Source organism: Columba livia, chromosome 9 (genome assembly GCF_036013475.1).
Source record: "Columba livia isolate bColLiv1 breed racing homer chromosome 9, bColLiv1.pat.W.v2, whole genome shotgun sequence".
NCBI classification, from domain to species: Eukaryota; Metazoa; Chordata; class Aves; order Columbiformes; family Columbidae; genus Columba; species Columba livia.
This window is the reverse complement of record NC_088610.1, coordinates 757,020-878,915: the sequence shown is the minus strand read 5'-3', so window position 1 is coordinate 878,915 and position 121,896 is coordinate 757,020. Positions and strand designations below refer to the sequence as shown.

The 121,896-nt window shown below is 48.4% G+C and overlaps 1 protein-coding gene and 2 long non-coding RNA genes across 3 annotated transcripts; 1 reads left to right on the top strand and 2 right to left on the bottom strand.

Moving 5' to 3' along the window:
* Positions 1–252: 252 nt before the first annotated feature.
* LOC110362372 (uncharacterized) lies at positions 253–63,792 on the bottom strand. Its single transcript, XR_002419699.2, has 4 exons — positions 63,479–63,792; positions 33,599–33,696; positions 5,121–5,275; positions 253–1,621 (listed from the first exon to the last, which is right to left on the bottom strand). It is a non-coding gene; the product is annotated as an uncharacterized LOC110362372 (long non-coding RNA).
* Positions 63,793–93,741: 29,949 nt separating this feature from the next.
* On the bottom strand, positions 93,742–98,324 carry RAP2B (RAP2B, member of RAS oncogene family). The gene has a single exon (XM_065073380.1). It carries the CDS (start codon positions 97,910–97,912, stop codon positions 97,361–97,363), a length of 552 nt encoding a protein of 183 aa, XP_064929452.1. The 5' UTR covers positions 97,913–98,324; the 3' UTR covers positions 93,742–97,360.
* A 20,094-nt stretch (positions 98,325–118,418) lies between these two features.
* LOC135580193 (uncharacterized) lies at positions 118,419–119,514 on the top strand. Its single transcript, XR_010474504.1, has 2 exons — positions 118,419–118,619; positions 118,851–119,514. It is a non-coding gene; the product is annotated as an uncharacterized LOC135580193 (long non-coding RNA).
* Positions 119,515–121,896: the final 2,382 nt, after the last annotated feature.

Sequence of the window (121,896 nt, the reverse complement as noted above, 5' to 3'; positions counted from 1 at the left end):
ATGACAGGTTAAAAAAACGCCCGTTTTTCCGTGGTTAAACTACAGTGTGTGTGTGTGTGACCTGAAAATAAGCAAAACATCTGGAACTCCAAAAGAGCCATGACAAGTCCGTGACCATTTACTGCCAAGTACATTTTGCCAGAGTTCTGGAAAGGCGCAAACAACGGTACCTTTGAAAAACAGGGAAGTTGTAATTGCAGGCAGGGAACACACATTCAGAAAGTCATTAAGCATGAGAGCCAGCAGACTGGATTCAATGACTAATACTGCATTTTAATCACTAGGTAATGATGTATCTTACTGCTTACTCTTGACTATCCACCCACCCCACTGCCCATCACCAAGCAGCAGTTCTTCGCACTGAAATTACCCTAGAAATCAATGTTTGTTGGCGACCATGGAGCTACAACTGTTTGTATCACCCAATTATCTGCTCTTTTCTGATGAATTTAGGGTAAACCAGATTTTCTTTAAGGAAAAGCAAGCACTGGTTTTGGGAGGAAGCAGAGAGATGAGCATTCAGCTGGTTCTCCTGTGCTCACACCCTGCTTTGCATTGCAGGCAAGCCGAGCAGGAATTTCTGGAATTTCTGCAGCTGTAGCTCCGGATTGATTTCATCTTGTGATTGCAGCAGCTGTGGAGCCGCCAGCGCTCCCGTACAGCCCATGTGTGGACTGGGCTGCGTGTGAGCACCTCCAGAAGGTTTCATTCATTTCCCTGCTGGTTTCGGGCGTGGGATTTTAGGTTCTATTTCAGCGTTGGGCACAGTGAGTGCTGAGGCAGGTGAGGGCTGAGGCAGGTGAGGGCTGAGGCAGGTGAGGGCTGAGGCAGGTGAGGGCTGAGGCAGGTGAGTGCTGAGGCAGGTGAGGGCTGAGGCAGGTGAGGGCTGAGGCAGGCGAGGGCTGAGGCAGGTGAGGGCTGAGGCAGGCGAGTGCTGAGGCAGGTGAGGGCTGAGGCAGGTGAGGGCTGAGGCAGGCGAGGGCTGAGGCAGGCGAGTGCCTCTGCTAGCCCGGCACAACATTTTCTATGAAGCTTTAGTGTGTAGTTGTGCCTGCAGGTGCACCTGTGTTTCAGACGCCAGTCAAACCCAGGCCTCCTCCCTGTCCATCCTCCTGCCGTACCACAGTCATGCTCCACAACAACTAGAGGTGAGACAGAATACCCAGTGTGACGTGGGCTTCCTCACTCACCTTGAACAATAACCGGGCGCTGAATCCAGTTGGTTTTGCTCTGTCACCCCCATTTCTCCCCCGGGCACGGCGGGGTCAGTGCTGCCAAGGGAGCGGGTTCGGGGCACAGGTTCCTGCCCTCTGCCCACTCAGGACAGAAACGCTGAACTCCACCTGCTGCCCCGGGCACAGTACAGGGCACGGCCCAGCTATTAGCACATTCAGCGATGCTAATATACTATTTGCAATTTCCAGCACTAACTATTTCTCTAAAGCTTCTGAACTCTGTGGCATTTCTTGCATCTGTCACCTTCTCAACTCTTGCAGAATTTTAGCTGAAGGCAGTCAGGTCATATCCAGGCGGAGATTACAGCAAAGGAAGTGATGATGCCTTTGTCAGCTCCTCTGATGATCTTTGGATGCTGGCAAAGGGTTAGTCAGGTTTTGAAGAGCTGTAAGGCAGAAGAAGCATCAGCAGGTAAGAGAAACCCTGCAAGAAAGAGACATGAGGAGAGGGCGATGCACTGAACTTCTCTCACTAATGCCATGAATCTACCCAAAACAGCATGCGAATGCTTTGGAAGAAGAGAATGTAATAAAACAAAGAACAACACATGTGGTATCTATTCTGAAAGACAGACTTGACTTGAGTGGCAATCAAACCACTGAAGGCAGAGGAATGCCGTGAGAACAGGGAATTCCTCCTTCACTGTTTTAGAAGCCGCCTGCAATGTCTCGGTGGCCCCGCAAGGCCCGCTCTGCTGCAGCACCTGAACGCGTGGGCTCAGCAGCAGGCGGCATCGACACCCACAGGGGATGGGGGAGTTCATCCTCTTGGGAGATGCAGAAGACATACTTTCTGGTGTAAAAGCTGGAAAGGAGAAGGTGGTACAACGGGCATGGAGAACAAAGCCTGGCCCATCTTTTCCGTTTCAAACGAATATAATAACCTGAAAAGCTTTTGCTTCTTAGTTTGGGACCCAGAGCAAATGCCGTGCTTTCCCTGTGTGCCGTAACTGCTCCTGCCAGCGGTGCCACCAAGAAGAGCCGCAGCCGAGCGCTGTCACATCTTCCACAGCGCGTCCCCAGAGCGCGGGTCTGGAGCAGGACCTGCTGCACGGGGCCAGCTCGGCTCCCAGAGCCCTGCTCGAGATGCAAGGGCCTGCTTGGAGATTTTAACAGCTTCAGCCAATTACAACTGAGAACATGGTACAGCCTAAAAAATATCTGGAACCGTGTAAAAGATCTTTGGATCAAAGTCAGGTTTAGATTAGGATGAAGCCAAGGAAGTGCTCAGGCTCAGAAGGCCGGAAAGTTCACCAGAGCAGAGAACGTCCCCTCCTTGGCCAAGGTGCCTGCGCCTGTTCTGCCCCGGCTCGCACACGGGGCCCCGCTCGCCGCAGAGGGCGACGGGTTGTGAAACACGGCTCACAACCTCAGCTCCTCTGTTCAGTGACTGTGTCTGCGTAAAGAGAATTTTTCTTGTATCTGTTTCTCGTTTTCACCACAAAGCGGCACTACAGCAATTGCCATTTGTTCTGGCTGGAGGATGATGAAGAACTTGTGGCAAACAGCTACTTTTTATTTCCCCTACACTGAGTCACCACTAATCACCCTCTGCTCACACCATAATAACCCCTACAGAGGGTTCACTTTGTTAAACATGCAAGAACCATTAAATGGGAGTTTCCTGCCTCGTCTTTCTTGCAGTACTTTCTGCTCAGTCCATCTTCCAGCACTAAACTAATGAGAAGTCAAAGGAGACACTTTCTTTAGCAGAAATATAAAGTATCGAAGTCACCAGTCACTGAGCGGTGGAAACACAACACTGGAGAACAGCAAGAGTCCCTGAAAATCCCCTGCATGTTCCTCCTCTGAAGACTTAATGGTTCAGGCCCACTGAAACTCTTGCAAAGATCCCATTGATGTCAGCATCAGATAAAGCTTTATATAATTAGGCTTGCTGTTTTCTAACGGGGAGTACTTTGAATCTGTACTGTAGACTAAGGGCAACACACACTTTTTCCTTCAGTCCAACCATCAGAAGTTTTACCCACTTATAAACCCACCATACCCTTGTCCTTATTCAGCCCCAGTTTAAGGCGCTGCTCCAGCACTCTCCCTGCAAGAGTTTGCCAGCAATCCCAGATTTACTGGCAGTTTTGAGCTCTCTGGCACACCCGTTGGGAGTTTACCCTCTTCCAGCTCCCCTGCCATGCATCCAGACACGCTTTATCACCAGAGCAAGGACTACCCTTTAGGCTTGGCCCACCCCTCCTGTCTCCTCCCTCACCACCCACAGCTGCAGGCACAGCTGGCTGGGCAGCCCTGCTCCCTCAGCCCAGCTGGCAGCCACCCCCCACCAGCCTGCAGCTGTCTTCTCCCTCCCACCCAAGGGCTGGTTCTGGCTGCCCTGCTGCCCCAAAACAGCTGCTGCTCTCAGCACCTGCGGAGGGTCCCGGCTGGGGACCCCGGCAGCGCAGCGTCCTGCTCCTGTCCCAGCTGGTGAGAGATAAAGGACCAAAAAGGGAACGGAGAAAAGGAGCAGAGAGGAGACACCAGACGCTCTCAGGAGAAGTTCCCAATAAAAGGAAGAGTCTATATAAAGATGAACACAGAAACATATGTCGGGTTTTAGAATTGCACGACACGGCCCATGGGAGAGCTGAGGGGCTTGAAATGCTTCCCAAGCAGCACTGTGTTTCGTTCACATGGCACTATTGTCTGAAAGCCACTGTAGGTACCCAGCAGCCCCGCGGAGGCTGCCCAGGGGAGCTTGCACAGGGACCCCACAGCCACGCTCAGCGCAGCGTGTCCTGTGGGCACAAAGCCCGCACGGTGCCGCCGCAGCTCGGCCCCGGTCACCCGCACCTCCGCTGCAGAGCTCAGCGGGGAAACCAACCCAAACCAACACAAACCACCACAAACGCTGCCCAGGACTTCTCCGATAGCCTCCTTTCTGCAGACCTCCACTGGGGAAAGCTTTCCTTTAACGACTCTTGGAACAATCAGCAGAGTTCAGAGACTCGCAGCGTGCTGGGGGAGCGAAAGCCCCAGCTGCCCGGCGGGTACTGCTGCTCCTGTCCCCGGCAGAGAGGGGCTGTTCTGCAGCCAGCACACGGCAGCGTGCGGATGCTCTGCGCTGGAGGTACCCGAGTGCTGTACAGAGCCGGGCCACGGAAATGGTTCAGAGCCGGTTCACTATTGACTGGTGAACAAGTTTTTAGGGTATTCATCATCTTATTGTAGTAAAGATTCACATGTGAGTAAATGGAGGGCAAACTGGCCCTTGCTACTCAGGACAACACCAAATCAAATTGCTTTTGATGCTCAGGCAACTAGTGACTGGCCCATGGTCCCTCTTTCTAGAACTCACTGCTTTCATAGTCCCTGTTACATCATAGCTTGCCATTTATCCTCAACCAGTTGTTTTCTAATTGCATTTGATTAAAATCCACAGTTAGAGATATGTTATGATGACAGTGTTATGACAAACTGGTATGATTCTGTGAAAATTAAAGCTTACCCCCAAAGAGGAAATAAACCCAGTATTAAAATAAATGCAGTAAGCATATGTATTTAAATAGAAACCATTTTCAAATAAATCAGGAAATTCAAAAATTTCAGAAATAAGGCTAGTATGAGAAAACATGAATATAAGGGTTATAGACACTATGAGTATCATCTAAAACTCTGTTGTTCATATAGAATTAAGGTGAAAACAGTCACTAATGGCCAGTGAAATCTGAGGGGGTGGGTTTTTATACAAAATCTCTGCCAGAAATATATGCCAGTGCAATTTCTACCGCTGTCAGTAAGAAGCACCACAGTGTCTTTCCAAAGAGAAACAGGAGCCAAGAGATCTTGTTTAGGTGACAGGTCTTTTGACCAGTCTATTCTGGTTTGTCAACCACGTTACCAATTAATCAGAAGACTGTATCTGGTACTTACAGGAGAAGCAGGATAGATGTCTGACGGGGGACAAACGTCCTTGGTTGAGTTCCCAGCGGGCACAGGGCAGGACACGTCTGGGCCGGGAGGATTCCTCCGCACAGCACGTCCCCAGCTCGTCACCTTCTCCATGACGGAGCCTTCCTGCAGCCAGCCTGATAGAAATCATGAGAGTAATAAACATGGCACAATAAAATACAGGTATTATAACAGCTAAGGAAGAGTGCTGCATCTAACCAATACACCTGTTTACTGTCCTCTGAGCTAAAGCAACTGCTCTGCAGATAGGTCAGAAACATTACAAACATTTCTGATAGAGCCGTATATAAGAACATGTCTGGACACACTCCAGACTCTTATTACTGAAAACACTCTAAAATTAGTCTGAGAGAGAATGAAGGACCCAAGAGTTCATTAACAAAAACCAGTATCACATCACATTCTTCTAATGCTTTAGCTTGCTCTGAAAAATATGAGCTCACCTTTTAATCAATGTGGGGTGCAGCTCTTGCAATGACCCGAGTGTTAAGGCAGAAGACGCATTGTGTGGGCTCATCCCCGTGCTGCGGCCAGGACGTGGAAACACAAATGGTTATGAGCGAAGCCTGAGGCTGAAGCCAAAAGGCCAAATACCAGTAAAACAAGAGCGGGAAGCAAACCCTTATTTCTGAGGTGTATCAAGCAAGAACCAAGTACAGCTGCTTATTCAACCTCACTACTGATTTATTTCGTACGCATCTGTGACAAACATGCGACTTCAAAATAAAAATCTTGGGGTTTTGGGGTTTCAGATGCCACATGTTACTTTTAGACTTCTGTAAATTTGGATATGATATGGACATCTGTGTCATGTAATTGTGGTCTTGCCTGGATTCAAACTGAATAGTAATTACCACAGGAACCCCGAGCAGCGGATGTGCCCGTCAGACCTTCCCGCCAACGCTGCTTTTCCTGTGAAACCTGCGGGCTGTGGAGCCCAGCAAACCCTATGGAGCCCAGCAATCCTGCTGTGGAGCCCAGCAAACCCTATGGAGCCCAGCAATCCTGCTGTGGAGCCCAGCAAATCCTATGGAGCCCAGCAAACCCTATGGAGCCCAGCAATCCTGCTGTGGAGCCCAGCAAAGCCCTGTGGAGCCCAGCAAACCCTATGGAGCCCAGCAATCCTGCTGTGGAGCCCAGCACAGCTGCTGCTCCTCACCATGTCCCTCTCCAGGCGAGTTCTTGCTGTCAGCACGGGGGGAGCTGGTGACCCTGAGTGCTCTCCCTGCTCGGAAAGCACACGCCCGCTTTCGAACTACGCGATCAGTAAAACCTGCACGGCATCACGCTAACTGCTCTTTGTAGGGTGAGTAGCTGGCTTCCCACCGCAGATCTTGTACTGCAGTTACACGACTATCAACAGCTAAAACGCTAAATGCATTTTAATACACATAAGACTTGATGTTTCCCACTTTTTGGCAACAAGCCGCAGTTTCCACAGAGCGTAAAGCTGTAGCAGTACAACACAGTGGATTCCTGACAAGCCACAAGCTATACTAAATTGTCTCTATTTACTAACTTTTTAATGAAAGTGACATCTTCATAATGACATTATACTAAGCTAAATGTATAATCACATTATACTAGACTAAATGTTGTTCTGCTGGAAAATATACTTCAATTTTTCTTTAATTTGTACATGTACAATGAAAATAGTGGAAAATCCGACTGAAAGTAAGTAATTTTTGTTACCCCTAACAAACAAGCTCTTTTGAAACAAATCCCAAATTTACTTTCCAGTTTTTTCCCGAGTCAGAACACACCTCACGCTGCCCCAAGGAATTCCTAGCATGAGATGAATACAATGGTAAAACGAGGCAGCGCAGCTAACGTGGCACACGATTCCTATTGGGGCTCTGACCGCTCCACCTGTCGAGCTCAGGAGGAGACAGAGCCGCGGCACCGCGGTCCCCGGGCCGCGCTGCCCGCACGCCGTGCGCCGGGGCCGGCTCAGGGGTGTTTCTGTACCGACCCCGGGCTGGCCGCGCTGCACGGCTGGTGCTGGTGGCTCCGGCGGGACACACAGAATCAATCATTCAGAATCAGCAGCCCAAGGAAAGCAGTCACTGACATCCATGCGCATTTCATCTGTAACTACTAACCTTGTCCCCCTAAATGAAGACGATGTGACCTCTGCAATTCTTGCAGTTGGAAGTGGGATGAAAAGCCAAGAGCTTCAGGACCTGATGGCAATCACCCTGGTGCTGGGGGAGCTGGAACCAGCACTTGTGCAGCTGCTCGTCCTTGGCCGGACCTGCTGCAGGGAAAGCGGGACTTCTGCTCCACCTTCTCTTGAACCCAGGGGATCACCTCATTAAAAGATACCGCAGACTGTCCTAGACCCATCTGGAGTGGGCTCTTCCAAGAGAAACGGGACCAGCCATGGGAAGGACGAAGAAGAGGTGCCAGAGCAAACATGTACATTAAAGACCAGTCCTGAGCCCAAGTACAACGTGCTCAGAGGTTTGGACACTGAATGGCTTGAAGTTTGACATATTCCATTTACGGAGGCTGCTCGGTGCTGATGTGAAGACCAAAGGATGCAGGGGTGATCATCCTGGGCCCCACGATGCTGGGGTGACCATCCTGGGCCCCATGATGCTGAGGTGACCGTCCTGGGCCCCACGATGCTGCCAGCCCAGCCTGGCAGGAAGGAACACCCCAGCAAGCCCAGGCAGCGGGGACAGCAGGACAGGTATGGACAGCAGGACAGGTATGGACAGCAGGACAGGTATGGACAGCAGGACAGGTACGGACACTGAGGAGGGGCTCTGGTGAGCAACTACCTGCTTCGAGAGCTCCTGGCATTCCATGAGCTTTGAAGCTACGGGTGTTCACTTAGTTTTTAATAGGAATGAGAAAAGCCATACTAGTTTTCCTTGCTGTTGCTTTGCTACCCTTGGTTCACGGTAATCCTTTTACTACAGCCAGCTGCCAATTTGCAGTAAATTATTCAGACATGCTGAGTTTCTTCAGTCGCACTAGAACGTTAATCTGAGCCGCCTCGGCTGCTTTTCACCAGTCGGAGCAGCGTGTTCCCTTTTGTTGTCACTGCCGAACACATTTCCCGAAATGGACCAAAGTGAAGGACCTACAGTACAAGACTTTCCTTTTGATGCATCAAGAAACTTCATCCTTCCATTCTCAATGATTAAGCAGAACCTGGGATATGTTATTCCAATATTTTAGTTGAGGTTAAATGTATACTTAGCTACAACTTACTGTACATGTCTGTAAATAAGCATCCTTCTGCTTTCATTATTTTCCCCATACATTACAAGACAAGATGAATTTCCAAAGCTTTGAAGACAAAAATGAATAATACTCTGGACATTTAAACTCGCTTATTGTTCGGGCAGTTAATGAAAGTGCAGATCCACTCCATGAAGGTGCAGCTGCTCAGGGCCTGCTGTGTCTTTGCATTTGGAGAGACAGGTTATCACTTACAGCCCCGGAGAAGTGGGAAAGCTCTTTTTGTCATAATTTTGCCATCAGCAGCTGAAGACAGCCGGGAATTGCACGAACCTTCTAAAGAAAACCAAGAGTTTTCTCATGTCAAAACATGGCCAGAACTTCGCTGCTGATTAAACAGATGTGTTGCACATGAAGAGGCTCCTCGGAGATGAAGCGGTAAGTGAGGATTCCTGGTGCGGCAGGCGTGCCAAGAACAGGGCTGACATCTGGAGCGGGGCTGGGCGGCCAGCTTTGTTCTGTCAGCAAGACTGCTGAAATAAACGGCTGCATTCCTGCAGAATCAGAAAGCAAGGGCAGCTCTTACACAATGATCCGGACCTACAGAGTGCACACCCACCTCTCTTCCATTAGCTCTGATTTAATCTGGTTTGGCACAGGCTGGTGCAAACCAGACTGGCTCCATCTGCCCTTCAGGCAGCACCGAACCTCCAGTGATACCTGCAAAGCCATCTCCAGCGCCGTGCCGCCCTGCACACAGCGCGGCTTTGGGCATTCAGGGGAGGAGAGCAGCTCTGGCCCAACACGTACGACAAACGGGATTCATCAGTCAGGTCTTTGTGCGGGCTCCTCCCAGCGAGCGCCCTCTGTTCCCAGCAGTATCCCGAGACGCTGCCCGAGACCAGGGGGTGGGATTAATCCCGAGCAGCTTCCACCAGCCTGGTCAGGAGGTTCCATTCACAGCAGCGTAATAACGCCACCGCTGAGCCCCGCAAAGCAAACGGAGCAGGAGTGCCCAGCTCAGCCTTAACTCAGGGCGGGATTACTGACACATCAGGGCTGTCTAAATGGCTTAGTACGGCCTAATGCCACACAAACCTCCTGCAACTTGGAGCACTATGAGACCTACACAGATGCACACTATGGGATTTTCAGTGTTAGACGGGGGATAAAAGGAAACAGCAAATGCTTTCCAGCTGGCATATGTAAATGCTTTTCATCTTCCTCTGAGACATGTGCAGGTTTATTTCAGCTGATGACAGATCTCTCATCCAAATGTTGCTCCAGATAACGTGAAGTCATTGTACCTACCCTGCAATGAGCCTAAACGGGAACATTCTTAAAATCATATGTCTGTATCACTGCAATCATAACTTACTTACACATATTAACTTTAAGTACAGAAATAAGGCACAACATTTGAACCCACTGCCTTAAACTAATTACAGACTTTCATAACGAAAGTCTCACAAGTTAAGTGCCGAGGGAGTTAACACCTTTGAGACCGCTGCTTTTGGCCGTGCTCTCCACGTCCTGCTGTTTGCAGTAAGAATAAGAAATAGCCTGGCTGCTAAAGCCACGTGCCAGAGACAGACCATATGGCAACGATGCCACGTACAATTAAGAACAATACAGACCCAGAAAATTAATGTCCTATGGTTGCCAGATGCTCTTCACGCACTGGAGAGGAAACAGAACGGACCCCACAGCCATTCGGTCCCCGACATTTGTTTTCCCAGCCTCGGGAGCTGACAAGCTCCATGTCCAGCTGTGGTGGGGACACGCTTGTCACCCCATGCACACAGACCAGGCGGCACTGCCCGAGCCGGCTCTGTGCTCCTCAGGCACACAGAACTCTTACAGAGCCAGCGGTCAGGACCAGGCAGCTGGGGTGCCCTGGGGACCCTGGAACGCCCTGTGTCGGGACAAGGGTCCCACAGGGCACCCCGGCCGCCCGACTCGCGCGGCCCCGCAGCCGCGACGGGGCTCAGCACGCAGAGACACGGCGCTGGGGTCCTTAGGGACCAAGCACGGGGAAGCCAAGTTCATAAATACCAACCTGAGAAAGGAAAGGAAATAAAACCAACTTGTTCTGGTATTCTAAAAAGCTGTAAACTGTTCATAAGCATTTAAGATGAAACTTTCATTAACCACAGAGGCTCCTGAGACAATGCTTCTGGGATAAAAAATACCAGTAGAAACAAAGTGGGTTTAATAACATTTTTTTTCTAGTCTACAAAAAAGAGGCATTTCATTCATTTTTCGTTTTGTTCAGAAGTTTTTCCTTTACACTGCTGTAGAATACTGAAGATGTAAATTTTTTCAGCTGACAAGGGGAAAGTTACAGTTATTAAATCTGGGGTTAGATAAGTATGTTCCTATAAGGGAACAGAAAGTGCCTTAAAAACGAATGCTACATGACCAAGTGTAGCCAGGTGTTATTTTCCATGCGGTGTGTGCTGGGACACATCTGTCCCCCCCCCCAGCGACCAGACAGCTGTTGACCGACCATACAGCTGTTTGCCACTGCAACACACGCCAGCTGTGCGCCCGGTGTGGTGGGGGCAGCACAGCTGGCCAGGACCAGCCCGCGCCCATCGGCTGTGACGGCACCGCAGCCCCCGGGCCAGGCTGCCGAGAGCCGGGCCAGCTGCCTTCCCTTTCCCTTTGGCTTTCCCTTTCCCTTCCTTCCCTTCCCTTCCCTTTCTTCTGCGCTCGTCTGACCTGCAGTTCTCCAGGTTTGAAATGGATGCAAGAAGGGAATGAGCCGTGTCAGCCAGGAGGGAGCGCGAGCGCAGGCAGCACGGCAAAATCAAGAAGGGATGTCGCAGATACAAACCCAGGCTGCTGGGAGACTACACTTCATCAGGACAAAACAGAATCCAGTGGTGAATGACAGTCCCAGCAAACGCAAGAACAGCCCATGATCTGTCAGCCAAAGGTCATCAACTAAATGGTCTGGCTTAAATTCACAGCCTAATCCTCAGGCAGAGGTCAGAAACTACAAACTGTGTCACAAACGAGCAGTAGATTTTTGTCATAAATGCATCACACCATGAGAGGCAGGTAATACAGGTGTGCGCAACACAGAGCAGCAGAACAGCCAGTTCCTCCTGGACGAACGAATACTGTTGCTTCCATCTACAAAACCCTGCTGCCCCACGTTACGTGCACGGGCTGCACGTGCCCCCGCGGGCACACGGCTCCTCTTCCAGAGTTTTCCTATGGGAAGTTTGTAAGTTATTCTACATATAATATTAACATTTCCAGCTACCAACAGGCAGAATCAAGATTTATTCCTTACATTAAAGTGAAACATCAGTGCTCTTCTGAATCATTTGTCTAAATAATAAATATTAATAAAGCGATTTTGGCCTACAAAGATAAAGCCTCTAGGATGCAATTAGCCAAAATGATTATGAGAACTATAACTAACAGAACAAAATGTAAAGTCCTTTTCCTCAATCAGTGCTGGACTTTCCAGCAATGCAGTTAACAGGGATCCATAATGTGCCAAACCAAAGAGCTACTACTAATGGAGGTGAGGCATCCCACAGAAAACCATGAAAAAGGACTAAAAATAGGAAACTTGCAAAATGTTATTACTTCCAAATGGAACGTGCGCACATATAATTCAAAAACCAAAGTCCAAGTGGACTGTAAAGCAAGTCCCCAGGCAGACAGGAACAGAGGAGCAGAGGAGTTTCCCATCTCGCAGGACGGCGGGATCAGCTCGCTGAACAGGAATGTACTCCTGGGGGAGGAGCAGCTCGTACCATTGTCACCAGCTTGTCACACTCTTCATTAAACAATCTGGGAAGGTATAACGCCATTTGCTTACTTTTACAAAATCAGTCCCCTGAGGCCAAAGCAATATGGCAGTTTCACCCATTACCCCGACAGTTCCTTCTATAACTCCAGGGCATCAGATCTCGTTCTCAACAGCCATGTACGTATAAATGCCCTATCAAAGCCACTGGTTGATAAAGCCTGACTGATTACTCCATGGCAATAAGTAGGTGCTCCCAAGAACCTGGTGTCTGCCCCGGGGAAGCAGATGACACATCTTCCTGGCGGTGGGGGTGAAGAGGGTACCCGGCATCCCGAGCAGCGCGGGGAATTCCCCTGCACAGCACAACAAACGACCTCATTAATGGAAATGCAGATCTATCCTGGATGGCTCGGGGGCTTGGGACCGGACGGGTGAGGTTCCCGGAGCTGCACCCACCAACAAGCCCTAACGACAAGGAGAAAGCGTTGGGGCTGCATTCAAGCCAGAGAGAGGGGTAAACCAAGCTCCTGAGAGATTGCAGGACAAGCAGCCAAGGCCGGTATCGCTGGCATGACGGCAAGAGCAAGGAGGCCTTGCTGCCACGTCCCCTCGACGGCTCCTCGTTCCCCACGGCCTCATGCTCCTCCAAGCACACAGCTCAGCCCCCCTGCTCCCTGCAGGGTCCCCAGGCAGGAGCCACCGCCAGGGAACGGTGCTGGCGGGACTCTGTGGTGTCCACATTTTGCTCTCGTGGAGGACACACTGGACACCGCCACCATGATTCGGCCCATCAGCTTTCACAGCATCACTCTGAGAGGGATGAACATTGGCAGAGACTGGGACTTCATTCTACACTACACAGACCAAAACTTTGCTTTGTGAGTTTAAGTAGATCTTAGTTTCCAGGCGCATCGTGGAATTATTATCCTAACTGAGCAAGAATTAACGCTGACGGAGGAGCCGCGCGATGTGCAGAGGTTCCGTGGTGAGCGGGGCTGTGCGGACCCAGCCGCGCTCTCAGCGCTCCCTGCCCGCCCACCGGCGGGGCCCCAGAGCTGCCGGATCCTCAGCGCGACGCTGCGCCACTGTGAAAAGGGTCAGCCGTCCTTACGGAAAAGGGTCCAACAGCACTATGTACCCTGAAGGCATTTGCCGTAAAATACTGTTAACAACAGAACGGCCCGTGACATCAATCGGCGCAGTGTCTAGTGCTATTTCTTTGACAACCCAAAATTAAACAGGAACAGTAAAAGATGATGTAAAAAAATAGCTTTACAACATGTGACTAACTACAGTAAAGCATATGTGCTCAGTATGAAAACATATAGTCTGTCTTCCTCACACTGAACGCGGGCCAAGCAACAGACAATTGGGATTGTGTGGCTCTGTTTTTCTGAGCGAAACCCAGAACACATGAGAATGCAGAAGCATTTGTCATGTCCAGTCTGTGCGAGTAAAGAGCACGTGCGCTCTTGGGCTGTGCTCTCTCCCGGGGACTGATGATCATGAGATCACGCAAACGAAGCTGCAAAGCAGATGTAGCACCTCATTTCTTGTGGAAACGCAGAGCGATGGGCAAGTGGAGCAGAGAGACACAGACCGCACTTCGGCCTTTGTAACCTCTTGGGCATTGCTCTCCGGCTCACAGAGGGACAATAAATCCAGCACCGGGATCTCTCAGTTACACTGCCCGTGGAGATTTGACGAGAGCGAGAGGAGTGATAACAGGGACGTATAATGTGACCCTGTGGCAGGAAAGTTGCCAGAGCTGTAGGGCTGTAAACACATCCAAGAAGTCAAGGAGATGGTTCTTTCAGAACAGGGACGAGAACGGAAAAAATGGTATTTGTCACCAAACTTACATTAATCGCTAGACCTAAACTGCCAACAAAATATTTGGAAATGACTCTTCATTTCTCCACCTATAACATTCGGTACCCAGGGAATGAAGATTCTTCACGTAGATCATGTGAAAAGAGAAACACCCAAATGCTGCTTCAATGCACTGTTCATGAAATGTCTCCATCAGCGTTCAGCGAAATCAAAGGCGATGCGCACTGAGCTCCGCGGACAGGATCACGGTCCCAGGGCCCCATCCAAAGACACCACAGCCAAGAGAAGATGCTCAGTGATTTCAGCAGACGGGATCAGCTCAGGATCTCAACCAGTCGCCACCGCACATAGGGGAATTTTGCCTTCAAAATGGAAATGAAATAGCTTTTCCCCCATATCATCAGGAGAAATTCACAGCATAATGGGCCCAGAACCAGCTCCGGCTCGAGCCTCCTTCTAAACTCTGAAAATGCAGATGATGCAGGTTCCCCCCGTGGTTCCCGGCCTCCGAACAGACACCGCTCTCCCTAATCACAGATTCTCTCCCACCAAAGTCTTTTTTCTTCTGGCAGATGTTGAACAGATGCTTTTTATTATAAACAGATGGAAAAGATTTTTCAATAACCAATTATTCAAAGTGACAAAACGGCCTGTTGCATAACTTAGAGACGATATTGAAATAATATTTATTCACATTCAAAAAAGAACATTAAAATAACATCATTAATCTGTATTGCATTAAAATTATTGCTCTCTTGCTCATGTTTGCGATCCTAGCCCGCTCCAGCGTAACCCAGCGCGGTCCCGTGGGGCACGCTGCTGCTCCCCACGCGGGGCCTGGGGCTGCTCCCTCCCCACCAAAACTGCGCCTGGCTCCTTCACCAGTCCCGGCAGCGCCAGCGCGCTCAGCTCCAGCAGCGCTGCTGAGCGCCAGCACAGCACCTACTGACTCCAACTGCAGCTCCCAAGTGCAAGCTCAATTTCCAACATCCCAACGTCCAGCAGTTCTGAGAAGAACAAAACCCTGGCTAATGTGAAGACAATCCGTGGCGCTGTTCCCTTCCCGACAAACAGGCAGGCAGCAAGCCGTGCCCGCCGCCTGAACGCGCCTGCAGGGAGCAGCCACCGCTCCGCTCCACAGGGCCAGGCGCTGGCGGGGAGGGCTGGGAACCAGCGATGCACTCATTCCCAGCGCCGCTGCCTACAGTAGTCAGTACGAATTACATCCAGTAAGTTGGAATTTATTTTATAAAGCACTAGCTTGAGTCTCAAGAAGAGAGAAATAGGAGAAAAGATCACAAAACAAGTAGAAAATGTCACACCATGTTGGTGTAACGTTAAACCAAGCCTTCGCTTGCTCATTAACCTTGGTGATGGAGTGGAGAAAGAAAATGCAAAGTAACAAAAACACAGGGGCCGCACGTCACTGTGCCGGCCGCTACCACGATCCTGCGGCAGCACCAGATGGGCTGGGATGGGACAGAGGAGCCAGGAGAGCCCAGCAGGGAACCCAGCGCTGGCTTTGTGCGAGCAGAGCGGAGCTGCCGGGCAGCAGCACCCGCGGGACACAGCGGCAGCGCAGCCCCCGCGCCCAAACCACCCGCTCAGCACGCAGCACCCGCAGAGCGATGGAGAACTAATGCTTGTTCGCAAGCTAAACCTGTAACAGGGAGTTCATTTTACTTTCAGGATCACCAGCATTGTCTCTGCTACTGTTTGGAGTATTTTGAAGAAAAAAAAAAGAGGCGATACACTTCCTTGTAACCTCTTCACCACCCTGCGAACTCAAACAGCCTGGTACTGCCAAGCCCTACAAGATCCCCCCAGGCACCGCAGGCCCGTGCTGTGCCCTGCCCTCAATCGCTGGCGGGAGCAAAGGTGGAAAAGCTTCATGGAACAGCAAAGGAATATCACAGAAAGGGACCAATCGTTTGGTTCCCAACCACCTTCATCAATGCCTCCAGCAACCGTAATTGCTTGATTTTCAGCAGATTGCTTTTTCAAATATTAAAACAAGAACAGATTTTCCTCTCAATTCTTGTTTGATTGCAGAGGGGATTAATGTGAAAGAATATTCCTGGATATTCAAACGAGCCGCTAGAAATGGTGTCTCATGCAATGTTTAGAAAACATACAAACAATGTGCATTCTTCAGGATCCTTTGTCAGGGCAGATGCAACAACAGACCTCAGGAAACACAAGCAGATGTTATTCTGCACACTCTTCATTTTGGAGTCTTTAGAAATTCATGAGGTCTTTTGTAGGTTTTATGAATCTTCTAACAGGAGCACAGCTGCTCCCTCAGACCTGCCGGGACATCCTCAGCCGTTCACTTGAGTCCAGCTTTCCAAGGCCTGGTCTAGAAAGGCTGAGCAGGAGGGTCTGGGGGCTCCTCCTTCCCCCGACCGGGCAACTCCGCGGCCAGCAATGCCAGCAATGCCGGGTGTCCCATCGCCTCCCGCCCTTCTGCTCAGACATCAGGCCACCTGCTGCATGTTCCCACTTTAGACATGGGCAGCACTACCATTATTTTCTGATTTTACAAAAAGAATCGCCTAATTTGTTAACAATAGCATAGAAACTCATGTACTGCAACATGCTACTGCACGCTCATTATATTCTGGTCAGGCAAGACGCAAATCACATTGCAGATGGTTTCACTGCAAAATGCGTATTTGATCAACAACAATCGCACTGCGCTGAACCCGATGTGATTTCTCGGAGCCGAGCTGTTTGACAGCGGCCCTCTCCTGACAGAGCTGCAGTCCCTCTGGATCGTCACTGGCCAGATGGAATGTTTAGATCTTTGCTCATTCTCCGTTCTTGTTGGCTCACCTTGCATATACTTTCAATTCACTGACGGTTTTATTTAGCTCTTTATATATTCTCCCAATCTTGAAAAGTGCTGCTTACTCTTACTCATGTGGTAGCTGATGTAGTAATTGAATGGTCCCCAGAAGAAAAACATGTTTTAAATCTTCTGCTTGGCCACTCTCCAAAAGGTACAACAGTGCATCACAAGCTCCTGTCCTTGGTCTACTCTTTGAAAAACACCCCTCGATTGGCTGCAGTGTTCATTTCGTTTGCCACGAAAGCCAAAATGACGGTGTTGCAGTTTAAACGGGAGCAGAATGAGCGCTGTAACGAGCGGTCAGCGGCAGCACTGAAGTGTGCGCCAAGCACCAGACTGGGATTGTGCTAACTCCTCCCAGGTGATCTCAGTTCAACACTGAGACGGACTGAGCTCAAGCATTAAAGTGTCACAGAACAATTAAAATAGTGGTTGGGCAGGTCTTGACGGAATTGTGATGTGGAGACAAACACACCAAGCAGCAGTAAATGAGAACTCTCATTATGTCCTCCCCCAGTAACCTTACTTCTTCTCGTTTTAAAAAGCCAGGAGAGCCGACGGCAGCAAAGGAAGCGATGGCTCCTGTGGTTCCCGGAGAAGGGTGCTCAGAGAGCCTGCTGATTGCAAAGAGAAGAGAGAAGCAGAACAAGAGGAAGAGAGGAGCAGAACAGGAGGAAGAGAGGAGCAGAACAGGAGGAAGAGAGGAGCAGAACAGGAGGAAGAGAGGAGCAGAACAGGAGGAAGAGAGGAGCAGAACAGGAGGAAGAGAGGAGCAGAACAAGAGGAAGAGAGGAGCAGAACAGGAGGAAGAGAGGAGCCGGCCCCCAGTGGCTGCTGCTGGAGCCAGGGGCTCTGGGGACAGACCCCCCGTCCCTCCTGCCCCGTGCACAGAGCGTTTCCAGCTGCCCTGCCCCCCCTGAAGCAGCACTCTCCCGCCCTGCTGTCCCGTGGGTAGGTAGCTCCTGGTGTAGTGATCTAGCAATTAAAAGTAAAAACAAAAGCAGAGGGCCTGCAGGCAGGTGAGTTCTCCAGGCCCAGCCGGCTGAGGGCACACCGCCCGCTGCACGCTGCCCCTGCTCTTTGGCTTTGGCCAGACAAGATCACTGGGAAGGGCTTGTTAGAGCAACGTCCCAACAAGCACAGCAGCTGCACTGATCTGCGGGGAATGCACTTGAAGGAACGAAAGGAAATCTGACAAGTAATAATTCCTATGTCCCACAGAGGTCCTGCCCAGCAGAGCGAGCTCCCGGGGGCATGTTGGCCAGTACTCGTGGTGCTGCTGTGGTACTACTTCTTCTTTCTCTGAATCTTGATGGAGACTAGCTGAAATGGTAACTATTCTGATTAACATTCCCTTCATGATTTCAGAATCAAAGAAACCATATTTTCCTTCTCCTCTAAAGACAATGCCTGCTCATTAGAGTTGGTGATGTCCATCTGTTTTCCCAGCTCAGCCTGCATCGCTGCATATGGAATCGCTGGGAACAGCATCTAATCATGTGAAGGTGCTTAGGCTAATAAAGAAATGAGTTTGAAGAGACTGCCAGAGGTACCAGAGCGTGTCAGTGGAGCTGCCTGGCGGCAGGTCCTGCGTGGGGACACGGAATCCCAGGAATGACGCCTGGGAGCTGCTTCTGGGGCCGTGCAGCACCCCCGACCCCGCGGACCACACTGCCGCAGGGGCCGGCCAGCACCCACCGCTCTTCAAATGGTGTTCACGAGCCCACTGTGCAAAATCATTTTAGTGAGAGTGAAAGAAGTGAGAGGAAGGCATGTTAAAAGATACATTAAAATACCGTCTTGTCCAATAGTGTTTGCAACAGCCTAGGTCAACACCCAAAAAAATCCCCAGAAATGCCAACTTAATTGATAATCAAGTGCAATTGTTTGATACTGTTCTAATGGAAATAATATTGCCCTTGAGAATGAAGAACTAATTCACTAACAGTTATCCTGGCACAGCTGCTATTGGAGCATTTGTTGGACGGTGATAATCCTTTTCAGTGAGAGAAAGAGATAGCCTTTTATTGCTCATTTTCATGGTTACTACTGGTCTCACACATACTGTGATTAATTTCTACAGCTCTACACAGGGCTTGATGTGAACACGACTCTAAACGTGTCTGTTTCTTTCCACTTCTTCCATTTGTTTTACTTACATCCTAAATAAACAACTGTAAAAAATACTCGTATACATGGGGATTTTTACATTTTTTTAAACGTTTTCCAAGCTGCTTTCCAGGGACACTGCTAACAATCTGTACTCAACAAAAAGAAGACGAAAATAAATTCTGCGAGGCACAGAAACTGAGGAGGAGGGAGATAGTGTGAAGAGAGAAGTGAAGGGTTCAGTGCCCAGAAATCTGCTAACGCTTAGTGCGCTTGTGTGCCCCTCGCCGTCAGCACCGCCACAGAACGCTCGGCAGCGCTTGGAGGGGACAAAGGCAACGTGGGCGTTTTCTTGTCAATGCTGGATGTGAGGGAACGCTCCCAGAGCTCAATACAGACAGGGCGGCAATTGTGGGGATGTTCTCTGAGATTCCTCGCAGTGACAAACAGCCCCAATGGCCACAGCTCAGGCCTGAGGCCCCAGCTCCGACAGCGGCTCTGACACCAACTCCAGCACCAACTCTGACACTGGCTCCAGCACCAACTCCGGCACAGGCTCCGACACCAACTCCAGCTACAACTCCGACACCAACTCCAGCACCAACTCCGACACCAACTCCGACGGTGGCTCGCGGACAAGCTCTGGGGACACGGGGCAGGGCAGGCAGGCTGGGGAGGGGACAGCAAACGTGCTGCTCTCTGTTGGGAAACCCAGCAACAAGCACCGTGTTCCAGGTTTGCTGAATCGCTGGTGGAACAAATAAGTCAGACAATTCAGATCAGAACACCCATTTCCAGTCTGGGTATAACCTATGAGGTGACTTGTCTTCATTCAGTTCAGAGAAGATGACGTCTACATGGAGAGGTGTTCACCAGGGGGACAAGATTTTAAAAAACTATTTTAGAAGTCCCTGTGAATTGTAGGATTCTGACTTAGAGTCACTGCATATCAGATATTTTTCAGTTTTACAGGCTTTGAAGTTTAAGCAAACATTTGTCAGGCACTTTTACAGACATGATATGAAGAGCACAACCTGACGCATGAACAGAAAACACGAGAAGAGCACGGAGCTCTGGAGCTGGCACAGTGTCGTACATACGCACGCAGCTCCTTTCCACAGCGCCGTTCGGCCAGCGAGATGTGCAAAGCACGAGGTCAGGATCCGAAGCTGAGCCGGGCAGACACAGACTGCGTGGGAACCGTCACCCAGGGCAGGTGGGGACACCCGCACACAGCTCCGGCTCCCTGCTGATCCCTGCTGCTTCCCCGCCACGCAAACCAGGGACGACAGAATGTACCTCCAGGTAACGAGACGAGACTATTCAGTAAAAATTGGTTGGCAGTGTTCCAGCTATAATACAACCAAGACGTTACATGTTAAGCCTCTGAACAAATTAAAACCACTAGTAATCAATGAGAGCACAACAAGCAGTGAGCCATTCAGGCAATCTGTGTTTGAAACAAGCACTAACCACATTAGGCTACTTTTAAAATTATCAGGGCCTAATAAAAACAATCCACCCATTCTCAAGCCAATGAAAACGACCCAGGCAGCTGGAGTGGTTTAATCTCCTTTGGCCAGGAAGGAGAGCACGAGCTAAAGCCCCGTCCTGCTGACTGACCGTAATCCGTCCGCACCACAGACAGCCGCTGCCGCTGCCGCTGCCCGCCCCGGGGACAGGCAAGAAAAGGGAAACTTGGAATGCTCAAAAATGCCTTTACTTACATTTGAAAAACCAGGAAACGTTACATTTATGCTTCTAATGTTATTTTTTCTTCCTAAGAATTGAACCCTCAGTATACTAATGAAAGGCCTGAAAATGTCTGCAGTTTTAAAGGGCTTTGTCCTGACTTTATTTCTGTGTAGTAAGTACTGGCAAAGCTACTCTATAATTTCAATTTAAAAAAACCAAACCTATAAATAGTTAAGTGTGGTTGATGAAGCAAAAGTGCATTTCCAGCACAGGCACCCTCACAAGCACAGCACAATCCAGACACAAAAGGCGCCACCCAGAACTCTGCAAAGCACGTTGTCACTGTGCCCGGGGCTCTGAGCCGCTGGCTCGCGGCCCTTCCCGCGGGTTCGGCTCCGGAGAGCTCCCCAGCAGGGCAGGAGCCCGGCGACAGACCCGCACTGACTGGCGCTGGAATCCACTTATTTGTATCGTTCCCTTTCATCCCAGGCACTTCCCCCAGTCACAGAGCCTCCGTCTGTGCCAGACAGGCCCAGAGGAAAGGCCCGTCCTTGCCATGGTGGCACCGAGTCTGTGCCTTGGACACCGACACACATCTGCTCTTCCACAGCCTATTTTTAGATTCAGCAGATCTTGAGAAAACGCCTGAAGGGTTCACCAGGGCGGGTTTCCGTCTCTCCGTGCCATGGGTGTCCTCGGAGAGGAGGGCTCCATCCAGCGTCTGCTGCCTGAGTTACTCGCACCGCCGCTTCAGTTTAGGAATCAAACCTCAGAGCCCGGACACCCACTCCAGAGGAAAGTCATACTCCTCGGTAATAAAACCGGGAGTAACTACTAATAACTGGAACAGAAAACCGATCAATTCTCAGCTGTTTTGGCCGGACGCACAAACATTCCGGACGACTGCAGCCCGTCAGGGCCCCTTCTGCTCAGCCCCGGCTGGCACCGACGTTACAGCGCGACGGCTGCTCCGAGCAGCAGCTCATCAGACGTTTCAGGGGAAGCCTTTGCAGAACAGACCACGGCGAAATTCTTGGGTTTGCATTGTTGGATTTTTTTTGCAAGATCTTCTCAGAACCAGGACTTTACCCTGCTGCTTCAAACGGCTGAGTTTAACAGTAAAGATATCTATGGTATTCTAAAGCACAGGCTCCAGATTCTCCCCTTCCTATGAGAAAGATTCTTTGTCATTTTGGTATCTAAAAGCTCGTTCCCAGACTGGATATTGGAATGTTCTAAACTGCATTCACATATAAAAAAACATGTCCCAATCTGCGATAACTCTGCTGTCAACAGAATAAAAATGGATAAGTGTGTTTATCTACATGAAGAAAGCGCCCTTTAATCTTATTTGAAACCCATGAAATGTAGGTTGCACCTTAAACTGTAGTGTGCAGCTGAAACAGGTGAACTCCTTTGCCCTCTCCATTTCTCATGCACACAGCATTATCACTTACAATTAGGCACGACATTCCAGCAAACACTGTGTGAGTTCACAGCCAAAGCACAGTGGCCTCTTTAATCTAAATTTGTCAGGCATTTCATAAAAAACCCAACTACTTACTGATTTTACTTCCCTAGTTTCTTTGTATGTATAAATCATAAATAACTTTAATACTCACATTCACCAACATAACACTGAACAATTCAATAAAATCTTACTAAACACGGGCTAATTGAGAATGGTGATGTTTCTATTAAAAATATGCACACTGACAAAACGGAAATGCAAAAAGGTTCCCTGGATCAAACAGATTTGCTGCGGGGGACCGTATTGTTTGAAAGGCTGTGAACTCTGCCAAGATCGTTTCATCAGCAGGGGTTTCATCAGCACTCTAATCCCTTCCCCTGGCTGGGAATTCACACCCGGGGATTTGCTGCCATCAGCTCCAGCACAACCCTGCCCCGGGCACGGCCACGGGCGGCACTGCTGCTCCCATCTGGCTTAGCAGGTCTCAGGTTTAAGGTCTTTGTAAGCAACAAACGATACAGGTTGTGCTCAATTCAGAAAACTGCTCTCGTTTATCTTTAAAAGCGACAGAAAGAATACTTCATGTGCACATTAACAAAATGTCAAAATGTTCCCCCAAGGTATCCCAGTTAGCACGTATGTAAGTTATGTGTCATTGTGCTTGCTCAGAACAGTTGGTGTGCGCACAGCGCTGCGAGCAGGCCTGTGACTTGCCCTGGCCAGGCGGGGAGCAAGGGAACCATTGGAAATAAACCTGGTTTCTGGAGCAGGAGCAGCGTGTCCTGCGTGGGAATCTCTGCCTCCCGCCCCCAGGCCCTGCGGACACCCAGCTCAGGGCCCTGCGCTCACCCCAGCTCGGGGCTCTGCGGACACCCGGCTCAGGGCCCTGCGGACACCCCAGCTCGGGGCTCTGCGGACACCCCAGCTCGGGGCCCTGCGCTCACCCAGCCGCCTTGCAGCAAACGGATCCTACGACTTCATTTCAGAACAGCATCTCCTTTAGTGACTACTCCCCATGTTCTCAAGAAAAACACTTTCAAAGGATCATTTAAGCACCATCTGGCAAACCCGTTTATTCACAGAATATGCAAACGGATATTAAAAAGTAATGCAGCCAAGACAGTAGATTAATTAATTAAAGACATTATTTCCTTTGTAGCATACACCAAATCCTGCATTTTTTCAAAGCTCCTCGCTGTGGAAATTCTGCACCATTGCCATGCAAGAGTTTATTGCTATGAACTCTTTCACAAGACTCTGTTTTCATTAAAATTCAGCCCTGGATATAATGGTCTTTCTAGGCCGAGCGTAAAGCTCAGCAGGAGACGGGCCCTGCAGCTCTGGATAAACACCTTGGTGCGTGTCCTCGCCATGCGCCCAGCACGAGACACACGCTGCTGCCTCCTAATGCCAATACGCCTGCAAGTTATTGCTTAAACAAAACAGCTGTAGTAAGAACATGCAGTTCCCAAGGGGGATATTCTGAGATCCACAGTGCTGCTCATAAACGGCGCTATTGCCACGGGAAACAAGCATCAGCTTTTAAAATGGGATACTAATTTATAGTTTAGACTGTTGTTATTGTATCCAGCAAACCAGAAAAAGACCCTGAGATTTCTAACATTTAAGCTCCTTGAAGGAGCATTTTTATCTGCCCCTAATCAGAACTTCAGCGAGCATCCTCTCTGAGAATGCAGTTGCTCGTGTTTTGTTTAATTCGGGTCCTGCCACGGTCCCTTCCAGATGCACAACCGCGTGCAGCTTTTCCAGCCCAGGCTCGCCTCTGTTCACCTGGGAGAATGGGACAGATGACAACCACACACCCAGGAGTAAAAGGGGTAACATCTGGGTAAGAAGCAGTTCTGACACCTACAGTTTTGCATCCCGGCGCTGCCCAGCGTCCCGGCCGGCCCACCGCTCATTTACAGTGTCCGATTTTAAAAGCTGGGCTCATCTGGACAAGGAACCAAGCTATTTTTTCCTTTTGCTGCCTCCGGATGTTTTTAGGTAAGTTTGGAACGTTCCTGTTTACTGTCTTTTAAACAAAACCACAAAAACCATTTTAAAGTAGAGCTTCCTGCTGGGTGCCAGCGATGATTAACACGTACTTTGTAAACACCACGCACATGCAAAACAACAAACACTGGGCTATCATTTCTCATTCCAGCCAGTCAGCTTTGCTTAACACCAATGCTGTAATTTGGTTATTTGCTTTTAGCTTTGTTTTAATCAGTTATGAATTTGATCCTTGTTGTATTCATTGCAACAATGAATGAGTTTAGGACCAAGCTGTAATACCCCCTAGTACTGAAATCCTGATTATTGTGGTTTGGTTTGGTTTCCTGGAATCACAGGCGTCCTGAAATGTTTGTGAACTCTCAGACTAAGTGGAAAAGCAGTGTTTTCTGCAAACGCCCAGCAGAAGTTATTATTCAGTCCGGTGAAGCAAAGTTAACACATACTCCCGTTTCCAGCCATTTGTGTGTGTTTAGAAACTCGACACGCCAACCGAGCTCACGGCAGCAGGGTCGCTGCAGGAAGCACACCTTGGACGGGGGTGACGTGGTTTGGACTGTCCTTTCACATGCATCTTGCTATCTGCTGCTGCTTCTGTTGAGTAAATTGATGGTTGAGTTTAAAATTCAGCAAAAAAGAAAATAAATCCTTGAAGTTTCTCTAAAGAAACTAAACACATTTTCAAGTTTCCACTTTGTAAGGAAAAAGATGAACAGGGTAACAGAACTACTATTTTTGATGCTTGAATACGTACTTTGAAGTTATTCTGGCACAGTAATTTTCTAAACGACTACAGAGCATTTGGGCTGTGCAGCGTGAGCGCCCCTGCCCGTGCCGTGCATCCGCACTGAGCAGAGGAACGGCTGGGCCGCGTCTCTGCACCGCCACGAACCCGCTCAGGGTCAGCGCTGCACACGGCGGCACACGATGCAGGTCAGAAGGGATCTCTGGAGGTCACCTAACGCAACCCCTTGGCCACAGCAAGGCCGTCTGAACCAGCTGTTCTCCTTTGGTACTTATCAGTGGTATAAACAACAAATAAAGCCCTCGCTGTCCGTTCTCATGTGCCCAACTTGTGAGCTCAGCCCCGCTCTGGCAGCAGAGAGCTGCGGGTTGGAAGGTACAGACGGTGTGTGACGGATCACATTGCTTCCTTGCAGAGCGTCCCGCGGAGGCTGCTGGGCGTCCTGCTGAAGGCCACGGTTGTTCTGCAACAGCCACTCTGGAATGTCCCTTCAAATGTCAAGTTGAAGAGCATCAGAGTGGGGAGGATACACTTCATGTGAAAGGGATCCATTCTAGCAGCTTTTCCAGAGTTTCTGCCACAGCTTTTATCAACACGGACAAAAACATCACACGGATTCTCCTGGAAAGCACATGGCTTCTAATAGTAAGAGGACTGTTCAAAGAAAGTTGGACTTTTTTTCTTCTACAGTGCCCACTGCTATGTTGACAGTTACCTCGGAGCCTCCTAAAGAACACTATCCCTTTGTAGTTCAATTGTTCTAGATGTTGCTTTCACAGCAGATAACATTATTGCGTATCTTACTAAGGGTGTTATCCTGCATGATTATTTTCTGCCCATTTCATAGTTTCCATCCTTGTTCTCTTCACTGTTTTAGAAAGGCAAGCAAGTCTTGTCCATCCTCCCCACAGAGAAGAAAGGAAGCCATCTCCAATCCCTACAGTGGGTCCCGTGCTTCAGCCCTGAAAACGCATTCCTGTTTGTGTGGGAGCAGACGAGATGCCAGGGTGTCCCGCGGGACACGGGGGTTCCGCTGCCCCGGCGCCCATAGGGAAGAACAGCAGCAGCTCCGCGGCCGCGCCGAGGTTTGGCACCCGTCAGCAGCCCAGCGCTCGCAGAAACATTCGTTTTCTGCACAAAAATACCGCAGCAGCATGTGGGACGGCACTCCAAAGTGTGCAGGGTCTGTTCCAGCACGGAACGGAGATGCAAACAGGCAGAAAGGTCTGTTCTGCACATCAGCTACCTGGGTATCTAACTGCTGCTCTTAAGCTGGGCCAAACCTACTGGGAACAGGCAGCAGTGAGAAACCTGTCAGTATTTACAAGCTTCTGGAACAGCTCCATTTTTTAATCAATTCTAAGCTTCAAGTAAGCAAGAAAGGACAAATGAACAGTTCTGACAACATCCTGACTGACAACGTGTGAACATTTTTAAAGCACTCCTAGGGTGCTTTCCAAATAGCTTTTGGAAGGTGAAAGAAATGAACAGAATGTGGCGCGTGCGGCCAGAATTACCGTGTGACGGCCGCTGCAGTGATTCTTCTGCAGGACCCAACATTCTTTGATTTGCAGAAACTCAAACAATCTGTCTCTGAAGAAACAGCTCCAGGATGTGCGACAGGAAGGAAACGCACTCTGTAAATGCTGAAGCGTCCTGTGGAACCGAGAGATGCTGTGTCTAAGGAAAACTGCTTAGGAAATGCTTAAGTAATACACGTGTCTGAAGAACAGGATTGATATGCCCTGAAACACAGAAAGCTGATAAATTTGAATTGCAACAAGACACATCTATTATCCCATGTCCTTTACAAAAGACATCTGACTTGTCACGCGGCTTTTTTGATTGCTTTACATCACCTACATGTCAACGATGGAACGGCACAGAATGCCAGAAATTTGATTCCAGAATGAGGAATGTGCTGTTTGCAGGAGCGTTCGGGCCCAGGCGGTTCAGCCCTGCACAACACCAGCAGCCCCGGAACCAGAGGCCTCGCAGCTTCCAGGCGCTTCACCAGGCAGCACGGCGGCCCCGTGGGTCAGGAAGCTTCCCCGTGTCCCGCACTGCACGATGACCGCAGCGGCGGGCGGCCGGTCCCCGTGTCACCGCAGGGGCCGTGTCAGCCAGAGGCTCAGCACAGGAAAAAACAGCCAGCTTCAGAGAAAACTTCCCACGAGACCCACATGCTGGTGTGTGCCATCCTGACCCCCTGCTTCCTGCCAGCCCTCACCCAGAGGAAAGGCTGCCCTGGGGACTAGCGCACCCCCGTGTGCACGCTGCCGAACCACTGGATGCCAGCGCATTCCAACGCGTCACGGAAACTTGTCACCAACAACCAGACCACCTTTGGGCAGCTCGACGTTCATTCAAAACGCAGAACCAAAAGGTGACGTGTTCTGCCGCACAGCTACATTACTGTAGAAACATTGTTTTTACCAAGAGCTTTCTGCTGTGACATACTTGGATTTCAAATCCAGACAAAAAGAAGCACCGTGCTTAAAATAGTTTATACGAGTATTTAACGCACTTCAGTTTCTGTACCACTGAAGACACCCAGCTCGAACATGGAAAAACACGTGAATGCTTTTCACAGCGTTCTCATCTACCTTGTGTACAAAAGTGACACCAATTTGTTCACTATCCAAAAGCCCATGATGGACGTATTTCTACTTTATGAATCCTGGTGAACTGTACTGCTGGGGTTTGTGTGCGTTTTAGTTATTTTACAAGCACTCATATGCTGATGAGCATTTTTGACAAACAAAGTAATACTGGTATGCCAATTCACTGTGGATTTCCTTCAAGCACGGGGAATGGACCCTGCTCACTGAAGAAATAAGCACTGCATACATGTGATGAATTATTTAAAGCTTTTCTTTCTGACATTATTCTCATCTATCAGCCCTCCAATGTACATGAAGTATAGAATGAACATTTTCCTGCAGGATGGTTTTTCTAGGCAGTAAGAGCGGGAAGTTTTGATATTCCACTCCACTCCATTCTACTCCAGCTGCTGCAGCCCCCCCGCAGGACCAGTGCTCCCACCCCGCTCCACGTCCTCCTGTCCCACCGCTGCACTGGGCAACTTCAGTCACACATGTTCCCCATGCCAGGACAAGGGCCAGCTGTGTGTCTCACGCAAACCTTGGAAGGTGAAGGAAAAGCAGCAACCTGAATCCAGAGCAGCGCCTGGGAACGCGGCTGGACGGCTGTGAGCGCTGTTTGCCAGCGGCGGAATCGCCCATTCGCACTGTCCCAATGAACACTGGGGTTTAAGTGTTAAACTATAAATGCTGAAAGCTGTCTTGAACAACGGCATCCAATGAAAACAAAACCATTCCACTCCAGGAACCAGCCAAAGGCTGTAATCTTTCCTCAGAAAATTTCCCATTGATAGCACTCACAAGAGCTTTCCCACCACTGGTATTTTTGACAATACTGCTCCTATTATCAGAATAACAAATGCAACCATTTGTGCTCTTCTGAGTGTTGCAACCACAGATTTATTCTCTCTATTAAACTGTCAGTAACTTTTCACTGGAAGTGCTCTCATCTTCTGAAATCTGTTTGCCTCCGGGTTGAGAAATGAGGGGAAACCACCCATTCAAACTTGATGAAATCGCTGCTTTACAAGTTTTCATACAGTATAACCATTGGGATGTCTTCACAATTGCTTAGCTTACTTTCCTCCCCCAAGAACATTAAAATGAATACGTGCACAGGACCAACCTTGCTTGGCTTCTGCAACCTTAGCGGCTCTGGATGTTGCCAGTGTTTTCTTACTCACTGTGTCCACAATTCAGACAGCTTGCGGAAGCAGAAAAGCTCTGCGATCGCTTGGGAACCAGACTGGTAGGGTAAGCAGGAATTTTAAGAGCCAAGTAAGGTAAATCTGAAAAGCCACGTAATAGGCAAGGGTGACACCTCATGTTAATGAGAAGGGATTCTGGTGCGCTAGGCTGAGCACTAGAGAGCGTGACACTTCAGGATGGCTGTGCAGAGCCAGGCGTGCTGCACGGGAATTCAGGTTACGTTTTATTCATCACAATTCACATATTGTCTGAATGAACAGTCAGTCACATCTACAATAGCTAACAGACTACAAACAGCAACCGAATACACTGGTGGAAAACAGTGTCAAAATAATAAAGAGGCTATTAGAAAACAAGCAAAGTCAGACCCTGACCCCTATTTAGGAGTTAAGTTACAGACCAGCAGGAAAAAATGCCAGGTTGTTAACTTTCTAGGCTTTCCCCAGGGGACACTGACAAGAAGAGAGGCTGCAGGGCTGGGGACCAGAGGCGGGTGGAGGGCGCGGCAGAGGTGGAAACAGTGACACAACCGGAACTTTGAACTCGGTACCGCGTGGAAGTTTGTGAAGTGCCAGAGCCCCCCGGGAGGCCACGTGCGGGACAGCGGGTGTCCCCGAGGCACCGGAGCACGTCTGTGATCACCTGCACCCACAAAAGGGGTACAAAATGAGCCATCGCAATGCAATACTTGTCAAGAATCTTCTCCAAGGTCCGGAGGGGCAGCAGATGCGCAGGAGGAGGGCGCTGAGCAGCAGGTGGCACCTCCGGATAGTGCACCCACCTGGGGGGGGATGGGACTGAGCACGGGGGCTCCAGGACAGCAGTGTCACCGCAGGGGACAGTGCCCGTCCCGCTCTGCTCCACCCGACCCGCTGACCCCTCTGCTCCATTCTGCTGGAACTGGGTGACAATGACCAAACGGTCCATGTGCATTGATCAGAATGGCCACAAGGGGTGAACGCCGAGCAGCACTGACTTTGTTGCTCACCTGAACCCCACTGCAATGGCAGGTTTTCAGTGACAGCGCGGCCAGCCTGCCAGCGGGGGTGTCTGAGCGGGGCAGGGCCCAGCCTTTTAAAAAATCAGTCCCTAGCATACCATCAATCGAGTGGAAGTAGGGGAACACTGCTTCTCCGCCCATTTTCCACATTTCATTTATCTTCTAAACTAAAGGTCATAAGCTGTAGCGAATGCAGAGTTTAAAATCCAATTCATTAGCTCTGTGAACTAGCAGCAACCCTTACTGTCATTTTAGGTACTGTATTAAGAATATAAGTTGACTTAGGGAGGAAAATGTCTCAGATTGTAAAGTCTATTTGTTATTTCTACATGAAGCAACAGCTGTTGTCGACAGGTTTTTATGCTAACTTGATTCACAGAGGAGAATGTTAAACTAGTGTTTTTTAAAATCCAGTAAAATCGGAGCACAGCTACGATCTGCAATACAACTTGTTTTCTTGTTCTTGCCCGAATCAGCTGCCGAGGATTTTGGAATAACAGCCCTTTGGAAGCCGCCGAGGCAATGGAAACCTCGCCCCACCAGCCCACACAACATGTGGAAGCTCCAAGCCAGCACAAAATCCAAACCGCCAACTGGCATTTAAAACAGTTCAGATAAAATTGCCCCAACAGGAGTGTGTAATAAATCCTTATCTGAAGCCATCCCAAACGTTTTGCAGCTCAGGATCTTGCTCCCTTCTTCCCATTGCCTGGACCCACACAGGATGGGTCCACACGACTTGAGACATGAGCCATGATTTCATTACTATTTTCCCACCGAGCGAATACAGAAGGAATACTGCTTGCTTTTTTGGAAACTCCTCCTTTAGCTATTTTTGACCCATTATAAACAAGCGCACTCGTACCAGAGAACCAGCGCGTGTCAGGATGTCCTATCCGCGGTACCAACGGGGGAAGCCTCGGCCTCGGCTCCGCGGGGATCCATGTAACGGCTGGTTTATCCAGAGGCCGCCGGGCAGGCGATGGTGCGTGCTCAGCGAGGGCGTGCACAGCGCTCGGCAGCACCAGCAGCTACACAACCATCTGCATGTCAATTCACTAATGAAAAATGTGAGCAGATGACAAGGGAACATCTTGATTCACACTGTGTTTCTCCTGCTTGTCAGTTGCCGGCAGTTAGGAATAGTAACTTGAAAAAGTGCTAAAAATAGCACAGATTCAGGCCCTGGCTCAAAATTCTTCTTTTTCTCCCATTTTCCCTTGGTATTCTGCTTGGTACTGCTAATAATAATTAGTGTGAGTCATACAACCACTCCTATAATTTTAAAATAACAAAAGAAATACATATTACCTATGAAAAAGAAGGTAACGGTTACATCTGGAATTCATTCTTATATATCATTGGTAAGCCTGATTGATCTATAGCTACAGATCCCACACGTATGTAATTGCACACGTAATCACGGCATGGCAGGTACTTTTTCCAAATATAGAAGAGCTGGGAGCAGGGCTGGATCGCGGGCACCCGACCTCGGCGTGAGCGACCGCGCAGCCCAGCGCCCCAGCCCGGCCGCGCCGGTGAGCCCCGGACAGACAGTCACACCGGGACCCGAGAGGCTGCTTCGCTCCGACACAGCTGGAACTGCTCTCCGGGTGACGCGCAGGCAGGCCCGGGGCTGCGTGCTCGGCGTGCACCTCAGCCTGTCACTCCACACAGAAAACGTTCTGTCCTGTTTGCAGCTAAGAGGTTTTTAAAAAACCCCAAACCAAGCAACAAAACTAAGACCTCCGGTATGGCCAGGAGCACGTCACTCGAAGAGTGAGCTTGCTCAGTTCTAGCACTGTGTTAAGACTTAATTAGGACAAAAAAAAATATCAATAAAAACTTAAATCTCAACTGTGTCTACCACAGGAGCACCTTAATCTAAAGCAAGAGTATCTTAGAATCTTAGAAGCTAATTGCTATGGGAGGAAAACCTGCAGTGTACCCGGACCACAGCAGTTTCTCAGGGAAGCAAGGAGAGTAACATCCCCCCAAAAGGAGCTGGGCAAACAGGAGCAGATGTGAACGGCAGGGTGAGCCGGGGTGAGCGCGGACTGCTCGAGCGTCGCCACGCCAGCCGAAAGCAGCTCTGACATTACGAAGGCTCAGGGGTTTACCGGAGTGCGACCCTTGCCAGTAAGAAGCAAAGACCCACTTGCTCATTCACAGGATTAAGAGTCGGTCGAAAGTTTCCTGAAACTTTGTCACCAGTTTTCTCTGGCAGCACAGGGCAGGCTGCAAAGGGGATACATTCCGTAACCTCTCCCACCTTCTCGACATCCTTTGAAAATTTCTCCCTCATTTCCCCTGGAAATCCCTGTGTAAGTACTTAGGGGTGATAACCCTTAAAATCTAACGTCTAGTCACTTGATTCTTCACCACAAAACCAGGGCTTTCCAACCCAGTAATTTAAATAACACAGCCTAGCAAACAGTGCCATACTGTAAAGCCCGTCCCCGTTCCAACCACTACATACTATCAGTATCTGCCAGTTCTGTCCCTCTCTGCACTGGTGTCACTGGTCACCTCTCCGTGTCTGCCAACAGAAAGCACGGAAGAGCAATGAGAGACGCTGGAGAACAGAAACAGGGCTTGAGAACTGCACATACTACTGTGGTTATTTCACACATCAGTTTCAGTTCATCACTGAAGTGCACTTCAAAGGGCATACATTTATCACCTCTAATATGGGAAGATATTAATGTAAAAACTAATTAAACATCTTGTTCTGATCTTAGGACAACCTTTGCTCTATCTAACAATTACCATTAACTATGAAAACTAAAGCACCTCTAGAAAAAGTGTAATGAGAATTTATGCCTGTTTAGCTGAGTATTTCTCGCCATTCTGCGGGTGGAGGCAGAGAGGAGGCAGATCCACCACGGGCTGGGCAGGAACGCGTTTGTGCCCCCGGAGCAGCGGGGCTGGAACGGGCGACGCAGTCCCTCCGCAGGCACAGCCCCTTGGAAAGGACAGAACAGCGTCTGTCCAGAGCCAGAAAACACACAAATGTCTGGTACAGAAAACAGCATGTTTATGTTGGACACTTAGAGGTCTTCAGGAGAGAGAGATTATTTTGTTTAGAAGCAAACAATAAGAAGAAATGCTAACAAACCCCAGAACACTGCCGAGCTCACTCATGTCACACGTGGTACTCCTGGCCCACCAGCCGCGCTCTCCCTCTTGTGTGACACAGCTCCTTTCCAGACGCCCCGAGGACGCCCCAGCTCCACCAGCTGACCACAGGAGCACGCTGTGCCTGTGTGACTCACGCACGCAGGGTTCTCTCAAACAGGTCACATACACACTTCATGAGGCGACGCGGCGGAGCCGGCAGCTCCTGCAGCCCCTCGGCCCCTGTGCCCCGTGCCGCTACTGGAGCTTCAGCATTTCGAGGGCTTTTCCAAACAACTCCATGCGATGGGCTGCTTTCTTCACAACCTACACACCTACCACCCTTTGCGATGATTTCCTATGTGTTTTTTCTCAGCTGTTTGCTCACAGGAAAAGCTCACTTCCACCCAAAATGCAAACAGGTCAGTTACTGCTCTTAACGCCTCCAAGCCCGACAGTCATGGCAGAAACGTCTCTGCATTTCCCACTTTCCAAAGAAAAAACCATCCAAAATAGGAGCCTAAAACACGCCATCGACTGTCTATCTCAAATACATGACGTCATTCCTCGCTCTCCCAGAGGAAGGCACGTTTCATTACATGAATATGCCAGCAGCAATTATTTTGCACAAAGGCTTCACAAGATCCTTGTCAGCATTTACAGACTGATTTAAGCTATATACACAGGATTTTTTTACAAAACAAGGCCTATACTAATCATGGCCTTGTATGATGACATTATATTGTCTAAAGATGGTTTCAAAACTCAGACATAAGGCTTTGAAACCCCACAAAATACATTTACCTCTTTTACATCTTAAAATTACCTTGAGCATGTGATAAGGTAGAGCAAGAGGTCCAATAAACTCGTGGATTATTCGGGAAGCATGTCAATTGTTGCCATCTCAGCAGCAGAACTACAGATCTGTAATTAAAAGAACATAAATAAATGTTTAAGATCTGTCCCTTCCAGTAAATTCAGCGGGAACTTTACACAGCACCTGAAACACGCAAGATGAACCTCACGACTCAAGGACAAGCAAAATTCAGATGTGGCAATGACCTCAATCTCGGCACAACAATGGCTGCAGGAATTAGAAACGCATCGCTGTAAATACGCATTTTATAGCCTCTAAATAGACCATGAACTAAAAAGCAAGAGATCAACTCAGTATGAACGCACAACCCCCACCGATTGCCACAAGCTGCAAAAGTGCTATGAAAGCAGCAATGACTTTACAGCTATTATAAAAGTTGATTTCATGCATATTGTTTCTCCAGCGTCATTGAGAGAATATAGTGTAAAATTCACACAGTGCCTTTTTTGTTTAATTATGATAATGATAATTTATAGTACTGGCATACAGACAAAAGAGAAAGGTATCATGAGACCTTAATCTGAATGTCTTTCTTTACTTACCCTGTTATTCCTGCTACTTCAAGCTACAGGTTGCTGACGGTATTTGCTACCAAAGCACACAAGAAACCAGAGATTTAGGACGAGAACGGGTGGAACTCGACGGGCTGCTTTAACCCAGATATCCCAAAGAAGGGAAGCCAAGATACATCCTGACGAGAAGAATGAGGATCTTAGATTTGCTGAACGGATTAGAGACGCATCGGGTTCAGGCCAGCAAGTAATGAGCAAGAGGAACGGAACCAGCTTGCAGAGGTGTAAACGCACATCTGTGACTTCCAGCAATCGAAATAAACACATCTCATCATACAAAATCACTATGATGAAACACAGGATGATTAATCTTTCTAATACTGTCTTTGTACATTTTGATTTTTAGATCATTATTTTTTTGTGCTTCAAGAAGTGTCTGCTGAATGAGGAGAATAAACCAAAACAATGTGGTTTGCTATCTAGAGAACGTGGGTACCCCAGGAGCTTGGAGCTGGTGCCTCCTGTCACACTCTGCGTATCCCTCCACACCAAACGAGCCCAACGCCACCGTGGTCCAAAAGGTGAACAGGGATGGCGACCTCTGCCAGACTCACACTGTAAAAAGATCCATGTATCTTTGTGTAATCTACACTGAATTCAAAACTGCAGAATGAAGCATTTACACTGATCTTTGCTAAATGACAACAAAATAAAATAAGCTCAACTGATTTACTCATCTTTGATGCTTTTAAAATAATAGCTTAGAAACATCTAGAAAAAGAGATTACATCAAATATTTTTGGCACTTTGGACAAGGCAACCAACAAAAAAGGGATGAAAGTCACCAGCCAACAAACAAATTAAACCCCATCTCTATTGCTGCAATTCACCATATATTTCTAAAAAAAGTATCACGATAAATGGCACTATAATGTAACAGAGTGGCAGAAAAATCACTCTAACTCTTTCCTGCTTTATTTCTCCCTCCGCACTCTGGGAATGGTGTCACTAACCCTTTTTCTTTTGTTAAACGCTCTGACACCTGCCGAGGAAAGACTCGCACAGGGATCTGGGACCACCCTGCGCGCACGGGGACACGCCGGGACCGCAGCACGCACCCGGGGACACGCCGGGGCCCGCGGCACGCACCCGGGGAGACGCCGGGGCCCGCGGCACGCACCCGGTGCCCGGGCTGCACAGAGACGCAGCGCGGGGCACCAGCCCTGGCACATGGCCACATCTCCAGCCCCACCGCCCCATCTCTCTGGTGCTTTTCTTTGAGACACGCTTTTGTAAAAGAAAAACATATTTTTTCAACAGGCACACTTTTCTTACGAAGGAAAGCACAATGTCAAACTCTTCCTGAAAGGACAGGAACACGGCAACACACATTCAAGCACAACTTGGTAAAGATGTGTCCGACAGCAGTTGCGGCTCTGCCCACAGAGGGTTTGTGTCACCGCGGGGGAAGCGGAAAGGGGCACCGCGTCTTGAACGGAAACAGACTGGCTTCAGAAAGGGCGAGCTGGAGAAACAGCTGTCAAGACTGATAATAGATTCACTTCCTGAAATTCTTGTAGAACCAGGGCTGTGAAAAGCAGGAAGTGCAGGCGATGGAGAGGAAGAAAGGCACAGATGAGGAAGGAAAGCTCTCTCCCCCAGAAATGGGCTGCGATCATGCATGTGGCTATAGGTGAGACTGAAGGTGTCACTGATGGCATCTCTATACCACACGAACACAGAGAGCCAGCAGTATTGCTTGGGTCATCTGTCAGTTTTTCACTTGACTTAAGGAACCCCAGAGCAAAGAGGCGGTGATGGGATCCTCTCTGCCTGCCCCACGGCACCCCCTTCCCTTCCCTTCCCTTCCCAAGAGGACGGCTGATGGGGCCAGGGATGCTGCAAACCCCAACCAGGGTCCACTGAGCTCCAGGCTGAGTAACCAAACCCAGCACTCTTTGTAAAGAACAGCAGCTTCCCGAGCAATGCTGCATCTGAGGGGATGCACATCCATTGAATGGGATAGTACATCCCCAAATACAATATTGTCAGAATACTAGATGAAAAGAGCATACAACGAGGCAGATACACTGTTTTCTTCTCTCTTTATACGCACTTATATAAATCTTATGCAAACACGGCACGTCCGCTCTAGAGACTGGTCTTTAAAACAAAAATCCAACGCATTCCTCTGAGGAATAACTGTGAATCTTTGCAATTTGCTTTGGAAATCAAACTTGGCAAAAACTACCCTCTTCCTTTGTTGGTGCTGTCGTTTGGTCGGTTGGGTGGTTTGGTTTGTGTGTGTGATGGGCTTTTTTTGGTTGGGTTGGTTTCCCCACACCCTCCCCTAAGGAAGTAAAGTTCTGTCAGTAACTGTTCTATCACAAACTAGACTTCACACTCACAGACAAGCGGAGCTTAAAGGTGATCCCAGCCAGATTTCCTGATAAGCACCTCCAAACGGGTGGTTTGACTTTTCCTCCCTACTGTGTTTTACAGCACTTTTCCAACTCGCAGATCTGAACAGCTGCTCAATCATTTCCCGGTGTGAATTAACGCCGAGTGTTCCGCCGGCGGTCCCGTCCCTTTGCCACGGTGTGAGGGCGCAGCACGGCCGGTCCCGTCCTCGCCGCTCCCTCTGCTTCTCCGCACGGGGCACGTTGACATCTGACTCCACCACGATGCAGCAATCACTTGCTAACGGCGCAGTTATGAGCGCACCACAACCTTGAAATAAAACCATCATCCTTTTTCTTCCAGACTAAAACATATTTGGCTTATTTGGCTTAGTCTCATTCCTTTTCTTTACATGGAGAATCAATAGAGTTCTCTATCGACTAAACCTCTGTCCAGAAAACCCAACACTGCTGTTTCCTGAAGATGGTTGACAGCTTCATCTTACTTTGTGGTCTTGAGCCACATTGACTACTACATTTTAAAAGAAAAAACAATGCAATAATACCAAGAAAACCAGTAAAAGCATGTTAGATCTTTCCCTGCATCTCTAAATGAAGGAAACTGATTAAACATACTTGAGCCAGGTAGAGGGAGGTTTATTGATCTATTCCTAATTTCAACAGTGTTCCAGAATCCCTCCGGAGGTTTTAGCGATAATACTTTGGAAGAACGGCACATTAAACCAAAGCTGGCCAAGTCGACCGCAACCAAGAGGCGTCTTTGTGCAGCGGTGCCAGGGCGGCACGGCCACGTCCCCAGCCAGCGGCGGCCCCTGAGCTCCAGAACACACCAAACCGCAGCCACAAACTACACGGCAACCAGCACCGCCTATGTAGCAGAGACAGGCCAACAGCAAGGAAAACAATTAGTAACTATTATGCAAATTCTGCATTGGCTTTTCTATTCAGCCACTTTTTTTTTCTGGCATCCATGAAAACTGCCTTTGTTCACACTAATATTTGGGAAAGAGGTTTTATTTATGCAAATAGATGCACTTCTGAAAAACCAAAATTGCATGTAAATGAGTGTATTTGTGCATCAATTAGAGAATTTGAGTTGTTCTTTGCTGCAAACACACATCCATTTCAGATGGTTGTAAATGACTAGTGAGAGGGAAAGAAAACAGAAATGAGTCCATTTTCCTGAGCACTCCATACACAAAATGCCTGTTGTAGGAGAGGCGGGGAAGCTGCACAAATGTGTGAAGACAGCAGCACAAAGCAGAGCAGGCAACAGACCTGGAATTCCTGGTCAAGCTTTCCCGCCTTCTGAGACACAGAAGAACAAATGGTATCCTAAAACATCAAAGTTTATTCTGTCAGCATTTTGCAGGCACGCAAAAATATTTCATTGGAAAGGGCAAAGATGTAACTAGGGAGATCTTTAAAAAGTGAGCCCGCAAGCCACGCAAAGCCAGCTGAACCGTGTTGGGCACCTGCACCCAGCGGCTGAGGCAAAGCTGATGCATCAATACAAGGCGTCGTTCCCTGCCTGGGTGCCACCACTCGAAACAGCTCCCAAGAGAAGCAGGAGAAAAAAGGTACTAAAAAATGGAAATGCGGCTTTTCCAAATCGTCGGCAATGAGCATCCCTGTGGTCACCGGGCGGCTGTGGTGACGTGAATGGGCACGGTGTGACCGCAGACCCTGCCCGGCGGCTCAGGGAACTCCACGGCTGCGGGGGGACCGTCCCACACCACCCGCTCCCGGCCCCTCCACCCAGATGCACCGATTTCTCACCAAATTTCCCCACTTCTCATGTTAGGATGAAGTGGTCCGTTGTATTTCGTAATTCACTGAAAGCACGGCCCACGGTGCCATGCGTAGGTTCCAGTGCTAAGGAGGAGTGACCCAGGAAACTGGAGAAAATGTGTATTACTGACTGCTGGGAAATCAGACTGGTTCCTGTTCCTCCACCCAGGAGTCACGTTTGCACAGGCTGACTCTACTTCTTCAAGCTTGTAGGAATAATACAAGGCACATTTCTTCAGAACTGCACAGGCAATTTCTCGCTCTGGTTAGAACTCACAGGCACAGCCGCCTTCGCTATGTCCTTTTTCTGCCCATTATCTACTATTTTGAAGCGCAAGATCACATGGGAACTGAAACATGTAGAAAACTGTACCAGACTGAATTCTGCTGTTTTCTTCAACTATTGCACGAAGATGACTAAGAACAACAGGAAAAATAGACCTGACCTATAAACACCACCAAATTAACATGTGCAGAGGTGAAGATTAAACGTACTTATTACACAGATCTTGAAGATTTTAAACTTTTGCGCATGCTCTTTTAAACTTCAGTTCCGGAGATTACTTTGTTACCTAATTACACTTTCAAAGCGTTGCTTCGTGTCTTGTTTATGAACAAAGAAAAGGAAATGCCATGAGGAGTCCATGCTGCTGACACCGCTCAGCCACGGACCGCAGCCCACGGCTCTGGCAGCAGAACCCTGTGCCAAACAGCACCGCGAGCATCTGGGACGGTAAACACCCAGTGCAGAGGCAACTCCTCAGGAGAGCCGCACAATGAGCTGCCAGGCTGCCACGAGGATCACCGCGTTACTGCTACCAAAGCACATCAAACCAGAGCCGTTCGCTTCATCCCCTCCCCTGCACGGGCTGACTGCCTCAGAAAACACTCTGCCCATTGACACTGTACGTGTAGAGGTGCTGGTGCAAGCCCTGGTTCACCTGCAGGGCTTCAACCAGGTAGAAGCTGCAGCTGGGGGTGTGCAACAGCTACTCCGCAAACACTGAATAACGTATTGAATCCACAAATCCAACCATTCTTCCCCTCATTTACATTACTCTGGCACATTGACAAGTCTCAAAAAAACTAATACCGTACCTTTTAAAAGTCATCCATGGCAAGATCTCTATTCCCTTAAGCACATCACCTAATTCAGTGTTAATAAAACGCAGATTCCTCTTTCATCTGCAGGATTCCAGCAGAGATGTTTGTGTCCATGGCTGAGCTGAAATTCAACACAAGCCCCGTCACAAGACCAGGTATCGGTCTCTTCACAAGGGGCCTCCACCAGCTTAGGGAGCGTATGAAATACCTCTGATGGTCATTAAAGCACAGAAATGAGGGTACCCACGCTGAAATAAAACGTTCTGAACTGGACAGTAGCTTGCTCTCCTACACTGCAGCTAGAGCCAGGCAGCTGGTGTACGTTCCAGCCAATGCTCGGGTTCTCCCTTGTTTCACCCGCTGTCTGGGGGGGTTTTTCCCAGATAAACCCAGCATGTTCTTTAGGCAGTAATACAAAACACATACACAGTGGGTACCTCAAAACATTCTGAAACTGCTCAGGCAATAATATTCTCATCTGATCTTAATAGTGATGTTTATGCAGCATATATAATTAAAAGCATTTTCAGTATCAGCTTAATTAATCTCAGAAGTTTAGTATTCAAAGAGCAGGGGAAATAAGCTTGTGCTACTCATTATATATCATGCAATCATATAATGAAGACATCCAATCATAATTACGTGCCATAATAGTCATTCCATGTCAGAGAAGTTCCATATATCGAGAAGAAATAAAAGCCCATGCCTTCAAGAGTTTGCCTCTAGGGCCTGAAGAATGGTTTTAGAGACTTGCAATGCTACCAAAAGCCACGGAGAAAGAAGCGGGGAGGATCCTGCCTCAGGAAGAAAAGGTTTTAAAAAGCAAGACTGGCAGTGACCCAAATCCCAGGTGGCCCTTTCACTCTTCCTCCTTATTCTCTAAGAGATAAACATGCCAGCAATTTCAACAGAAATAGTATCTGAATGTCTAAATGCATATCTGCATTCCAACTCACCAACCCGGTCTGTACACGGGAATGGGAAACGAGCCAAAGCAAACGTCCCCATGTCCCCTCGCGTGGGCTCCAGGACCTGTCCTCACCAGGTGGGATGCGGGGGCAAATCCCACCCTGGGGGTGCAGCTCACAAACCACACTGCCTTGCTTCGCAATCTTCAAACCTTCCCTCGGGGTCCTGGAGCCCAGAGCTCCCTGGGACAGCCGCCCAAGCTGGTTCTGTTCCAGAGGACTGCCGTGGCTGATGGAAAAGCCCCTCTCCTGCCCAAAGATCCTGTAGGGATTCCAATTTTATGAATGATTATTTTTCTCAGTTTGACAGCTGACAGGGGAGGAGGAGGAGTCCTTTAAGGGCTACCCGAAAAAGGTTCCACTTCCCTTTACTTGGCCTTCTTCCCTGTAAAAATACAGATCACATTCTGAATATTCCGTTTCGATGTACCTATGGGTTGCAGAAAGCACCAACACAGCCTAATCCTTGAATTCAGTACAACATAATAAAGAATACTTTTTAAAAGGGCAGTTTACATCTGCCAACATATGCCTAGTTAAATTGTGATGATTGATAAACTTTATAATCAATGATTTTGTCAACATTAGATGCATTTTCAGTAGCCAAGTCTGTATGTCAGCAGAGCTGTGATCTTTCCCCAAGGGTTGTGTCTCCACGTTCAACCCAAACGGCCCCAACCGGGGCAGCAAAGGGCTGCGCACACACCGGCCGGACCCACCGCCACGGCTGGAACCGCACTGACGGAACACGCATCCCCCCTCTCCTGCACACACGGATTTCCTCCACAGCTCTGGCTCTGCTGCAGTGCCATCCCAGTCCCCAGGAGCCGGTCCCAGGCGCGGGAAAAGCAAAGCTGACAGTCAAGTTCAGTGTATCAGATACAAAATCATCATGTCCATACACTTCCTATAGATAAGTCACAATGAATAAAACTGAAATCTCATATTTTCTGTTAGAAACTCTTATTTCTCTTATTCTAATAAAGGCAAGCGTTGATGTATTTAATACGGAAAGGTAGGCAGATTTTTACTTTAAAAAAATACCATCGTTCTAAATTACTTATGTAAATAGATTCAGTTGTGCTCGATGAACACAGCCAAATGTGATTCATTCCAAACAATACATTTGTCAACTCCAGTAATGCTAAAATTCATCTGCTCTAACTCAAGGGAATTCCATTTTGACTTGGAGATATTTCCATGTGTAACTCTCAGAAAGGCCCATCATTTGCATAAACTAATAATAAAACCACAAAGCTCCATCCTAAGTGTCATTGTTAGGAATGATAAAAGCTCCTCCTAACTGTAATTTAGTACTTCTTTAGAGAAATAATATTAAGACACCTAATAGCTCATCTTCAATGTCAATATTGATTCATCTGACACTAACAATACAAAATAGTTCCAATCCACACATGACACAATTAGGAATGGTTGAAATTTGTGAATTAATCATAAAAAGGAATAAGCATAATTTAAAGCAGAAAGAATAACACATACAAAATTAATGTATTAATTTTGACAAGCACACCTTAATTATTTATTCCAGTAGCTGCGGTGCACTCATGTACTGCGGCAGATTTGGAATATCATAGGACTTAAGACACTAAAACATGCTACAGCTTTTTAGATATTTATATATATTTCTATATTGATATATTAAAGGGCCGCTAACCAGCTTATTAGGCCAGTGCAGTAAACAGAGAATGAAGATACTGTGTTTTGCTGTAATTATGCACATAAGAAAATCCTGAAAGGAAGTTACTACTAAAGCATGAACTCGTGTAATTAGCCACACACAACTGCATAACGATCCCTCTGTTTCTCTTCTGCTAACCAGCATGTGCCATCTAGTAGCATCCGTCTGCAGAGAAGCCAATAATCAACCTTGCCCACTGTGCTGATCTGGTTGATCCCCAAATTGGAGCTGAACAGAAGCCACATACCCGGCTAGAAAACTAAAACTGGCTCATGTCAAGCTTACAGATTTGGCCAAATGCTCTCCCAGGCCCCTCTGAAATTCTGAGGCAAAATCGTGATGTTAAATTGAAACTTTCAAGTGCACCAGTGGCCTTCGACAGCGCGGAACCCACGCAGGGCTCCGGGTGAGCTCGGTCCTCCTCTGCTGGAGCCCGGTGCCGCCGGGGGGGAAAACTGACTGCAAAACCACGAGAAACCCAAGAGTGGTGGGATGGAAAATAAGACAAAAAATACTACAATTGCCACAGACCAACTACTCCCCATCTGCAATACTAGGTGAAAGAAGTGTTCAGCTTAAATCACAGTTCTGAACACAGAGTACAGACAAGGCCACAGGAAAAAAGAAATCACACTAAAAAAACCCCCAGAAAGCTCCGGGCAAAGGGAAGTGAGCGGGTCCGAGGCAATATCAAAAGGTCACCCGTTGAAAGATGATGAATGGGAAGGTTCCCCACAGCCTGTGCTATTTCCACTATATGACACCACTGAGCTGAACAACTGTCCAAATGTAAAAAACAAGACTGGCTATGTAGTTAAATAACGAACTAACCAAAATTACAACGGCTTACGCCAGCACAGAGTTTGGAACAGTGGGTAACCACACACTTCAGAGCAAGCCAGGCTCTCACTTGCAGGTATACTGCTCTGATCAGCCAGGCGGGTTTTGCTGCAGAAGCACTTGTCCCTGCTCCAAGGCACCATGTTCAAACCAGGCCAAACACCCACCCAAACGGGCCACAGACACACCGAGCAGCTCAGCCCAAATGCCCCGTCTCTCTCCTTGTTCCACAGTTGCAGCCCACCCTTACAATCGAAGTCTTATTCACTCTGAAAAGGAGCAGAACATGCCACTTCATGAGGAGCTGGCAGTAAAACAAGCAGAATTAATCCTTTCTTGAAAAGCCACAGTGTGATAGTGACTTTTGCTGAAAAGAAGCCATTAAGAGAGTAATATTCATCAGATTTTATGAATTCATGCAGAGATAAAATCTCTTCAGCTTGTACCCATTCGAACGCGCTTTGTGTTCGTCACCCGGCGCCATTCAGACCCGCGGGAAGGGCTGGAGCGGGTGGGGACGGGTCATTACCGCTGAACAGCCCGGTAAAGTACCCCGACACTTCACCCCGTACCAACTGCTGCCATGAGCACAGCATGCACAAGGTACAGTACATAAATAAAACTAATTAACCTTGGCCTTGGGATTCTTAGCTCCCTATGCACAGCATTTGGAAAAACAGTTTGCCTTGAGCTCTCTATACCATTTTTATACCCTTCCAGAGCCTGCGGCTATGCCAACCTAAAGTTTCCTTTAGCCCAAGATAGTTATACCACCTCAATACAAAAATAGACTTCTGCTGAAAAAAATAAATCCTATTTTTTTAGTGCAAAGAAAGGCCAGAAACTCCCGGTGTCCGCAGGCAGTCTCCAGGGTGACAAACGTGCTATTTCAGTATTGTACTGCATGTTCTGTGCGACAAGCTCAGCACTCCCACACACATTTCTGTCTCATACATTCACGTCTAAAAGACTTCTCTAGTCCCTGGGAACCATTTCCTTTCTTACTATGAAATTTCAGGAGTCGTCTAACCATTACTGGTTAAATATAGATTTTGCACTTGCTGTACATATAGATGAACATTCCCATACTTATCCACAAAAATACATGCATATCTACATAGATTATCTGGAAACTGTAAAATCCCACCTCTTTTGCAAGAATTTCCACTCGTGCTGTGCAAATGACCCCAAGTGCCTACAAGGGGCATCCAGCATCTTTCCTTCTGCAGAAGAGATTGACCTCCCGGGGAACCCCTGCACCTCCTGAGCTGTTCTGTCTGTCGGGGCACTGGGGGTGACGGAGGACAAGGAGGACAGCAGAACGCGGAGGGGCTGTGGAGCCAGCGCGTCCCGCAGCGCAGGCAGCACAGCGATCCTAACTGCACCCGTTCCACGCTAACGCAGCCACTGCTGCTGACCCCGCTCCCTCTGCGCACTCGGCTTCGCCGTCCCCGCATCGCAGGGTCAGTGCAGGGCTGGCTGTGGACACCACACCGGTGGTCTTTGTTCCCATACCCAGTCACGGTGACAGTTTCATTTTGGAGCAGTCCACATGGAACTTCCCAAGTACCGCGTGCTCCTCGGGGAGGAAAGGCTGGTGCCGCTGCAGGTGGGGCTGGGGGCTCTGGCTCTTCTGCAATCGCCCTTTTCCTCTCCTGCAAAATCTGCCGAGTGTGCAGAGAGCTTACGATGACCCAGAGACGGGAAAGGGCCCATCTTCAACATCGCACTTCTCACGTCTATGGCTTTGTTTGGCAGTGCATGAAGGCACAATCGTATTCCTGAGACCCGCAATGTCTTTGGTGGGACACTCTCTTCCTCTTGGGTGAGATACTTGCATTAGCAGCGCTGCCCTGTCCTGAACTGCTCTTCACCTTCAGTGTGGAAGGAGATACAAGCATTCAAAGGCTCTCAACAGCTCCCCGTCCTTCTTGACAGCACGACTGCTGCCAAAGCAAAACCCTGAGTTCCCAAATAATCTTCCCGGAACAGCAGTGGCAACTCTTACCACGTATACACTTGTATAAACTCTGATGATCTTCAAATGGAAGTATATGACAAATTAAAATTATTCCTTTGCCTTTCCACTTACAGCCTTTAGGAAGAATTGTCTGGGATGTCAGAAAGGTCAGCCAGTTATTCATCTTTAGATTATTCACTTTCTAGGCCTTATTCATCAGGATTGCAATTTCTGTCTTACTAAACCAAACCATCTGAAGTCAGATGCTTGTACAGAAAACACAGCTAAGCCTGGAACGGCAGATGGTGACAGAGTGTGTCTGTTGAGGAGGGCAATACAGGAACACAGGCCAGCGCAGCTCGAGCGTGACAGCACGGTCATTACTGACGTTCTTACCAAAAGATCCTGGATCAGGATGCGCAGACACAGAAGGTTACAAACCTCTAGCAGGAAGGCCTGAGGGAGGTCGCAGCCCCCTGGCTTTTGTGTTAACATCCACCACCAACACTTACCTACCACTGTTTTCTGGAAAACTGTTCAGGGCCACGCAGATTTTAAGATGTTTTAATTGTATCAATTAGTATGACTGAAATGCCTATTACATGAAATCAAACATGTGGAGCTTATTTTTGGCTCTGCCTTTAATGCAGCAACTGCATTACCTTCATTTTGGCTTCCCAAAAGGTCATTGCAGTCTTTGTGACTTTATTTGTTCATAGTGCAGCCAAGCAAGCTGTGAGCTTCACAGGTAACATTTCATACAATCAGCCACAAGCATATTAAAGAAGTTAGTCATAAAATGCATACAGAAATTCATTGCAGAACCGAGGAATCTCAGCCTCTTGATTGACATATATAGGTGGCACAGGGCAAGAAACACAATTCTACGTCAGCAGGTACAGTGGTTGTACGTGCAATGCCACGGCCACTAGAAAAAAGATTTCCCATCTATGAACAGATTGCACTTTAAAAAAAAATCTTTGGGAAAAGGCAGAGGAAACTTTACTTGTTTCTGGAACAGTGGAATACTGGTAACAGTGAAATCAGTGACATGGAAAACACTTTCCTGTTAGAGCCGTCACGTCCTTGCTCCGAAGCTGGCAGAGGGGCATTGCTATCCTGCCATTGACAAGATACATCTCGGGCTGCTTAAGGCAAACACTCCTCTCTCTTAATTACAGCCTTTTGAAATCATTTTACCTGTATGAGGGCAAGCAAAATCAGAATTACAGCAGAGGGGTTGCCTTCCCATCCACACTGCTCAGTCTTCCCTCCGAAGTCAGACACCAGCCTTCACACAACCCCGTCCATCGGAACTACAGCCATTTCCATACTCAACACAGACCTTCCGCTCGGGATTTGTTTTGTGGCACAGCTATTCAGACATAATCGAAGACAAATATTCTCTACAGATATTGCAGGCATTTGCAGCCAAATGCTCACGTTAGATTAATCACAGTAGCTCCAGCGGAATGAGAAGGGGAATGGGCAGCTGCTCCCTCCTCCTCAGGCCAGCCCGCCCTGCCGGTCTGAGCTCAGCACTCAGGCTGTGCCTCCCTGCCGGCCTCCGCCACCCGCTGCTGCACCTCCGCGCTCCCACCAGCCACAGCTACGGCCTCTAGAACACACTGCTATTTTCTGACAATGCAGAGCCTTGTGTTGAAGACGAGCTGAAAGATTAACCCTTGTGATATCAAGGTATCACATGAGAAAGCCACATCTGCCTCGTGTTTATCCTCTGGTGTCATATTTTGAATTAAGTTTTGAATGTGAATGTTCTGTCCTTTGAAACAGAAAACGGGTGTAATTAAATGTAATACCCAGTGTGAAACCCAGAAATCTCTCAAACCCTTTCACTGACCTGCACAGAGCACCAGTTTCACCCTTAGGCCAAGGCACCATTTGGATTCTAGCAGTGCTTTTCCGTTTAGAGCCCGATACCCTGCAGAGCTGTGGATCGCTCCTACAAAGCTTTGACCACTGGTCAGTAAAAAGCAAACCTGTTTTCTGTAGCTCTAAATTCACTGTGGACCACAGAAATAGCAAAGCCTAGGACACGTTCTATCCCTAGAGCACGCCTGCCGTTCCAAGCCCAGCCCATGCCCCCAGAGCTGCGGGGCGGAGGGCAGACAGCACCAGAACAGGGGCCCTTTCCTCAGGCCCCGCGGTTCAGCTCCAGGAGCCACAAACCGCAACTCAGACACCTTGTCAATCTGCACCCGTTCACGCACAAATGGACGTGGCATGTCTGCAGGGCTCCTGCAAGGGACCTGGCTCCAAGGACCAAGGCTCTTTCAATGAGATGGCCAGTACGTATGTTGATTTATACTACAGATAGGGTGCATAAGGTATGTACTAGCACAGAAATTTCTGCACATTTTCCTGTGATCTGAAGAGTCAAGGAGAGGCAGGACTGCTCCAAACTCCCAACGTCTCTTGGAAGACGACAGGTCCAGGGAAACTGCAATGTTCACATCTTCCCTCCTTGGCTACCAACCTCCAACTGAATCTGTCCTAGAAATACAGCACAGGAAACCTCTGGGGAATAAAGAACAGTACTGAGAAGAGATTCAATATTCAGCCTAATAATCAGTTGCTGATTTTTCAATGTAAGAGTTACAAGCGCTGCTAGCATAAGTACAGAGATATTCAGGATCTGAGAAATAAAAATAGCAATAGAAAAAGTAAATGCTTTTTCTCCCCTTCTCTTTATGCTTAATTTCTCTTTTCTAAACGTACTTTGCACACTGTTAGGTAGATGTGATATGTGTGGGATGTATTGTTGAGGTTGCCATGGTTTCCCATTTTTAATGAGCTTTGAGACTTCATAATCTAACCAAATACATTCATAATTACTACATCCCTTTTTTTCTCCCTTCCCCCTCCCTCCAAAAATTACTGGTGGTAAAAGTAAAACTAGTGATTTGAAAGACAATAAAACATGGAAGTAAAAGCCCACCCTCAAAGAGTTGGCAAACAAAAGCTTGGGAAAGTAACGGGAGAAAATTAGCAGCATCAGACCTGGGGATCAGTTCCACGGCCTTGTGACTGTTCTTAACATCTAAAGTCACTCAGAAAACCAAGTCCCGTTTGTCCTCGGAAGCGATGGCGAACCAGTGAACGCCGCCTGCACCGACTGCTGCGCCCTGCTGAGCGTTTGCTTGTGCCCTTAACAAACCTCCAGCACCCTCTGGTAATGTGGCTTTCTAGCCATAATTCTATACAAGACAACAAAATGCCGCTATGTGTCTGCTTCTTGCAAAGTAGGATATCAACATGCTGAGTGCTGTAAAAACAATGGGTATTCCAGGCTTTAAGGGTATGCAAGCACAGACATGTGCTCCCAATTCTCAGTGGAATATTCAATAAATTTCTAAGCAGCTTTATTACCACTCATTGCTTCAGTCTGCAATTACAAGAGAGCAGTTTTAATGTATTGCCAGTTTCAGTCAGAATAACCCGTTCCTTATCCAGTATCTAAAGCAGGGGATTATCATCATTGGTTAGTACGACGGTACCAGCCACACTAGTCCCGATGCCGCCAAGCTGACTGCCAAGCGCTCGGTTTCCATGGCAAAAATCACGCAGGACACACTGAATTCTGCCCACCTAAAATGAACCGATCTGTTATTCTTTTGGCAGAGTGATTTGAAATTCGACGCAGGCCGGTGCTCCCGCGGCTCAGACAGACCCGTCCAGCGCTGCTGCCTCAGCTGCCGCGAGACTGAGGGCCTGCTGATGCACGAGGGGCTTAGGCAACAAGAATAAATGTCTGTGGTATTAACACGGTACTGAGGCTGCAACCTGACACATTCCCAGCAAGGAAAAAGAAATTCTAAGCTTGCAATCAGTTGTGTCAGGTTTGGTACCCAGCTGCACGAGACAACAGTGATGGCATCAACTGAAAAGGTAACAAAAGCAGCAACAACAATATCCTGGCATCAGCAGAATGAGAAGAGATCTATGTTAAAAATAGTCCAAAATTAATTATGAAAAATAGAGACACTGAGGAAAATTGACTGTCACAGGCCCAGGGCAATATTGACTGTATTGATCTTTTCTAACAGCTATCTGTTTCACCTGTTCTGAGAGACCAATCCTAACAGATGCTCTACACACTTACACAGCAATCAGCCCTTTTCCTACCAGTCAAAGTCTAGAAAGAAATACTAAAAAGAGACCACAGAGGACACTTTTTTCGTTAATATATCTGCATTCATAGACCCAAACTTCAAGGTAAAATCAACCTGGTCCAAGGTGATTATTTACACACATGCTAAATGGGAAAAAGGAAAAGCTGAGATGTGCCTCAAACAAGTGAGAGTCATTTTATTGCATATCTTTCCCAACGAGATTTTTATGCCATCTGTGAACAGTACTATTTTTAAAAGTAAATCTTGTGCTTTGATTTACAACAAGTACTTTCAAGGCCACGAGATTAAACCTGAACAGAATTCATTCCGACTGGTGCTGTCCCACTGCTTTGACTAATGCACAGCCACCCCAAAGCACAGAAGGTCCATTAGCAGCCACACAGGGTGTCCCCAGGCCTGCGAGCTGCGGGGGCCAGGAGACGCTCTCTCGCTGCTCCAACCCAGCGCCCCTCCCGAGCTCTCCCGCGACCGCACACACTCATTCATCCTTTCTTGGCTACACATGAGCCGGAGCCCCTCACAGGGGCAGCTGAACAGTCACAAGCCCAGGGTCCACTTCAGTAATTCCAATTCCAGCTATTCTTCATGCTGCATAACCGTAACAGCTTTTGCATTTGATACTGCTTCATTAAAGGTCATTTTTGTGTGACATTTGCATAACCAGTTCTCTAATTACATTGCTAACCACATGAGAAGCTTTTTCAGGAACAGTTCATTCTCCCTTGTCAAGGAGACAGAATGTAATGACAGAGTGGAAGCATTAAATAATGGTTATATAAAAAAATACTTCTGTAAATTCCTTTTAGTTTAGGTTTTGAATTATTAAAGGCCACGCTCTTATAAAGTCTGTAGCTTAAAGAGATCATGACTTAATTATATGTCATCATTACATACTTCAAATTTGTATTAGTGGACATTGTTCGTTCTGTCACAAATTTTGACAACAACGAGGGATTCCCAGCTGACTCTTTTGTGATTCAGCAGACGAAGGTTTCCTGCGCCAAGGCCAGCGCACACAACCACGGCTCTTGCACGCTGCAGCACAGCACTGCACCTCCCGTAGCCACTTTTATTCTAGACATTTACACTCCATTCATCTGTTCTGCTCATCAGAAGCATAATCGTGAAAAAACAGCCGCAACTCTCTATAAAACAACTTATTTACAGCAGTGAGGTTGCAAAACAAAGCCCTCAAAACGTGTAGTCAGTCAACGCGTAGAAAGATGAAGTATACATGTTCTAGTTCTGTGGTACTCACCTTCTGCTGACACCTCCAACCACCCAGTTCCCACGTACGCAGCGCAGAGCGAGCTGCAGTGACCTGCAGGCACGTAAGAAGCGCAGAGCTCTAAGATGGTGCCCCTGGGACTTCTCGTCCCCGCTGCTGTCACGCGGGTCACCCAGCCAGCCAGACACACAAAGCAGCACAAAGGGCGCGAGCTCCCCGCGTAACTGCTGCCTTCTTCTCTTAGAAAATCAGTATCTCAACATCATGCATGATGATGTTAAGTTGATTTTATTTTACAACAAGTACAGCAGTTCACAAACAGTTCATTCCAAATCCAAGCATCACTTTCAAATGCAAGTTTCCCTTTTTTTTGTTTTGAGATATCAGAAACAGCACATCTGCAACCAACTCTGTATTACATCCATATTTCTGCCTTGGACAGCGCCATTTTTTCATGCTGTTTTATATCAAATTCAATTTTGGATTCAATGTTTGATTGCAAGGCACAAGCCTACACAACGTACCCATGTCTACTGCAGCACCTGCTGCTCTTTCAGCCCTTCGCTCACTTTGGAGCAGCGGTTTCACACACAGCCTCTGCCGTGGCTCAGAGCAGAATGCACAGAGCCTGCAGGCCCCCCGCAGACACCCCTGCACAGCGCCAAACCAGCACCAGCCTCCCCAACAAACGCTCTGACTCCCACCGGAAGGGCTGAGAGCAGAATGGGAGGGTTTACTCCTGCTACTAACATACAACCAGTTCAGTCTTCATTATTTTATTACCTAATTTGAGAAATCTATGTGATTAATTTTCTTGCTTATTATTAGTCTTTGAACGGATCAATGAAGAGCAATGAAATCAATCTCTACCACATAAACCAGTCATACATGAAAAGCTTCAACATGTGAGTTGAGAATCATAATCCCAGTACTAAGCCAAGATCATCTCGCCTCCACTTCGGCACACAAGAGATCTGTCACTTTTGTATTTAAATATACTCTACTATGAAAAAATAAAGGAAAAGAAAAAATAATAAGAAAGTTATCATGCAAAAAATTGACTTAATATATTAAAGTATCTTCAGAGAAGAGGACCAAAGAGACTACAACTTAGTTAAATGGAAAAGTAATGCAAGGGCTGTATTTGAATATAAATTATTGAATTAGGTAAATGGGAGATGCAGGCTGCAATAATTACTGGACCTAAGTATTTTTATACATAACTACGAAAGTAACATTTTCATATGTATTAGAAACAGTAGGCATTCTCAAAATACTATTTATATATATATAATTCAAATCCCTTTTACATGATAGAATGTTTTGGTTTAGACGTAGAGAAAATTAAGTATGAGCTGCACTCTGCAAAGCACATTCAAGGTCAGTTCCCTGCTATGGGTGCTCCTGGGTAGATTAGACAACAATAACTAACTTCTGTGAAAGCCTTTTATAGACAGATGTTCCAGAGAAAGTTTCTCTCTGCAGATTAATCCAGCAGAGAACTACAAACCCTTGGCAAACTCTGTCTGAAGTGCACTTGTGAATGAGAGAGCTCAGCAGAGGAGCCGGCGGGACCCCGGCGCACGGACACCGCGCCAGGGACAACGCGGGAGCTGCCGGAACACAGGCACTGCTGAGCAAACCCCACGGAAACCAGCTCCGCGCTCCAGTGACAGGAGACGCGCGGGATACCTGACCTGTGCCAGAAAGGAGACCAAAATTAGTGTTAAATCATTCACAGATCCAGAGATGAGGACATGTCTTTTTTATTAGCCTCCAAACAAGCAGTAACAAACCTCAGGACCATACACACAGTTAGCTGAAAGGATGAAGGTAGTTTTAGGATGTATCTTCACATTGTTTCCTTCAAAAATTCTCCCCAGTTTGATGTGTAAGATGAAAGAGCTTGTCTACAGAAACGCAAGTCAAATTATCAATTTGCTGTAGGCTTTTAAGCACATTTATGAACTGAAATGTCACCGTTTGACTCCTCTGTGGCGGAAGGGGAGCCAGGGGGGTTTGTTCTTTGCCAAAGAGGAAAAAAAAAAAGGACTTCAATAAAAATAAAATCTGTTGACTTTCATAAAAGACAAAAGAAAGGTCAAGGAAAAGGTTTAAAGTCTTCTGGGAAATAAGAAGCGAGTCCTGTTCTCAGAAAGACAAGCAGTGGCAGTGGCAGGCCCAGTCTGCTCTTCACCATCTTTCTCACTCAAGAAGCTTCATTCTCCTTTTTTTCTGCTTACAATAGAGGTCACTGGAAGTGCTAAAAGTACTTGAAATATTTTCCATTTTATTGCAATTCAAAATAGTGGAGTGGAAAATGCCCCCACAAACAGTTTACAACAGCTGAGAAGTGACAAAGGAGCAATGTGTACCGACAGAAACACAAATTAGTTTAATCTCCTGTTAAATTTTAAGTCATCTCCACAGTAGTTATCAGCAGCGTGCTTTATGATAAAACAAACCAAAGACACATAAAACCAAAGGTGGAATAACTGGGAACCAAAAAGATTTTTAAAACCAATTAATTTATTTTTTATTGCTTCAGAATCTGTAATAATTTGCATTCAAGCAAACAGTAATATCTTTCATCTGGAAGATATTCCAGGCTAACATATCTGGGGTTTATTCTTCCGTTTGCAGAGATTCACTGTTTTGTTAGGATCGTGATTAGATCATGATAGTTCCTAATTCTTTGGATGGTGACTCATCACATCTCAGAACTGCTACCACCTCCTCCCCAAGACACCTGGGCTGGCCCGCACAGCAAGGGACACAGAAAGCAAGAGCTATTTTGGAACTGAGTAGCACTAGGTTTGCACCTAACGCAAATATTTCACAACCTATTTCCTCTTTGCTCTGCTAAACAACAACAATTGTTCTTTTTGCTTCTTTTTTAGAAAGATATTCAGATCTCAAAAACACGTTTAGTATCTTTTAAAACCAAACTTCTCCGCGACTTGGCCGAGAGGCTCAGGACGATGCCGTGTACCAGTTCTGCCCAGCTCTTCACTGTAAAAGCACTCGGCCATGAGAGTATTTATTACATTTATTGACTTGTGCTATGACTCTGAAAACTTCGGATGGATTACACAGTGATGTCTCAGCCACTCACAGAATGTGACACCCGTTATCTTTTAATGAATCTTGAGATCTAATGAAAATCCCCTCCTAGAAAAACACTGTCACTGACTGTGGAGGCTGCCGGTCTGCGCAGCTCAGCCCAGCTGTTCCCGCCCTGCTGTCTGCACGGCACAGGAAAGCAAGGAAAGCTGCGCACCGGAGGAGCTGGACACAGGGCAGAGGGAAAGCAGCTCAGCACTGCAGCCAACCTGACAACACACATAAACGAGTCTTGAAGGTGGCACCAGAGCCTTTCTGAGCACAAGTCAAAACATTTTTATCAGGTCTGATGGCTTGGGAAGTCTAATTTCACTAGGCTAGATGGCCCAGCTTTCAGTCCTTCGCTGTTTTTCCCCCCTTATGTTCTCCAAGCCCAAAGTGCAGAAGGAGCACAACGCAGAACCACACTTGGCCCACGCTCTGTTCCCCTCCCAGCAGGCCTGAAAGCACCACAACATTGTGACACTCAGTATGAGCAGTGGATCCTAGGAAACGGTGGAGGACAAATGCACACAAATGTGGAGCTGCTCCCCAGCTTTCTGCAACCGACTGAGACATCACAGTGGTTCATGTTTCGGCAGCCTCACGGCCACCAAAACTGCCAGTCCTGCCGCTTCCCTCCCAGCGGAGGCTCGTCCACACAGTGACACCACTGCACAACACGCCAGGGCGCGGATCTGAACACTAGTGTCTATTCTGCTCTCACGCCTAGCTCATAACAGCACACAGAAAGCCCTAGTTGCTACTACAGGCACTGAATACAAGCTTTTAATTTTTTTTTTTTTTAATTACTTAATTTACTATTCAGACATACACACTGCAGGTTAAAAGGACTTCTTTAAACCATAAAGTTGGAAAAAGTGTGTCCATGTGAGGGCTGGCAGAGTTTGGTAAGTTCAGAAATAAAGAATGCCATCTTTTTTCAAGGCACTGCAGATCTGAACACACGAGGAATAAAGCAGTGCAAGCAACAAACTCGTTGTTGTCATAACAACCATGACACAGCCAGACACCAAGAGCTGAAGGAGCTGTCAGGATTCTGAACCAAGAAAGAAACCCATTGAATCAAGCGACACAGGACAAGCGAGTGCCGTACCAGACACGCCTGCTCGGCCACGGCGCCTCGGAACACACACTCTGGTTCTGAGGCTCCACCTGGCTGCGTGAGTTCAAACGCCACGTGCAAACATGGCAAAAACTACACACACTGACAAAATCACAAAGACCTTTCTCCACTGGCCTGGACACCAAAGAGTATTAATGCACATAAGGCAGATTTATGAAAATGGTAGGGGGTATGACCTTTACCATGTCTTCCTCTGCAACGCAAACCTTTTCTGCACACCTAGCAACGTCCCAAAATCAGAAATCACTGTGCAAAAACAGGGAAAAGAATCTGAGTGTTTAACACTGGACATGTGAATGTGCTGCCACACTACAGCTGCACCGCCGCCAGAGCCCTCGTCCATGTGACGATTCCACCTTTCCGAGACCAACAGACGTGCTGAGAGCATCGCGTGCTCTCGGACTGACTGCAACAACCACAGGAGCTTGTGAGTGGGAATAATCAGTGAAAAGGCCACCTCATTTTGCTTCACATAACACCAAAGGACTCGCATCGCTTACAGAAGTGCTCTTTTCAAAGACACCTATGTTTATTCCATGTATGTTTAGGTGTCTGAGAACAGAGATAACAAGTTTTATAGAAATCAATGCAAAGTTATTAACGGGATATTTGATGCCTACAAGATTCAGAATCATCACAAAGTATCTTAGAGGTTCACTAAAAAAATCTTGTCTTTTGACTCTAATTTTTCAAGCCAGCATCTCTCCAGCACCCACTGCATCTGGATGTACAAACACACCTCACGTGCTTGTGCATTCACAGTTTATATACTCACAGCTGAGGTTTCTTCAATTGCAAAACATTCTACTCAAGCAGTAGAACACACGCAAAGAGCAAAATGCTATCCGTTCTTATTAGAGATTCAGTAAGATGTTGGTCTTGAACATCTAATTTTCCTTTTCTCCTCTGAACACTGGATCTAGAGAGTTACCGACACTTAAGGAGAGAACGGAAAGATTAATTCACTTTTCCCCCCCCTGGTGATTAGAACTTTGCAATCAATTTGAAGCCATTCAAAACCTTGCCCTTGGTCTCACTGCAAACACGTTTTGGTTTTTTTTGCAAAGCCAGCAAAAATGTAACTAATGCAGGTTGCACATTTATAATAAAATTTGCTTATTTTCAAGAGGAACTGATAACAGGAAATACTCTGAAGCAGCACATGAGTTATCTGTGAAAGAAGTTGCTGTTAATTAATATTGAGGTTATAAATTCAGTGGAATTCCAAGGAGGAAATCTCGTGGGACTAACTGAATCAATCCACAACATCGCACAATGGATAAAATCTTTGAGCTTCAAGGCCGTAGCAAACCCGTAACCAAGGGAGAATACTCACACTCACTCATGGCAAATAGAAGGCTCCTAGGGAATCACGGATTCAGCTCTCTAAAACCTCTAAATCCTGTGAGCAGTTTTACACACGTGGACTTCCCCACGCCCATTTAGGTAAGCTCACATCATTCCCTCTTGCCAATGTGGCCTGACCTTAGTCATGCATTTTCAAATAAATAACAAGTTATATATCATATTTTAAGTCAGCAGATGGAAATGGACAATGAGCTACACCTGAGTAATACAGCACGTAGATAAAAACCTTTCATTAATGAGAAACCAGTAACAGTAATCTCCCTTCACTCACAGCTTATAAAAGCAGCATTTGTTGTTATCAGTGTATGAACAGGGCTATCAATTCAGATCTCATTAGTGTTTCAAAACGAAGAGACTGAAAGTTTTTGTAATTTCACAAAACACGAACCGAATAGCGAGGGTTAATAGGAAATCATTTACCAACTACAGCGCACTATTATTCCCAGTGATAATGCTTTTTAAAATTACGGGTCCTTATGGAAAAGTATTTTCCATAATAACCAATCAGCTGTTCTAGAACATATTTCAGAGCAGCATCATTTACCCAGGGACACATTAGAATTCTGTCTGGTTTACATTTGAAGTAATATTAATACTGTCTCCTTGAGAGGCATAAAACCAGACTTGGGTTTTTGGCTGTGTTCCCCCCGCCGCCCCATGAGGGCTGACACATATACAGGTCTTCCACCAACCAAACTCCTTCTGCTCTATTACTTACGTTATAATGAATACAGTCTCATGGTCAACAGGAGGGATATGAAGCACGATGATCTGCCTGTTCAGTGGACACCAGCTAAGGGAGCTCAGATGAATCCACGGTCAGACGAATCAGGGACGAACAGCAGGATTTCAGCAACTTTTTACTGGGGTGAGAATAAATATTTCCATAAATAGTAACAATACCAACCTCAGTCACTGTATTTAGTAATATTCTATCATGTGCTCTACAGTTTGCATTCAATCACTCAATTCAGATGTCAGTACTTTTGCTAGTGAAATACCATTTAAATGAACAAACACCCCACTGAAATGAAAACCAACAGGTCTGACAAAGCTACTCCTTGCACCAACAGCCACAAGGCCGATCCCAAGGCCTGTGGTTCGGCTGCCAGCAGCTGTGGCCGTCACAGCTGGGGATGCCCTGGTGCATGAGGCGCTCCCGAGCCGCTGGGGCCAGCCTGTGCAGCAGCTGTGCCTGCTGCTGGACACCTTCCGATCCAGCCTCACCCGGCTGCAGCTACAGGGGATGCTGCTCAGGAAACCGGCAGTCCAACCGACAAAAGACTGAAGAAATGACAGCCCTGCTCAGCAACCTCCTGAGCGCTGCAGGCGGCAGAGGAGCCGGGCGAGCAGCGTTCACAATTCCAGCACGCGTCCCGACACTGCTTCACATCTTCCTACACACCTTCGGCAGCTCTTCTGCTCACTATACTAATTCTCTGCACATTCCAAATAAGTATTTCCTCCTGTTGAATCTCTTGGGGACTCTGACATGAAAAGCACACTAGCCATGAACTCTACAAGGTTCCTGGCATCCTCCCCTTCTAACTTCTTTCTATCCCCATTACCTGCTCTACAGAGATTTTTTTTTTTCCACCATCAAGAGCCAACTCCCTACAGTGGAAAGACAGGCACATTCATATATACCAGCAGTCTAAAAAGAGGGTGTTTTGTCACAACGTAAGAACTTGCAGCACCCCAAATTATTTAAAATGAATGATACAACTGATTAATGTTTAGGCCAACCGTCACCGTTGTGTGAAAATACCAACCCAGGACAGCAGATGTAGAGAAACCTGACTATAATTGCCCGCAGCAGAGTACCCGCGCCCAGGAGCTGTACTGCTTCAGTGACGAGCCGGGGGAGCAGCAACAGCGGCAGCACAAGTTCCTTACCAGAGCAAACCCTCCCGCAAGGAGCGGAAAAAGGAGTGCTCGGAATTCGCACAGCTCTGGGGCTGCTCCAGTGTCTCCATGGTAACGGCCAGCTCTATGAAATTCCAGCAGGCATCTACGCACTTATTTGACATTCTAACTAAAACATGAACAGACTTGAGAGTATCTGCTCCATTAATCTGGTGCTACTTCAGCTATGACAGCGCGTTAGGAGAACGAAAAGCTTCCTCCGTATCTACCCTATAGACCAAATCCCTCAAAACAGGCAGTTGTACTGTCCAGGTTACGCTGTTTTTGACACCAGTACTTATTGTCCTGCAACACGAAGATGAGCCCTGCAGGATGCTGAATACTTCGAATGCATTGTTGAGCACCATTTAATAACAGCTGACTGGTAAATAAACATTTGATTATCTAAAAAATGACAAAAAATATTTTATTATATCAATAGCATGGGGTTTTATTCTTAGCAAGAATGTGGTGCATAGTATTTTCTCATTAAATTTCCCAGAATTAATAACCCTTCTAATCCAAATTTAATAAAAGGCTTCTTAAAAGTAAGTTTTTTAATATTTGCCTTCATTTGTGGATCTGGAAAATAAAATTACATTGGTATTTCAGATTTCTCTGTAATAAATATAAGCCCCCTGGTAACTTAATTTGCTATTCTGAGCTAATTTGCAGGACTTTTTTTAATAGCATGTCAGCCCACAAATATCTGCACATCTCAGAACAAAAACCAATATCCTAAACAATAGCCTGTGATAATTATGATCAAGATACTCAATCTAATGAATGAACATAATTAGGGCGGTGTTGCACTGCAAGAGAACAGTGCGACTTCATTATCATGCCATTACCACTCTCAGTAATTGCCAAAGGAGAAAATGAAACTATTTCCGCCTCTGAAGCACTGACCTCTCTGCTGCCTTTTGTTCCCCCAGAACAGCGAGACCATTGTCCCACAGCCGGCGTTTTAAGCCCAGCTCTTCCCAACAACTCTTAGGCCTCACCGCCATTCTCTGGCAAAAGCCTTCGCACACAAGCCCCCACTTCTGTTCTTCGCTTCACCATATCCAAATTCTTTAAAACAAAGAGGAAAGTAGATCAATTCAGGTCTAAAGCCAGCAAATAAAAAAACCAACCCCAAAAGTGGATAAGGACCTATTGTTCTTTAAGGAATTTATTTTCCATAGCTTCACTTTTGTGCTGCTTTTTACAATTCAAATTAAGCTACAGTGCCAGAAAATGGCACACATGTCCTTGGAAAAAATACCTGTAACATGGAACTATTTTTATCAGCAATCACTTCTCACAGTATCTGTGAAAGGACTGGGGCAGCAGTGTACTGGAAGCACATAACACCACTGGGAATCTCTTCTCAATCCAATTTTGGCACTTTGGAAATCTTATTTATGTTGCCTCATGGAGAAAATTGAGAGTTAGTTGCTGGTTTTTTAGTAACAATGTGAACAAAAAAGCTAATTCATTTTCAGAGTGACTCTTGCATGGATGCAGAGAGCTAGTACAAGCCCTGCAGAATATAAATTGACCTTTGCAAGTAACATTTGAATTAAATAAAATACAAAAATTCAAACGCCTAAACTTCTCTTGGGAGGACTTTTGTTCCAGTGAGGAAGGCAGCGTTCACCGCACAGCGCCGGTCCTTCCAGCTCCACAGCCCCGCTGCCGCTGCCCTGCCCTGCTGGCGCCCACCGGGTACAGCACACCACACAACGCAGTCCGCGCTGCTGTAGTCACACTGGCCAGGGACAGAACAGACAACAGCTGCTTCCGCTTGGAAAACCAAGAATGAAATCTTAGTCATCACAAAGAAACTGAAGCAGCTGTAAAATTCTACCTTGCCCTCTTTGCATGTGCTCTTGGTAAGGACTTGCACAACATGATATTTACAGATTAATATTATCATTTCACGCCAGGCAAGTGGAGAAAATGGTTTATTAATATCTTACCTACAAAGTCACAGAATCTGCATTTCTTATCAGAAAATTACTAAGTTATTATTTCCCTTTCTCCACCCTTTTATTAAAACTCTATATATCGCCATTGTGCCCAGAACATCAGTGGGAAATCCATCTGATGTCTGAGAAGTTCGGAACTCGAGAATGCTTCGTCTTTCAAAGCTGCACAAAAAGAGTAATATCGAGAGACAAACTAAGAGAGTATGAAAGGAAATGGACAAGGAGAATTCCGAAAACTTGGAAATGCACTTTAATTACAGAGGCTGTGGATAAGGGTAAGTTTGACAGTAAATCCACAGCAGACTCAAAAGACTCAGGCAGCCTATGAATTCTGACAGGTTCTCGGGCAGCTCAGCCCCACCGTGCAGAGACCGTGAATATTTCATGTTGTTTATTTCAAATATTTTCACTTGGAGTCAGGTATTTTTGGTTAATAAAAATCCACACCAAGTTACCAAAAAAGCATGTGTGTTCATAAATATTGATGAGGAGCCAGACTGAAAGTCCTATTAATTGCCCAGTTCCGCTACCGCTAATGAGCCGTCAGTCAGGCTGCAGAGCCAGAGAGCTCCGCTCACCCCTGGGCACCCGCCGGTTCCAGCCGAGCGCAGCCCCCGGGGCTCTGCTCAGCACCACCTGCACGGCCAAACCACCGCACCACGCCTGAGCATCACCAACGGTCACTGTGGGATACACCGACGTCATCCACAAAAAGCCTTTTTTCCCCTAAATTCCAGAATGCAGAAACACGTCCCTGCTACCCCAGAGCAGCAGAGAGAGCACAACGAGGAGGGAGCTGGTCTCTCTTCTTCACCACGACCCAACGAGTGACTGCTGCCACAAAAGCCTCACTGTTACCGCTCGCAATGAGAGCCCTCCCAGAAAAATAGTCAGATTGTATTCGGGCGTTAATACTTAAGGAATTAAATCTTTACTATGTACTTTAGAACCCATGTTTAAACGTTCTATAATTGTATTCCTTTCAAGTAGATAAGACTTTGGGAGGGGGATCATTTTATTCTAGTAAGTAAATTATATTAAATAGGATAATAGTATAACAGATTACTATTCGGCACAGCTTTTACATTTTGCTGTGTAAGATCTACCACAAACATGAAAAATTAAGCCCTTAAGACGGCTGACAGAAAGCACAGGTGTTACATTCATTCATATTAGTTGTGTTCTCCATGTGTCCAAGCCAACATTAAGAAGTTTCTCTTTGGATAGTTTCCTGCAGCATTGACAGCACAAGCACCGCAGCACTGTGCCAGTGCACAACAGATCGAAAAACCAAACAAAACACACGAAACCAACCAAACCCCACAAACAAAACACAAAGCGAACTCTCCAGAACAGCAATTTATCTTCCTTCCCCTTCCAGGTCCCATCTCGGTTGTTCCTGCTCTCAGTCTCCCTCCGGTTTGTCCCCACACCACCACCGTGACAAGAGCTCGTTGGCACACCTCCTCAGCAGAACGTGCAGCAGTTACAGCCTCACCGAGCCCTTCGTATGTCTCCGCAACTTCATTTTCCGTATTTGGAGCTTGGTTTTTTCATATATACTCCTTAGTTATTTCATTATGGCGGAAAGCCATGAATTAGACTGCAGACGGGGAAATATATAAGTTGTGGTGGGGTTGAAATTGCATTAGCTCATTAGAAGTGCACAGTGTGTAAGTTTTCTGTGTCCACAATTTTCATTTGATGAAATTTAAATATATAATTTTTCAAAGTTCACCAAGTATTGCGCAGTAAAGTAGAAGCAGTAAATCTGTGGTATGATACTGTACAAACAATACCATTTCCAACAGATCTATAATTATTTAGTCAGTTTTCAAGTCCTGCAAGGTCTTTTGTGTTATTACAGTTCTATGGTATTTTGGTAGAGCAGGCTGGATTCTGCTGTAGCGGAGCAGGGACTGTGCACAGTAACTGGCAAACAGAATGCACATTTGGATATCATCCTGTCTATACCTTTATCTGCTGTTAAAGCTGCTGGTGAACGCACACAGATGAACACCACGGTGTCAATTGCTGGTGATCGGCCTCTTTTCCAAAGCGCTGATATTCACACTACGTGGGCAGCACAGTTTTTCCAGCACATTCTATTGTAGATGTAAGCAAAGAATCCCCAGCGTTGCATTTAAACGGACATAGCCCCTTCATTCCATTTATTTCCAATTCTTACAGCAAATAACTTCAAGTATTTCTTTTGCTTAGGATTAATGTTACTCCCTAGCAATTTATTATCTCCATTTCAAGATACTTAGAATTAGTCTTTTGATGCAAGATCACACATGACTTTCCTGGTTCTCCTGGCTGAGTACACGCAATTCTTGTTTCAAGGGAAGGTTCTGATATTAAAAATAAATAAATAAATAAATTCTCCCAGAAATGCTTCCAGTATTTTCTTTAACATTCACTGTAATAGCCTAACTTTGCACATTGCTTTGTGGAATGTCTCAGGTGATTAATGTAAAAAGTGCGAGAACAGCAAAGAAGGAAAAGCTGTCCCCAAGTGGTGCGTCCAGGGCCGCGGGCTGGACCGAACCTGCGGGACACAACCACACCGCTCTGGGCGACGTGCAGCCACGACCTGCAGGGAAAACGGCAAAGCCGCGCAGACGTCGGCACCTCCGCTACAGAGTCCAAGCTTCCCACAGTTACAGCAACAATCTGCTATTTCCTACAGGTCCTACTTTCCAAAATAATCAGAAACCGTCAGCAAGAAAGCTCAATGCTTCTACTTCTGTTCATGCGTTTATGTTAAACACTTTTTCTGCAGAAGGAACACAGCTAAAATTGTGTTAGTTACACAATTACTCTGAATGACAGCTAAATATACATTCTTGAGTTGGCAAACATGCAAAATAAGCACCCCCACAGCGCAGGGAGGGAAGAGGCACCCAGGAGCCTTTCCCCATGGGCAGCCTGTCCTCGTCCAGTTCTCCAGCAGCGTTTAGGAATGAAAAGCCTGTTACTCACTAACAGCAGCAGCACTTCAAGAGGCCCAGCCAGGTTCACCACCATGTCCCTGCTCCAAACGCAGCTTTAATAACATCATTCAAAGCAAAATTATTTTAACAGGATAGAACATTTGGCTGCTTTTCTCCACCGCAGATTCAGCCATCAGTAGTGCCAGCTGAAGCCAGCGATGTCTCAGACGTTAGAATCACTACCGGCAGAAGGGCATGGGAAGCAGCTGAGGATGAAAACAGCTGTACCGGCTCTGGATGAGGATGCTCGATAGCCCCGGTTATCTCAACACGGGAAAGGAGCCCGCACTGATATGGTCCCACTTGTTTCCCTTGTCCAAAGATCACAACTCTTTTATTTCATGGAAAGCTGCACCTAGATTTCACAGCAAGGTCTCCAATTCTCTTATCACCTGCTTTAACTGGCAGGGACTGCTGTTCTAAGTCAAATGAGACTTATGTGTAACTTACACAAAATAACTATAGCATCATTCTCCCGTAATTGACAGGAACTGAAATTTTTAAAATTGCAATTAATGAATAAAATATTAAGATAGTCCCACAGAAACGCAGTTATATTGACAGAACCCCCTGCATTTTGCCGTCACTGAAACAGCAGTTTGGGGCGTGCACAGGACGGGTAAAGAACACAACAGGCTCTGCACAACCAGAATTTTCATTACCTGGAGTAGCAATCCTCAAGGGTGGTCCACTTTTTGTGACCATTCAGTGGTAAGAAACTCCAGCTGTTGGAGCTGGCGTGCTCTGTCTCTGCTCTTCAGCAGCGAAGGTGCCTGTGGATGAGGAGGCAGGCAGCCACGCCGGAGCCGGGCTCTTGTCACTGCCCGCACCCGCGCTCCTCACAGCAGCACACGGCTGAGCCTGCAGGCCTGGCTCCCGAGGGCAGGGGCGACCAGCGCCTCCGGGTAACCAGCGGCCCACGGCCCCGCCGCCGCCATCCCGGGCGGAGCAGCAACCTGCGCCAGAGCAGCGACCTCACCGAACCTTCCAGAAAGGCGGCCGCGAGCACCAATGGCCAGGCGCCGCGGGAGCCCGGGCCAATCAGAACGCGGCATTCCCGCGTGCTCCCGCCCCCGCCGTGCGTGCTGCGGCCGGGCAGGGCCCGGGCCGGCGCGGGCGGTGTGTTCGTGCGCAAAGTGGGAGCGCGAGCCGCGTGGGAGGGTCTGACGGCGCTGAAGCTGTTACTGGAGAGCACGGAGACCTGCTAACAGCTAACCTGCCGGTCCTGCGTGTCTGCGAGTCGTGTGACACCCGGTCAGAGCAAGAGAGCCCTGGCTGCTGTTGGACAGAAACAGAATGATCACAAATACCCACCTGAATAAAGCTCATAAATCCACCTCAACTTCAACTCACAACAACATGGATATCTTGTAAGATAAATTTCATAAACACCAATGTTGTTTTTCACTACCTCGCCATCTAAAAATTTACTTGGGTTTTCCTCTGGTTTTTGAAACTTTCCTCCTCCAGACGAGTAAATCTGACAAAAGCGACAGTTCATGTGCATTTATCCCAATACACTGGTAAATAGTTACCTTTCATTAATTACACGGGGAGATAACGCTTCCCCAGCGCAGGTCTGCCGGGAGGGACACGGTGTGGCAGCACCAACCTCACGTCAAATCACACCGGAGCGGCTCCTGGGCTCAGTTCTCTGGTGTAAACCCAGAGTACCACACACACCGAATGGGACCCCGCGCTGCATACCTGCTGGGGGATGACGGCAAATCCACAATGTATACGTGTAGGATTAAAGGGGGAGGTTAGATTTCCGTAGCTGTCTTTTCCGTCCCCTGTGCAGGAATCTGCTTATGCACTGGTCTGTCTGTAGCACAGGATAAATGGAAAACGAGGATGAATCGTGCCCCAGAACTGCAGCCTTCCTGCCGCAAAGATAAAGCTTATAAGCGGAATAAATTGCAGCATTTTATCATGACGGTCTATTAATGTATTCTACTAACAAATACACAGAAAACTGGAGTGTGCACGAGCTGGAGTGCTAACTGCTCTTCACAAAACATGCAATTTCCATTCGTTATTAGTCAGGTCTTCTCACACTTTTCCTCATTAGATCACCACAGGATCCTTAATTTTATTGCCGCTAGCTTATCTGAATTGCACTAAAACAAATGTTTTGGGTATCACAGACCGTTGCAGTAACAACTTCGTCTGATCGCTGCTTCCTTAATCCCGGTACCCACAGGGATGTTTCGGAATTGCTCCCAGTAGTTGCTGTGCTTGGACATCGTTAGTGGCGTTGTGCCGAACGGCTGTGAAAACAACCCGCGTCGTCAAGCGAAGCACCTTCTCTGTGATGTGAGACCTCAAAACAGAACAGGGACATGCCTCAGCCTTTGGTCGCTCTTGCCGTAGAGAGGTCTGAAGAAAACCCATTTACTGGGTGTACAGATTGAATGGAACATCAAGGCACAGCTGTAAACTCAACCAGTGTGCTATGTAATTGTAAATAACTTAGCTGTCATCTGCATTACTCCTGAAGTAATTGCTTGGCCCAAAGATAAATACACATGACAGTGTTGCACAAGCTGCGTTGACACACGGGATCAGGTTTTGGGGAACCGATGATGGAACAGACACGCGCGGATCTACCCGCCCGGGCACCGCGCTCTTTGAAGCCGGGACACCACTCGTTTGGACTTGCTGACGTTAAACAAATGAATACATCCGCAATATGAACTTACACCTCCAGCTGCACAAAGTGTTCCCAGTTGTTCTACTTTTATGCTAATTCTAAGAGTCAAACTCAAATGGCCTACTAGAAATGTTTCGGCCTCATGGTTTTTTTATTCCAAACAGACAAAATCGCTATTGAAATGCTCTTTAACAAAAAATATATTTTAATTAGAAAGTAAGCAGTGCTACAAATATTTTCAGTTTTAATGTCTTAAAAGCATGTTTTCTTAAACTGTTATTTCTAACAAAAATAACCCTCTGTATACGTATTGTTCTCCATCAGATCCCTGTTACACTGAAGCAGGAATTTGAATAAAGGGAAATGTGCTTCATTATAGAGTGAACTAGAATGTTAGCAAAGGAGCACAGTCTGCTGCCTTATATACCCATTTTTATTAAGATATTCTCGGGTTTTATTAAGTTTAAAGTGAAAAATTTCCCTTTTTTGCCATTCATAGTGCATTTTGAAATATTATTATTGTCTAGAGACTCTTATAACCTCTAAAACACATTAGAAACAAGTAAGCATGCCCTTCTTAAAATAAAGCCTCTCTTGCTACATGCAGCTGTGAGGCCGCTGAGGTCTCGATTTTCAACACCGCGGATTTGCTTGGAGCAGTAATTACAACTAAGGAACCACGAGGCGGGCTGTGTTTGCCGACTGCTGCTCTCTGTCTTATTGTTCCCTTTTGTCCGGCCAGCGGTTTCAGGTTGTTTCCGGGGAGCCGGAGCAGCGCGGTTGTTCGTGGATCGTGGGTGTTCCTTGGCGGGTGCTGAGGGAGAAGCGGAGCCCTGACCGCTCTCTGTTCTCCTGGGGGCGTGCGGGGCTGCGGGCAGGTCATGGCCCCGGGACCAAGAGTTGTTCTTGCGGCACACGGTCCTCCCCACACCCATGGGATCCTGGTTTGTCACGCACTTGAGGCCGTTAGCGCTTCTGGTAATGAGAGGCTTTGGGCTTACCGACTGACACATATTGGAGGCATTTGATACAACCTAGGTCGAGCTTTAAGTGCCATCAAGTGTTCTTATTTGCTGTGGAGACGGAGGCTTGTTGAGATCTCCCTGGGGTTTCTCTGTGACAGGTCTCAGGATGGTAACGAGGCAGTGCTGGCTTTTCACCCCCAAACTGAGCTAAACCAGAAGAAACCACAGACTCGGGTTTAGTGCTTCTGCTCCTTTCCTTGAGGTTCAGCAGAGGCTATAGAGATATTTACGAAGCATAGGCTATAGAGATATTTACGAAGCACATGCTATAGAGGCAGGAGACAAAAGTGTTAATTGTAAAGGTTTCTTTACTAGAGGAACGGGCTCCGAATCCCTCAAAATACCTGGTTCTAGCTTGGCTTTTCAAACTCTATTGAACTGCTCCTTGCACAACACAGCGTTGAATTCGGGAGCAGCTGAACAGCAGGGCTGTTAGCACCCAGGCTGAGGCTCGGCCGCTTCTACTTCTGACCTTCGGCTTCTTTTTCTTCACATTTTGCCTTCCAAACCCCAGTTCTGGCAGCAGAAGGTGTGACAATTCCCGCGGCATCCAGGCGCTCTGTGCAAACGCACGCAGCGGCACAGGCCGTGGCCACCACGTCTTCTGCAGTATTTTAACATCCTGTCAGATCAGCTCCTGAACTGACACACAGCTTCGTGATAAGAAGTTAAACTTCGTGTATTTGAAGAAGTATTTTTCATTTCCATGACTACAAGCAACCTTGCGATCTCCTTAGGGGAAATCTGCAAGGATTAAGAAAACAAAGTTGTTAAAACTGCAAAAACTTCAACATTTTCAAAGGAATATAATGGTGAAGAATGTGCCGCTGCGCAGGCAAAGGGGGAAACAGCAACAGGGGAGTCCAGGAACTAGAGAAGCGAAGGAAGAATTAGCAATAACACACGAGTTTGTCCGAGTTTTATCCTTTCTTCTTCTCAATGTAAAAAATAGCAAAGAACGGGGAGAAATCATGGTATTCACTAAAACAGGGAGGCAACGTAGCTCCGTAAGTGGAGGAGAAAACACAGCCAGCTGGATGTAGGAGCTGTGGGACACACGCTAGCCATTAAAGGATACCTCGTAGAAGTTATTTAGGTGTGAAATGAGCTCTGACAGAGCTCACAGGGGAGAAAATCCGAGGACTAAAAATGCATTTAGAAAATAAATGACAGAAGAATTAAGATGTGAGAGAGAAGTGGACGAAGGTGCTGTACAGAAACCTCAGGAACTGCAGGTGCATCCTCGGAAGAGGAGTCAGCTGTGGAAACAGAACCACAAGGAAAAAGCATTAATAGAAAACAGAAAGCTCAAACACATAAGCCAAGACATGCCTGTAGTTAAATATTCCATCAGGCAAGGTTTTAGGGAAGTTGGAGGCAGTAGTGGGTGAACTCAGCAGATAAGGGAGTTACATGTTACACATGTCTCCAGAACGCCAACAGAACGGGCATGGAGAATAACAGGTCTTGCACAAAGTGTCCCACGTTCACTTGTTTTCTTACACTGTTTTCTTTTTCCTAGCAGCGTGGGTGAAGGCGGTGCTGTAACATGCTGACCGCAGACGGAAAAGACGCGAGGGCAGCGTTCGGTCACAGCAGGAACATTCGGTCACAGCAGGAACGTTCGGTCACAGCAGGAACGTTGGACAGGAGTGCTCAGGGACACCCCCTGCAACGGCATCTGCCGCCTCTGGCGCGGTGCTCGCGGCACAGAGAGAAAACCTGCTCCCTTGGAGATGGCGGGACACGCTACAATACGCTGAGGCTTTTCAGGAAAGTTGTTTTCTGTCTAGGAAACTGGTTCTAATCAAGCTGTATAAGATGAATTATCCCGCCACACTGACACGTTCAACTGCCTTTCCGATGAGGGCCTTGCAGCAGATTTCCATCGTCGTGCACACAGAGTGACTAACGGGCTGTCCCAAAACAGTTTGGGCTGTAAAATCAGTGAAGAACTAGTTGCTTATTGAACATCCTGTATTTTGTCTAATACTAGAAAGATACATCTTTATGTAAACCCGTGAAATTCACCTTTCAGCTGCATTTTTGTTGAAAAAATTCATTAGTGCGGAGCTGGGGCCTGGTCCTGCTGCAGCCAGCAACAGATTCCCCATTCGGTTCTTGCTATAGCGTGAGCGTACTGAGGGTACGTCCGTTTCATTTCCCCAGCAGAAACATGTCTGGTTTATATAACATCAAGAATAAAGCTGCCAGAAAGCTCGCTGATTAGAAAAGGCAAAGTTAAACAGCAGCCGGCCGATGCAAAGCAAGGAGAACTCGCATTGTCCTTCTCTGCTGCTGCTCCTGGAGCCACCGTGGGCACCACGAACCGCGCGGTCAACCTGAGATTTGACAAACAAATAAATAGTAGAGGGGGTAAACCCTGGAGATACTCAAATTGCACTATGTAGACAACCTCCGGATAAAACCAACGCTAAATAGCAACCAAGGCACATTTTTTGATGAAGCATGGCTGGAGATACGCAGCTTTATTCTGGCTTGATAGCTAATTACAGTCTCCAAACAGTCAGATAAAACAAAACACGCAGCCAAATGGGGTCTCTAATTAGCCAGCAGTCATTGGCCTCCCGTGCTCCCTTGAACAAAAACAAGACACGAAATCCAGCAATGCTGCCTGCGACGCTGGAACAACGCGGAAGAATGGTATTGAATTGTAAAGCTGTTTTACCTGCGTTTCTACATTTAAAACAAATTAAATAAAAATGAGAAATGCCTCTGTCCCTTCTATCTCCAGAGAGCAGCTGGGCTGTCGCGCTTCAGGTGCCACATTGCGCCACGTGAAATGACATGAAACCGATTTCTGTCACCGAAATGACTTACCAGTGACAGCGCGTGTCAGCAAGCGCGGATTTATGGCTGTGACGAGCACATCCGGATTAATTAGCAGCGTTCCCCAAATGAAGAAGCAGCCGCCTTTCAGACAGACCATGTTATTTGTGAACTTTGGGGAAGGTGCATTTTAGCAGCAGCAGAGCAGGAACAAAAGACCTGCCTGAAAGGAGAGGGACGGCGAGGACCTGCGCCGGGAGCGCCGATCTCCAGAGAGGTTTGCGATACAAAACGCATCTCCCGCTATTTTCAAACGCACTGGGAAGTGATCCAGCTCACCCCACTCCCAACAATATTCACCATATTGTTAAAGATGAAGGTTTTTTAGAAAATGAGCAACACAGAAATGAGTATTTCAGACACAGGAAGCGTGCTTCAACAAAAATTAATAGCGTTGGGTTTTCGTAGTTTTAGCCTTTTAAATGCCAATAGTGGCACTGCAGTTCCCACCTTTCTTCTCGGCTCTGCTAACGACATGTCAGGAAGATCTTGTAGAATGATTTCGAGCTATTTATTAACTCTCTGAATCAACAAACTGCAGTCAGATTGACAAAGAGCTGCCAGACAGCCCTAGCCACCAGTGCACCCTTCAGACACAGCTCCAGCTCGCGAGAGCAGCTGACAAATACAGCGCAGGGGGAGCTCTGCAACCAAAATGAACCGCTAATCTGATTTAAGGAGCATGAGGTGACAGACGCTGTTCTTTCTATTCTAACGTTACTTTTCATTTGTTGAAATTATGAAAAATTAGAAGCGCTACAAGCCAAGCAAACCAGTCTGATTTAAAAATAAAAACTTCAAAAACATTAAATTAGATGTGTCAAAATACCCACACTCCCTCTTTTTTTGACTGTAGACTGGTTTCTTCTCCCCAAATCAGCTTGGAGAAGTAAAGGTCAGTTTAAGGAACGTCTTTGTGTTGGGAGAAAGGCTTTTTCCTCCATAACAAGTATTTCGATACCATCACCCGATGTGCCTCTGTGATGCGTTTGCAATAGGGCACTTCTCTGCTCTTCCCAGCTCTTTCCTGTGACAACAGCGATAAGAAGCGGGAGCTGCTCAGGAAATGCAGACAGGGAAACGTCCCCTGCGCAGGAAACGCTGCCTGGCCCAGAGGCGCTCATTGCAGAACTAAGAGAAGCTGAAGAGCAGCGTGGTGACAGCCCTTCCACGCTGACAACAGTCCAACGACGCTGTGCCTGCCTTCCCAGGGACCCTCCGCTTCCAACCGCGCGTCGCTCCCCGGCGGGACCTGCTGCTGTGGAACAGTATGAATGAGACAACAGGGATGTGGGCAATGCAGGAAGAATCTGCCCTTTACTTCATTCATGGACTTGGGAGGTACCTTTGCACAATCTATAAAAAACAGGGTGTGAAACACTCAGCTTGAAGATTTGTTCCATTACAGCCACATGTGAGAAGAATCCTGTCACAGATATGACACACTCACCCGCAACTGCAGATGGAGCTGAACCCCAGCCCAAGAGCCTGTTGGACACAGGACGGGTACTTACAGCCTCAGAAGACCATGCATACAGAGTTCTGCCATGGTTTGCGTGCTGACGTGTACTCCCAAGAGCTGGGGGCATCATCGTCATCAATCCTTGGTCTCATTTTCGATAACAACCTGCACTCAGGTTGGGAAAACACAAAAACGTCTACAGCTGCCACAGGGAAGAAAGAGACCCCGCTGTGTCCCTGCGCTGGGGAGCACGTCCGCGTGGGACGGCGCTGGGCTGGAGGATAATTGCCCAGTCCTGCCCGGTGGACATTTGATCATCTTCTGCTTGGAAAGACGAGGAAAAGCTGCTCCCTTCCAGCGTTCAATTAGGAGAGCTATTTGGTGTCAAAGTGCTGGGGGAATTTAGTGGGACCAGTTATTGCTTCTTTATGCATAACTCTGAATTTGCTGCTCTAATGAGCCCTTCTCTATATCCTTCGTGACTGTCACTCATCGTGGTGAAAATGACTCGGCCTGACAAATCCTGTTAAGCCTCAGAAATTAAATGAGATGTGACAGTGCCTGAGTCACAGCCCCGCTCCACGGGCTGTTCTGATCAGCGGTGTTGGCTGAGCAAGCTTGGAGGAAAGCCAATAAACCTTGGGTCATCAAACAGCATCGCCAGGAGCAATTAACTGGGCCTGGGAATAACAGGTGCTCCCTGCGCCTTAGGGTCACACCTGAAACAGAGCGGACACCAACAATTAACAAAGACATGAGCGGGTTACTCGGAGCCATCCAGGTCTGTTCTGGTGGAGGGTACAGTTTCCCCACTAATCAGCTGCAAAAAGAAATTTGTTTTAAAAACAAAGTATTTAGAAAACAACAACAACACCACAACAAAACCTCCCGGAGGGGGTGGCCTGTGGAGCTGTCCCGTCTGTGACAAAGTGGGGCAGGAAAAGTTGGAAATGAGGAGGAACACTGGGAGAAGCTTTTAGATTCAAGACCTTTCTTTGGATCCCCAGAGCAAATCATGTCTCCAGGAACTGATGCTGACGGTTATATTTTCAATCATTTATTTAAACTGAAAGATCTCAAGTAGCAGACAAAAATACAGTAGGGACATCAAGAAAGAGTGTGAAAGGAAAACACAAAGAGGAGCTGAATTCTAGAGTGTTGATTTTAAAGCTGCAAAATAAAAACTGATCATTGAATGTTTTCGCGCATATTGTAAGTAGATAAAGAGCACAAATACCGTGAGAATACCTAGCAATTCCTCTTTAGGTCCAGACCAAGATCAACAGAAACTGTACCATGCTCGAGACAGCACGGAACACCCAGAGCCAGCGAGATGCCCAAAACCCTCCGGACTTGCCCGTTCCATGTCTGTACCCTCAGAGTGGCCGCGGTGCCCTCACTACACCGGGAAGACAAGGATGGTGAATGGAAAGTCCGTCTGTCCGGGTGCTTTGCTCTAGCACTGGGACAGGCTGCCCAGGGCAGTGCTGGAGTCACCATCCCTGGGGGGTTGAACAGGCACGGAGATGAGGTTCTCAGGGACATGGGGCAGTGCCAGGAGTGGTTATGGTTGGACTCGATGATCCTGAGGGTTTCTTCCAACCAAAATGATCCTGTGACTCTGCGTGCCACCCCCACAGCCTTTGCGAATGCCCCCTGTGAGCGGGAGCCGCTCCGCTCCCGCGGGGCCGCAGGCTGAGGTCTCTCCCCATCTCTTCACCTGGCAGCTCCCGCCTCCCTGTCCCACCTGCTCCCATTCCGGAACTCTTTCCAGCTTGCAGTAAAGAGGAGCTAAGAAAACAGGCTCTTGTGTGGAGCTACGGGGTTAGAGAGTAAAACCGCGCAGAAGAGCCGGGTGCATTGGGAGGGTGGGTGGGCACCCGCCAGCCGCTGCTGTCCGCAGACAGAATTCAAAGGCGGCTTTAAAGGCCATGCAAAATAACTGACGTGGGTTTCCTCTGCAGCTCCGGCATGTGATTCTCATATGATTTCAGTGATTTGATGTGGGGAGCAAAGACAAGTCAGCACTTAAACCAAATGAGAATCACTGTATCAAAGCGGCAGCAGTCGGAAACGCTGACCGCCAGAAAAGAGACTGTCCCGCTTCAGCTGCTGTGGAAAATCCTCGCTGTGCAACTGCAAGCGAAGCAACCAGCTCACCAAGTTTGTGGCATCATTCATTTCTTTTTAACCCTAATAGCTCCACAGACTCACATTTTCATTACATGCAGCTACAGAGGTACAGAAATACTTCATCCCTGCAGGGCACAGCCTTCACTTTCCCTAACAATGATCCATCGCTGCTGAGCTCTGCAGGTGGATTCCAGGTCAGGATGTAACGCACCCGTGCAAACAGCTGGCCAGAGAAGCGGTAAGTGGCCCAGGCCCCCGAGCCCCGTGGCCGTGCTGCCGCCGAGCCGTGCCGAGCTGGGGACGTGGTCAGGAGCGCTCAGGAGCGCAGCTCAGGGAGGTGACAGGGGTGCTGCTCCAGGAGCGGGGCAGGGACGGCGCCAGGCTCAGCACAGCGCCTGCACCCGAGCGCGTCTGTCAGCACGTGGACACCCCCGCCCTCCCGCGACACCTGCACCCGCGGACAGAAACCGCTCACCGCTCCAGCCCGCGCCGCCGGCCTCTCCAGTGCCGAACCCCGCGTCTGCACACCCAACGGCCCAGAGACGCCGGTGCAAACCCACTCGAAGGATGAATTTGGAGGCGTCTCTAAAAGGCAGCACAACGAATCCAAAATTGGGAAATAAAATTGTAATTCAGTCTGACAAAATAAAAGTACAGCTCGGAGTTAGCCTCACAGCGGTTTGCCCCACTTCACCTGTATTTGACCCAGCCTCCTCCTCAGCACGTCGTGCCGGGGTCAATCAGGGCTGACTCGCGTGTCCAAGGCAGATGTTTTACTGCCGTTTCAGCCATATGCAATTCAGATGGCTGTTGCACACTCAAGGTTGCTACTGGTGCAAGAACAAGCCATGTCTGATGCAGCAGTGCGAACTTCAAACCCTCACCATGTGCAACTTCTGTGTTTCTTTCTCTGCTTTGAGCGGATTCCGGGGATTTTGTATTCCATACTGAAGAGTAAGTGCTGAACACTATGGTTATAGTAACATAATACACATTTGTTTGAATTACAACTGCATTTTTCCACATCATTCCTACAAGAAAAGAGAGAACATATGATGAGGCTCTTTCTTCAGTTGCTGGCAGTAGTGACCAGATGCTCGTACACAGTTCATTTGCTGCTCAAATACCAGTTGCACACCGGTAAGCACAGCCTCTACCAGTAAGTGTTGCTAATGGGCAGCTCCCTTCCTCACTATACCAGCACATACCCTTCCCAGAGCTTGACTCCAGCCCGAGGGGAGCTTTCAGATGATAGAGCCCAGTGCACGTTGTTCACATGAGCTGCGCTATGTGACTAAGCCTGACAACAGCCAGATTGTATCGGCCAGAGTTAACAGAGTTCCCCTTTGTCTGCATCAATACAAAATAACTCAGAAAACAGCAATGGGAACATTCGCAAACCAGCCTTACTGTCTCCCTCCCGCAAAAGAAAACTCCCTGTTAATAACACAATCTTTAAGATCAGCGATCCTATTTGCTACCAGAACAACCAATTTCATGCAAACAAACCTCTTTCTTTGAGAGCATGTGCAGTACGTTTAGTGCACTTTTATACAGAAAAATAAATACGTACACTTATAGCACACGTTATAAACACTATATATATACATACTTAAACACAAGATCCTTGGACATTCAGTGCAGCCACATTCTGAAGCCACAGCCCCTGCTCAGCGCACACCCGCTGACCTGGCAGACACCGTGTGACCCACGCAAAACCCCCTTCCCATTGCAAACAGGATTCCAAAGTCTCCAGTTGTTCTGAACGCAGCTGCTGACAGGAGAGACAGACCTTGCCACGGCAAGACGGTGGGCTCCACAGAGACAACACTTAAGTGTTTAAAGGAGGAATTGAAGGTGTGGACTTGTCCAGTCACTGGGGATGAGGCTCGTGGGTCTGCGTGGCCCTGCAGCGGTGTCAGGATCTGCAGGAGACGCGAGCCTGATTGATGCCCAGCGTCCTGCTGCACTCTGCCTCGCTATAGCTGCAAAACAGAAAATGGGCAGAGCTGGAGGAAGGCAGAAGAGTAAATGATCAGAAAATAGCAGCAATGCATCACTTCTTTCTGTAGTTTCAATAGCGAGCAGTCCTTTATATCCAGAGTAAATCAGAGCAGCCTAGAAGCTGCTCTAACTCGACAGCTGACATTATAGACGTGATCCAGGCCCTACTGACCCAGCTGCTGTGCCAGCACAATGACCCCAGCTGGGTATGGGTCTGGTGACCAGTCACAAGCGGTGTAGGACACGGAGCTGTCGTTGCAGTGGCTGGTCAGACACCAGCACAGCGCAGGTGGCAGCAATGCAGGGGGCACAGACCCCTGTCCCCATGGCGGCTGCCACTGCGGCACCAACTGCCCGACCTTTGGGGGTACCCGGCTGTGCTGGGTGGTCACTGTACTGACTGCCCACCTTTTCGGGGGTACCCGGCTATGCAGGGTGGTTGCTGTACTGACTGCCCGTCCTTTTGGGGGTACCCAGCTGTGCTGGGTGGTCACTGTACTGACTGCCCACCCTTTCAGGTGTACTTTTCAGGGTACACGGCTGTCCCTCCCAGCACAGCCTGGAGCAGCACGCAGGGTGCTCAGCGCGGTTGCCCAGCCTCAACTCCAGCTGTGTTTGAGCAAGACCTTTCTCGCTGTTTGCAAATGGTAAGGCTGTAAGGATAACCTTTAACACCGAGCACACACAGAATGCTTCTCTGGTGCTTCTGTCGCTGCCTGTGCACTTCGTCCCACACAGCAACTCACAACACACATGTAAACCTGAAAATCAGAGCTGTATGCCCAAGCCATACACACACCACGATGCTGGATGCAGAGCACCAGCCGGACAGAACCCTCAGTGGACAGCAGTCCTGCAGCAGGACAGACGGACACCCGACAGAGGCCACTCAGGCATCTTGTTCATTCATAGCAATAAATCAGGAAAGTAGCCAAAGCAACCTTTCGGTGGCCCCTTTCCATCACTCCTCCTCTGAGAAAGCAGCGTTTCTCCTGGAAAACAGAAGCCGTGCTCTTCACTGATGGCTGATGTGCTTGATGTGGTATGAAGCCCCCGCTCTTGCCGGGACCCCGGGCTGTGTGTCTGATGCGATATGGAGCCCGCGCTCTTGCCGGGACCCCCGGGCTGTGTGTCTGATGTGATATGAAGCCCCCGCTCTTGCCGGGACCCCGGGCTGTGTGTCTGATGCGATATGAAGCCCCCGCTCTTGCCGGGACCCCGGGCTGTGTGTCTGATGCGATATGAAGCCCCCGCTCTTGCCGGGACCCCGGGCTGTGTTTGATGCGATATGAAGCCCCCGCTCTTGCCGGGACCCCGGGCTGTGTTTGATGCCGCCAGGCCGGTGCAAGCGCGGCCGCGCGTGGGGACCCGCGGCAGCAGAGGAAGCCCCGGCAGCGCCACCCTTCCTTCCTGCACGGCACCCACGGCACTCAAACGAGCATCTGGCAACTAAATTTAGAGCTTCTCATAGAACGCAACCATTTTGCAGAATCGCTGAAAAGCTGCCTTGGTTTTAAGTCCAAACATAAGACAGCACATGGTAGGAAACACATTCAGATTTTCCCTTTTCTTCACATTTATCTAATTCTGGACTTTATTTTGACCTTAGCGAAATGGAAGAGGCCCAAATTCACACAAATCTTGTTTGGACCTGTGAAGCCCACTATATATTCATTAGTTATTTGCAAGGAAGAACCCACCTCTAAAACTACAAAACTGCTGTCTGGATGTTACAACATACCGAAAGCCTGAAACAGCAGAGCTGAGCAGGCAAATGAGAGACCCCGGGACAACATCTGCTCCCACGACCAGGGGCAGTTTTCCCTGAAGAGACCCCAGATCTACACTTTTAACTTCATAATATTTTAACTTCTTTTTTTCCTGTTACAAAGAGGAACAAAAAGGCAGCACAACCCCCTGCACAACATCATTACCTCCAGCAAGCAAAACCTCCTTCTTCAACAGACTTATCAGTAACCAAGGTTTTTTCTTCCTAATTGATGTTGCATTTCTTTAGACCACAAAAAGCACAGCATCCCCAGGAGCCGTTCCTCCGTGCGCTGGGTAAGCGACAGTGTTTGGGTGTTTCCTATTGACAGACCCAGCTCAAACAGGACTGACTTGTTGGGGGCCTTTATTCACGGCCCCGTTCCTCCGCGCCCCGCCGAGCAGAGCAGCGTTTACACTCAGTGCCTAGAAAGTGTGTGTTCTTTCTGCCTGCAATAATCATTTTAAAAACTCACTCTAAAACAGCCCCCACACAACAAGAAACCCCCTCTGGCTGCATCATATGGCAGAGCACGCGGTTCCAGGCTGGGGGACCGAACAGAATGGTTAAATACAGCTTGATGCTCTCAGCCCGGTGGGGCTGTTGGCAGCGCAGGGAACCAGAGGTTCTGCACGCACGGCAAATTGCCAACGTTTTCATTCCCGCTCTTTAAAATGTCTCTTTGCTTTACAATGGTATCATTTAGGTTCTATTTTTATTCAAATCCCTGATGAGACCAATTGAGGTCTATAAAGACCGATTAGAAATGCTTTAGCTCAGCAGGAGCATTACAGGCAAAAGTAAACAAGCTACGAGGATATATTTTTCTTGGCTATTTTCTCCACTGCTATTAGTATTTACAGGCAGACTGAAAAGTCACATCTTCTTCCTCTAACAGCTTTTTCCAGCCCGATTTGCTACATAATCCAAGAAGCAAACCTCTCAGAGCTGCCACATTAGGCATCTTCCAAACTCCCAGCGTCTGACAGACACGGACAAAGACACAATCAGTCAGAACAGCAATGTCGCTTGAAATCTGGAGCCCTGGCAGAGGAAGGTGACACGAGCCAGGTTTTTCCCCCATCGACGCTGGTCCAGCCCCAGCAGCAGCTGCAGCAGTTTGGCGCTGGCAGCAGCGTGTCGGTGCGCTGTGAGGAGCGATGCTGCGCTGCCCACTCGTCCCCGTCCCGGTCGTGCAGCCGGTGCTGTGACAGAGCCGTGGGGACAGGGACACAGACAGGGCTGGCCGTGCAGCCGGTGCTGTGACAGAGCCGTGGGGACAGGGACACAGACAGGGCTGGCCGTGCAGCCGGTGCTGTGACAGAGCCGTGGGGACAGGGACACAGACAGGGCTGGCCGTGCAGCCAGTGCTGTGACAGAGCCATGGGGACAGGGACACAGACAGGGCTGGCCATGCAGCTGGTGCTGTGACAGAGCCGTGGGGACAGGGACACAGACAGGGCTGGCCATGCAGCTGGTGCTGTGACAGAGCCGTGGGGACAGGGACACAGACAGGGCTGGCCATGCAGCCGGTGCCGTGACAGAGCCGTGGGGACAGGGATGCTCATGTCCAGAGGATTCCAGACAGTTGCTATCTATCTGAATCATTTACAAAGGGAAAAAGATATTGTGGATAAAAAGCAGAGAGGTGGAAATGTGGAAATGTATGACTGCCAGTGACGTACACCCCAGGGAAAAGAGAAAACCTTGCAGCAGGTGCTTTGTCCAGAGATGCCGTGGGCTGGGGGGGCCCAGCACCACAATGCGGTTCTGCTGCCAGGCTGCAGGCACAGCCACGGGCCAGCTGTCCCCTCACAGAACAAGCCTGCTCCCGGCGCTGACACGGGCCCTGCAGCAGGGAACCGCTCTGAAAACTAACACAAGCACCACAGGGCTCAAGGGCCATCATACAGGATTCCTGACCAAAGCTGCTACTTTAAAATCAAAAGCTCATCAGCCCTTTCAGCACATGCATTTCTACTGAGTCTCGTGTATTCTCAAGAGAGAACTGTCTTGAATAATTCAGCCTCAGTAATCTCCCAGTCTGATTAAAACCATTGAAAACAATTTTATACATTAACAGCCATCTCTCCTTGTTGCAGAAAGACTGGGATTTACACACTGAATCCTAACCCTCCATCTAAAATTTTAGGCTTTAAGTCAAATGAAAAAGAACAGAAAACAAAGGAGGAGAGGGTTTATAATGGCAAAAATGTCTTGTAATATTTTGATCATTCATGATTTGGAAGACACGTGAAGCAAATGAAGGGGAGTGTCCTGTTTGGAACGCATGGCCGTAGTGATGCACGCTCCCCGACACCCTGAGGCCGCCGGCCCTGCCCCATCGGGCGTGCAGACTGCACACGGCTGCAGCTCAAGCACATCATCCGGACAGCGAACTTCAACACGAAGCCGATTTCAACAGCATTACACCAGAAAGCCATTGGTGTGCTCAGAGTCAGAGCCCAGGTGCGACCCAGCGCACGTCTGCTGCCACAGCCGCCGTCCAGGTGGGCTCGGCGTGCTAGCGCCAGCCGCAGCCTCGGGCTGCTCTGCACAAAAGGGGTTAAGCATCTAAACAAGGAACACCAAGAAACAAGCAGCAAAGAATACTTTTAGAAATACGGCGCTTCGGATAAAAATCCAAATGCAAAACCTAGAGAGAAGAACCGCTAAGCGGGTCGTTGTGAGCGGGTGAGTTAGCACGCTCCCCATCACCTCGCCTCATCTGACAGCAGCTGCATGGAAATTACGTTTCTGCTGCACAGAGCACGTATATAGCTAGTTATGCATATAAAGCAGCAATTCCCGATTCATTATGAGTGGCTCCTGGGTGACTGCCAGGGCACCAGAATACGCTATATATTGCATGGGTGCAATTTGAACAAAGAACGTGGAAACAGCCACAGTATGCAAAGCTGACTCACCCACCCATACATGCCTTCCATAAACCCCAACTCCTGCCTGTGTTCTGTCAGAGGAGCTGTCACCAGCAGAAATAATAAATCATACGCCTTCCTCATGCTGAGGAAACCACTATGTGACTTCAATGGCCCCAGAGCAGGCGTCTTTTATACCAACCCAAGTTTTTTCCAAAGTCAAATCATAGCTGATTTAAAAAAATACTATATTGCAGCAGTGCATTTCAAAATCAAGGAAAACATGGGGTTTATATGGTGCATTAAGCATTATTTTAATTTCTATTTTATTTTTGTATTTGGTGGAAGATAAATCGATAATAATGTCCAACACTCAGACACCACATATGTACATTTCTAAGAATCAGATGCACGGAAAGGAAAACCATTCTTGTCTCTTTGTGGAAATAAATCTCCCTGTGGCAATAAGATGCAGGTATTCACAGGGCCGGTTCTGAATGGCAGCGCCTGACCGGTGACATCGCACCAACAGTCTGGGTTGTCATCTACTGAACAAGGAGGGAAAACAACAGCACGTTATCCAAACCTCAAAAAAATCATTAAAATCTTTGCTGTTATTGAATTGATGGGGAAGGACACAGCTGATACCCTACAATGATTGCAATGCTGTGCTGGAAAGAACCTTCTTCTTTTCTACTAGTAGCTAAATAGAAATAGAACATTAAAAATTCAAGGTACGTGGAAGGAGAAACAGTTGCAATATGAGGTGGCTCAGCAAATCAAAAAAGGTGCATTAGTTCAAAATGAGAAATATTTTGATTTTTGTTCCAGCACGTTCACATTTAATTTTGATCAAATTTGAAGTTGAAAATAGGAGGTTTTAAAGGAAACTATTTTTACAGCTTCCTAGATGAAACTTGGCTTTGCAAACATGAAACGCAAGGCTTCGATCACGCCCCGTGTCCTCCGCCCCACGCACACCGCGCAGCGCGTGAGCTCAGGCTGCGGAACGGCTCTGCGCCCGCCCCCCGCCCTCCCGCCCCGGGAGAGCTGCGGAGAAGAGCCTTCCTCGCCCAGCTTTCCTGCGCTTGCACTGAAATCTCGTCTGTTACATCCTGTGTTTGCAAAATAAGCTCCAGTTATTCCCGGACGCACACTGGTGCCAGCAGCCGTGCAGGTTCTGGGGTTGGAACCAACACGAACCCCAGAGGCCGGAGGAGGGATCCCCGTCACACTGCAACAAACACGCTGTGTTGGTTGCCGTCATTTGAAATACTGTGTGAAAAGCGACTCCAGTTTTTACAGCTGAACTTGAATGGCAACATTACTGAAAGCAAATTATTAAGCGCTCTGGAGCACCCGGATAGGCTAGAACTGGATTCTCCCACCGCCACACACCCCCATTCCCGGCGCCCAGGAGCCCAGCAGAGTCTCAGTCTCTCCCAGTTTTTTCTTTGGTTGGATATTTTGTGTGTGATTAAAAACTGCTGGACAGGCTCCTTAATAATGAGCAGCCCCATCTTTTGCCATGCCTGTGCTCTGGACCTCCTTCCCCTGCTCTGGTACCTCGCTGCTGTGCTGCAGGGCAGCGTGTTCCCGCTGCCGCCTCCTCCCACCTCCAGCACTGTTGCCCGTTTAACACAAGCCCTGCTGCCGCGGGGCCCGGCCGAGCAGCCCTTAAAACATCCTCACTGTTCATTTGCGGGCCGGCTGTAATCAGAAATCCTTGGACTGCATATCTACTTTATGCAGGTGTAAATCAGCCTTTCCTTTGCCTTTTAATTTTTTAGGAAAGTCAATCCCTTTTTCAGCCTTCCTGTGAATTATTCATTGCTCTGTCAATGTCGTGGCACTAAAATAATTACTGTTCAGTAAGGGAATTACCTGCAATCCTATGCAGCCGATTAACGAATGAGATGATAAGCTATAAAGATTCACCAGCCCCACCAGGTGGGAGAGGAACCGGCAGGTCCAGGAGCCTCCGCGGCGCTGGGGAAGGACCCGCTGGTGCGCGGGAGGTCAGGATGTAGCCCAGAGGGTGCAAACCACCTGTGTGCTCTGCAGCAAACCTTGGGGCAGCAGCAGGGACAGAGCCGCCACCGGGCAAGAACGATCAGTAAGGAAAGACCCGGAACTGGAGGTAAAAGAAGGAATATGGACAGCTTAGAATAAAGATTAGTAAAAATAAAGAACAAAGGCAACATTTTGCCCAGTCCTTCCCACGTTCCGACGCCAGCTCACCAGTACAACATGGAAACGGTTCGACCAAGCGACGCGTGTGCAGGTTTCTATGGTGACCAGCACGCCCGCCGCCTGCCCAGCCGCGCGCGGAAGGAACCGGCTGCTTCGGGAGCCGCGATCAGAGAGAAACCCGCTCCCAGCGCGGGGGCCGCAGCGTTGCACGGCGCGACACAAAGCCCAGCGCCCATTCACTGAGCGGGCACTTCTGCACTACTGACAGGGGAACATCGGGAGTGCAGCTGGAGGATATATATGTAATGATATATAATGATATATATATATATATAGAGAGAGAGATATATATATATAGATATATATATATAGATATATATAATGATATATAATGATATATATATACTTCAGAAGTAACTATCTGAAGTATATACTTATACACTAACACTCGGAAGCCCTGTAAATAGGAGTGCCAGTCCCGCCGAGGTGCTGGTGACGGGGACACGCGCGGGCCCCAGATGGGCACTCAGACACTTTGAGGTGCAACAGGAGCTCGGTTTGTTTCACACTTGTCTTTAAAAGGCACCTTGAAGATACTTGCCATCTACCCCGATACACACCAAAGGCTGCGCATGAAGAGCAGAAAGAGTGCCCAGGGCAGAGATCTGGGGGGCATCTCATGTTCCTCGGGGGAACGTCCCCTGGCGTAGAAAGAAAATAGCAAAGGAGCATCTTATACCACAAAATGTGATGGGGAGGTTTTTAAAGGCCTTAAAAATGATGCTAAATCTAACTCTGATAATGGAATTGTCTGAGATTCTGCTGGTCTGTCTAATTAAGTAAATGCCCAAAAGCTGGGAGTAGAGCACAAAGGGCTGGCTTACGCCAGTATCTTCATCTCCTTCAGCTTCTGTCCTGGCCTTAATCCCAGAATGAGTATGCTTGACAAAAGCAAACTACGGTCAAATACAAGTGGTCAAAATAAACACCAGGAATAAACCATAAAGAGGAGTTTCTTTCAAGTTTGAGGGGGTCTGTCCACTGGTTTCCCATCAGCTCCAGGTCCACTAAAACCAAGTTACGGTCCAGGCACAGGAATCCTCTTTGTGGCACTTGAAGTTGGCACACGAATACTGCACAGGAACCTCCCACCGTCCGTCCAGAAACCCAACAACCTGATTTTACAAGTGGATTGAGAAACATTCCGTGCATCGTTTTGCTATTGAAGCAGCTGGTTTCTTTGCAGTCCAGCAAAGAGAATTCCCGTGTTGGAGACCCCGTCAGCAGCAGCCCGAGGGGGCGCTGGGACGTGGGCAGCCCCGGGGGCCACCGCACCGGGGACAGTGGCCACAGCACCGGGGACAGTGGCCACCAGCCCATCTGAGCAGCCCCCACGGCCGCAGCCACAAATGGCTGCTGAACTTCTCCAGGGAGTGTTTTGATTTGGATCAGGCACAGAAAGAAAACACTTTCAAATAAATAAGCATATTCAGTATAGAAAAGTGCTTTCAGGTTAAAACACCCCATATATATTTACTAATATATTGGCACACCCATGGAGCAACACACATACTATTTCTTCTCATTAATACATGGCATGAAATAGAAAAATACCGAATCTGAAATTTCCAAGTGAAATTCCAGACACTTCCTGAGCACAAAATATTTTCCACTCCAATCTGTGGAAACTGAGTGTAAAAAACCAAAGCAAACCAAAACATCTTCAGTCTCGCACCACCCTGGTTTTGACACAACAGTTTCTATTCCCCTTTTCTGAATTTCTCTCCTCTCCCCATTACCTGCTCCACTGGTTTTTGCCCCAAAATTAAACTCATGTACAGGGTAATGAGCTGACTGTATAACCTATGTAGGCAGCTTTTGACTTCATGTTCACCATCCTCGTGAGCCATGTCATGAAACCTTGTCTTTGTAAAAACCCTTGTCTTTATAAAAGCATTACTCCCCTACAGATCTTTCTGATGCTGAGAGAAAATCTCAAATCCCAAGCGGCACACACTTCAGGCAGAAGCACTGATTGCATCTGCTTAGGGTGCTCCCAAAGCAAAGTGTGGAGAATAGAAATGAGCGCTAGCAGCAAGACGAGCCTCGTTAATTGATACGGACTAAGTCACTGTCTGGGAAATCACCGAGTCCCTTCCCCTTGCCAGCCTTCCCCTGCGCCCCGGGCTGCCAACAGGGGTCAACACACTCACTGCCCTGCAGGAATCCAGCCCGGAATCTGTCCATTCGGATGCAGCTTGGAGCGGACAGTCTAAAAACAACAAAAAAGTACATTTACTCTCAGTTTTCCCCCAAACAAGCTTGCAAATGCCAGACAGTTTTGTTTCACCATGCTATGCAAAAACATCAATACCAGCTCCCAAAACATATTAGGAAATTAGTATGGCTGAGAACAAGGAAATAACAAACACAGTGATTTTCTGTTCCAAAGTCAATCCCTCTGGCTCCCAAGGCTGAAAGCGGCAGCTGCAGATGCTGCCACAGCAGCTGCTCCGGAGCCCTGTCCCACTGCAGCCCCAGTGCCACCAGTGCCAGCCCAGGCTGCTTTCCCAGGTCACCCTGGGCACCCGAGTCACCCGTGGCCACGTGCAGCCCCTGTGCCTCCACAAGTACATCAGGAGTGCTGTACTTTGTGGAGCACCACAGGGATTCCCTGCAGAGGGAATGAACCCCCCGCCAGAGCCGCAGCAGCGCTGCTGCAGACATGCCTGAAAGACCACAGGGGACGCCTGTATGCAAGATGCCTCATCAATAAATCGTAGAAATCAGTGGCCCGTAAACAATACATCTACAAACTTACTTAGTATTATGTTCAAAACATGAACCTTTTAACAGATAAAGGGAAGTCAGTAGCATGGGGACGACTTTCAATCAGAACAAACCATTTTACTTTTAAACCCCCTTAAACTCTGAACATTAATCAGCATTTATTGCTTCAAATGAGAGACTGCAGGTTCCGTTCTGTTGCGCAGAGCTCGGGCACCGCACGTCCCACGCCACGCTCAGCCAGCGCATCGCAGTTCATCAGCTCCGTTATTTTCTCAAATCAAGGCAGAGCTCGTCACGTGCCGCCTGCTCTACGCCTGGTGAAATCAGCAGTGACTGGAATAGCCCGTGCTTGGAAATGTAAATTATTTATAGCTGTTGTGCAATCCTCCGGAGCCGGCCGCTCCATGCTGCTGCGCTTACTGCGTCTTCTGGGCCGGAGGAGAGGAGGATGAGGAGGAGGAGAGGATGAGGAGGAGGAGAGGATGAGGAGGAGGAGAGGATGAGGAGGAGGATGATGCGCTGCCCTCGGGCACTGGGGCTGCAGGACCCGGCAGGAGCATCCCTTCTGCAGGGCGACTGCAGCTGAGCAGATAAGACAACATGCACTTCCTTCTTAGCACCCCCAAATATGTGTTTAACCACCTTCTTTTTTTCTGTTGGGGTAGAATGGCCGGAAGCAGAAGTACTTGTGCATATAAAGAAGAGGCAAGGAAGCAGAAGACAGTGAAATGTGCTGAGATCTTCAAATCTGTTTCTGCCACAGCTATGAAGGGTGTGGTCATGCTCATCTAGCACAGAGCAGAGGTGACCGAGCACAGCTGCTCCAGCAAGACCCCCCTGCCAGCGCTGGCACTACACACAGGGGGAGGCTCCGTCGCCCAACCGTGGCCACAAAATCCCTGCAGCCTGAGCTCACCTGCTAGAAAAGCATCTGCTTATATTTGAGGACTGCAAGTAGTGGAGATTCCTCCCTACAGACCTGGAGATTGCTTAAACACTTAGCTATCTGCACCACTTAAGATGAAGAAGAAGGAGGCAGCAGATGACTTGCATCCTCCCTCTGCAGCTTCTGCTCCAGCTGTTGCTCTTCCCAAAAGCCCAAAGGGCCCCACGCCTGCAGAATGCTCTTCTCTGCAAACATACGTAGGGTTCCCAGGTGAACAAGTCACTTCTACCCCCCCTCTGGATGAGGAAAAGCAGGCTGTAAGTTACGTTCCCAGGTGATGACACAGGACCTTTTCACTTGGTTGTTCCTCCCCTACCCCACCTCCAGCTGTCGCTGCAGAATCCTGCAACAAGGACCTTAAGAAGGGAGGTCATGAGCCTCATGTCTGATGGTAAAAAAGGTCCACCATGTAAGATCCGGCTCTCTGAAGGAGCTGGGTGTGTTTCCAAAGATGGGTGATGAACCAAACCCACCGATCCCCGTGGCTGGAGCACCCGTGGTGGGTTCCCTGTGAAACGCCTGCAGGTGCAGCAACCAGAGAGCGCGGCAATCCAGACCTGGGCGTGCTGCACCTCCAGCGTTACCTCTGCTACGAGATGGTGAAGGACAGACAAATAGAACCTGGTTTGCATTGGTGACTGAAAGTATCCTAATCCTCCCTGAGACCTGCAATCACTGGTTTTCAGACTGAGCCTTTCCTGAGGGTTTTGAAAATAACATTTTCTTTTTCCATAAGGATGGTTATTGGACTCAAAAATAACACCCACCCTTGAAAGAAAGCTGGAGCCACAGCTGAGTACATACACCCTTACCTGTTACAATTCCCCTTTTTCAGCACTCTACTGGATCAGTCCTTCTTGTTCATTTTAAGAGCGATGTGATGGACCACCACAAAAGCCCTTTTTGAAGTTAAGTGTGTTTAATCTTTCAAAGAGATTGATTTGAAATTGACCCAGTTTCAAGTGAATGAAAATTGTAACGGTTTCAAATTGATTCCATTTCAAGTCTACTCAGATCATGTGTTTTACATCCAACCTTTGGAGCCCAGTGAGAAATATTTCCATCTTTCTTCAAAGCGCGGAGGGTGGGGCCACCCAAAGGAACTAATGCTTCTCTTTTCCAAGTTCCTGCAGCACACTGTAGTTCTTACAAAGCAACACAGAAGTCTTGCTTCCTGAAGCACAAAACTGCCTTCTTTTTTTTACATCTTAGAACATATGTTTTCATACACATGGACCACACACCCCTGCAGTGCCCCACAGCCCCCAGGGCTCACACAGGTCACCAGCTGCTGAATGCAGGGAGGGCCGGAGGGAAGGGAAGCTCAGGGCACCTTTGTTCTCCCTTCAGTTCCAAAATAGTTCAGGGGCTTATGTAGCTCTTGGCATCCACTGTAAAACTAAACACACAAAAAAAGTGATGGCTGCATCTAAGTGATGTTGTTTTGGTGGAGCCTGGAGCAGCGGCGGGGGACACAACCTCAGCACCCGCGCCCGGAGCGGCGGTGGGGGACACAACCTCAGCACCCGCGCCTGGAGCAGCGGCGGGGGACACAACCTCGGCACCCGCGCCCGGAGCAATGGCCGGTGGCACATCTGGAGCAGGACCCGCCGGAGGGACCCCCGGGAGCTCCTCTTCCCGGCCGCTGGCACCAGCTTTCCACCTTAGCTCTGTCGGTTTGGTTATTCCTTCTCCCCCTCTTTCTTTTTCCCCTTCTCTCTTCTTCTTCAAACTGTCACCAAAAGGAACTTCTACTGTTCGAGTCACCGTGTGCCAGCAGCCATTCTAACCACTGTGCTCGCAAGCCTGTCTCGAAATCCTGCGGGCAGCATGGGGAAAAATGATCTTGTGTCATTTTCGTAAGAAAAATATTGTTAAATGCAAGCTAGACCTAGGAGAGGCCTCAGCCCATGAACCCCACAGCCAGGCAGCGAGCAGCGCGTGCGCTGCGCATCACGGCCATGAGAACACACTGCTCCGACGGCTGCAAACGGGGTACGAACAAACCTTACTGGCACCGAAATACAGCAGAACATCAACTCTCGATAGAATGGGAAGAAACTACTGCATATAATTGCATAAAATTATATAGATCCATTGCCATTCCAAGATTGTATTCACAATTTACATAAACCCAGGACCACTTTGAGATAAAAAACACCCATAGAAAAGAAGTTTACAGTTTAGACATCTGAAACACCAACTAAAGAAGGAGGTTTTTTAAAGTGGAATTACAGTTTTTAAAAAGGACAAAGATCACACTACTCGGTGCATGGGAAATATTTCGAACGTAGACTGGGGTGAAATTCTGCTCTTGTTTGCTTAAATAAGGCCCTGATTTCCTAGGGGTTGCAAAAGAACAGGGAATTCAGCATACAAACATTTGCAGAACGAGACAATAAGTCAAGTTCAAATTCATAACAGTGTAAGTCAGCACACAAACACGGCTTTGGTCATGAAGTTATATTAAAAACTCTATTGTAGGCAGTTAGGATACCTAACGCATTTGTTTGGAGTCTGTTTACATCCTGGAACAATCGAGTCTATGTCTTCATTTTAGTGTGCACAACCACTTGCTAAATGAACTCCAGTTACCCATCAATTAATTGCTGTTAGCTGCTTGGAGTGCTGAAGGACCCTGAGCGGTGACACAAGTCAGTGTGTCACACACACCTGGAACGCGCTGCGGCCAGACGCACACCGAGCAACTCGATCTGACCTCTGCAAGGAACCCACAGACACCTGCCCTTGGACCCGCGCTGTTCAGCCCGGGCCGGCTGGGTCTCCGCTGCCTTGTCACACGCAGCGCGGCGCTCAGACACAAGCCGGAGCTTTCGTGCCCACAAAGCACCGAGAGCAGCTGGGCGCGTTGCTGCCCCTCCGCCTGCCAACGGGCTGCACACCGCACACCTTTCACAACCACCGCGATTTTCTGGTTTAGCAACGCTGAAAGTTCATTTGTGCCAGGTCAAAAATGCCCAAAAAGAATCAAGAAAAGTCTTTTTAGTTGCTTATAATTGCCTAAATAAATAGGCGCCTGGGTTTCCACACTACTGGTCTGATACTGGGTGAGTGCAGCCACGCAGTTCCTCATTTTCTGTGCTCAGAGCAGAAACACATGGATGTTCCCAAACTGTGAACACCAGATACAACTTTGGATGTGTGCATGAATAGTTATGCTTGGAAATCTGTAACTTTCATTCTCACTACAGAGGCTGAAAGATACTAATACTGTACGGGAATGAATATCTAAGTACCTAAGAACACTCTAATTCACTCCCAGGCTGACCTAGTTCTTTGGTAAATAAGCTTTTTCAAGCTTTTTCCAGTCCTTGGAAATACCTCAAACTTACAGTGTTCTCCTCACACTTGTTCTTATTGCAAAAAACGCATGGGGTGCACGGCATGTATTTCTGGAATCTGGGCAGCTTGTGCTATACAGTAATTCAAATGTGAATCTCCGCTTTTGTTTTTCCTTTAATTAAAGGAAGAACCAAAAGATCCAACAACCAAAGAGAAAGCAAAACCCACACTAAAGCAACCAGGGCACTGGAAACAGCCAATGTGGAGCGTGGCCCATATTCCAACAAGGAGGGAAATCAAGACCTCAAACAGCGGAAACTTAATTACTCATGTACTTCGTTAGCATGCTTTCATCTTAACCTTCTTAATTATCAAGTAAACTTGGAAGCAAACTCCCAATAATAAATTGAGGTAGGTAATATTACTGTAGGTCATTCAAGGAATATAATTATCATTAATCTCACCCTTAAATACATATGGCTCCCAACTACCTTGAGTCACATTGTAACCATCACTATTATAAAGTTCCACACGGTTTGGAAGGGATTTTGGTGATTAGTGGGGCAGGGAAGCTGTGGAACTCGGTTTAAACTCCCATCAAAATCAGCCTCGGCGGAGAACATACTGACTGCACAAACTCCCCACGCGCTCCCCAGTCTGCTTAGCACCCTAGAGAGGGAAAAACCCCAGACATGTACAGAATGAGGTTGCTTTGTACTTGAAACAGAAAAATCCAACCCATGTTGTCCCGAACCCCCTGTCCCGGGAAGACGTCGCTTCCCGCCCTCCCGCGCAGAGCGGGTCTGGTGTCAGCAAACCGGCCCAGCGGGACCGGCCCAGCGCTCCTGCTGCCCTGCCACTGCCCTCTTGCTCGTACAAATGCACGGGAGGTGCACTGTTTAATACACTGAATATCGTGGACACCTACACACAATAACGCCCCAAACTTTCTTTCATCACAAACATGGCAAATATTGAAGGTGTGTTTGATTTCTGAGGGCTCCCAGGGCCTACGGCAGCAGACCTCGCCACGGCGTCGGGGAAGAAACTGCAGCCCGGAAGAGGAGCTTAAACAGGAGTCACATTATGTGCTTCTCGAGAAACACAAAAAGATTCACTGTTTAGGCCCCTAAGGTAAGTCTTTTTAATGCATATAAAGAAATTATTTTCAGGATATCTGCAGATGACTAATGTTTCAAACTACTTTTCAAAGTGAGCAAGAGCGGATCCAAGGCATGCACATACGGCCTCCTCAACAGGCCAAGCTGCTCCTCTGAGCGCACTGGACACCACGGCCATACGTTAACCACGAGAGCCACGGCCATACGTTAACCACGAGAGCCACGGCCCTACGTTAACCACGAGAGTGTGCTGTAGGGTCTCCCTTCACCTTGCAGGAAACAGCTCTTTGGTTTCGCCTTCCCAGAGTAAAGCTGGGGTAGGTCTAACGAACAGCTAACACTGAGGAACAAGGAGCCGCGGCACCGTACGTCCGTGCGGTTCCAAGCACGACTCCAGCAGAAGGATCCCCCTTTCCTCCTGCCAGGCACAAACCCCTGGGCACAGCTGGGCACGCAGCAGCCCAGAGGGCAACCACCTCCCGCTACAAGACTGTCTATTATCCCGAGCGATGAGAAGCCATCTGTAAATTCTAAAAGTTACATTAACCATTCTTATTTACATTATCGTGATGTTTGAAAAGGCTTTTGAATCTTTATTTCCAGTGAGGCCTTCAGTAAGTGAAGAGACCTTCCCTTCACGCCTGTTGTGTCTATCCATCCCTACAACATGGAGATGTTCATAGTGCTAAGTTGATATAAATATTAAATCATGTTTAAACACATCCCCTACCTGGTGATAATTATCACAATAACAAATCTTAGAATATTTAAACAAACCAAGGTCAGTGACAAATTACAAAGATAGTTCTCTGAAATCATTCAAGTACCATACCTTCAACTCCAACAGGCCTTAAGCATCTTTTCTGACTTAAGCATAAGTCTTGGTTAAACCAAAACTTCTGCTAGACACTTAACATTCAAAAACTGGCTTCCAACATTTAGGTCTGTCTGAGAGGGGAAAAAACCCCATACTCTCCAGTGACAGCATCCTTTCTGCACGCTTGCTTGTGCCCTTGGTCTCTCTCAATCCCTTCCCTTTGGTCCTGCAATTCCAGAGACAAACACTCATACAAAATCAGCTCGTGAAATCAACATTTCAGCCAAACACAGTGGGAGAAACTGTGCTGTGGAAAGCGCTAAATGTTTGCTGCAGACATGCTGAATGGGTGCTGGACCTGGAAAGCAGGAGCCGGAAAGCAGGAGCCAGGCCCGGCTCCACCAGCGGGCCAAGGCAGACCTGCCAGCTCCAGCTCTCCAGATCAGAGACGCGTGGTGCCCCCCGTTTCACTTCTAACCCTGTCACAGATGCAGCGAGTGATTTAGAGGCAGCAAGATGGTGAGGAACTCAAATGATCTCTCCCATCAGGAAAGCCTAACGCTTCCCACCTCAGGACTGCTGACACCGCGGCCGGGAGGGACAGCACCAGTTCCACCCACGCTTGGCAAGGTGGGGAAACAGTACAAATCGAGTTAATTCAATTGTAAAAGCATCTTAGTCTTGTACCTCTTCCCAAGCCTCGGAACAGACGCTGTCACAAGGGCATCAACAGCCCCGCTGCTCAGGAACGCTTCCAGGTGGATCCCTTCCAACAGCTGCACCCAGACTTCTCTTCAGGTACCCACGTCAGGCTCCGCACCTCAATATCTTGCCTAGTAATAACAAAGCAAGTGCCAATACTCAACTCTAGCTCAGTGCTCACTGCCTTTCCTGCGATTCTATCTCTGTCAAAGTAATTCAAATTTGTAAGTATTCATCCTAATCGTTTAAATTGGGATAACAGTAGTAACACTGTGGAAACAAAGCATTAAATGAATGTGCCCATAAATGAGAAAAGCTGCCAAGGGAATACCAATACAAATGCTGTCCAGCACCTTTTCAATACCCAGTTCAAAGAAAAACAAACAAACTTTCGTTTCATTTCGGTTTTCCACCCTAAAGTCCATTTACAACCAACCTCAAAACTAACCACCAACATCCCATTTCATCCTGGCGCCATAATACAGCGGGATAACAGGGCAGTATCAAAAGGCAACAAAGCCATCAATGTCATTCTGATCAGAGTTGTTGCTGCAGCGCTTCTTGCACAACCGTAATCAGTCCATCAAGCAGAGGAGAAACATCTGGGATCTGCCTGTTACCTGGACATCTGATCTATTAACTAGGCACTTTTTATAACATTACCTTAAAGAACTTTGTAGGACTAAATGGATTTTAAACCATTAAAGCTGAAGCTACATGTCAGACACCGTTTTCCTAACAGTATCTCTCTGTCGAGGATTACCAAAACAAAGCTCTGGATTCTTAGCCGCTTTTCCCCTCCTTGCCCAAACCTCCAAAAGACCCAGAGACTGCCAAAATAAAACAAAGTCACTACAGAACAGCTGCTTACAATATTTTGAGACTTACTAGAACAACTTGTAAGTTCTGGTTAAGTGACTTCTAATTTTACAGTGCTCTATATAGGACCTAAGACCCTGTTAGATATTGCAGATTAAGTATTTACATATAGTATTTGTTTTATGGACACTCTGTCACCCACTGAACCACTGTGCTCTAGCACCAACAGCGTGTTAAAGCAGCACCTGACAAGTATTAGAACAGTCATACCCTTCATAAAATTGAAAGTAACTACAGGGAAATTTCAGTGACTGTTCTTAAACTTTCTGCACGTCAATCTCTCTGCTCTAGCCCATCGTGGGTCACCCAGCTCCGGGTTCACCGGGCGCTTTCTCCAGCGTGGTACTGGGCACAGGCAGCACTGAGATCAGAGGCTGAGCTCACCTGTGCTGAGGGCAAGAACTGCGATTCCAGCACCGCTGAACTCAGAGCACGCACACACACACGCGTGTGCACACACACACACACACACACACACACACACAACTGGTACTTGGGAGGTACGGCGAGATTCTCAATCACAGACCAACAAACCCGGAGCCCACTCAAAGTGAAAATCAAACCCAATAAAAACGGCCAACACACCCAGCCCCAGCAAGGCACCTCCACACCCTTCTCATCACAACAGCTCACTCGAGTATCTTTAGCTGTCTGAACTACAAATCTGCTATTGAATCACTCTCATCTGCTACGCACAAGTTTACCAACAACTGTGAGCCCCAAATAAGAAGTTTTAGAAGCTGGACTCCTACAAAAAGGAGATTCTAGAACACCACGCTTTAACAGCGTGACAGGAAGAACCCTTTTAACGTCCACATTTTGCACAAGGCTACAAAGACGGCAGGAGCAGCCTGTAAGTTCTGAGGATGGTTATTTAAAGCTATTTCACCTTTGAGCAGGGCTCATACACACATCCGCTTGCATGGCCAGACTCAGATCAACCCCGGGACACCCATGGGCACTCCAAATCATCATTCCCAAAGACGCGGTGAAGGTCTGGCAGGAACAGCGGCTGGGTTGCCTGTTATACAAACCTGGAGAGTCAGGGAGCAGAACAGCAGCAGAGCTCCAACCGTTTTCCATTTCCAGTCGTGGGAGTTGTCCATTAACTTGAACGGGAGATTCAAGAGAACACACATGCCACTCCTTTTCACACAAAATTCTTAAAGACAATGGAAGTTTCTGCATTTTGTCACTGCTCAAGGAAATCTGATACTTCACACCACCTGCACGCAATGAGTATCCACATGAAGAAGTCATAAAGAGCCAGCTGCCCTTTATTTAAAATGCCCTTTGCAAAAAACTTGCCGTACATTCTTTTGAGAGAAGCAGAACCATCGGGAATCCCACAGCCACAGAATTCAACATCCAGAGCCGAAAGCATCAACAAAGCCTGAGCATCGTGTTGAGAACCACACTGTATTGAAAACGAGGTGGAGAATACTGCACGGTTACAGTCACGGAGACTAGGATTGCAAAGACATGCTTTCCTGCAATAGAACAAGCTTGGATTTTTAAAAATACAATCATTATGTACAGCAAAATATGTGGCCATAAGATCAGCCTTAAACTAAGGCCTTGTTTACACAATTTCTGTACTGTCAGGAAGTATTTTGGCTGGGAATGTCATTTTTCTTCCAAATCATTTCAATATTTGCAATTCTCACTGTGAAAAGACCTATATACCACCTTTGTATTGACATGGGTATAACATATTCCCACAGGGAAAAGGAATAAAAGAGTACCTTTATATTGATACAAGATTCTCCTCAGTGTAGAAGCTAATATAGCTTTCCTTATACAGTCAAGTTAAAGCAGTATGACTTGTTTCTACTCTATAGACAAGGCCTATGTTTAACAAGCACCAAAACACTTCAGAGTATTTGGAAGATCAGACAACTGAGCTCTACTTTTGTACTGTCCTCACCAAGTCATAGAGAACATTGAACACCTAAATACATTCAAAACGCTGGTTAGACCCATGCCATGGTTTCTTAAATCCTTCACTGCTTAACAAACACACCTTTTTGGCAAGAACGAGAGCGTATCTACAAAAATCCCAGCATAATCCAGAACTTCCTAGGCCTGCCTTGAGCTGCTCTGCTAGGCTGAGATTAGCTGGACTTCATGTGCCGCCGTGCGCTTCAAGCACCCATTTTACACCATTCCTCAAGCACAGCACAGGCCGCAGGGAAACAGGAGGCACTAGAACACACGAGGAGTCTGCTGTCTGTTGGGGGAACAGCAGAAATGCCTGTTCTTACTGCGTGGAGCAGGCTGGTCTCAATACACCTTGTTCTAGAACAAGGCCTGTTGGGTGCCAAAAACTGCAGGATCCCATTGAATTTAAGGCAAAACTGAACCATGGCAATAGCTGAGATGTAAATTTATGGCATTTTCTTTTTAAATGTGAGACACAAAGTTTTTTAAACTGCAGACATGGTGGCAGTCGAGCTTTCCTAATGATGTTAAATTATTAATAAGCATTACTCCCCTGCCCTTCTGACACTGAAATCCTCGAGGAGCTGCCTTCTAGTTCAGTTTTAGAAATTTCTGAAAGACAAGCTGCAAAGAGGTTTTCAGTTTTCACTTCAAAATGGGGGGGCCGGATCAGTTTGTCTGTTACATGAAGGCCCCAAGCAGAACGTGAGGGACCGTCAGCAGCATTTGCCTTTTCCAGCTCTTTGTTTTTAACTGTGATTGTATCAGTCAGACTGATACAACCCAGCTGATTGTATCACAACAGCTCCTTGCTGTTTTGGAGGATACATGTGAGCTCAGGAGAATAACTACGCCTATCATCTTTTCAACATTTTCAGTAGATCCCAGGTGTTGCTACAAATAAGTATCCAATTTGCAACTCAACCACAGGATTGTAATTTTAGTTTCAATCACTGGGATTTCAACACCTAGAATTAAACCAATGCTTCTTTCAGTGCTGAAGCAGGAAGTTTTCCTACCTAGAACAGAAGAAATGATCAGATTCACGGTAGGAATCACGGCAGCCAGTTTGCAGTTGGCCTGATTAAAACCCCCTTCACACATCATTGCTCAACCTTTGCTTTCATGTGGTAAAATCATTTCAAGTCTTTTTGGGACCAGGGGAAAAAAAACAATCAAAACACCCTCACAAAAATCAAACCCCACAGTTGCATGTTTTGTGTGCTAACCTTTACAGAAGGGGCTGAGAGGGAGGTAATGCAGCCAAACAAAGCCCCTTGATCTTCCAAATGACAACAGGTACATTCTCCCACCCCAGTTCTTCTGCAAACCAGGAACAAAATGACGGTCTGACACATCATTTTAAAGTGTTATAATGCAATGAGATTAAAAGCTGACATTTTATAAATAACGACCTTTAGAACTTTGCCCCAATAACCCATACTGTTCCCAGTAAGGAACCAGGGCTTTACCTTACAAGGCCCTTTGCGTTACAGCCTTTGCCTTCCTACAGCTGCCTACTGAACACAGCGTTCTGCTCAATGCTGGCATCACACAGGGGCAGGACCTAAACACAAATGAAAAACTGTATTAAAATTACTAAATATTAGATAAAATGCCAATCTTTTGGTTTGTCTTCCTTTTTTTTCCTTAACACTGTCCCTGGTTAAATCAAGCCACCCCCACCTTGCACTTCCATTGAGATATAAATCAGGATTAAGAGCCTATGTGAAAGTCAGTGTTTCATGTAATACATAAAAGCGCACAAAGTTCTTTTCTAAAAAACAGCATTTGTATTAAAATTCTTAAAATGGATAGACATCTCTTAAATGCACGTCTGGAATCAAAATGACAGTTAGAATTTTCTTGGTACATCACAACAATAGGATTTCCTTCTTTGCTGGCTGGAGGTACATCCCACAACAAAACCTAAGGGAAAAAAAGAAAAGCCCATCCCCCCTCAAAATCCCAGAAGGCTAAATTCTTGTAAATTTGAAGTAAATGAAGCCAGAACTTGCGAGACACGGAAATTACAGTTAAAAGGCTCAGATGGAAATAAGAAATAAATTCCACTAACAATAGGCCCTTTTGTCCTGGCTTGTTCGGTGCGATTACCGCAAGGAAACTGTTAAGTAGTTTTGGAGTAGTAGATAATGGGATTCTGTGGAGCTTTCACAGGTTGGCACCGGCTGGAACAGCTGAGTTTTGAAGGCACTCTACAGACACAGGGCTGCTGTCGGCCCTGCACCACACGGAGGAAGTCTTTGCACTCAGAGAGCTAGTCATCAAAATCAGGTACTGCCAGCCCAAAAGAAACACCCTCGAACACCACGGCTCCCACCCGCCCAAGGAAAACGGAAATAAAAACGAAATCACACACACACGCACACCTAAAAATTGTGCAGGTTTGTAACATTTTCACAGCTGATTTGAAAACAAAACAAGAAAAAACAACACGCTACCACTCTCCTGCAAACTCCCATCCGATACAGCAGGTAAACAAAATAGAAAATTATTTCACGAATCATCAGCAGACACTTTCTGGCACCCCACACTGTATTGGCATCAGTGTTTTAAGTTAAAAGTCCCAGTTCAGATGTGCAATTCTCCAGGCTGGACGCCCCGGCACAAACCACCCGACTTTGCATAGAGATCCCGGGGCCCGGCGGCGGGAGCTCCACGCGTGGCCGGCCGGGCTCGGCCCGGTGGCGGCTCCTGGCCCGGTGGCGGCTCCTGGCCCGGTGGCGGCTCCTGGCCCGGTGGCGGGCGGCTCCCCTGCGCTCCGCTGTCCCGGCGGGCAGGGGCCGCTCTCTCCCCCGGCGCGCAGCCGGCGCAGGGCAGCTGCCCGTTGCAGACACTGACAGGAAATATGCAACGACCAAGACTGGACGAAACGTACATGCCGAAAAAAGCCACATTTCCAACACGGTTTTTCTTTTTTTTTCCCCTGTTTTTCTGTTTGTCTGTGTTTGTCGCTGGCGGCCGCCGAGGCCGGCGCGCCCGCCCCGCTGCCGGCCGGGGCGCGGAGCCGCCTCCTCCCGCCGCCGTTCCCCGCAGCCAGCCCGGCCGCCGCCGCCCTCAGAGGATGGCGCAGGAGGAGCAGCACTGCTCGTCCCCGTTGGGCTGCGAGGCGTAGTTCATCTGCCTGACGATCTCCGCGAAGAGCTCGTCCACCGAGGCTTTGTTTTTGGCCGAGGTCTCCATGAAGGGGCAGCTCCACTCCTCCGCCAGGGCTTTGCCCTCCCCGAAGGAGACCTCCCGCTCGCCCTCCAGGTCCACCTTGTTGCCCACCAGGATCATGGGCACCCTCTCGTACCTCTTCACCCGGATGATCTGGTCCCGCATGGGCTTGATGTCCTGGAAGCTCTGCTGGTTCACCAGGCTGTAGACCAGGATGAAGCCCTGCCCGTTCTTGATGTAGAGGTCCCGCATGGAGGCGAACTGCTCGGTGCCCGCCGTGTCCAGGATCTCCAGCACCGACGGCGAGGAGTCCACTTCGATCTCCTTGCGGTAGAAGTCCTCGATGGTGGGGTCATACTTCTCGATGAAGGAGCCGGTCACGAACTGGACGGTGAGGGCGGACTTGCCCACGCCGCCCGAGCCCAGCACCACCACCTTGTACTCCCGCATGGCTCCCGGCGCGCCGCCTCCCTCGCCTCCCGCTCGGGGCTGCCGCTTCCCTCCCGCCCTCACGGCGGGCGGAGAGAGGGAGGCGAAGGAGCGCGGGAGGGAGGGAGAGGGCTGAAGGGAGGGGCGCGCACGCCCCGCCGGCCGCTCACTGGCGCCGCGCGGGGCCTGCCGGCGCGGGGAAGGCGCGGCCGCGCCTCACGGAGCCGCGCCGGGCCAGCCCCGCCGCCGGGCCCTGCGCGGCGGCTGCGCGGGACCGCGGAGTGAGGCGGCGGCGGCCGCCGCTGAGGTAGAGGAGAAGGGGGCGGAAGGCTGCGCTGCCGCTGCCGCTACCGGCCCCGCGGCTGGACGGCGCTGCCGCGGCCCATGGCGGCCCGGCCCGCCCCGGCCCATTGGCTCCGGCCGCCGCCGCCCGCCCCCATTGGCTTCCCGGCAGCGGGCGGCCGCGCGCGCAGCGCCCCGCCCCGCCCCGCCCCGCCCAGCCCCGCCCCGCTCGTCAGGCCGCGGCAGGCGCGGGGCGGGCGCGGGGCGCAGCGCCGGTTCCCTCCGCGGGGAATGGCGGCTCCCTGAGACTCGGGGAGGGCTCACCCTGCGCGGGCACAGCCACGCTACCCCGGCCTGCTGGGTGGGCGAGCGGCGGGGCCCCGTGCCCGGCACGGAAATGGGTGAAGGGCACCGGGACCGGCAGCCCCAGGTCCCCCTGCCCCGTATCGGCGGAGGGCACGGCCCGGTTATCTCCTCACCGTGGGCTGTCCCGCCCCGATCGGCCCTCGCCAGGGGACCAGACACCCCCCGCAGCCGGCGCCAGGGCCCGGGCAGCTGCGGCTCCTCCCGCTCCCCAGGGGCCGCTGTCCCCTCGCGGGTCGCTGTTCCTCGCGGGGCGGGGGTCCCTGCGCAGCCCCCTCGGCTGTCCCCAGCGCCCCTGCCCGGCGGGCTCCGCAGGCTGCGGGTGCCACAGCGTGCCCGGGGAACCAGCCCTGCTGGGAGAGGCTCCTTCACCCGCCGGGGCTGCACTGGAGCTGGCTGGACTGTCTGCACGCTGCCCTGGCCTGAGGAGCCCCTGCCAGGACACCCCAGCTTCTGTATTTTCCCCAACCTCTGGAGTCGGGACCGGCTGAGCTTTCAGGCTGAAGATGTGGCAGTTGCCAGATGTTGATGCTGTTTGCACTTTGTGGCCCGTGAAGAGCAGATTGGCCTGGTGGGGTTGACTCACGGGGACTGGCTCTTTGCCGCTGTTTGTACAAGTCATTCCTTGGACTTTCTATCAATCAGACATTCCTTTCCAGAAAATATCATTAAGCTTTTTGGCACCCTCCAGTCTTTGCTTTTATATCCTACCCGGGTTCTTTACTGTTCTTGGTATTTATTCAAGTAGTTGTGGCATGTAGGTCCTTTGTACCACACCTTATTTACAAACCCAATTTAAACACAGTACTTGGGGAAACAAGCCCTTGTAGACAAAGACAAAAGGATTTGAGATGAGTTTTGTAAGGAGCATTCTGTTGTTTCTGAACAGTTTTCACAGAGACTAAATTCTACTTAAATTATTGTTCCAGAATTCACCGTGGCGATTCACTCTGCTGGTTCCGGCTGTACTGCATCCCCGTGGTCATCTGTCCAGGGCTCCATTTCCACCGATCCTCTGGTGTGTGCGGCAGATCTGGTGATCTCCGACTCCAGGGGCTTAAACTAACGCCCCCGCTATTGCTTGTGTCTTTGCAAGTGAAGCCGCTCCTGAGAACACAAAAGTTGTGTTCCGCCAACCCTGCTCTGGTGTGGGCAACAGTTTAAACAACTTTCTTAAATATATCACACATCTGCAACCCAGCACTCTCCGTGCTCAGCGTGTGGGTGTAGGTCGTGCCCTGGATGGGTTAGTTTGGAGGCCCCAGTGGGATGCTGCTCTGCCAGCCCCTACCTGGTGTCTGCAGAGTCTTCTTACTGACCTGCAAAATTTGCCAGCTTAAGGCTGATCCTAAGCTAGTTGAAGGTGCTATACAGATCAATCTGTAATTAAGCAGGTATTTTATCTTATATTGAGTCCTGGAGGCCTGGGCTCTGGCCATTTCCCTATTCTAGACTGTGCCTGTCAACCACTTACCCTTAGCTGGTGACAGAGCTGGTACCATCTGTTTTCCAAAGTGGTCTCTAGTTTGGATTCACCAGCAGGATGCTTGTCGCTTGGTTTGGGGTCCTTTGATGGGGGGCCGGGAAGGAGAAGATGACCACTTGAGCACAGAAATCGAAGTATTTGCATGTTCAAGTATTTGTAAGTTTTAATAACTACTTGATAAACAATAGCGTTTTTAGATTTTATGTGGATATTTGATCAATAAAACCTTCTCTCTCCCCTTTAAGAGTAGCTAAGAGTGTTTTTGGTTACGTTTGTCACAATAGTGTCTAGTAATATTGTCATTGGCGTTCAGTGTGTCTCTCTTGTTCTGAGACAATGACTTTAGCTTTCCTTATTTAGTTTGGTTGCTCCTATTGAACAGCGGTAGCGCAGTCAGCACTGCGCAAGAGAGACTCAGCCCTGAAAATTTGCTGGCGAGCTTTAATCAAAAATCAGCAAGAAAGATCTATGTGGTGGGTGTGAATTAGTTTTAAGAATAACAGTGGAAGCAGCTGACTACTTTTAAAAATCTGTCCACATCCTGGCAATGGGGATCTCTGTTTTCCTGTCTTTACATCTCCTACTTCACCCTTCCTCTTCCCATAGCAGTAACTCTAAACTCTGAACAAAAAGTAATGAAATATATTCCTATAATAAAGTAATTATGCAAAAAGCTGGACAAGTTTCTTATTTATACAAGCGCACTTGTTTTCCTGCCTTCTACATTACAGAATATTCATATTTAAGAGAGAAAAGACTTTTCAAAATTCTTCTTCAAAAATATTCTGGCATTCCAATGGTATTAAAATATAATAATTAGCTTGTCTGCACCTTGAGTTATTCTTCATAATTCTATATGTGAATACATATCTGATATAAGGCTGCCTAATGGCTGTTTATCTTAATCCAATGGTATTAGGTATTATTCTAGAATCAAAACGTCTGCATATGGAGTTAAACGAGAGAGGCAATTAGGGTAATTCCATGTGTAGACCAGTTTTATTATAAGTGAAACTGTTCCATCTGCTCAACACCCAGATAATCAGGAAGGAACTGATAAGACAAACTGCAGAGTGACTCAGGCCAAAGGTGCCGCTCAGTGCTGCCATGGGATGCGTTTGCAGCGCAGCAGCAGGAGCTGGTTTCTCCCCTGACTCAACCAGCCGAACTGTCTCCCCCTGCCAGCGGTTCCTGAGCGGGAGCTGCTTTGTGCAGCGTCATCCCTTTCCTGCCGGCTGCCCCGGCACGTCTGGCCTGCACGGCCCGCGGAGACACAGCAACGCTCTCAAGTGCACAGTACTCAGGTTTCACTTTTTCAAGAAATAATAGCAGCTGCTGGTGGGCGTAAATAAAATATATATTAAAAAAAAAGTGACACGTACACAGAAGAAAAAGTTCTTTATTTCCATCAAAAGTCCTGCCAGACTTCTTATTGCTATGGCAAAAATAACCTGTGCTGCCAGAATTTATTACATGTCATCTCGCTTGGATTGGTGTGATAATGCCACTTTTTCTTTGTAAAGAATGTGTTTGATGGCATGTTTATATCCCTCTCAGAGATGTGGCGTTTATAGTAAAAATACGCATGACTGTCGAAGTTCAGGTCTATTTCTATGTCCTTTGTTAGTTATCAACCCCCTTCTGTTTACTACGGTGGCAGTTTACAGGAAAGGGGATGAGGATCAGGATTTGAGGTGTGTGTGTGGGACAAAGCGAGCACAGGTCCCTGCGCTGTCCCTGCGCAGCAGCCAGCTGTGAGTGGGTGTAGTGAGACAGCCTTGGAACCATCCGAGTTATCTTGATAGCGCTTGCACGGAACCAGCGCTATTGTATGCTAATGAAAAGGGGTATCATCAGCATGAACTGAAACCAGTGACTAATTCCAAAAATAAACTTCCTGTCTGCAGCAAAAGCCCTTTTGTAGAAAAATGTGCTTTCTTCATTGCCCCGTGACATTCCATCCCACGGCACCACTGCTCTGCGGGCGGCAGCACTCAGGTGGAGCAAAAAGTGATAATGTGGAGAGTTTTCACTCTTTAATTTGTTTAATTCCTCTGTCTCCTGTGCTTCGCCTGACTGTGTCTTCTGTCAGACGGCAGCAAGGAGGGAACGCTTCCAGCTGTGATCTTATCGTGCTTTGTGAGCGAGGTGGGAGATTCCCAGCAGTCCCGGAGAAGCAGCGAGTGGTGTCTGCAGGACACTGGGTCCTGGGCTTTTCTTCGTCTGCCTTTGGGCTCACACTGGGGCAGTGACACCGTGGGTGTAAGGATGCGTAGTTATTGAGGTCTGGGGAACTTTCCCTAACTAATAATGAGAGAAACACATTTGCATTTTAAAAAAGAAGAGTACATCTATGGAAGGAAGTCTCCTAGATAAAACTGGAGTTATATATTCCATTTTTGTTGCCTGTCATTCCCACAGAATCCAATAAACTGGTTGGTCCACAGCCATTACATGGGTAACATGGAACTGGGGTGAGGAAGGAGCTGATAGACGGGAGAGATGAGTGAACTTGCTTCCCCTGTGTACCACAACAAGAGAAATACAAATGTTTATTCCATTCATTAACACAAACCGAAAAAATTATTTAAACATAGTGCAAACATATGAAAGGTTTTAATTTTCAGGGGTGTTTGTAGTTTTCAATGGACAGCATGGAATTTCCCTGTAGAATGTCATTTAATCAAAATACCTATCTGTTTAACAGTGTTCTGTGGTACGTTTTGACTAACCCTAAGAGCAAGGAAGAAATGAATTGCTGCTAGCACTTGCTTGCTTCTCGTTCAAATGATGGTGACACTTCTGTCAAGGTAAACTCTTTCAATTTCCTGACGTTATTTCTTTTACTACACTTGAAAAACGGTGTGTGCAACATCTGGACCGAGATGGAGCACCTAATGGCTTCATCACCCCCAGCTGAAAATGCCTCCGTGTGCAGTTTTCCCTGCATCCCGAGCCGTGCGAGCCAGCTCAGCCCCAAGGCCCGGTGCAGTTAAACCTGAGCGCTGGCCTTGCAGGGCCTGCCCACAGCTCCCTTTTGCAGCCACTTGCTTGTAGCCTCCAGTGCAGACTCGGTTGCAAGAAGAATGGGGGAAGCTGATGCTGAAATCACAGTAGATATTTGCAAAGCGAATACATTTAAACACAAAATCTCCTTTTTTTGCCATTTTGCTGTGCACCGTGAACTTTTACAGTCGCTACAGGGGGGAGATGCCGTGTCAGGAGCATCGATTGCAACAGACCAAGTTGAGTCATGGAAAAACTTGACTTATTCAACCTCCAGGGACATTTATATAAATTCACATCGTACCTGACAGATCGATGCGGGTTTGCTGACTGACTTGTTCTCTGTCCTGTGTTACTGTATTTTATCCATCAGGCTCCTGAGCCAGATCGGTTAGTACTGAAGGAGACTTAAAATAACGTTTCTCTGATGGCAATGGCTGTGAAAGAAAAGCTGCAGTTTGTGTCTCCGGGTTTAACAAGGATCACGCAGCAATCAGTGAAAAATCAGAGCTTTAAAACCAATTAAACATACAGAGTAACCGTCAAGGCCTTTTGCCTGCTTTGGTTTCTTTATTAGTGGTGAGACCTCCACAAGAGAAAGCTGCAACACAAGCGTGTCTTGCTCTCTGTCTGAATCTATCCCCACGTTGTTTTTCAGGAGCAATGATGTTACTAGATTTGCAGAAGCTCACAAAAATGCACCCATTCTTCGGTGATTGGTACAAACTCCTGGAATATCGACAGCGTGGCCCTCTAGGAAGCTGAGCTCCTCTAGGCCTCGGGGAGACAGACAAGCCACGGAGCCCTCAGCACCACCCTGGTGGAGTCCTGAAGACGGCAAGAGAAAAGAAATCAAACCAAACAAGAGGAGCTGCTCGGTTGAGCTTCGTTTTGTAATGCGCAGACAGACTGCGAGGTCAGCAAATCTCTGCGAGCTCCGCGGCCATATGGGCAACAGCAGTTTATGAAACAGCCGTGCCAGGTTTGGCAGCCCTGGTGATGACCACATGGCAGGTCAGTGAAAACCGTTCCAGTGCCAGTTGTGTAATTTCACTCTTCAGTCATCTGAGAAGAATATGCAAGAGCAGATTTTAGAAAGGATTGTGTCGTTTCAGCTCTGAAACTCACCCTGTTCTTTACAGGGGATACATATTTCCCCTGTGACCAGCAGAGTTCTTTGGCTATGTCTGAGATAACTGAAAACATTTGAGTTTAAATATTGTTATTCTTTACATGTGTGTAGCCTTGTATTTGGGTATTTTGAAGTAATTTGGGGTTAAACTAATTAACAAAGGAGATAAGGGTTTTTTGGTAGAGAAAACTGAGACCCGTGATAGTCTCAGGCTGACAAGTTTTTTGCAGCCAAAATAGCCTTCGAATCTGTTGAAATTCTCTACTCCAACAGAAAGCCGTGCTTCCTGATTGTTTCAAATTGTTGCACCGCTCCCTTCCCCGAGGCTGCTCCTGGCCCGTCGGGGCCTGAGGGATCCCGGTGGCTGCCCACCCGTCGTGTCCCCAGCCCAAACCCCATTTCAGCTGCGGGTCAGATTACTGTGGATGTGGGAGCAAACGGAGCCTTGCGACACCCGACCTCTGCGGATAACCCACCCAGCCCAGCGGCCGCGGCACAAACAGCCCCTCCTGTGTGCACCGGTGATCTCATGAGGATGAGCAGAGTACGCAAACTGATGCTGATAGTCCTTGATCTGTAAGGTGCGTTTCTATTGTCAGGCCAGGCCGAACGATCAGGAATGCTGGTGTGACCACAGGCTGCTGGAGAACTGGTTTGCAGGCTGGACATTGTCAGGCACTGTCAGGACAGGGGCTGCTGCCCCAGGGCTTGGTCCCCGCTGCCTGAACCTCTGCTGGGTCTGCTGGAGCCTGGGTGCCCCGGCCTGTCTGCACGCTGCTCTCCGGAACAGCGGTAAAACACTATCACTCTGAATGGAGACATATTTCTGTTTCCGTACGCTGTGTTGTAATGATTTCAGTGAGATGATGCCGCAGGGGTACTGATGGCAGCTTATCAGCGTCACCGCCTCCATCGGTGGCACCGTGCTGCTTGAGGTGCACCAGTAACACACCCCAGACCAGCCCCATCGTGTGAGGAAAATACACTGAAACAACCAGACTAAAAGTGACTTGAAATGTGAATTGATTCTGCTTGTAATCCATCACTCAATGAGGGTGAGCGACCTGCAGATCCTGCAGGTCCATCAAGTGGATTGTGATTTACCCCAGAATCACACTGCAGTGAAAGTCAAGTTATATGGTATCAGGAGCTGATACATAGTAAAAGCGAAAAAGTTACTTTATTTACCTGGAGCACATTTCCTGGGACAGAATTGAATTAAACTTATTTGTCCCGCTTGCAAACAGCAAACAAGATCTCTGGTCCTAGGGTCTGTTACAATTAATCCTTCAAATGCTTCTGTTCATTTTGGCCAGTTCTGGATTGTTCGAGAAGACCTGGACTTTGAGGTTCTCTTAGATCTATGAAGCAGGTGTGGCGTTTGAACACTGTAAGCAAAACAAAATATCAAGAGTTTCAGTTTCCAACTGTCCTTCAGGTTTTTTGCCTGGTTTCACACTGCTAGTGAAGCCTGCAGGCTGCTTCACCCCATGAGCGGATTCTTGTTGCGTAATGGTAAACTGAAAATTGCAACTAGATACGCATTGAAGATGGTATCGAAGGCACAGGGGTTTGTCAGCTCTCCAGGTTATCAAAATCACTGGAAATTTCAAGTGATTTTGATAACCAACCTGATAGCATCAGCAAATCTTGCATTTGGACTTGCGATGTTCAAGGCATTGATACAAATACAAATTACATTCCAGATAGTTTGATATGTCTTCTAGTTTTATGGTAGACTATTGATAACTACTCTGAATACAACATAATAATACAGGGTGTTTTTTCAAAGCAGATTTGAAATCGGGTCCATCTTTTTGAAACACCGCGTATATCAACATTGATTTCTTAATAGAAATAGGGGATGTGGGAAAAGCTTTTCTGCAGTCATAAACACATCAGCTCCACTGGTTCCCACTGACAACGTACAGCTGCTTCTTCGGACAGAACCAGGAGCAGTGTGCGCCGTGGTGTGGTTTGCTCAGGTCTGTGTCTGGATTCGCAGAAGGGGTTTCTTAACAGGTTATTCTAGATGCTTTCACAGACTGTTTAATGAAGCATCGTAGCATTCAGGCAGGTCTGCTGACACTGAGGTGACTGACTAATGCAAATATATATGTAAGAGCCGGTTTTGATTTCATTGTTACCTAGCGCCTCACTGTCTTTGTACTGTAAACAATACGTTTCATAGTTTACATCAGATTGAATCCTGCAAATATAAGCAAACACATTCATGAGAACAGGAAAGTGAACTCTGTGGGACATTCATGGCTGCAGTGACAAGTCAGCTAAAAATAGTCTTTTATTGTTGATTTTTTACAGTCAAACCATCCAGCACTGTAGTGCGTAACGCCTAAAGCAAGAACAGTGTGGGGTGTGCACAGCCTGGAGAGGAGTTTGGAGGAGCGTTTGGGATCTGGATCGGAAGGAACGCACCAGTTCTCTGAATCACGAGCTTGATCTGCACTGTCATTGCTTATCGCTGGAGAGCAGGATGAGGCCCCCAGAGCGCAGTTCCCGGGGTTTGGCGAGTGCGAGTCACATTGCCGTGTGTATGCCAGGTTCACAGCCGGGGCAGTGCACCCGTGTCGGTGCCCGGCTGTGCAGCTGGCGCCTGGAAATGCCACCCGAAAACGTGAGTCATGGCATCTGTGTAGGGCTGAAAGCCATTCCCGGGACCGCAGGGAGCGGAGGGAAGGGGACAGCACCTGGTATCTGGGACATTTTATAGGGTGTGGTGCTGACTCAGGCTAGCTACAGCCAATCTTACCATTCTCCTGACCGATAAGCAGAATTAACTGCTAAGAACAGGAACAAAACCCCATGGCTTAAACATCAACAGGACAAAGCGGCTGTTTGCCACACTGTGTGAGATCTCTGAGCACCAAACCCTGTCTCAAGAGGAAGATGCAGCTTGGAACTGCCACAGCAATGCAATTAGCTGCTTCTGCAGTAACGAACGTGGGGAGAATATCTCCACACACCACTAAACACGTGCCCCGTGGCTTTGGAGTGCCTTACCTTTATACAGAGATCTGCCCCGCTCCTCAGCGGGTGCTTATCAAGCGCAGTCATGAGCAGACTGACATCTATTGATAAATTGATCGCATTTAAACCAAGCTGGCTTACCGCTAGCACTGATAAGAGAGGTGAGCAGGAGCTGTTACAACATCAGCCTGTGCTAAGGAGGCAGAGTGCAGGGGAAGGGCTGCGGCGGCAGCATCGGCCGTGCTGCCGCGCGTGGGCTTAGCGCCCGCTCTGCACAGGCCTGGCTTTGCTCCGCCTGGCTTTGTGGGGAACGGCAGAACCTGTGGCAAACCCCGTGCACCCTCTTTGCCATGTGCATGTCTGTACAGAGAAGGCAGCACCGGAAAGACGAAAGTGGGTTTGATGCTTTAGCGGCAAATGTCACTGATCTGAATGATTAAAAAAATGTTATCCAAATGACAAATTTGTTAAAAGCTAATTCTCTTCTTTTATATGTAACACAGCCGTTTATTCCCATCAGCAGCAGAAACCTTATAGAAGCTATAATTATATGTAATTAACTTTTCTCTCTCTCTCCTTTTTTTTTTTTTTTTTTTTAAGCTAGATGCCTAAACCTGTGATCTCAAAAAACGAAGCTGAACGTGGAATAAAAGTCATAGTCTCTTCTTGCTAATGAACGTGCTCTGCAGAACATCCACCCTGGGTTTCTTTTCACGTGAAAAAGGGCAAGGCTCTGACAAGAAATAGACAGGATATTAGCAACTTCACTAACAAACTTCTGTCTGATATCTATCACTCTACGGCTAAACACCCAAAGCGTGTATTTTTCACTGCAAGGGAATCAGTGTTATATTTCTGAGTCCTGCCTATATTCGAGCCAGCTGAAGTGGCCCTCAGCATACCAACCCTTCAGCAGAAAAGCAGTTTCGCTTGATTTAATTTCCCCGAATCCTCGGAACCCACCAGCTGGTTGGCATCGGTGGCACGAACAGTGTGACCACTACCGGGGGCTTGCGGGTGCTTTGGGGCGAAGAGGGTTTCTTGAGGCTTCTCCTTTGCACAGCCTCAAATATGAAAGAACAGATTGTGAAACAGGAGTAAAGGTCATGTGGGACATTAACCAAAACCCAGTAAACTGTAGTTATTATCTTTGTCGGAGATGTATCAAATGTCTACAAATGGGCTGTGTTCTTACTACAGTTACTTCATTAAAAAATAATGTTAGTAGCAAAGGTAACATTTAAAAGTAGAGTTTGGTGTAGATAAAGACCAAACCACCATTCCTACTCTTACTTACCCTCTGCGAAATGCCGTTGAATGTTACAGCTATACCAACGGCTGTAATGTGAAACGCCATTGAATGTTACAGCTATACCAATAGCTGCACTCGTGGTACAATGGAATTCTGTCAATAGTATTTAAACATTGAGAGTAGGCCCTGATCGTTCCCCACACCGAGCCTGGGGTAAGGGTGCTTTTTCAGCATCAGGAAGTCTGTTGCCTAATGAATGTTTTATGACAGTTTGAATACGTAAAGTACTATAAAAATGCAGAGCATGATCCAGTTGTCAGTATCTGAACAGAAATGATGTTTCACGCAGGGTTTAGGATAAGAAATTCCATAACATTTGGCAAAATGGCTTATGCATTCCCAGTATTTTTACATAAAATCTATTCATAGTGTCCATTGACTCGAAACAATATATGTGATTCTTTTAGCTGAACTACTTAATTCAGCAGATAACCGCTGCTGCTTCATAGTTCATGGATGAGAATTGAAGAGAGCAGCTGAGGCACACATTTGAATGTGATTAATGTCCAGAGGACAGAGGACACACTGTCCACTCAGCTCCAGCTACAAAACCAAAAGGCAAAGTGGCTGCTTTGGGTTGAACAGTAAAACCAGAGCTGGCCCTGCCCAGGCTTGTACAGGAGCAGGGACGAGGTGTGACAGACACATCGGTGCTCGCGTGCTCCTACCGAGTTCTGACACTGAGTCACAGTGAGGCGGTGCTTATAGCTTCTGCTTGTGTTTTTCTCTCCTACTTTCAATGATACCAGACTTGTTACAGCCCAATACTGGGCTCTTTGTCCGTGCAAAATATAAGCGGAAAAATGGCTGAGAGTAGCAAGAAGCAGGTTTGCACGGTGCTGTGTCAAACACTTGCTGAGCTCTGAGCTGCACAGCACCTGTGAGGAGACGGGAAAGCAGAGTGTGGCCTTAGCAGAGCCGTTAGCAACCAAAACCAGGGGATGGTGACACCCTCATTGCATAACGGCTTCTAAAACTGATTCATCCAGACATTTCTAACAGCAGAAAATTGATTTCAGCTGTTATTTTATGAAATAGTGTTAGGATTCTCTCAAAAAATTAAATACTTATTCAGGTCGCCTTTTTTTCTCTGTACTGAGTTTCTCAAGAGACTTGGTGGTGATGCTCTGGGATGTTTGCTTGTCAGAAGACGAGGGTCTGAGCTCAAGAAGGATGTTACTGCAATACACGTAGTAGCAGAACAGGCTCTCCTCGTCCATTGTTCGGACAAAATCCATGAGATTTCCCTCAGGGAGCTGTCAAAGCAGACCCCTGAACTCCAGGCACTGGTGATTTCCTGAAGGGTGTATTTTCTGTTTTGTTTTCCTGCCGCGTGTTCTCGGGGCAGATCCACCCAAGAACCCCCAAAGCTGGGAGACAGCGTGCCCCGGTACCACTGCTGGAGTGAACGCTCTACCCTCAGCACCAGTTTGCCCAGAGAGAATGCAAAGTTAGAACCCAGTCTAGTGGAGGACCAGCAGCTTAAGTTGTTCATGCTTTTCTTGCAGCTTCAGTTTGAGCACGAGAGGTCTGAAACTTGTAAGACTTCCTTCCGCTATCAGTACATCTGCAGAGATAATGAGAGTGTTACAAACACACGATGCCTTTCTTGGATGTTTTCATTAAACACAAAATACTTTAAATGCTCCTGGTGGAGCTGGGTGACTCACAGGACTGGTAATGGGATTAGATCATTGGTTCAAGACTAGTTCAGGAGCAATATCCTGTAATCTGAGACACATGGCTGAGCCCTGGTTATGTCAGCGGGGCTGGGGCAGAGATCCTGGTGTTCTCCTGCAGATCGGGGTGCCAGGGGTAGAACACAGGCTGAGGAGTGTTAGCACATCATTGCTGGGTTGACTCCTTGACACATCATCTTTAGGTTTGCTCGCTAGCATGTCATCGCTGGGTTTGCCCCTTGGCACATCATTGTTGGGTTTGCTCTTTGGCACATCATTGTTGGGTTGACTCCTTGGCACGTCATCGCTGGGTTTGCTCCTTGGCACGTCATCGTTGGGTTTGCTGATGGTCTCCTTTCTGTTCCCAGCTCACCTTCTCCCCGCTGGGTCACATCATTAAACCGATACAACCTTTTCAGCAACTGCACAGAGGAGGAGGAGAATTAGATTGTTATCCTCAGCTGGATACTTCATGTGATTTCTGAACCTCCTGAAGCTGCCTGCAAGTGGTCTTTGGGGTGGAAACAGAGGAGCCAAAGAGGAATGAAGCATCATGATTTCTGCCATCGCAGGAACAATTGAGTTTAAGGAAGTTATATATATGTGCATATATATTTATAATAAAATAGACATCAGGGTATTATATATTTACATATACAAATATTAAATATATGTTTAAATATATTATAGATCATATATTTGCATATGTAATATACATTTACATTCTATTCTACTATATATAATTATATATGTATTAAAATAGATATTTTCAATATTAAATATATATATATAAAATAATCTGCTCGCTATGTCCTTTGTCATTCTGTTTCTGGGGATTACAAGCACCATCCTCATCCCCCACCTCGTCAGGACCCCTGGGACCCGCAGGGCCCAGCACCACCTCTGCCCGCAGAGTCCGTCCACCTCCTCCCATGAGGCCCCTTTTTCTTAGGTTTCCTGTTCCTGAGAGATTTGTGAATCTAGTTTCCAGCTCTTCCCAAATGACTTGCAGAAGGCAGTGACAGGTTGCAATTTTAAATCCACTTAGCTATTTTTTGGTGAATAATCCTGTTTGACAGGCGCTCCTCCCCTCCCTCCTCGTCGTCAGGCACGGCTGCGGCGCGGGCTGAGCCAGGAGCCAGCTAATTGTGTTGGTCGGGAACACAAGTGACAGAGAGAGAGATTTTCAGCTACCGGAGCTGAAGCAGAAACAGCAGAACTGGTCTCCAGAATCCAGCTGAAAAGTAGCATGGTTTGTTACATACCGTGAACACCTATTAACCGACGTTTGCACTGACATTGGAGAACTGTTTCACTACTGATTAAACAGAATATGGATGCTTCAAAACTGTTTCTGTTGAAGGTCCAGCAATTAAAACAAATGCAGATAAAATTACTTGCTCTGTGCATAGTTGTAATTTTATTCATATAGTTCTTGACAATGATCTATTAAAGAATATGAATATATTTTGGGTTAATGCTTATGTTAATGCTTGCTGATAGCATAAATTATGCAATCTACTAGTCTTAAATCATATTCCTCCCCATCATGCAGGAAGGGCTGGGCTGAGCTGAGTGGTCGGGAGCCGAGCGCCGCTCTCCGTCCCTCCGTCTCTGTCCCTCGCGGCGTCCACGCAGCCTCTGTCCCCAGCAGCTCTGGCTCAGCCCCTGGCTCAGCAGCACGACTGGCCTGTCCCTGCCGGTGCCCCTTTCGCTCCCAAAAACACTTCCCGCGGTTCAGGTAGTGGGAGATCAGCCAGGAGAGGGGAAGGCGAGGCAGGCGCAGGCAGTGTGCTGGGCTGGCGGCACTGCAGCCCACGCGTGGTCAGACCTTGAGTGCTATACGCTGGGATGTATTAATTCTGCTGGCCACAGCTTCAGTTCTCTAGAGACAGCAGGTGGCTCTCAGTCTCCAAAAGCCCTGCCCTGGGCAGTTCTTGAGCCCAGCTCAAGCTGTGTCCCCAGAAGGGATGTCCCCAGCAAGGGACGATGCTCCGTGGGGACCTGAGGGACAGCACCGCGGGTGCCGAGAGAGGTGCAGGGACGGCCCTTGGAGCTGGGGAGCTCTGTGGACCCAGCGGTGTGGGCAAGGGAGCACAGCACCGGTGCAGCGGAGAACGGATACGTGTGCTGCGGCTTTCTTCTTGGCGTTTTCTTCCTAGACCAAGCACACATCCTTCAAAAGGCGCTGCCAACTGCTTGTCATTTTTATTGCAGAAACCTCCATTGTGCCAACATCCTGTACAAGCCAAATGAGATCTTTTTTTTCCACTTAGTGCTTTTGACAGGAATTTTGAATAGGTTGGGATTGATGTGATGAACGCTGTGTGTTAACAACAGTTTAGCCTGGCTAAGTGATGAATTGTAGGTATTTGTGCAGTTCATCCATTCACGATGAAGCAGCCTGGGAAAATTAATTTATTTTACTTCTTATTGATTAGTTTAAAAGGTTTTTGCTTACCCTGTGCTCTGGAAAAGAGAGAAACCTAATTATTTTGAAAAGCTAATGGAATTTTTCAAATTGTAATGGACATATCTGTTGGCATCATGTTAAAGGACTATTTGCCTCGCATCCAGTTGTCCAAACCATCAACACACACAGCACATACTCTCTGATATGTTTGTTATTCTAGAGGAGAGAGGAAATCAAAAATAACCTCCCGCTGCCTTTTAATTGCTCGTTTCCTGCTTAAGACAGCAAATGCCGTTTTGCTGCTATAGGATAGATAAATGGGTGGGATTTTTTGCACCCCATTAACAAGGCATTGCTTTGATTAATTATTTCAGAAGCAAACTGAAAAAACTACTAGGAAAACAGACTAGAGGCAGTGTTATTTTCTAAGCAAGTTATAAATGCAGTTGATTTCCTTCAAATCCACAAAGGTTCCAAAGTCACATAGCATGGCACTAATTGATTCGACTCTGAGGGGCTGGGCAGGTGGGTTTACACTTGTGCCTCAAACCGGGGGCTGGGTAACTAAGTGGGTAAAAGCTCTGGCCTTGCGCCTCGGGTGCAGCTTTGGTTAAACAGCGACGTGCGGCTTCGCTGTCTCAACAGTTCTGACTCCTCATCTGTGGAAGTTCTTTCCTGACTCGTTATTTACATCACTAAACTCCCTTTTCAAGATTTGTTTCTGAACACTTCTAACAAGCTTGTTAAAGGCCTGAGATATGATTGCAGGAAAACATGAATTCTAGACTCTCTGTGAGATTTCTACTCTGGTGCAAATGTCGCAGAGCAAAAGCTGGTGCAGCACAGCTGAGAGAGCAGAACCCGCTCCCCGGGGCAGCCGAGGCCGGAGCGGCGCAGGAGCAGGATGGGGCCCAGCGGTACCCCAGGCTGCTGCGGAAGATGCTGTCGTGGTGCCTGGGGAACCAGCACTCAGGAGCCCCCAGCACTGTGAATTCATCTGCTGGGCGTGGAGCTGAGCATGTACCAGTGGGGACGGGGTGTCTGGGTGTGCAGAGCCTGGTGCTGGGTGGGGGCAGGGGACCCCCGGGGATGTGGCCCCGCTTTCCCACCGGCAGAAGGGCAGACATCAGCGTCTGCATCGGCGAGAAGAAACTCAGCTGAAAATTCCCCTATCAAAGGAGAAACTCTCCTTTGAACAGCAAAGCCACCCCTCCCAGGGGAGGGAAAAGCAACGAAACACAACTTTTCCTGCCCTGCTACATGTGGGTGTCTATGCGAGGCTGCAGAGGTACTAGGGTGCAAGCTGTTCTCGTGGAATGAAGGTCTTAGGCTCAGCTCAGCTGCTCTCTGCTGCCGAGGAGGCATCAGCAGCACCAGCAGAACGGTGCAAACCGCTTGTCTTACAACTCTGGCCACGTTCCACCTGGACACGAGTGAACGTTTTTAGTTCTCCACATGCTGTTTATGGATTAAGTCACACAAAAAAACCAAGCAAAGCACTTGAAACTAATTAACAGCTACCATTTCTAGAAGTTCTCTAGGCATTGATAAAACTGCTGTTCCACTGATCTCAGAGTGCAGCATTTCGCATTATCCAGGCAGAGAATGAAGTGAGTGGGAGTCGGGCACAGGAGCTGAATCAGTCACTGCAGCGCTGGATCACACGCTTAATACATAATTGTGACAGATGTTGAGAAATCTGAACGCTCGTATTTTACTGTGGTGCTAAATTCATGTAGACATGTCTGCAGAACAAAAAATGAGAGTGCGCTGACTGAGCCAGTCTAAATGTACTGAAATTTCATCGTTAAGTGTCTATTTAAGTACCGTAGAGTTGATGCTTTTGGGATAAGAAGCCAGAGCTGAGTGCCTGGTGCCTGTGCAGGCACTGGGGCACGGTGTGGTTCCCTGGGGGGCTGATGGGGTGACATGGTGAGAGGCCACGGGTACCGCACTGCTCTGGGTGCCGGGGAAAGGCGATGTTTGAACACCTTCAGCCTCAATCCGCCACCTTTTGGGGTTTTTCTCTGACTTTCTAATAATCTGTGCTCCAAGCCTTGTGTTTAAGCAAAGCTTATTGCTAGTGCTATGTAAGAGAAGGCAGACCCAGCAGCTGCTCACGTCCTGGCTTTCGTGGGATTGCTGGTCCCAGCAGAGAACTGGGACTGAAATGTCCCCGGCCCTGCGGTCCCAGGGCTCTTCTGGTGGGCACGCTCGGGGGAGCAGGGCAGGTCACTCCTGTCCCCTTCCCCGAGCAGCCAGCATGGTTAAACTGGGCACTGTCCCTCGCCAGCACCCCTCATCTGCCGTGGAGAAGATAACCAGGAACACAATTATTTACATTGTTTGGAGACCTTCCAGCTCAAATACCTGCCTCCGGAAAGAGCGAAGGTGAAGGCACGTTTCTGGAAAACAAACTTACACAGGTCACATACCCAGGGATGGAGAAGGGGGCTGCCGGTGGCTGGTGCCTGTGGAGCCCGGTTCACATGAGCTGCATAAACAGGAGTCCCTGGGGTGACTGGAACCTCCGCCTGCGAGGGGCTGGGTGACAGTAAACTTCAGACTTTGAGCTGAGCACGTGAATAAGCCAGAAACAGAGGGAAGGTCACAGACTGTAATTCATTTCATATTTCTAGCATTAGCGCTGCAATCAGCACATTAGCAATCTGCCCTTGGGAAGTGTTTGGGTTTGTGCTGTCTTGTCTTTGCATTTCTTGGATTGCTCAATCATGTGGAGCTGGATTTCGTTTTACTAGAAAAAGACTCTGATTAACTCCAGTGAATGGCTTGCAAATCCTGCCCAAATCTTGTGCTGGGGCAAATTCTGTGCTGCCTGCCGTGCGGTGGGGGACCCCACGTCCTTCGGGCTTGTTCCTTCACCGTGCCCTGGAAATGAGTGTGACACAGGCAGGGTGTTAATGGGGTGAGAATGTTTAAAATCTTATAAACCTTTTATTCAAGTGTATGGGTCATTTTAGTGGTTTGTTAGCGTTAAGCTAAGCTCCATAGGTGTATTGTGTTTGAAGGTCTATTGCAAAGGCTCTGTGTTACCAGTGATCCCCCAGGATCGCTCCCCAGCACAGGGCGCAGCTGAGAGCTCACAGCAAAGCTCGGCAAACTGCCCCGAACAGGGTTATCTGGTGAGGGAGCAGGAAAGGCCAACGCAGGCTGAGGTTTCACCTCGGTAAACACGAGCCTCCCCCAGCCCCGAGGGTTCGCAGCCGGGAAGGTCCCGTCTGACACATGCAGCGACAATTCCATCCGCTGCTTCCTCCAGGCTGGAACAATGGAACGCCGAGGCCCAACAACCCACCAGGAGGTTTCAAGCACAATTTACTACTGTTGTTTACAGTATTGTCTATTTTAAAATCAGTTCTCTTAGCCAAACAAGGTGACAAAAGGAGTCAGATTAACAAACAAGATTAGTCTTCTGGCAGGGGTGTGTAAGCAGTTTGTCAAACAAACAACCAAACAAAAGATGTTGAACATTGAAAGTGGAGGACATCCAAAGAGGTGAGCCCAGTGTGGTACCCTCACAAGCATGCATTTGTAGGTACGTACTCGAAACCTCCCAGCCACTCGGGCAGGATCACACCCGAAAGCAGCCGCAGTTACGGGACGGACGTGGCTGCAGATCGCAGGGCTGATGAGGGGGTTCAGGAGAAGCTCCCCTGTCCCATCATGCGAGTGAACGCTCACGTAAGGATGTGGCACACACAGAGCTTTGTCTCATCCACACGAGCACTGCTGCCACTTTTCACACATGCCTTGGTCTGTGCTATGAAATAGGTGGGTTTGACAGGAATTGGTCGTTTTGGCCCAGGTTCAACAATCCCCCAACAATGAGGACAAAGCAAGCAGAATTCAAGGACTTGGTCAGCAGCTGGTGGAAACTGTTGCAACTCCGGTGACTTCCACTGAGTTACCCCAAACTATAAATACTGAATCCTGGGAGAGTTTGAAGCACTGGGCATTATGGCCTAATGCCACTTCATTGATTTGTCTGCTGCTGTTTTGGGGTTAACCCAATAACAGACACGCGTTTGGTCTCAGTTGTGGTGTGTGACCAAAGTTTCTTCTGAAGTAAGTGAGCAACCACCAGCTTTAAAAGCATCACTTGTCATTGTCACCCCCACACCAGGCAAGCTGTAACCCTGTGCCCAAACCCCTTGTGAGCTGGAAGCTCTCTCCTGACAGCTCTGGCTGTTGGTCACAGCCACCAGATACATGAATAACTGGTGTATTTTCTATCTGAGCTGTTAGCTGGAGGATTTATGTAAGTAGAGGAGAGAGGATTTTCAGCGGGGCTGGGGGCAGTCGGCTGCAGACTTTGCTGGAGGCAGCACACAGCACTGCCCAGCTTCTGCACCCGGCGGCACAAACCCTGCGTGACCACAAAACACAAACCCCGGAATTATTGTACAGCTGGTGCTGAAGTTCAACACGCCGCCTCCCTGCCTGCAGCTGTGCTTGTGTCATGTTCACTGCCCCGGGAGCACTGTGAGCTGTGCCCAGCTAAGCCCTGAGCTGTGCCCAGCTAAGCCCTGCGCACGCCATTAGCCGGCAGGGACCAGCTGGGAGACAGGGCTGACGGGAGGAAGAGCAGCCCCTCCTCATCCTCCTCTGCCACCCGCGGCCAGGGGCTCTACAAGCACTGCCTTGCCCAACTGACTCCCTCCCTGCTTCTCAAACCAAATACTTGCCAGACTGCTGCCCTCATCAGTTTTAAACCCGACATGTGGAGCTGGAGCACCTTAAAGAGGGGGGTTGTCATTTGATTTGGAATCAGACTGGTCTAGGGTGACACATACAATGCCAACAGCCACGGGGAGCAGGGACCCCGACCAGGGCAGGTCCCCGCATTTCCAGATGGACGGTTCTGAGCTGTGTCTGTTGGTGCTGGGCTGGAGCCGAGGGGACCCCGGCCGTGCGGGGCAGAGCGGGGGACACTGCGGTGCCATCGCACGGCGCTGGAGCAGCTGGCACACGAGAAGGGCCGAGCTGCTCAGCAGCAGCTGCCCACGCCCGCCAGCTGGCACTGTCTTCTCTCCCTTTTCCCCCTCGGAAGCACCAACACGTGCCCACACTTTGCTTTTCAGCGTGGTGGGAGCAGCAGTTACCCCTTTCTGTGCCAGCCCAGAGATCAGAGCTGCTACTCAAATCATTTCTGTTTCCTTCCCAAAGCACCACAGAACTGCTGGAGAGAGGTGCTGGGCTAAAAATCACCTGCGGTGTGCCCTGTGCCTTGTTTTCTCACACCCGGTCTGCACAGCAGAACAGAGCGAGAAGGACAGACGGACGCTGTTTAACTGCCCAGGGCCGGCACCCCGAGGTGCACACTGCAGACGGCAACACGTGAAGAAAAACACACTGCTTTACCCACTTGCCTGGGCACAAAGGAGAGCTCGCACCTACTGCTCTATGTAGAATATCTCCAAGGCAACAGTGCGCAGCACAAGAAGCTGCGTTACATTCAGCGATACGGGTTGAATGGACCTCGGAGACGTGGGTAACTGGTGGGATACTCTCTGGCAGGTCAGCACTAACACCTTATGTGTAGCCTGCGGAATATTTTCAGCACTGCAACGCTGTGAGGGTATTTGTGTTTATTTTATATATCTCTGCCTCTCTCAAATTCAGGTTGGGTGTAGAGCTGGTTTTAGATCCAGTTACACTTACAAATGGAAATAAGACCCCACAAAACCGGCTGCTGATCTTCATACAGAGCTGGAAGTTGGTGAATCAAAAGGGAAGGTCCAGTTTTAAGCAATATTCAACACTCTTTGAAGTAAAGAGCTTAAACTATTTAGCTTAACAGAAAGATAATTACAGTAACTTCATTACAGCTTATGAAGATCTATGAGGAGAACAAACCCATGCTAGTTTTAGGTGTCTCTGGCCTAGCAGGCAGACGTGGTGTAAGATGCAGGGACTGCAGGTTGAAGCTCTGTGATGGCAGAGTGGGGCAAAAGCGAAAAGAGCCAGGATAACCAGAGTCCCAGCTTGGAACAGTGTCCTGAAAACCAGGAGGAGCCTCCTGCCCTTGTGGGTTTTTTAAAACAAGGTATTTTTTCCCAGAGAGCTGCTGCGGGCAGGAATGCGGCCGGGGTGCTGCAGTTCGGGGTGCGGAGAAGGTCGGGCTGGAAAATTACAGGGATTTCTTCTGGCTTTGGAGTCTCTGAGTGCAGACTGTAAGCCTGTGAAATGCAAACTAGAATACCTGGGTTAACACAGGAAAAGTAAACCAAGTAATTACTGAAAATTACAGGACACTGTCATATGCTATTTATTGCAGAGATAAGCCGTTTAGCAGCTCACAGCCCGTGTGGAGGCAGCTGCCTCGGATCAGCGTGGCCGTGTCTTCTGCAAGATGTGAAGAACCGTGTCCTTGTCCGGAAGGTGTTTCCCCATCACCGCGGAGAAAACGCCTTTGAATCAGCAGCAAATCCTAGAGGCATCGAACGATCGCTGGAGAGGACTCCTCACATCCATAACCAAGGGGGTGAAAAGGCTTCGCCCCCAGCCCGGCGCCGTTCTCTGCGCACCCCCAGCCCGCGGGCTTGTCTCGCCCGCCAGGGACCCCACGCGTGGATCCCCGCGGCCCCTCTGGTTCCTCACCATGTACTGCGGTCGGGAGGGACGATCCGGACGCCGCCGGCGCCATCTAGTGCCACCGGGAGCGGGTGTTCCGCAGGGCTCACCGCCGGGCCGGGGGCTGTGCGGGGTACCGAGCTGCCGAGGCCAAAGCACAGCGAGCGGGGGTGACAGCCCCCACCTGCGCGGGTGTGACCGTGCGGGCTGTCCCACGCGGGCCGGGGCAGCCGGGTCTCTACAAGGGCAAATGAACTTCAAAAGTCTGGATTTGTTGTTATTTTTTTAATACTATCAAGCCAATGCCATTTAACCCTTCCGTGCTGAAAATGTCATAATAAATGCCAGAAAGCTAGCAAGGGGAAGAACAGTTTTTGGTGTCGTTTAATCCCCTTCAGTGCTACAATGACCAAAATGCTGGCAGGACCTGTTGACCCCAGTGGGCTGTGGGTGAAGTGACAAGTGACACTTTGCACTGGTGCTGGATCTGAGGCTGTGGTTGTCAGGATGTGTGTCCTTGTCCAGCCACAACTCCTTGGGGGTTTTCTGCCGCGGCTTCCTGGCAGAGAGGAGCGCACAGATCCTTGTGTCCGTTTATTCTCGGCCCTGTGCTGCAGCTGCCGCTGTGGTCTCAAGTAACACTAATTGTCACAGCCGGTCCTGTGTCGTGCCTTTTCTCATTGGCAAGGGACGTCTGTGATGCTCTGGTCACCAGCCAGCCCTGGGTTGTCACCCTGGTGCTGGGAGGCAGCGGAGCAAGGAGGGCGATGGACACTGCATCCCGGGACAGGAGCCGAGCGTCGCTGCGGTCACTGTCCCCACAGCTGCAGCGGGTGGCTGGTGGCTGGACACGGGTCGGTCTGGCACTTCCCATGGGTCACCCACCTCGTGGTGACAGTTTTAGGATTGGCCCAGTCCTCTGCTTAATCCAGAATCACCAGGAGAGTCTAGGATAAAGACAGAAAACAAAATGTCTTTCATGTAAAAGGAAACAAAAGCCTGAGCACAGCCCCTTTCTTCCAGTTTGGTTTCTGATTAATTGCAGTGGTATAATATGTCAGCTCGTTTCTGTTCTGCAGTTTCCAAGGGGGACTTCAGCTCTGCCTTTACATATTTCCTGAAGTCTTTTGAAAAATGTGTTATTTAAGGCTGCTTAAATAAACCTTCCTGCACAGGGCCTGTAGCACAAGGTGCCCGCTGCATAATTAGTGCTGAGGGGGTATGTTAATTGCCTGGCAAACTCTCTAGAGGTGGATTAGTTTGTGTGAGCAGCACGATGGAGCTGGGGCTCCCATGGGGGGTCCAGCAGGACCCAGCGCAGTGCCCATCAGCATCTGGGCAGCGGCGTGGGCAGGGTGCAGGCAGCAGTGTGGGCAGGGTGCAGGCAGCAGTGTGGGCAGGGTGCAGGCAGGGCAGGGCAGGGTGCAGGCAGCAGCATGGGCGGGGTGCAGGCAGCAGTGTGGGCAGGGTGCAGGCAACAGTGTGGGCAGGGTGCAGGCAGCAGTGTGGGCAGGGTGCAGGCAGAAGCATGAGCAGGGTGCAGGCAGCAGTGTGGGCAGGGTGCGGGCAGGGTGCAGGCAGGGCCAGGCAGGGTGCAGGCAGCAGTGTGGGCGGGGTGCAGGCAGGGCTGGGCAGCACCCCCAGATCTGGCACCATGACCTGGCGCCTCCCTACAAATACAAAGGCTCTTGTGGACCCGCTTGCACCAGCATCTCCCCAGACAGTCCATGCGCTGCCGCCCATGTGGAGTCGGGCATCCCCCAGCCCTGCTCCTGCACAGGTGCCGAGCGTGCCTCCCCATTGCCACCGCGCCGCATTGCCGGCTCACCCCGAGCACTCCCCTTTCTGTCCCATGTCTTCCCAGGATGTGACAAGCCACAGTTTGGGTGTTCACTGGTTTTTATCTCAGCTTCTTCCACCCCACCACACTACATTTGCAACTTTCTCAAAGCCCGGCCGCATGCTGCTTTGCCATGGCTCTTCGCCAAATGTTACTCACCACACGGTACAGGACTTATATATTTATCCAGTGCAGAGACAATATCACCAACTTAAAAATAGGCATAAAAGAGCCCGCAGCTATTGCTAACTGCACTCAAGTATAGCGGAGAGGCTGTGGGTCACCGTGGGGCAGGATGGTGCTGGGTGCGTGACCTATCACCATGGACTGGTGCAATGCCAGCACCAAAACCACCTCAGCCCTTGTACATCCCGGCTTGTGCTGAGCCTTCCCACTATCTGTGCCCAGGGCTGGCCCTGGAGGGGCTCTGCATGGCAGCCTGTTACTGAATGTCAGCCGGTCTTCCTGTGTCCCCCTCCCGCTCCTGCCCGGCTCCCCGAGCCCAGCCGAGCTGCGGGTGCTGCCCGGGCGCCCTGGGAGCCTGCGCCCAGCAGTAACCATGGAAATGCCTGCGGCTCCGGGGTCCCTCCTTCTGTGGAGCTGCAGAGGAAGAGAACGGCTGCTCTGCAGGAAAGCAAGCTATGATTTGCAATCATCCCCTTCTTATTCTTCATGCTTATGGCTGCATATCCACAGCAGTGCTTGCCTACCCTGGGTCTGCAGGAGCCGGGCTGCTCTGCCCAGCGGGAAGCCCACGGTGCTCAGCAGCCGAGCTGCAGGGTCGACGCTCGTCTCCAGGGTGGGGACAGTTACCAGGCCCGTGCTGGTGACACTCAGCTCTGCTGCGGCCCACCCCTCACACCCTCCTGGCCCCTCTCGGTCCCTTGCAGTGGGACACAAGCAGCAAGTG

Excerpts from the sequence above, each read along its gene's own strand:
- RAP2B (XM_065073380.1), bottom strand. The coding sequence starts at position 97,912 with ATGCGGGAGTACAAGGTGGTGGTGCTGGGCTCGGGCGGCGTGGGCAAG.